Raw genomic sequence first — 140,463 nt, forward strand, 5'->3', positions numbered from 1 at the left:
CCCAATAGCACAGTGATTGTCACATGGGTGGAGTTTGTGTTTCTGATATCACTTGTGGCTCAGTGCCTGCTAGGCCAGTGCTGGTCCTGTGGGTGCAGTTTGTGGTTGTGAGGTCACTTGTGGCTCAGGGCCTGATAGGCCAGTGCTAGTGACATGGCTGCTCTTTGTGGTTGTGATGTCACTTGTGGGTCAGTGGCTGATAGGGCAGTACTGGTCCTGTGGCTGCAGTTTGTGGTTGTGATGTCACTTGTGGCTGAGTGCCTGATAGGCCAGTGCTGGTCCTGTGGGTGCAGTTTGTGGTTGTTATGTCACTTGTGGCTCAGTGCCTGATAGGCCAGTGCTGGTCCTGTGGGTGCAGTTTGTGGTTGTGATGTCACTTGTGGCTCAGTTCGTGATAGGCCAGTGCTGGTCCTGTGGGTGCAGTTTGTGGTTGTGATGTCCCTTGTGGCTGAGTGCCTGATAGGCCAGTGCTGGTCCTGTGGGTGCAGTTTGTGGTTGTGATGTCACTTGTGGCTCAGTGCCTGATAGGCCAGTGCTGGTCCTGTGGGTGCAGTTTGTGGTTGTGATGTCACTTGTGGCTCAGTGCCTGATAGCACAGAGCTGGTCCTGTGCGTGCAGGTTGTGTTCGTGAGGTCACTTGTGGCTCAGTGCCCAATAGCACAGTGATTGTCACATGGGTGGAGTTTGTGTTTCTGATATCACTTGTGGCTCAGTGCCTGCTAGGCCAGTGCTGGTCCTGTGGGTGCAGTTTGTGGTTGTGAGGTCACTTGTGGCTCAGGGCCTGATAGGCCAGTGCTAGTGACATGGCTGCTCTTTGTGGTTGTGATGTCACTTGTGTGTCAGTGGCTGATAGGGCAGTACTGGTCCTGAGGGTGCAGTTTGTGGTTGTGATGTCACTTGTGGCTGAGTGCCTGATAGGCCAGTGCTGGTCCTGTGGGTGCAGTTTGTGGTTGTGAGGTCACTTGTGGCTCAGTGCCTGATAGGCCAGTGCTGGTCCTCTGGGTGCAGTTTGTGTTTGTGATGTCACTTGTGGCTGACTGCCTGATAGGCCAATGCTGGTCCTGTGGGTGCAGTTTGTGGTTGTGATGTCCCTTGTGGCTGAGTGCCTGATAGGCCAGTGCTGGTCCTGTGGGTGCAGTTTGTGGTTGTTATGTCCCTTGTGGCTCAGTGCCTGATAGGCCAGTGCTGGTCCTGTGGGTGCAGTTTGTGTTTGTGATGTCTCTTGTGGCTGAGTGCCTGCTAGGCCAGTGCTGGTCCTGTGGGTGCAGTTTGTGGTTGTGATGTCCCTTGTGGCTGAGAGACTTCTAGGCCAGTGCTGGTCACATGGCTGCTGTTTGTGTTTGTGATGTCACTTGTGGCTCACTGCCTGATAGGCCAGTGCTGGGCACATGGCTGCAGTTTGTGGTTGTGATGTCACTTGTGGCTCAGTGCCTGCTATGCCAGTGCTTGTCACGTGGCTGCAGTTTGTGGTTGTAATGTCACTTGTGGCTCAGTGCCTGATAGGCCAGTGCTGGTTCTGTGGCTGCAGGTTGTGGTTCTGACGTCACTTGTGGCTGAGTGGCTGATAGGCCAATGCTAATTACGTGCCTGCAGTTTGTGGTTGTGATGTCCCTTGTGGCTCAGTGCCTGATAGGCCAGTGCTGGTCCTGTGGGTGCAGTTTGTGGTTGTGATGTCCCTTGTGGCTCAGTGCCTGCTCGGCCAGTGCTGGTCCTGTGCGTGCAGGTTGTGGTCGTGATGTCACTTGTGACTCAGTGCCTGCTAGGCCAGTGCTGGTCCTGTGGCTGCAGTTTGTGGTTGTGATGTCCCTTGTGGCTGAGTGCCTGATAGGCCAGTGCTGGTCCTGTGGCTGCAGTTTGTGGTTGTGATGTCAGTTGTGGCTCACTGCCTGATAGGCCAGTGCTGGTCCTGTGGGTGCAGTTTGTGGTTGTGAGGTCACTTGCGGCTCAGTGCCTGATAGGCCAATGCTGGTCCTGTGGGTGCAGTTTGTGGTTGTGATGTCCCTTGTGGCTGAGTGCCTGATAGGCCAGTGCTGGTCCTGTGGGTGCAGTTTGTGGTTGTGATGTCACTTGTGGCTCAGTTCCTGATAGGCCAGTGCTGGTCCTGTGGGTGCAGTTTGTGGTTGTGATGTCCCTTGTGGCTGAGTGCCTGCTAGGCCAGTGCTGGTCCTGTGGGTGGAGTTTGTGGTTGTGATGTCACTTGTGGCTCAGTGCCTGCTAGGCCAGTGCTGGTCCTGTGCGTGCAGGTTGTGTTCGTGAGGTCACTTGTGGCTGAGTGCCTGATAGGCCAGTGCTGGTCCTGTGGGTGCAGTTTGTGGTCGTGATGTCACTTGTGACTCAGTGCCTGATAGCACAGTGCTGGTCCTGTGGGTGCAGTTTGTGGTTGTTATGTCCCTTGTGGCTCAGTGCCTGATAGGCCAGTGCTGGTCACATGGCTGCAGTTTGTGTTTGTGATGTCTCTTGTGGCTGAGTGCCTGCTAGGCCAGTGCTGGTCCTGTGGGTGCAGTTTGTGGTTGTGATGTCACTTATGGCTGAGTGCCTGATAGGCCAGTGCTGGTCCTGTGGGTGCAGTTTGTGGTTGTGATGTCACTTGTGGCTGAGTGCCTGATAGGCCAGTGCTGGTCCTGTGGGTGCAGTTTGTGGTTGTGATGTCCCTTGTGGCTGAGTGCCTGATAGGCCAGTGCTGGTCCTGTGGGTGCAGTTTGTGGTTGTGATGTCCCTTGTGGCTGAGTGCCTGCTAGGCCAGTGCTGGTCCTGTGGGTGCAGTTTGTGGTTGTGATGTCCCTTGTGGCTGAGTGCCTGATAGGCCAGTGCTGGTCCTGTGGGTGCAGTTTGTGGTTGTGATGTCAGTTGTGGCTCAGTGCCTGGTAGGCCAGTGCTGGTCCTGTGGGTGCAGTTTGTGGTTGTGATGTCAGTTGTGGCTCACTGCCTGATAGGCCAGTGCTGGTCCTGTGGGTGCAGTTTGTGGTTGTGATGTCACTTGTGGCTCAGTGCCTGCTAGGCCAGTGCTGGTCCTGTGGGTGCAGTTTGTGGTTGTGATGTCACTTGTGGCTCAGTGCCTGATAGGCCAGTGCTGGTCCTGTGGGTGCAGTTTGTGGTTGTGAGGTCACTTGTGGCTGAGTGCCTGATAGGCCAGTGCTGGTCCTGTGGGTGCAGTTTGTGTTTGTGATGTCCCTTGTGGCTGAGTGCCTGATAGGCCAGTGCTGGTCCTGTGGGTGCAGTTTGTGGTTGTGATGTCACTTGTGGCTCAGTGCCTGCTAGGCCAGTGCTGGTCCTGTGGGTGCAGTTTGTGGTTGTGATGTCACTTGTGGCTCAGTGCCTGCTAGGCCAGTGCTGGTCCTGTGGGTGCAGTTTGTGGTTGTGATGTCACTTGTGGCTGAGTGCCTGATAGGCCAGTGCTGGTCCTGTGGGTGCAGTTTGTGTTTGTGATGTCACTTGTGGCTGAGTGCCTGATAGGCCAGTGCTGGTCCTGTGGGTGCAGTTTGTGTTTGTGATGTCCCTTGTGGCTGAGTGCCTGATAGGCCAGTGCTGGTCCTGTGGGTGCAGTTTGTGGTTGTGATGTCCCTTGTGGCTGAGTGCCTGCTAGGCCAGTGCTGGTCCTGTGGGTGCAGTTTGTGGTTGTGATGTCACTTGTGGCTCAGTGCCTGCTAGGCCAGTGCTGGTCCTGTGGGTGCAGTTTGTGGTTGTGATGTCACTTGTGGCTCAGTGCCTGATAGCACAGTGCTGGTCCTGTGCGTGCAGGTTGTGTTCGTGAGGTCACTTGTGGCTCAGTGCCCAATAGCACAGTGATTGTCACATGGGTGGAGTTTGTGTTTCTGATATCACTTGTGGCTCAGTGCCTGCTAGGCCAGTGCTGGTCCTGTGGGTGCAGTTTGTGGTTGTGAGGTCACTTGTGGCTCAGGGCCTGATAGGCCAGTGCTAGTGACATGGCTGCTCTTTGTGGTTGTGATGTCACTTGTGGGTCAGTCGCTGATAGGGCAGTACTGGTCCTGTGGCTGCAGTTTGTGGTTGTGATGTCCCTTGTGGCTGAGTGCCTGATAGGCCAGTGCTGGTCCTGTGGGTGCAGTTTGTGGTTGTGATGTCACTTCTTTCTCAGTGCCTGATAGCACAGTGCTGGTCCTGTGGGTGCAGTTTGTGGTTGTGATGTCACTTGTGGCTCAGTGCCTCATAGGCCAGTGCTAGTGACATGGCTGCAGTTTGTGTTTGTGATGTCACTTGTGGCTCAGTGCCTGATAGGCCAGTGCTAGTGACATGGCTGCTGTTTGTGGTTGTGATGTCTCTTGTGGCTGAGTGCCTGCTAGGCCAGTGCTGGTCCTGCGGGTGCAGTTTGTGGTTGTGATGTCCCTTGTGGCTGAGTGCCTGCTAGGCCAGTGCTGGTCCTGTGGGTGCAGTTTGTGGTTGTGATGTCCCTTGTGGCTGAGTGCCTGCTAGGCCAGTGCTGGTCCTGTGGGTGCAGTTTGTGATTGTGAGGTCACTTGTGGCTGAGTGCCTGCTAGGCCAGTGCTGGGCACATGGCTGCAGTTTGTGGTTGTGATGTCACTTGTGGCTGAGTGCCTGATAGGCCAGTGCTGGTCCTCTGGGTGCAGGTGGTGTTTCTGATGTCACTTGTGGCTGAGTGCCTGCTAGGCCAGTGCTGGTCCTGTGGGTGCAGTTTGTGGCTGTGAGGTCACTTGTGGCTCAGTGCCTGATAAGCCAGTGCTGGTCCTGTGGGTGCAGTTTGTGGTTGTTATGTCACTTGTGGCTCAGTGCCTGCTACGCCAGTGCTGGTTCTGTGTTGCAGTTTGTGGTTGTGATGTCCCTTGTGGCTGAGTGCCTGATAGGCCAGTGCTGGTCCTGTGGGGGCAGTTGGTGGTTGTGATGTCACTTGTGGCTCAGTTCGTGATAGGCCAGTGCTGGTCCTGTGTGTGCAGTTTGTGGTTGTGATGTCCCTTGTGCCTGAGTTCCTGATAGGCCAGTGCTGGTCCTGTGTGTGCAGTTTGTGGTTGTGATGTCAGTTGTGGCTCAGTGCCTGATAGGCCAGTGCTGGTCCTGTGGGTGCAGTTTGTGGTTGTGATGTCACTTGTGGCTCAGTTCGTGATAGGCCAGTGCTGGTCCTGTGGGTGCAGTTTGTGGTTGTGATGTCAGTTGTGGCTGAGTGCCTGATAGGCCAGTGCTGGTCCTGTGGGTGCAGTTTGTGGTTGTTATGTCCCTTGTGGCTCAGTGCCTGATAGCACAGTGCTGGTCCTGTGCGTGCAGGTTGTGTTCGTGAGGTCACTTGTGGCTCAGTGCCCAATAGCACAGTGATTGTCACATGGGTGGAGTTTGTGTTTCTGATATCACTTGTGGCTCAGTGCCTGCTAGGCCAGTGCTGGTCCTGTGGGTGCAGTTTGTGGTTGTGAGGTCACTTGTGGCTCAGGGCCTGATAGGCCAGTGCTAGTGACATGGCTGCTCTTTGTGGTTGTGATGTCACTTGTGGCTGAGTGCCTGATAGGCCAGTGCTGGTCCTGTGGGTGCAGTTTGTGTTTGTGATGTCCCTTGTGGCTGAGTGCCTGATAGGACAGTGCTGGTCCTGTGGGTGCAGTTTGTGGTTGTTATGTCACTTGTGGCTGAGTGCCTGCTAGGCCAGTGCTGGTCCTGTGGGTGCAGTTTGTGGTTGTGATGTCACTTGTGGCTCAGTTCGTGATAGGCCAGTGCTGGTCCTGTGGGTGCAGTTTGTGGTTGTGATGTGCCTTGTGGCTGAGAGACTTCTAGGCCAGTGCTGGTCCTGTGGGTGCAGTTTGTGGTTGTGATGTCCCTTGTGGCTGAGTGCCTGATAGGCCAGTGCTGGTCCTGTGGGTGCAGTTTGTGGTTGTGATGTCCCTTGTGGCTGAGTGCCTGATAGGCCAGTGCTGGTCCTGTGGGTGCAGTTTGTGGTTGTGATGTCACTTCTTTCTCAGTGCCTGATAGCACAGTGCTGGTCCTGTGGGTGCAGTTTGTGGTTGTGATGTCACTTGTGGCTCAGTGCCTGATAGGCCAGTGCTAGTGACATGGCTGCTGTTTGTGGTTGTGAGGTCACTTGTGGCTCAGTGCCTGCTAGGCCAGTGCTGGTCCTGTGGGTGCAGTTTGTGGTTGTGATGTCCCTTGTGGCTCAGTGCCTGATAGGCCAGTGCTGGTCCTGTGGGTGCAGTTTGTGGTTGTGATGTCCCTTGTGGCTGAGTGCCTGATAGGCCAGTGCTGGTCCTGTGGGTGCAGTTTGTGGTTGTGATGTCCCTTGTGGCTGAGTGCCTGCTAGGCCAGTGCTGGTCCTGTGGGTGGAGTTTGTGTTTGTGATGTCACTTGTGGCTGACTGCCTGATAGGCCAATGCTGGTCCTGTGGGTGCAGGTGGTGTTTGTGATGTCACTTGTGGCTGAGTGCCTGATAGGCCAGTGCTGGTCCTGTGGGTGCAGTTTGTGGTTGTGATGTCCCTTGTGGCTCAGTGCCTGATAGGCCAGTGCTGGTCCTGTGGGTGCAGTTTGTGGTTGTGATGTCCCTTGTGACTGAGTGCCTGATAGGCCAGTGCTGGTCCTCTGGGTGCAGGTGGTGTTTCTGATGTCACTTGTGGCTGAGTGCCTGCTAGGCCAGTGCTGGTCCTGTGGGTGCAGTTTGTGGCTGTGAGGTCACTTGTGGCTCAGTGCCTGATAGGCCAGTGCTGGTCCTGTGGCTGCAGTTTGTGGTTGTTATGTCACTCGCGGCTCAGTGCCTGATAGGCCAGTGCTGGTTCTGTGGGTGCAGTTTGTGGTTGTGATGTCCCTTGTGGCTGAGTGCCTGATAGGCCAGTGCTGGTCCTGTGGGGGCAGTTGGTGGTTGTGATGTCACTTGTGGCTCAGTTCCTGATAGGCCAGTGCTGGTCCTGTGGGTGCAGTTTGTGGTTGTGATGTCCCTTGTGCCTGAGTTCCTGCTAGGCCAGTGCTGGTCCTGTGTGTGCAGTTTGTGTTTGTGATGTCCCTTGTGGCTGAGTGCCTGATAGGCCAGTGCTGGTCCTGTGGCTGCAGTTTGTGGTTGTGATGTCAGTTGTGGCTCAGTGCCTGATAGGCCAGTGCTGGTCCTGTGGGTGCAGTTTGTGGTTGTGATGTCACTTGTGGCTCAGTGCCTGCTAGGCCAGTGCTGGTCCTGCGGGTGCAGTTTGTGGTTGTGATGTCAGTTGTGGCTGAGTGCCTGATAGGCCAGTGCTGGTCCTGTGCGTGCAGGTTGTGTTCGTGAGGTCACTTGTGGCTCAGTGCCTGATAGGCCAGTGCTGGTCCTGTGGGTGCAGTTTGTGGTCGTGATGTCACTTGTGGCTCAGTGCCTGATAGCACAGTGCTGGTCCTGTGGGTGCAGTTTGTGGTTGTTATGTCCCTTGTGGCTCAGTGCCTGCTAGGCCAGTGCTGGTCACATGGCTGCAGTTTGTGTTTGTGATGTCTCTTGTGGCTGAGTGCCTGCTAGGCCAGTGCTGGTCCTGTGGGTGCAGTTTGTGGTTGTGATGTCCCTTGTGGCTGAGTGCCTGATAGGCCAGTGCTGGTCCTGTGTGTGCAGTTTGTGGTTGTGATGTCCCTTGTGGCTGAGTGCCTGATAGGCCAGTGCTGGTCCTGTGGGTGCAGTTTGTGGTTGTGATGTCACTTGTGGCTCAGTGCCTGGTAGGCCAGTGCTGGTCCTGTGGGTGCAGTTTGTGGTTGTGATGTCACTTGTGGCTCAGTGCCTGATAGGCCAGTGCTGGTTCTGTGGGTGCAGTTTGTGGTTGTGATGTCACTTGTGGCTCAGTTCGTGATAGGCCAGTGCTGGTCCTGTGGGTGCAGTTTGTGGTTGTGATGTCACTTATGGCTGAGTGCCTGATAGGCCAGTGCTGGTCCTGTGGGTGCAGTTTGTGGTTGTGATGTCACTTGTGGCTCAGTGCCTGATAGGCCAGTGCTGGGCACATGGCTGCAGTTTGTGGTTGTGATGTCCCTTGTGGCTGAGTGCCTGATAGGCCAGTGCTGGTTCTGTGGGTGCAGTTTGTGGTTGTGATGTCCCTTGTGGCTCAGTGCCTGCTAGGCCAGTGCTGGTCCTGTGAGTGCGGTTGGTGGTTGTGATGTCACTTGTGGCTCAGTTCGTGATAGGCCAGTGCTGGTCCTGTGGGTGCAGTTTGTGGTTGTGATGTCCCTTGTGGCTGAGTGCCTGATAGGCCAGTGCTGGTCCTGTGGGTGCAGTTTGTGGTTGTGATGTCCCTTGTGGCTGAGTGCCTGATAGGCCAGTGCTGGTCCTGTGGGTGCAGTTTGTGGTTGTGATGTCACTTGTGGCTCAGTGCCTGATAGCACAGTGCTGGTCCTGTGCGTGCAGGTTGTGTCCGTGAGGTCACTTGTGGCTCAGTGCCCGATAGCACAGTGATCGTCACATGGGTGGAGTTTGTGTTTCTGATGTCACTTGTGGCTGAGTGCCTGATAGGCCAGTGCTGGTCCTGTGGGTGCAGTTTGTGGTTGTGAGGTCACTTGTGGCTGAGTGCCTGCTAGGCCAGTTCTGGTCCTGTGGCTGCAGTTTGTGGTTGTGATGTCACTTGTGGCTGAGTGCCTGCTAGGCCAGTGCTGGTCCTGTGGGTGCAGTTTGTGGTTGTGATGTCACTTGTGGCTGAGTGCCTGCTAGGCCAGTGCTGGTCCTGTGGGTGCACTTTGTGTTTTTGATGTCACTTGTGGCTCAGTGCCTGGTAGGCCAGTGCTGGTCCTGTGGGTGCAGTTTGTGGTTGTGATGTCACTTGTGGCTGAGTGCCTGGTAGGCCAGTGCTGGTCCTGTGGGTGCAGTTTGTGGTTGTGATGTCACTTGTGGCTGAGTGCCTGATAGGCCAGTGCTGGTCCTGTGGGTGCAGGTGGTGTTTGTGATGTCCCTTGTGGCTGAGTGCCTGCTAGGCCAGTGCTGGTCCTGTGGGTGCAGTTTGTGGTTGTGATGTCCCTTGTGGCTGAGAGACTTCTAGGCCAGTGCTGGTCCTGTGGGTGGAGTTTGTGTTTGTGATGACACTTGTGGCTGACTGCCTGATAGGCCAGTGCTGGTCCTGTGGGTGCAGGTGGTGTTTGTGATGTCACTTGTGGCTCAGTGCCTGATAGCACAGTGCTGGTCTTGTGCGTGCAGGTTGTGTTCGTGAGGTCACTTGTGGCTCAGTGCCCGATAGCACAGTGATCGTCACATGGGTGGAGTTTGTGTTTGTGATGTCCCTTGTGGCTGAGAGACTTCTAGGCCAGTGCTGGTCCTGTGGGTGCAGTTTGTGGTTGTGATGTCACTTGTGGCTGAGTGCCTGATATGCCAGTGCTGGTCCTCTGGGTGCAGGTGGTGTTTGTGATGTCCCTTGTGGCTGAGTGCCTGCTAGGCCAGTGCTGGTCCTGTGTGTGCAGTTTGTGGTTGTGATGTCCCTTGTGGCTGAGTGCCTGCTAGGACAGTGCTGGTCCTGTGGGTGCAGTTTGTGGTTGTGATGTCACTTGTGGCTGAGTGCCTGCTAGGCCAGTGCTGGTCCTGTGGGTGCACTTTGTGTTTTTGATGTCACTTGTGGCTCAGTGCCTGGTAGGCCAGTGCTGGTCCTGTGGGTGCAGTTTGTGGTTGTGATGTCACTTGTGGCTGAGTGCCTGGTAGGCCAGTGCTGGTCCTCTGGGTGCAGGTGGTGTTTGTGATGTCACTTGTGGCTGAGTGCCTGATAGGCCAGTGCTGGTCCTGTGGCTGCAGTTTGTGGTTGTGATGTCACTTGTGGCTGAGTGCCTGATAGGCCAGTGCTGGTCCTGTGGGTGCAGTTTGTGGTTGTGATGTCACTTGTGGCTCAGTGCCTGATAGCACAGTGCTTGTCTTGTGCGTGCAGGTTGTGTTCGTGAGGTCACTTGTGGCTCAGTGCCCGATAGCACAGTGATCGTCATATGGGTGGAGTTTGTGTTTGTGATGTCCCTTGTGGCTGAGAGACTTCTAGGCCAGTGCTGGTCCTGTGGGTGCAGTTTGTGGTTGTGATGTCACTTGTGGCTGAGTGCCTGATATGCCAGTGCTGGTCCTCTGGGTGCAGGTGGTGTTTGTGATGTCCCTTGTGGCTGAGTGCCTGCTAGGACAGTGCTGGTCCTGTGGGTGCAGTTTGTGGTTGTGATGTCACTTCTTTCTCAGTGCCTGCTAGGCCAGTGCTGGTCCTGTGGGTGCAGTTTGTGGTTGTGATGTCCCTTGTGGCTGAGTGCCTGCTAGGACAGTGCTGGTCCTGTGGCTGCAGTTTGTGGTTGTTATGTCACTTGTGGCTGAGTGCCTGCTAGGCCAGTGCTGGTCCTGTGGGTGCAGTTTGTGTTTGTGATGTCACTTATGGCTGAGTGCCTGCTAGGCCAGTGCTGGTCCTGTGGGTGCAGTTTGTGGTTGTGATGTCCCTTGTGGCTGAGTGCCTGATAGGCCAGTGCTGGTCCTGTGGGTGCAGTTTGTGGTTGTGATGTCACTTGTGGCTGAGTGCCTGATAGGCCAGTGCTGGTCCTGTGGGTGCAGTTTGTGGTTGTGATGTCCCTTGTGGCTCAGTTCCTGATAGGCCAGTGCTGGTCCTGTGGGTGCAGTTTGTGGTTGTGATGTCCCTTGTGGCTGAGTGCCTGATAGGCCAGTGCTGGTCCTGTGGGTGCAGTTTGTGGTTGTGATGTCAGTTGTGGCTCAGTGCCTGATAGGCCAGTGCTGGTCCTGTGGGTGCAGTTTGTGGTTGTGATGTCACTTGTGGCTCAGTGCCTGCTAGGCCAGTGCTGGTCCTGCGGGTGCAGTTTGTGGTTGTGATGTCAGTTGTGGCTGAGTGCCTGATAGGCCAGTGCTGGTCCTGTGCGTGCAGGTTGTGTTCGTGAGGTCACTTGTGGCTCAGTGCCTGATAGGCCAGTGCTGGTCCTGTGGGTGCAGTTTGTGGTCGTGATGTCACTTGTGGCTCAGTGCCTGATAGCACAGTGCTGGTCCTGTGGGTGCAGTTTGTGGTTGTTATGTCCCTTGTGGCTCAGTGCCTGCTAGGCCAGTGCTGGTCACATGGCTGCAGTTTGTGTTTGTGATGTCTCTTGTGGCTGAGTGCCTGCTAGGCCAGTGCTGGTCCTGTGTGTGCAGTTTGTGGTTGTGATGTCCCTTGTGGCTGAGTGCCTGATAGGCCAGTGCTGGTCCTGTGGGTGCACTTTGTGTTTTTGATGTCACTTGTGGCTCAGTGCCTGGTAGGCCAGTGCTGGTCCTGTGGGTGCAGTTTGTGGTTGTGATGTCACTTGTGGCTGAGTGCCTGGTAGGCCAGTGCTGGTCCTGTGGGTGCAGTTTGTGGTTGTGATGTCACTTGTGGCTGAGTGCCTGATAGGCCAGTGCTGGTCCTGTGGGTGCAGGTGGTGTTTGTGATGTCCCTTGTGGCTGAGTGCCTGCTAGGCCAGTGCTGGTCCTGTGGGTGCAGTTTGTGGTTGTGATGTCCCTTGTGGCTGAGAGACTTCTAGGCCAGTGGTGGTCCTGTGGGTGGAGTTTGTGTTTGTGATGACACTTGTGGCTGACTGCCTGATAGGCCAGTGCTGGTCCTGTGGGTGCAGGTGGTGTTTGTGATGTCACTTGTGGCTCAGTGCCTGATAGCACAGTGCTGGTCTTGTGCGTGCAGGTTGTGTTCGTGAGGTCACTTGTGGCTCAGTGCCCGATAGCACAGTGATCGTCACATGGGTGGAGTTTGTGTTTGTGATGTCCCTTGTGGCTGAGAGACTTCTAGGCCAGTGCTGGTCCTGTGGGTGCAGTTTGTGGTTGTGATGTCACTTGTGGCTGAGTGCCTGATATGCCAGTGCTGGTCCTCTGGGTGCAGGTGGTGTTTGTGATGTCCCTTGTGGCTGAGTGCCTGCTAGGCCAGTGCTGGTCCTGTGTGTGCAGTTTGTGGTTGTGATGTCCCTTGTGGCTGAGTGCCTGCTAGGACAGTGCTGGTCCTGTGGGTGCAGTTTGTGGTTGTGATGTCACTTGTGGCTGAGTGCCTGCTAGGCCAGTGCTGGTCCTGTGGGTGCACTTTGTGTTTTTGATGTCACTTGTGGCTCAGTGCCTGGTAGGCCAGTGCTGGTCCTGTGGGTGCAGTTTGTGGTTGTGATGTCACTTGTGGCTGAGTGCCTGGTAGGCCAGTGCTGGTCCTCTGGGTGCAGGTGGTGTTTGTGATGTCACTTGTGGCTGAGTGCCTGATAGGCCAGTGCTGGTCCTGTGGCTGCAGTTTGTGGTTGTGATGTCACTTGTGGCTGAGTGCCTGATAGGCCAGTGCTGGTCCTGTGGGTGCAGTTTGTGGTTGTGATGTCACTTGTGGCTCAGTGCCTGATAGCACAGTGCTTGTCTTGTGCGTGCAGGTTGTGTTCGTGAGGTCACTTGTGGCTCAGTGCCCGATAGCACAGTGATCGTCACATGGGTGGAGTTTGTGTTTGTGATGTCCCTTGTGGCTGAGAGACTTCTAGGCCAGTGCTGGTCCTGTGGGTGCAGTTTGTGGTTGTGATGTCACTTGTGGCTGAGTGCCTGATATGCCAGTGCTGGTCCTCTGGGTGCAGGTGGTGTTTGTGATGTCCCTTGTGGCTGAGTGCCTGCTAGGACAGTGCTGGTCCTGTGGGTGCAGTTTGTGGTTGTGATGTCACTTCTTTCTCAGTGCCTGCTAGGCCAGTGCTGGTCCTGTGGGTGCAGTTTGTGGTTGTGATGTCCCTTGTGGCTGAGTGCCTGCTAGGACAGTGCTGGTCCTGTGGCTGCAGTTTGTGGTTGTTATGTCACTTGTGGCTGAGTGCCTGCTAGGCCAGTGCTGGTCCTGTGGGTGCAGTTTGTGTTTGTGATGTCACTTATGGCTGAGTGCCTGCTAGGCCAGTGCTGGTCCTGTGGGTGCAGTTTGTGGTTGTGATGTCCCTTGTGGCTGAGTGCCTGATAGGCCAGTGCTGGTCCTGTGGGTGCAGTTTGTGGTTGTGATGTCACTTGTGGCTGAGTGCCTGATAGGCCAGTGCTGGTCCTGTGGGTGCAGTTTGTGGTTGTGATGTCCCTTGTGGCTCAGTTCCTGATAGGCCAGTGCTGGTCCTGTGGGTGCAGTTTGTGGTTGTGATGTCCCTTGTGGCTGAGTGCCTGATAGGCCAGTGCTGGTCCTGTGGGTGCAGTTTGTGGTTGTGATGTCAGTTGTGGCTCAGTGCCTGATAGGCCAGTGCTGGTCCTGTGGGTGCAGTTTGTGGTTGTGATGTCACTTGTGGCTCAGTGCCTGCTAGGCCAGTGCTGGTCCTGCGGGTGCAGTTTGTGGTTGTGATGTCAGTTGTGGCTGAGTGCCTGATAGGCCAGTGCTGGTCCTGTGCGTGCAGGTTGTGTTCGTGAGGTCACTTGTGGCTCAGTGCCTGATAGGCCAGTGCTGGTCCTGTGGGTGCAGTTTGTGGTCGTGATGTCACTTGTGGCTCAGTGCCTGATAGCACAGTGCTGGTCCTGTGGGTGCAGTTTGTGGTTGTTATGTCCCTTGTGGCTCAGTGCCTGCTAGGCCAGTGCTGGTCACATGGCTGCAGTTTGTGTTTGTGATGTCTCTTGTGGCTGAGTGCCTGCTAGGCCAGTGCTGGTCCTGTGTGTGCAGTTTGTGGTTGTGATGTCCCTTGTGGCTGAGTGCCTGATAGGCCAGTGCTGGTCCTGTGGGTGCAGTTTGTGGTTGTGATGTCACTTGTGGCTCAGTGCCTGGTAGGCCAGTGCTGGTCCTGTGGGTGCAGTTTGTGGTTGTGATGTCACTTGTGGCTCAGTTCGTGATAGGCCAGTGCTGGTCCTGTGGGTGCAGTTTGTGGTTGTGATGTCACTTATGGCTGAGTGCCTGATAGGCCAGTGCTGGTCCTGTGGGTGCAGTTTGTGGTTGTTATGTCCCTTGTGGCTCAGTGCCTGATAGGCCAGTGCTAGTGACATGGCTGCTGTTTGTGGTTGTGAGGTCACTTGTGGCTGAGTGCCTGCTAGGCCAGTGCTGGTCCTGTGGGTGCAGTTTGTGGTTGTGATGTCACTTGTGGCTCAGTGCCTGCTAGGCCAGTGCTGGTCCTGCGGGTGCAGTTTGTGGTTGTGATGTCAGTTGTGGCTGAGTGCCTGATAGGCCAGTGCTGGTCCTGTGCGTGCAGGTTGTGTTCGTGAGGTCACTTGTGGCTCAGTGCCTGATAGGCCAGTGCTGGTCCTGTGGGTGCAGTTTGTGGTCGTGATGTCACTTGTGGCTCAGTGCCTGATAGCACAGTGCTGGTCCTGTGGGTGCAGTTTGTGGTTGTTATGTCCCTTGTGGCTCAGTGCCTGCTAGGCCAGTGCTGGTCACATGGCTGCAGTTTGTGTTTGTGATGTCTCTTGTGGCTGAGTGCCTGCTAGGCCAGTGCTGGTCCTGTGTGTGCAGTTTGTGGTTGTGATGTCCCTTGTGGCTGAGTGCCTGATAGGCCAGTGCTGGTCCTGTGTGTGCAGTTTGTGGTTGTGATGTCCCTTGTGGCTGAGTGCCTGATAGGCCAGTGCTGGTCCTGTGGGTGCAGTTTGTGGTTGTGATGTCACTTGTGGCTCAGTGCCTGGTAGGCCAGTGCTGGTCCTGTGGGTGCAGTTTGTGGTTGTGATGTCACTTGTGGCTCAGTTCGTGATAGGCCAGTGCTGGTCCTGTGGGTGCAGTTTGTGGTTGTGATGTCACTTATGGCTGAGTGCCTGATAGGCCAGTGCTGGTTCTGTGGGTGCAGTTTGTGGTTGTGATGTCACTTGTGGCTCAGTTCGTGATAGGCCAGTGCTGGTCCTGTGGGTGCAGTTTGTGGTTGTGATGTCACTTATGGCTGAGTGCCTGATAGGCCAGTGCTGGTCCTGTGGGTGCAGTTTGTGGTTGTGATGTCACTTGTGGCTCAGTGCCTGATAGGCCAGTGCTGGGCACATGGCTGCAGTTTGTGGTTGTGATGTCACTTGTGGCTGAGTGCCTGATAGGCCAGTGCTGGTTCTGTGGGTGCAGTTTGTGGTTGTGATGTCCCTTGTGGCTGAGTGCCTGATAGGCCAGTGCTGGTCCTGTGGGTGCAGTTTGTGGTTGTGATGTCACTTGTGGCTGAGTGCCTGATAGGCCAGTGCTGGTCCTGTGGGTGCAGTTTGTGGTTGTGATGTCCCTTGTGGCTCAGTTCCTGATAGGCCAGTGCTGGTCCTGTGGGTGCAGTTTGTGGTTGTGATGTCCCTTGTGGCTGAGTGCCTGATAGGCCAGTGCTGGTCCTGTGGCTGCAGTTTGTGGTTGTGATGTCAGTTGTGGCTCAGTGCCTGATAGGCCAGTGCTGGTCCTGTGGGTGCAGTTTGTGGTTGTGATGTCACTTGTGGCTCAGTGCCTGCTAGGCCAGTGCTGGTCCTGCGGGTGCAGTTTGTGGTTGTGATGTCAGTTGTGGCTGAGTGCCTGATAGGCCAGTGCTGGTCCTGTGCGTGCAGGTTGTGTTCGTGAGGTCACTTGTGGCTCAGTGCCTGATAGGCCAGTGCTGGTCCTGTGGGTGCAGTTTGTGGTCGTGATGTCACTTGTGGCTCAGTGCCTGATAGCACAGTGCTGGTCCTGTGGGTGCAGTTTGTGGTTGTTATGTCCCTTGTGGCTCAGTGCCTGCTAGGCCAGTGCTGGTCCTGTGGGTGCAGTTTGTGGTTGTGATGTCAGTTGTGGCTCAGTGCCTGATAGGCCAGTGCTGGTCCTGTGGGTGCAGTTTGTGGTTGTGATGTCACTTGTGGCTCAGTGCCTGCTAGGCCAGTGCTGGTCCTGCGGGTGCAGTTTGTGGTTGTGATGTCAGTTGTGGCTGAGTGCCTGATAGGCCAGTGCTGGTCCTGTGCGTGCAGGTTGTGTTCGTGAGGTCACTTGTGGCTCAGTGCCTGATAGGCCAGTGCTGGTCCTGTGGGTGCAGTTTGTGGTCGTGATGTCACTTGTGGCTCAGTGCCTGATAGCACAGTGCTGGTCCTGTGGGTGCAGTTTGTGGTTGTTATGTCCCTTGTGGCTCAGTGCCTGCTAGGCCAGTGCTGGTCACATGGCTGCAGTTTGTGTTTGTGATGTCTCTTGTGGCTGAGTGCCTGCTAGGCCAGTGCTGGTCCTGTGGGTGCAGTTTGTGGTTGTGATGTCCCTTGTGGCTGAGTGCCTGCTAGGCCAGTGCTGGTCCTGTGTGTGCAGTTTGTGGTTGTGATGTCCCTTGTGGCTGAGTGCCTGATAGGCCAGTGCTGGTCCTGTGGGTGCAGTTTGTGGTTGTGATGTCACTTGTGGCTCAGTGCCTGGTAGGCCAGTGCTGGTCCTGTGGGTGCAGTTTGTGGTTGTGATGTCACTTGTGGCTCAGTTCGTGATAGGCCAGTGCTGGTCCTGTGGGTGCAGTTTGTGGTTGTGATGTCACTTATGGCTGAGTGCCTGATAGGCCAGTGCTGGTCCTGTGGGTGCAGTTTGTGGTTGTTATGTCCCTTGTGGCTCAGTGCCTGATAGGCCAGTGCTAGTGACATGGCTGCTGTTTGTGGTTGTGAGGTCACTTGTGGCTGAGTGCCTGCTAGGCCAGTGCTGGTCCTGTGGGTGCAGTTTGTGGTTGTGATGTCACTTGTGGCTCAGTGCCTGCTAGGCCAGTGCTGGTCCTGCGGGTGCAGTTTGTGGTTGTGATGTCAGTTGTGGCTGAGTGCCTGATAGGCCAGTGCTGGTCCTGTGCGTGCAGGTTGTGTTCGTGAGGTCACTTGTGGCTCAGTGCCTGATAGGCCAGTGCTGGTCCTGTGGGTGCAGTTTGTGGTCGTGATGTCACTTGTGGCTCAGTGCCTGATAGCACAGTGCTGGTCCTGTGGGTGCAGTTTGTGGTTGTTATGTCCCTTGTGGCTCAGTGCCTGCTAGGCCAGTGCTGGTCACATGGCTGCAGTTTGTGTTTGTGATGTCTCTTGTGGCTGAGTGCCTGCTAGGCCAGTGCTGGTCCTGTGGGTGCAGTTTGTGGTTGTGATGTCCCTTGTGGCTGAGTGCCTGATAGGCCAGTGCTGGTCCTGTGTGTGCAGTTTGTGGTTGTGATGTCCCTTGTGGCTGAGTGCCTGATAGGCCAGTGCTGGTCCTGTGGGTGCAGTTTGTGGTTGTGATGTCACTTGTGGCTCAGTGCCTGGTAGGCCAGTGCTGGTCCTGTGGGTGCAGTTTGTGGTTGTGATGTCACTTGTGGCTCAGTTCGTGATAGGCCAGTGCTGGTCCTGTGGGTGCAGTTTGTGGTTGTGATGTCACTTATGGCTGAGTGCCTGATAGGCCAGTGCTGGTTCTGTGGGTGCAGTTTGTGGTTGTGATGTCACTTGTGGCTCAGTTCGTGATAGGCCAGTGCTGGTCCTGTGGGTGCAGTTTGTGGTTGTGATGTCACTTATGGCTGAGTGCCTGATAGGCCAGTGCTGGTCCTGTGGGTGCAGTTTGTGGTTGTGATGTCACTTGTGGCTCAGTGCCTGATAGGCCAGTGCTGGGCACATGGCTGCAGTTTGTGGTTGTGATGTCACTTGTGGCTGAGTGCCTGATAGGCCAGTGCTGGTTCTGTGGGTGCAGTTTGTGGTTGTGATGTCCCTTGTGGCTGAGTGCCTGATAGGCCAGTGCTGGTCCTGTGGGTGCAGTTTGTGGTTGTGATGTCACTTGTGGCTGAGTGCCTGATAGGCCAGTGCTGGTCCTGTGGGTGCAGTTTGTGGTTGTGATGTCCCTTGTGGCTCAGTTCCTGATAGGCCAGTGCTGGTCCTGTGGGTGCAGTTTGTGGTTGTGATGTCCCTTGTGGCTGAGTGCCTGATAGGCCAGTGCTGGTCCTGTGGCTGCAGTTTGTGGTTGTGATGTCAGTTGTGGCTCAGTGCCTGATAGGCCAGTGCTGGTCCTGTGGGTGCAGTTTGTGGTTGTGATGTCACTTGTGGCTCAGTGCCTGCTAGGCCAGTGCTGGTCCTGCGGGTGCAGTTTGTGGTTGTGATGTCAGTTGTGGCTGAGTGCCTGATAGGCCAGTGCTGGTCCTGTGCGTGCAGGTTGTGTTCGTGAGGTCACTTGTGGCTCAGTGCCTGATAGGCCAGTGCTGGTCCTGTGGGTGCAGTTTGTGGTCGTGATGTCACTTGTGGCTCAGTGCCTGATAGCACAGTGCTGGTCCTGTGGGTGCAGTTTGTGGTTGTTATGTCCCTTGTGGCTCAGTGCCTGCTAGGCCAGTGCTGGTCCTGTGGGTGCAGTTTGTGGTTGTGATGTCAGTTGTGGCTCAGTGCCTGATAGGCCAGTGCTGGTCCTGTGGGTGCAGTTTGTGGTTGTGATGTCACTTGTGGCTCAGTGCCTGCTAGGCCAGTGCTGGTCCTGCGGGTGCAGTTTGTGGTTGTGATGTCAGTTGTGGCTGAGTGCCTGATAGGCCAGTGCTGGTCCTGTGCGTGCAGGTTGTGTTCGTGAGGTCACTTGTGGCTCAGTGCCTGATAGGCCAGTGCTGGTCCTGTGGGTGCAGTTTGTGGTCGTGATGTCACTTGTGGCTCAGTGCCTGATAGCACAGTGCTGGTCCTGTGGGTGCAGTTTGTGGTTGTTATGTCCCTTGTGGCTCAGTGCCTGCTAGGCCAGTGCTGGTCACATGGCTGCAGTTTGTGTTTGTGATGTCTCTTGTGGCTGAGTGCCTGCTAGGCCAGTGCTGGTCCTGTGGGTGCAGTTTGTGGTTGTGATGTCCCTTGTGGCTGAGTGCCTGCTAGGCCAGTGCTGGTCCTGTGTGTGCAGTTTGTGGTTGTGATGTCCCTTGTGGCTGAGTGCCTGATAGGCCAGTGCTGGTCCTGTGGGTGCAGTTTGTGGTTGTGATGTCACTTGTGGCTCAGTGCCTGGTAGGCCAGTGCTGGTCCTGTGGGTGCAGTTTGTGGTTGTGATGTCACTTGTGGCTCAGTTCGTGATAGGCCAGTGCTGGTCCTGTGGGTGCAGTTTGTGGTTGTGATGTCACTTATGGCTGAGTGCCTGATAGGCCAGTGCTGGTCCTGTGGGTGCAGTTTGTGGTTGTTATGTCCCTTGTGGCTCAGTGCCTGATAGGCCAGTGCTAGTGACATGGCTGCTGTTTGTGGTTGTGAGGTCACTTGTGGCTGAGTGCCTGCTAGGCCAGTGCTGGTCCTGTGGGTGCAGTTTGTGGTTGTGATGTCACTTGTGGCTCAGTGCCTGCTAGGCCAGTGCTGGTCCTGCGGGTGCAGTTTGTGGTTGTGATGTCAGTTGTGGCTGAGTGCCTGATAGGCCAGTGCTGGTCCTGTGCGTGCAGGTTGTGTTCGTGAGGTCACTTGTGGCTCAGTGCCTGATAGGCCAGTGCTGGTCCTGTGGGTGCAGTTTGTGGTCGTGATGTCACTTGTGGCTCAGTGCCTGATAGCACAGTGCTGGTCCTGTGGGTGCAGTTTGTGGTTGTTATGTCCCTTGTGGCTCAGTGCCTGCTAGGCCAGTGCTGGTCACATGGCTGCAGTTTGTGTTTGTGATGTCTCTTGTGGCTGAGTGCCTGCTAGGCCAGTGCTGGTCCTGTGGGTGCAGTTTGTGGTTGTGATGTCCCTTGTGGCTGAGTGCCTGATAGGCCAGTGCTGGTCCTGTGTGTGCAGTTTGTGGTTGTGATGTCCCTTGTGGCTGAGTGCCTGATAGGCCAGTGCTGGTCCTGTGGGTGCAGTTTGTGGTTGTGATGTCACTTGTGGCTCAGTGCCTGGTAGGCCAGTGCTGGTCCTGTGGGTGCAGTTTGTGGTTGTGATGTCACTTGTGGCTCAGTTCGTGATAGGCCAGTGCTGGTCCTGTGGGTGCAGTTTGTGGTTGTGATGTCACTTATGGCTGAGTGCCTGATAGGCCAGTGCTGGTTCTGTGGGTGCAGTTTGTGGTTGTGATGTCACTTGTGGCTCAGTTCGTGATAGGCCAGTGCTGGTCCTGTGGGTGCAGTTTGTGGTTGTGATGTCACTTATGGCTGAGTGCCTGATAGGCCAGTGCTGGTCCTGTGGGTGCAGTTTGTGGTTGTGATGTCACTTGTGGCTCAGTGCCTGATAGGCCAGTGCTGGGCACATGGCTGCAGTTTGTGGTTGTGATGTCACTTGTGGCTGAGTGCCTGATAGGCCAGTGCTGGTTCTGTGGGTGCAGTTTGTGGTTGTGATGTCCCTTGTGGCTGAGTGCCTGATAGGCCAGTGCTGGTCCTGTGGGTGCAGTTTGTGGTTGTGATGTCACTTGTGGCTGAGTGCCTGATAGGCCAGTGCTGGTCCTGTGGGTGCAGTTTGTGGTTGTGATGTCCCTTGTGGCTCAGTTCCTGATAGGCCAGTGCTGGTCCTGTGGGTGCAGTTTGTGGTTGTGATGTCCCTTGTGGCTGAGTGCCTGATAGGCCAGTGCTGGTCCTGTGGCTGCAGTTTGTGGTTGTGATGTCAGTTGTGGCTCAGTGCCTGATAGGCCAGTGCTGGTCCTGTGGGTGCAGTTTGTGGTTGTGATGTCACTTGTGGCTCAGTGCCTGCTAGGCCAGTGCTGGTCCTGCGGGTGCAGTTTGTGGTTGTGATGTCAGTTGTGGCTGAGTGCCTGATAGGCCAGTGCTGGTCCTGTGCGTGCAGGTTGTGTTCGTGAGGTCACTTGTGGCTCAGTGCCTGATAGGCCAGTGCTGGTCCTGTGGGTGCAGTTTGTGGTCGTGATGTCACTTGTGGCTCAGTGCCTGATAGCACAGTGCTGGTCCTGTGGGTGCAGTTTGTGGTTGTTATGTCCCTTGTGGCTCAGTGCCTGCTAGGCCAGTGCTGGTCACATGGCTGCAGTTTGTGTTTGTGATGTCTCTTGTGGCTGAGTGCCTGCTAGGCCAGTGCTGGTCCTGTGGGTGCAGTTTGTGGTTGTGATGTCCCTTGTGGCTGAGTGCCTGCTAGGCCAGTGCTGGTCCTGTGTGTGCAGTTTGTGGTTGTGATGTCCCTTGTGGCTGAGTGCCTGATAGGCCAGTGCTGGTCCTGTGGGTGCAGTTTGTGGTTGTGATGTCACTTGTGGCTCAGTGCCTGGTAGGCCAGTGCTGGTCCTGTGGGTGCAGTTTGTGGTTGTGATGTCACTTGTGGCTCAGTTCGTGATAGGCCAGTGCTGGTCCTGTGGGTGCAGTTTGTGGTTGTGATGTCACTTATGGCTGAGTGCCTGATAGGCCAGTGCTGGTCCTGTGGGTGCAGTTTGTGGTTGTTATGTCCCTTGTGGCTCAGTGCCTGATAGGCCAGTGCTAGTGACATGGCTGCTGTTTGTGGTTGTGAGGTCACTTGTGGCTGAGTGCCTGCTAGGCCAGTGCTGGTCCTGTGGGTGCAGTTTGTGGTTGTGATGTCACTTGTGGCTCAGTGCCTGCTAGGCCAGTGCTGGTCCTGCGGGTGCAGTTTGTGGTTGTGATGTCAGTTGTGGCTGAGTGCCTGATAGGCCAGTGCTGGTCCTGTGCGTGCAGGTTGTGTTCGTGAGGTCACTTGTGGCTCAGTGCCTGATAGGCCAGTGCTGGTCCTGTGGGTGCAGTTTGTGGTCGTGATGTCACTTGTGGCTCAGTGCCTGATAGCACAGTGCTGGTCCTGTGGGTGCAGTTTGTGGTTGTTATGTCCCTTGTGGCTCAGTGCCTGCTAGGCCAGTGCTGGTCACATGGCTGCAGTTTGTGTTTGTGATGTCTCTTGTGGCTGAGTGCCTGCTAGGCCAGTGCTGGTCCTGTGGGTGCAGTTTGTGGTTGTGATGTCCCTTGTGGCTGAGTGCCTGCTAGGCCAGTGCTGGTCCTGTGTGTGCAGTTTGTGGTTGTGATGTCCCTTGTGGCTGAGTGCCTGATAGGCCAGTGCTGGTCCTGTGGGTGCAGTTTGTGGTTGTGATGTCACTTGTGGCTCAGTGCCTGGTAGGCCAGTGCTGGTCCTGTGGGTGCAGTTTGTGGTTGTGATGTCACTTGTGGCTCAGTTCGTGATAGGCCAGTGCTGGTCCTGTGGGTGCAGTTTGTGGTTGTGATGTCACTTATGGCTGAGTGCCTGATAGGCCAGTGCTGGTTCTGTGGGTGCAGTTTGTGGTTGTGATGTCACTTGTGGCTCAGTTCGTGATAGGCCAGTGCTGGTCCTGTGGGTGCAGTTTGTGGTTGTGATGTCACTTATGGCTGAGTGCCTGATAGGCCAGTGCTGGTCCTGTGGGTGCAGTTTGTGGTTGTGATGTCACTTGTGGCTCAGTGCCTGATAGGCCAGTGCTGGGCACATGGCTGCAGTTTGTGGTTGTGATGTCACTTGTGGCTGAGTGCCTGATAGGCCAGTGCTGGTTCTGTGGGTGCAGTTTGTGGTTGTGATGTCCCTTGTGGCTCAGGGCCTGCTAGGCCAGTGCTGGTCCTGTGAGTGCGGTTGGTGGTTGTGATGTCACTTGTGGCTCAGTTCGTGATAGGCCAGTGCTGGTCCTGTGGGTGCAGTTTGTGGTTGTGATGTCCCTTGTGGCTGAGTGCCTGATAGGCCAGTGCTGGTCCTGTGGGTGCAGTTTGTGGTTGTGATGTCCCTTGTGGCTGAGTGCCTGATAGGCCAGTGCTGGTCCTGTGGGTGCAGTTTGTGGTTGTGATGTCACTTGTGGCTCAGTGCCTGATAGCACAGTGCTGGTCCTGTGCGTGCAGGTTGTGTCCGTGAGGTCACTTGTGGCTCAGTGCCCGATAGCACAGTGATCGTCACATGGGTGGAGTTTGTGTTTCTGATGTCACTTGTGGCTGAGTGCCTGATAGGCCAGTGCTGGTCCTGTGGGTGCAGTTTGTGGTTGTGAGGTCACTTGTGGCTGAGTGCCTGCTAGGCCAGTTCTGGTCCTGTGGCTGCAGTTTGTGGTTGTGATGTCACTTGTGGCTGAGTGCCTGCTAGGCCAGTGCTGGTCCTGTGGGTGCAGTTTGTGGTTGTGATGTCACTTGTGGCTGAGTGCCTGCTAGGCCAGTGCTGGTCCTGTGGGTGCACTTTGTGTTTTTGATGTCACTTGTGGCTCAGTGCCTGGTAGGCCAGTGCTGGTCCTGTGGGTGCAGTTTGTGGTTGTGATGTCACTTGTGGCTGAGTGCCTGGTAGGCCAGTGCTGGTCCTCTGGGTGCAGGTGGTGTTTGTGATGTCACTTGTGGCTGAGTGCCTGATAGGCCAGTGCTGGTCCTCTGGGTGCAGGTGGTGTTTGTGATGTCACTTGTGGCTGAGTGCCTGCTAGGCCAGTGCTGGTCCTGTGGGTGCAGTTTGTGTTTGTGATGTCCCTTGTGGCTGAGTGCCTGCTAGGCCAGTGCTGGTCCTGTGGGTGCAGTTTGTGGTTGTGATGTCCCTTGTGGCTGAGAGACTTCTAGGCCAGTGCTGGTCCTGTGGGTGGAGTTTGTGTTTGTGATGACACTTGTGGCTGACTGCCTGATAGGCCAGTGCTGGTCCTGTGGGTGCAGGTGGTGTTTGTGATGTCACTTGTGGCTCAGTGCCTGATAGCACAGTGCTGGTCTTGTGCGTGCAGGTTGTGTTCGTGAGGTCACTTGTGGCTCAGTGCCCGATAGCACAGTGATCGTCACATGGGTGGAGTTTGTGTTTGTGATGTCCCTTGTGGCTGAGAGACTTCTAGGCCAGTGCTGGTCCTGTGGGTGCAGTTTGTGGTTGTGATGTCACTTGTGGCTGAGTGCCTGATATGCCAGTGCTGGTCCTCTGGGTGCAGGTGGTGTTTGTGATGTCCCTTGTGGCTGAGTGCCTGCTAGGACAGTGCTGGTCCTGTGGCTGCAGTTTGTGGTTGTTATGTCACTTGTGGCTGAGTGCCTGCTAGGCCAGTGCTGGTCCTGTGGGTGCAGTTTGTGTTTGTGATGTCACTTATGGCTGAGTGCCTGCTAGGCCAGTGCTGGTCCTGTGGGTGCAGTTTGTGGTTGTGATGTCCCTTGTGGCTGAGTGCCTGATAGGCCAGTGCTGGTCCTGTGGGTGCAGTTTGTGGTTGTGATGTCACTTGTGGCTGAGTGCCTGATAGGCCAGTGCTGGTCCTGTGGGTGCAGTTTGTGGTTGTGATGTCACTTGTGGCTCAGTTCCTGATAGGCCAGTGCTGGTCCTGTGGGTGCAGTTTGTGGTTGTGATGTCCCTTGTGGCTGAGTGCCTGATAGGCCAGTGCTGGTCCTGTGGCTGCAGTTTGTGGTTGTGATGTCAGTTGTGGCTCAGTGCCTGATAGGCCAGTGCTGGTCCTGTGGGTGCAGTTTGTGGTTGTGATGTCACTTGTGGCTCAGTGCCTGCTAGGCCAGTGCTGGTCCTGCGGGTGCAGTTTGTGGTTGTGATGTCAGTTGTGGCTGAGTGCCTGATAGGCCAGTGCTGGTCCTGTGCGTGCAGGTTGTGTTCGTGAGGTCACTTGTGGCTCAGTGCCTGATAGGCCAGTGCTGGTCCTGTGGGTGCAGTTTGTGGTTGTGATGTCACTTATGGCTGAGTGCCTGATAGGCCAGTGCTGGTTCTGTGGGTGCAGTTTGTGGTTGTGATGTCACTTGTGGCTCAGTTCGTGATAGGCCAGTGCTGGTCCTGTGGGTGCAGTTTGTGGTTGTGATGTCACTTATGGCTGAGTGCCTGATAGGCCAGTGCTGGTCCTGTGGGTGCAGTTTGTGGTTGTGATGTCACTTGTGGCTCAGTGCCTGATAGGCCAGTGCTGGGCACATGGCTGTAGTTTGTGGTTGTGATGTCACTTGTGGCTGAGTGCCTGATAGGCCAGTGCTGGTTCTGTGGGTGCAGTTTGTGGTTGTGATGTCCCTTGTGGCTCAGTGCCTGCTAGGCCAGTGCTGGTCCTGTGAGTGCGGTTGGTGGTTGTGATGTCACTTGTGGCTCAGTTCGTGATAGGCCAGTGCTGGTCCTGTGGGTGCAGTTTGTGGTTGTGAGGTCACTTGTGGCTGAGTGCCTGATAGGCCAGTGCTGGTCCTGTGGGTGCAGTTTGTGGTTGTGATGTCACTTGTGGCTGAGTGCCTGATAGGCCAGTGCTGGTCCTGTGGGTGCAGTTTGTGGTTGTGATGTCACTTGTGGCTCAGTGCCTGATAGCACAGTGCTGGTCCTGTGCGTGCAGGTTGTGTCCGTGAGGTCACTTGTGGCTCAGTGCCCGATAGCACAGTGATCGTCACATGGGTGGAGTTTGTGTTTCTGATGTCACTTGTGGCTGAGTGCCTGATAGGCCAGTGCTGGTCCTGTGGGTGCAGTTTGTGGTTGTGAGGTCACTTGTGGCTGAGTGCCTGCTAGGCCAGTGCTGGTCCTGTGGGTGCAGTTTGTGGTTGTGATGTCACTTGTGGCTCAGTGCCTGCTAGGCCAGTGCTGGTCCTGTGGGTGCAGTTTGTGGTTGTGATGTCACTTGTGGCTGAGTGCCTGCTAGGCCAGTGCTGGTCCTGTGGGTGCACTTTGTGTTTTTGATGTCACTTGTGGCTCAGTGCCTGGTAGGCCAGTGCTGGTCCTGTGGGTGCAGTTTGTGGTTGTGATGTCACTTGTGGCTGACTGCCTGATAGGCCAGTGCTGGTCCTGTGGGTGCAGGTGGTGTTTGTGATGTCACTTGTGGCTGAGTGCCTGATAGGCCAGTGCTGGTCCTGTGGGTGCAGTTTGTGGTTGTGATGTCCCTTGTGGCTGAGTGCCTGCTAGGCCAGTGCTGGTCCTGTGGGTGCAGTTTGTGGTTGTGATGTCCCTTGTGGCTGAGAGACTTCTAGGCCAGTGCTGGTCCTGTGGGTGGAGTTTGTGTTTGTGATGACACTTGTGGCTGACTGCCTGATAGGCCAGTGCTGGTCCTGTGGGTGCAGGTGGTGTTTGTGATGTCACTTGTGGCTCAGTGCCTGATAGCACAGTGCTGGTCTTGTGCGTGCAGGTTGTGTTCGTGAGGTCACTTGTGGCTCAGTGCCCGATAGCACAGTGATCGTCACATGGGTGGAGTTTGTGTTTGTGATGTCCCTTGTGGCTGAGAGACTTCTAGGCCAGTGCTGGTCCTGTGGGTGCAGTTTGTGGTTGTGATGTCACTTGTGGCTGAGTGCCTGATATGCCAGTGCTGGTCCTCTGGGTGCAGGTGGTGTTTGTGATGTCCCTTGTGGCTGAGTGCCTGCTAGGACAGTGCTGGTCCTGTGGCTGCAGTTTGTGGTTGTTATGTCACTTGTGGCTGAGTGCCTGCTAGGCCAGTGCTGGTCCTGTGGGTGCAGTTTGTGTTTGTGATGTCACTTATGGCTGAGTGCCTGCTAGGCCAGTGCTGGTCCTGTGGGTGCAGTTTGTGGTTGTGATGTCCCTTGTGGCTGAGTGCCTGATAGGCCAGTGCTGGTCCTGTGGGTGCAGTTTGTGGTTGTGATGTCACTTGTGGCTCAGTGCCTGATAGGCCAGTGCTGGTCCTGTGGGTGCAGTTTGTGGTTGTGATGTCCCTTGTGGCTCAGTTCCTGATAGGCCAGTGCTGGTCCTGTGGGTGCAGTTTGTGGTTGTGATGTCCCTTGTGGCTGAGTGCCTGATAGGCCAGTGCTGGTCCTGTGGCTGCAGTTTGTGGTTGTGATGTCAGTTGTGGCTCAGTGCCTGATAGGCCAGTGCTGGTCCTGTGGGTGCAGTTTGTGGTTGTGATGTCACTTGTGGCTCAGTGCCTGCTAGGCCAGTGCTGGTCCTGCGGGTGCAGTTTGTGGTTGTGATGTCAGTTGTGGCTGAGTGCCTGATAGGCCAGTGCTGGTCCTTGCGTGCAGGTTGTGTTCGTGAGGTCACTTGTGGCTCAGTGCCTGATAGGCCAGTGCTGGTCCTGTGGGTGCAGTTTGTGGTCGTGATGTCACTTGTGGCTCAGTGCCTGATAGCACAGTGCTGGTCCTGTGGGTGCAGTTTGTGGTTGTTATGTCCCTTGTGGCTCAGTGCCTGCTAGGCCAGTGCTGGTCACATGGCTGCAGTTTGTGTTTGTGATGTCTCTTGTGGCTGAGTGCCTGCTAGGCCAGTGCTGGTCCTGTGGGTGCAGTTTGTGGTTGTGATGTCCCTTGTGGCTGAGTGCCTGCTAGGCCAGTGCTGGTCCTGTGTGTGCAGTTTGTGGTTGTGATGTCCCTTGTGGCTGAGTGCCTGATAGGCCAGTGCTGGTCCTGTGGGTGCAGTTTGTGGTTGTGATGTCACTTGTGGCTCAGTGCCTGGTAGGCCAGTGCTGGTCCTGTGGGTGCAGTTTGTGGTTGTGATGTCACTTGTGGCTGAGTGCCTGCTAGGCCAGTGCTGGTCCTGTGGGTGCAGTTTGTGTTTGTGATGTCACTTATGGCTGAGTGCCTGATAGGCCAGTGCTGGTTCTGTGGGTGCAGTTTGTGGTTGTGATGTCACTTGTGGCTCAGGTCGTGATAGGCCAGTGCTGGTCCTGTGGGTGCAGTTTGTGGTTGTGATGTCACTTGTGGCTCAGTGCCTGATAGGCCAGTGCTGGGCACATGGCTGCAGTTTGTGGTTGTGATGTCACTTGTGGCTGAGTGCCTGATAGGCCAGTGCTGGTTCTGTGGGTGCAGTTTGTGGTTGTGATGTCCCTTGTGGCTCAGTGCCTGCTAGGCCAGTGCTGGTCCTGTGAGTGCGGTTGGTGGTTGTGATGTCACTTGTGGCTGAGTGCCTGCTAGGCCAGTGCTGGTCCTGTGGGTGCAGTTTGTGGTTGTGATGTCCCTTGTGGCTGAGTGCCTGATAGGCCAGTGCTGGTCCTGTGGGTGCAGTTTGTGGTTGTGATGTCCCTTGTGGCTGAGTGCCTGATAGGCCAGTGCTGGTCCTGTGGCTGCAGTTTGTGGTTGTGATGTCACTTGTGGCTGAGTGCCTGATAGGCCAGTGCTGGTCCTGTGGGTGCAGTTTGTGGTTGTGATGTCCCTTGTGGCTCAGTTCCTGATAGGCCAGTGCTGGTCCTGTGGGTGGAGTTTGTGTTTCTGATGTCCCTTGTGGCTGAGTGCCTGCTAGGCCAGTGCTGGTCCTGTGGCTGCAGTTTGTGGTTGTGATGTCAGTTGTGGCTCAGTGCCTGATAGGCCAGTGCTGGTCCTGTGGGTGCAGTTTGTGGTTGTGATGTCACTTGTGGCTCAGTGCCTGCTAGGCCAGTGCTGGTCCTGTGGGTGCAGTTTGTGGTTGTGATGTCACTTGTGGCTGAGTGCCTGATAGGCCAGTGCTGGTCCTGTGGGTGCAGTTTGTGGTTGTGATGTCCCTTGTGGCTGAGTGCCTGCTAGGCCAGTGCTGGTCCTGTGGGTGCAATTTGTGGTTGTGAGGTCACTTGTGGCTGAGTGCCTGCTAGGCCAGTGCTGGTCCTGTGGGTGCAGTTTGTGGTTGTGATGTCACTTGTGGCTCAGTGCCTGCTAGGCCAGTGCTGGTCCTGCGGGTGCAGTTTGTGGTTGTGATGTCAGTTGTGGCTGAGTGCCTGATAGGCCAGTGCTGGTCCTGTGCGTGCAGGTTGTGTTCGTGAGGTCACTTGTGGCTCAGTGCCTGATAGGCCAGTGCTGGTCCTGTGGGTGCAGTTTGTGGTCGTGATGTCACTTGTGGCTCAGTGCCTGATAGCACAGTGCTGGTCCTGTGGGTGCAGTTTGTGGTTGTTATGTCCCTTGTGGCTCAGTGCCTGCTAGGCCAGTGCTGGTCACATGGCTGCAGTTTGTGTTTGTGATGTCTCTTGTGGCTGAGTGCCTGCTAGGCCAGTGCTGGTCCTGTGGGTGCAGTTTGTGGTTGTGATGTCCCTTGTGGCTGAGTGCCTGATAGGCCAGTGCTGGTCCTGTGTGTGCAGTTTGTGGTTGTGATGTCCCTTGTGGCTGAGTGCCTGATAGGCCAGTGCTGGTCCTGTGGGTGCAGTTTGTGGTTGTGATGTCACTTGTGGCTCAGTGCCTGGTAGGCCAGTGCTGGTCCTGTGGGTGCAGTTTGTGGTTGTGATGTCACTTGTGGCTCAGTTCGTGATAGGCCAGTGCTGGTCCTGTGGGTGCAGTTTGTGGTTGTGATGTCACTTATGGCTGAGTGCCTGATAGGCCAGTGCTGGTTCTGTGGGTGCAGTTTGTGGTTGTGATGTCACTTGTGGCTCAGTTCGTGATAGGCCAGTGCTGGTCCTGTGGGTGCAGTTTGTGGTTGTGATGTCACTTATGGCTGAGTGCCTGATAGGCCAGTGCTGGTCCTGTGGGTGCAGTTTGTGGTTGTGATGTCACTTGTGGCTCAGTGCCTGATAGGCCAGTGCTGGGCACATGGCTGCAGTTTGTGGTTGTGATGTCACTTGTGGCTGAGTGCCTGATAGGCCAGTGCTGGTTCTGTGGGTGCAGTTTGTGGTTGTGATGTCCCTTGTGGCTCAGTGCCTGCTAGGCCAGTGCTGGTCCTGTGAGTGCGGTTGGTGGTTGTGATGTCACTTGTGGCTCAGTTCGTGATAGGCCAGTGCTGGTCCTGTGGGTGCAGTTTGTGGTTGTGATGTCCCTTGTGGCTGAGTGCCTGATAGGCCAGTGCTGGTCCTGTGGGTGCAGTTTGTGGTTGTGATGTCCCTTGTGGCTGAGTGCCTGATAGGCCAGTGCTGGTCCTGTGGGTGCAGTTTGTGGTTGTGATGTCACTTGTGGCTCAGTGCCTGATAGCACAGTGCTGGTCCTGTGCGTGCAGGTTGTGTCCGTGAGGTCACTTGTGGCTCAGTGCCCGATAGCACAGTGATCGTCACATGGGTGGAGTTTGTGTTTCTGATGTCACTTGTGGCTGAGTGCCTGATAGGCCAGTGCTGGTCCTGTGGGTGCAGTTTGTGGTTGTGAGGTCACTTGTGGCTGAGTGCCTGCTAGGCCAGTTCTGGTCCTGTGGCTGCAGTTTGTGGTTGTGATGTCACTTGTGGCTGAGTGCCTGCTAGGCCAGTGCTGGTCCTGTGGGTGCACTTTGTGTTTTTGATGTCACTTGTGGCTCAGTGCCTGGTAGGCCAGTGCTGGTCCTGTGGGTGCAGTTTGTGGTTGTGATGTCACTTGTGGCTGAGTGCCTGCTAGGCCAGTGCTGGTCCTGTGTGTGCAGTTTGTGTTTGTGATGTCCCTTGTGGCTGAGTGCCTGCTAGGCCAGTGCTGGTCCTCTGGGTGCAGGTGGTGTTTGTGATGTCACTTGTGGCTGAGTGCCTGATAGGCCAGTGCTGGTCCTGTGGGTGCAGTTTGTGGTTGTGATGTCCCTTGTGGCTGAGTGCCTGCTAGGCCAGTGCTGGTCCTGTGGGTGCAGTTTGTGGTTGTGATGTCCCTTGTGGCTGAGAGACTTCTAGGCCAGTGCTGGTCCTGTGGGTGGAGTTTGTGTTTGTGATGACACTTGTGGCTGACTGCCTGATAGGCCAGTGCTGGTCCTGTGGGTGCAGGTGGTGTTTGTGATGTCACTTGTGGCTCAGTGCCTGATAGCACAGTGCTGGTCTTGTGCGTGCAGGTTGTGTTCGTGAGGTCACTTGTGGCTCAGTGCCCGATAGCACAGTGATCGTCACATGGGTGGAGTTTGTGTTTGTGATGTCCCTTGTGGCTGAGAGACTTCTAGGCCAGTGCTGGTCCTGTGGGTGCAGTTTGTGGTTGTGATGTCACTTGTGGCTGAGTGCCTGATATGCCAGTGCTGGTCCTCTGGGTGCAGGTGGTGTTTGTGATGTCCCTTGTGGCTGAGTGCCTGCTAGGACAGTGCTGGTCCTGTGGCTGCAGTTTGTGGTTGTTATGTCACTTGTGGCTGAGTGCCTGCTAGGCCAGTGCTGGTCCTGTGGGTGCAGTTTGTGTTTGTGATGTCACTTATGGCTGAGTGCCTGCTAGGCCAGTGCTGGTCCTGTGGGTGCAGTTTGTGGTTGTGATGTCCCTTGTGGCTGAGTGCCTGATAGGCCAGTGCTGGTCCTGTGGGTGCAGTTTGTGGTTGTGATGTCACTTGTGGCTGAGTGCCTGATAGGCCAGTGCTGGTCCTGTGGGTGCAGTTTGTGGTTGTGATGTCACTTGTGGCTCAGTTCCTGATAGGCCAGTGCTGGTCCTGTGGGTGCAGTTTGTGGTTGTGATGTCCCTTGTGGCTGAGTGCCTGATAGGCCAGTGCTGGTCCTGTGGCTGCAGTTTGTGGTTGTGATGTCAGTTGTGGCTCAGTGCCTGATAGGCCAGTGCTGGTCCTGTGGGTGCAGTTTGTGGTTGTGATGTCACTTGTGGCTCAGTGCCTGCTAGGCCAGTGCTGGTCCTGCGGGTGCAGTTTGTGGTTGTGATGTCAGTTGTGGCTGAGTGCCTGATAGGCCAGTGCTGGTCCTGTGGGTGCAGTTTGTGTTTGTGATGACACTTGTGGCTGACTGCCTGATAGGCCAGTGCTGGTCCTGTGGGTGCAGGTGGTGTTTGTGATGTCACTTGTGGCTCAGTGCCTGATAGCACAGTGCTGGTCTTGTGCGTGCAGGTTGTGTTCGTGAGGTCACTTGTGGCTCAGTGCCCGATAGCACAGTGATCGTCACATGGGTGGAGTTTGTGTTTGTGATGTCCCTTGTGGCTGAGAGACTTCTAGGCCAGTGCTGGTCCTGTGGGTGCAGTTTGTGGTTGTGATGTCACTTGTGGCTGAGTGCCTGATATGCCAGTGCTGGTCCTCTGGGTGCAGGTGGTGTTTGTGATGTCCCTTGTGGCTGAGTGCCTGCTAGGACAGTGCTGGTCCTGTGGCTGCAGTTTGTGGTTGTTATGTCACTTGTGGCTGAGTGCCTGCTAGGCCAGTGCTGGTCCTGTGGGTGCAGTTTGTGTTTGTGATGTCACTTATGGCTGAGTGCCTGCTAGGCCAGTGCTGGTCCTGTGGGTGCAGTTTGTGGTTGTGATGTCCCTTGTGGCTGAGTGCCTGATAGGCCAGTGCTGGTCCTGTGGGTGCAGTTTGTGGTTGTGATGTCACTTGTGGCTCAGTGCCTGATAGGCCAGTGCTGGTCCTGTGGGTGCAGTTTGTGGTTGTGATGTCCCTTGTGGCTCAGTTCCTGATAGGCCAGTGCTGGTCCTGTGGGTGCAGTTTGTGGTTGTGATGTCCCTTGTGGCTGAGTGCCTGATAGGCCAGTGCTGGTCCTGTGGCTGCAGTTTGTGGTTGTGATGTCAGTTGTGGCTCAGTGCCTGATAGGCCAGTGCTGGTCCTGTGGGTGCAGTTTGTGGTTGTGATGTCACTTGTGGCTCAGTGCCTGCTAGGCCAGTGCTGGTCCTGCGGGTGCAGTTTGTGGTTGTGATGTCAGTTGTGGCTGAGTGCCTGATAGGCCAGTGCTGGTCCTTGCGTGCAGGTTGTGTTCGTGAGGTCACTTGTGGCTCAGTGCCTGATAGGCCAGTGCTGGTCCTGTGGGTGCAGTTTGTGGTCGTGATGTCACTTGTGGCTCAGTGCCTGATAGCACAGTGCTGGTCCTGTGGGTGCAGTTTGTGGTTGTTATGTCCCTTGTGGCTCAGTGCCTGCTAGGCCAGTGCTGGTCACATGGCTGCAGTTTGTGTTTGTGATGTCTCTTGTGGCTGAGTGCCTGCTAGGCCAGTGCTGGTCCTGTGGGTGCAGTTTGTGGTTGTGATGTCCCTTGTGGCTGAGTGCCTGCTAGGCCAGTGCTGGTCCTGTGTGTGCAGTTTGTGGTTGTGATGTCCCTTGTGGCTGAGTGCCTGATAGGCCAGTGCTGGTCCTGTGGGTGCAGTTTGTGGTTGTGATGTCACTTGTGGCTCAGTGCCTGGTAGGCCAGTGCTGGTCCTGTGGGTGCAGTTTGTGGTTGTGATGTCACTTGTGGCTGAGTGCCTGCTAGGCCAGTGCTGGTCCTGTGGGTGCAGTTTGTGTTTGTGATGTCACTTATGGCTGAGTGCCTGATAGGCCAGTGCTGGTTCTGTGGGTGCAGTTTGTGGTTGTGATGTCACTTGTGGCTCAGTTCGTGATAGGCCAGTGCTGGTCCTGTGGGTGCAGTTTGTGGTTGTGATGTCACTTATGGCTGAGTGCCTGATAGGCCAGTGCTGGTCCTGTGGGTGCAGTTTGTGGTTGTGATGTCACTTGTGGCTCAGTGCCTGATAGGCCAGTGCTGGGCACATGGCTGCAGTTTGTGGTTGTGATGTCACTTGTGGCTGAGTGCCTGATAGGCCAGTGCTGGTTCTGTGGGTGCAGTTTGTGGTTGTGATGTCCCTTGTGGCTCAGTGCCTGCTAGGCCAGTGCTGGTCCTGTGAGTGCGGTTGGTGGTTGTGATGTCACTTGTGGCTGAGTGCCTGATAGGCCAGTGCTGGTCCTGTGGGTGCAGTTTGTGGTTGTGATGTCCCTTGTGGCTGAGTGCCTGCTAGGCCAGTGCTGGTCCTGTGGGTGCAGTTTGTGGTTGTGATGTCCCTTGTGGCTGAGTGCCTGATAGGCCAGTGCTGGTCCTGTGGCTGCAGTTTGTGGTTGTGATGTCACTTGTGGCTGAGTGCCTGATAGGCCAGTGCTGGTCCTGTGGGTGCAGTTTGTGGTTGTGATGTCCCTTGTGGCTCAGTTCCTGATAGGCCAGTGCTGGTCCTGTGGGTGGAGTTTGTGTTTCTGATGTCCCTTGTGGCTGAGTGCCTGATAGGCCAGTGCTGGTCCTGTGGCTGCAGTTTGTGGTTGTGATGTCAGTTGTGGCTCAGTGCCTGATAGGCCAGTGCTGGTCCTGTGGGTGCAGTTTGTGGTTGTGATGTCACTTGTGGCTCAGTGCCTGCTAGGCCAGTGCTGGTCCTGCGGGTGCAGTTTGTGGTTGTGATGTCAGTTGTGGCTGAGTGCCTGATAGGCCAGTGCTGGTCCTGTGCGTGCAGGTTGTGTTCGTGAGGTCACTTGTGGCTCAGTGCCTGATAGGCCAGTGCTGGTCCTGTGGGTGCAGTTTGTGGTCGTGATGTCACTTGTGGCTCAGTGCCTGATAGCACAGTGCTGGTCCTGTGGGTGCAGTTTGTGGTTGTTATGTCCCTTGTGGCTCAGTGCCTGCTAGGCCAGTGCTGGTCACATGGCTGCAGTTTGTGTTTGTGATGTCTCTTGTGGCTGAGTGCCTTCTAGGCCAGTGCTGGTCCTGTGGGTGCAGTTTGTGGTTGTGATGTCCCTTGTGGCTGAGTGCCTGCTAGGCCAGTGCTGGTCCTGTGTGTGCAGTTTGTGGTTGTGATGTCACTTGTGGCTGAGTGCCTGATAGGCCAGTGCTGGTCCTGTGGGTGCAGTTTGTGGTTGTGATGTCACTTGTGGCTCAGTGCCTGGTAGGCCAGTGCTGGTCCTGTGGGTGCAGTTTGTGGTTGTGATGTCACTTGTGGCTCAGTTCGTGATAGGCCAGTGCTGGTCCTGTGGGTGCAGTTTGTGGTTGTGATGTCACTTATGGCTGAGTGCCTGATAGGCCAGTGCTGGTTCTGTGGGTGCAGTTTGTGGTTGTGATGTCACTTGTGGCTCAGTTCGTGATAGGCCAGTGCTGGTCCTGTGGGTGCAGTTTGTGGTTGTGATGTCACTTATGGCTGAGTGCCTGATAGGCCAGTGCTGGTCCTGTGGGTGCAGTTTGTGGTTGTGATGTCACTTGTGGCTCAGTGCCTGATAGGCCAGTGCTGGGCACATGGCTGCAGTTTGTGGTTGTGATGTCACTTGTGGCTGAGTGCCTGATAGGCCAGTGCTGGTTCTGTGGGTGCAGTTTGTGGTTGTGATGTCCCTTGTGGCTCAGTGCCTGCTAGGCCAGTGCTGGTCCTGTGAGTGCGGTTGGTGGTTGTGATGTCACTTGTGGCTCAGTTCGTGATAGGCCAGTGCTGGTCCTGTGGGTGCAGTTTGTGGTTGTGATGTCCCTTGTGGCTGAGTGCCTGATAGGCCAGTGCTGGTCCTGTGGGTGCAGTTTGTGGTTGTGATGTCCCTTGTGGCTGAGTGCCTGATAGGCCAGTGCTGGTCCTGTGGGTGCAGTTTGTGGTTGTGATGTCACTTGTGGCTCAGTGCCTGATAGCACAGTGCTGGTCCTGTGCGTGCAGGTTGTGTCCGTGAGGTCACTTGTGGCTCAGTGCCCGATAGCACAGTGATCGTCACATGGGTGCAGTTTGTGTTTCTGATGTCACTTGTGGCTGAGTGCCTGATAGGCCAGTGCTGGTCCTGTGGGTGCAGTTTGTGATTGTGAGGTCACTTGTGGCTGAGTGCCTGCTAGGCCAGTGCTGGTCCTGTGGCTGCAGTTTGTGGTTGTGATGTCACTTGTGGCTGAGTGCCTGCTAGGCCAGTGCTGGTCCTGTGTGTGCAGTTTGTGGTTGTGATGTCACTTGTGGCTGAGTGCCTGCTAGGCCAGTGCTGGTCCTGTGGGTGCACTTTGTGTTTTTGATGTCACTTGTGGCTCAGTGCCTGGTAGGCCAGTGCTGGTCCTGTGGGTGCAGTTTGTGGTTGTGATGTCACTTGTGGCTGAGTGCCTGGTAGGCCAGTGCTGGTCCTCTGGGTGCAGGTGGTGGTTGTGATGTCACTTGTGGCTCAGTTCGTGATAGGCCAGTGCTGGTCCTGTGGGTGCAGTTTGTGGTTGTGATGTCACTTGTGGCTGAGTGCCTGATAGGCCAGTGCTGGTCCTGTGGGTGCAGTTTGTGGTTGTGATGTCCCTTGTGGCTGAGTGCCTGCTAGACCAGTGCTGGTCCTGTGGGTGCAGTTTGTGGTTGTGATGTCCCTTGTGGCTGAGAGACTTCTAGGCCAGTGCTGGTCCTGTGGGTGGAGTTTGTGTTTGTGATGACACTTGTGGCTGACTGCCTGATAGGCCAGTGCTGGTCCTGTGGGTGCAGGTGGTGTTTGTGATGTCACTTGTGGCTCAGTGCCTGATAGCACAGTGCTGGTCTTGTGCGTGCAGGTTGTGTTCATGAGGTCACTTGTGGCTCAGTGCCCGATAGCACAGTGATCGTCACATGGGTGGAGTTTGTGTTTGTGATGTCCCTTGTGGCTGAGAGACTTCTAGGCCAGTGCTGGTCCTGTGGGTGCAGTTTGTGTTTGTGATGTCACTTGTGGCTGAGTGCCTGATATGCCAGTGCTGGTCCTCTGGGTGCAGGTGGTGTTTGTGATGTCCCTTGTGGCTGAGTGCCTGCTAGGACAGTGCTGGTCCTGTGGCTGCAGTTTGTGGTTGTTATGTCACTTGTGGCTGAGTGCCTGCTAGGCCAGTGCTGGTCCTGTGGGTGCAGTTTGTGTTTGTGATGTCACTTATGGCTGAGTGCCTGGTAGGCCAGTGCTGGTCCTGTGGGTGCAGTTTGTGGTTGTGATGTCCCTTGTGGCTTAGTGCCTGATAGGCCAGTGCTGGTCCTGCGGGTGCAGTTTGTGGTTGTGATGTCTCTTGTGGCTGAGTGCCTGATAGGCCAGTGCTGGTCCTGTGGGTGCAGTTTGTGGTTGTTATGTCCCTTGTGGCTCAGTGCCTGCTAGGCCAGTGCTGGTCACATGGCTGCAGTTTGTGTTTGTGATGTCTCTTGTGGCTGAGAGACTTCTAGGCCAGTGCTGGTCCTGTGGGTGGAGTTTGTGTTTGTGATGTCACTTGTGGCTGAGTGCCTGATAGGCCAGTGCTGGTCCTGCGGGTGCAGTTTGTGGTTGTGATGTCACTTGTGGCTGAGTGCCTGCTAGGCCAGTGCTGGTCCTGTGGGTGCAGTTTGTGATTGTGAGGTCACTTGTGGCTGAGTGCCTGCTAGGCCAGTGCTGGTCCTGTGGGTGCAGTTTGTGGTTGTGATGTCCCTTGTGACTGAGTGCCTGATAGGCCAGTGCTGGTCCTCTGGGTGCAGGTGGTGTTTCTGATGTCACTTGTGGCTGAGTGCCTGCTAGGCCAGTGCTGGTCCTGTGGGTGCAGTTTGTGGCTGTGAGGTCACTTGTGGCTCAGTGCCTGATAGGCCAGTGCTGGTCCTGTGGGTGCAGTTTGTGGTTGTGATGTCCCTTGTGGCTGAGTGCCTGATAGGCCAGTGCTGGTCCTGTGGGGGCAGTTGGTGGTTGTGATGTCACTTGTGGCTCAGTTCGTGATAGGCCAGTGCTGGTCCTGTGGGTGCAGTTTGTGGTTGTGATGTCCCTTGTGGCTGAGTGCCTGATAGGCCAGTGCTGGTCCTGTGGCTGCAGTTTGTGGTTGTGATGTCAGTTGTGGCTCAGTGCCTGATAGGCCAGTGCTGGTCCTGTGGGTGCAGTTTGTGGTTGTGATGTCACTTGTGGCTCAGTGCCTGCTAGGCCAGTGCTGGTCCTGCGGGTGCAGTTTGTGGTTGTGATGTCCCTTGTGGCTGAGTGCCTGCTAGGCCAGTGCTGGTCCTGTGGGTGCAGTTTGTGGTTGTGATGTCACTTGTGGCTGAGTGCCTGATAGGCCAGTGCTGGTCCTGTGGGTGCAGTTTGTGGTTGTGATGTCACTTGTGGCTCAGTGCCTGCTAGGCCAGTGCTGGTCCTGTGCGTGCAGGTTGTGGTTGTTATGTCCCTTGTGGCTCAGTGCCTGCTAGGCCAGTGCTGGTCACATGGCTGCAGTTTGTGTTTGTGATGTCTCTTGTGGCTGAGTGCCTGATAGGCCAGTGCTGGTCCTGTGGGTGCAGTTTGTGGTTGTGATGTCCCTTGTGGCTGAGTGCCTGCTAGGCCAGTGCTGGTCCTGTGGGTGCAGTTTGTGGTTGTGATGTCCCTTGTGGCTGAGTGCCTGATAGGCCAGTGCTGGTCCTGTGGGTGCAGTTTGTGGTTGTGATGTCACTTGTGGCTGAGTGCCTGCTAGGCCAGTGCTGGTCCTGTGGGTGCAGTTTGTGGTTGTGATGTCACTTGTGGCTCAGTTCGTGATAGGCCAGTGCTGGTCCTCTGGGTGCAGGTGGTGGTTGTGATGTCACTTGTGGCTGAGTGCCTGATAGCACAGTGCTGGTCCTGTGGGTGCAGTTTGTGGTTGTTATGTCCCTTGTGGCTCAGTGCCTGCTAGGCCAGTGCTGGTCACATGGCTGCAGTTTGTGTTTGTGATGTCTCTTGTGGCTGAGTGCCTGCTAGGCCAGTGCTGGTCCTGTGGGTGCAGTTTGTGGTTGTGATGTCCCTTGTGGCTGAGTGCCTGATAGGCCAGTGCTGGTCCTGCGGGTGCAGTTTGTGGTTGTGATGTCACTTGTGGCTCAGTTCGTGATAGGCCAGTGCTGGTCCTGTGGCTGCAGTTTGTGGTTGTGATGTCACTTGTGGCTCAGTGCCTGGTAGGCCAGTGCTGGTCCTGTGGGTGCAGTTTGTGGTTGTGATGTCAGTTGTGGCTCAGTGCCTGCTAGGCCAGTGCTGGTCCTGTGGGTGCAGTTTGTGGTTGTGATGTCCCTTGTGGCTGAGTGCCTGATAGGCCAGTGCTGGTCCTGTGGGTGCAGTTTGTGGTTGTGATGTCCCTTGTGGCTGAGTGCCTGCTAGGCCAGTGCTGGTCCTGTGGGTGCAGTTTGTGGTTGTGATGTCCCTTGTGGCTGAGTGCCTGGTATGCCAGTGCTGGTCCTGTGGGTGCAGTTTGTGGTTGTGATGTCACTTGTGGCTCAGTGCCTGCTAGGCCAGTGCTGGTCACATGGCTGCAGTTTGTGGTTGTGATGTCAGTTGTGGCTCAGTGCCTGCTAGGCCAGTGCTGGTCCTGTGGGTGCAGTTTGTGGTTGTGATGTCCCTTGTGGCTGAGTGCCTGATAGGCCAGTGCTGGTCCTGTGGCTGCAGTTTGTGGTTGTGATGTCCCTTGTGGCTGAGTGCCTGATAGGCCAGTGCTGGTCCTGTGGGTGCAGTTTGTGGTTGTGATGTCACTTGTGGCTCAGTGCCTGATAGCACAGTGCTGGTCCTGTGCGTGCAGGTTGTGTCCGTGAGGTCACTTGTGGCTCAGTGCCCGATAGCACAGTGATCGTCACATGGGTGGAGTTTGTGTTTCTGATGTCACTTGTGGCTGAGTGCCTGCTAGGCCAGTGCTGGTCCTGTGGGTGCAGTTTGTGATTGTGAGGTCACTTGTGGCTGAGTGCCTGCTAGGCCAGTTCTGGTCCTGTGGCTGCAGTTTGTGGTTGTGATGTCCCTTGTGGCTGAGTGCCTGCTAGGCCAGTGCTGGTCCTGTGGGTGCAGTTTGTGGTTGTGATGTCACTTGTGGCTGAGTGCCTGCTAGGCCAGTGCTGGTCCTGTAGGTGCACTTTGTGTTTTTGATGTCACTTGTGGCTCAGTGCCTGGTAGGCCAGTGCTGGTCCTGTGGGTGCAGTTTGTGGTTGTGATGTCACTTGTGGCTGAGTGCCTGGTAGGCCAGTGCTGGTCCTCTGGGTGCAGGTGGTGTTTGTGATGTCCCTTGTGGCTGAGTGCCTGCTAGGCCAGTGCTGGTCCTGTGGGTGCAGTTTGTGGTTGTGATGTCCCTTGTGGCTGAGTGCCTGCTAGGCCAGTGCTGGTCCTGTGGGTGCAGTTTGTGGTTGTGATGTCCCTTGTGGCTGAGTGCCTGCTACGCCAGTGCTGGTCCTGTGGGTGCAGTTTGTGGTTGTGATGTCCCTTGTGGCTGAGAGACTTCTAGGCCAGTGCTGGTCCTGTGGGTGGAGTTTGTGTTTGTGATGACACTTGTGGCTGACTGCCTGATAGGCCAGTGCTGGTCCTGTGGGTGCAGGTGGTGTTTGTGATGTCACTTGTGGCTCAGTGCCTGATAGCACAGTGCTGGTCTTGTGCGTGCAGGTTGTGTTCGTGAGGTCACTTGTGGCTCAGTGCCCGATAGCACAGTGATCGTCACATGGGTGGAGTTTGTGTTTGTGATGTCCCTTGTGGCTGAGAGACTTCTAGGCCAGTGCTGGTCCTGTGGGTGCAGTTTGTGGTTGTGATGTCACTTGTGGCTCAGTTCGTGATAGGCCAGTGCTGGTCCTCTGGGTGCAGGTGGTGTTTGTGATGTCCCTTGTGGCTGAGTGCCTGCTAGGCCAGTGCTGGTCCTGTTGGTGCAGTTTGTGGTTGTGATGTCACTTGTGGCTCAGTGCCTGATAGGCCAGTGCTAGTGACATGGCTGCTGTTTGTGGTTGTGATGTCCCTTGTGGCTCAGTGCCTGATAGGCCAGTGCTGGTCCTGCGGGTGCAGTTTGTGTTTGTGATGTCACTTGTGGCTCAGTGCCTGATAGGCCAGTGCTGGTCCTGCGGGTGCAGTTTGTGGTTGTGATGTCACTTGTGGCTCAGTGCCTGCTAGGCCAGTGCTGGTCCTGCGGGTGCAGTTTGTGGTTGTGATGTCAGTTGTGGCTGAGTGCCTGATAGGCCAGTGCTGGTCCTGTGGGTGCAGTTTGTGGTTGTGATGTCCCTTGTGGCTGAGTGCCTGCTAGGCCAGTGCTGGTCCTGTGGGTGCAGTTGGTGGTTGTGATGTCACTTGTGGCTCATTGCCTCATAGGCCAGTGCTGGTCCTGTGGGTGCAGTTTGTGGTTGTGATGTCCCTTGTGGCTCAGTGCCTGCTAGGCCAGTGCTGGTCCTGTGGGTGCAGTTTGTGGTTGTGATGTCTCTTGTGGCTGAGTGCCTGATAGGCCAGTGCTGGTCCTGTGGGTGCAGTTTGTGGTTGTGATGTCCCTTGTGGCTGAGTGCCTGATAGCACAGTGCTGGTCCTGTGGGTGCAGTTTGTGGTTGTGATGTCCCTTGTGGCTGAGTGCCTGATAGGCCAGTGCTGGTCCTGTGGGTGCAGTTTGTGGTTGTGATGTCACTTGTGGCTGAGTGCCTGATAGGCCAGTGCTGGTCCTGTGGGTGCAGTTTGTGGTTGTGATGTCACTTGTGGCTGAGTGCCTGCTAGGCCAGTGCTGGTCCTGTGGGTGCAGTTTGTGGTTGTGATGTCACTTCTTTCTCAGTGCCTGCTAGGCCAGTGCTGGTCCTGTGGGTGCAGTTTGTGGTTGTGATGTCCCTTGTGGCTGAGTGCCTGCTAGGCCAGTGCTGGTCCTGTGGGTGCAGTTTGTGGTTGTGATGTCCCTTGTGGCTGAGTGCCTGATAGGCCAGTGCTGGTCCTGTGGGTGCAGTTTGTGGTTGTGATGTCACTTGTGGCTCAGTGCCTGGTAGGCCAGTGCTGGTCCTGTGGGTGCAGTTGGTGGTTGTGATGTCACTTGTGGCTCAGTGCCTCATAGGCCAGTGCTGGTCCTGTGGGTGCAGTTTGTGGTTGTGATGTCACTTGTGGCTGAGTGCCTGCTAGGCCAGTGCTGGTCCTGTGGGTGCAGTTTGTGGTTGTGATGTCACTTGTGGCTCAGTGCCTCATAGGCCAGTGCTGGTCCTGTGGGTGCAGTTTGTGGTTGTGATGTCCCTTGTGGCTCAGTGCCTGCTAGGCCAGTGCTGGTCACATGGCTGCAGTTTGTGTTTGTGATGTCTCTTGTGGCTGAGTGCCTGATAGGCCAGTGCTGGTCCTGTGGGTGCAGTTTGTGGTTGTGATGTCCCTTGTGGCTGAGTGCCTGATAGGCCAGTGCTAGTGACATGGCTGCTGTTTGTGGTTGTGATGTCCCTTGTGGCTGAGAGACTTCTAGGCCAGTGCTGGTCCTGTGGGTGCAGTTTGTGGTTGTGATGTCACTTATGGCTCAGTGCCTGATAGGCCAGTGCTGGTCCTGTGGGTGCAGTTTGTGGTTGTGATGTCACTTATGGCTGAGTGCCTGATAGGCCAGTGCTGGTCCTCTGGGTGCAGGTTGTGTTCGTGAGGTCACTTGTGGCTCAGTGCCCGATAGCACTGTGATTGTCACATGGGTGGAGTTTGTGTTCGTGAGGTCACTTGTGGCTCACTGCCTGATAGGCCAGTGCTAGTGACATGGCTGCTGTTTGTGGTTGTGATGTCACTTGCGGCTGAGTGCCTGCTAGGCCAGTGCTGGTCCTGCGGGTGCAGTTTGTGGTTGTGATGTCACTTGTGGCTGAGTGCCTGATAGGCCAGTGCTGGTCCTGTGGGTGCAGTTTGTGGTCGTGATGTCCCTTGTGGCTGAGTGCCTGCTAGGCCAGTGCTGGTCCTGTGGCTGCAGTTTGTGGTTGTGATGTCAGTTGTGGCTGAGTGCCTGATTGTCCAGTGCTGGTCACATGGCTCCTCTTTTTACCTGTCAGCCTACTTCTACCTGAGCACCACCTAGTGGCACAGTAGGCGCATGGCTCCTCTTTGTTGTTATGAGGTCATTGTGCCCCTGTACCTTATAGGGCAGCAGGAAGCACATGGTTTTGATGGAGATGTGATTTCAGTTCTGCCTTCGCGTCTGTTAGGCCAGTAGCAGGTACAAGGCTTTACAGCTTATCTGGAAACCTCTTGTTCTCACTACCTGGCTGAGAGCATAAGAAGGAACTTATTGTCAGCAATAATTCTTAAAAACGTAGAAATATAACTCCTGCTCCTCATTACCAGTATCCGAGAGCAAACAAAATGGAACAGATTATCTTATTTTTTTGGCCCCCCCAGATAGAACACAGAGAGGTTGCCATCTGGTGAGCACTGGCACTGGTCTTGCATGCCTACGTTTATTGGCCGTGGGCTCCCAGAGATCTACTTCAGTGGGCACAGCAAATGCCCTGGGTGTGGGAGGACCCGGAAAGGGCAGCCCCACTGTTTTGTACAAGAGTAGAGGGACATCCCATTTGTTAGGGGGATTTTCAAGTATTGTTTCAACAGATATTTCGGCCAGGGGATAGAGAATGGATATTGAAAAAAGGATAGGGAATTGACAGACTGAGATGATAACCGGCAGCCTTGCCCACGAGGAGATCTGAATTGGGATTATAATAATACAAATGATTGGGCAGCATGTGAAATGGCTTGCCAAAATCTGGTTTTAGCTATAAGAACTGCAGGGCAAATGGGTGTTATCTCAGAAAAGGTACTAGCGTTAGCAGAAGTCTGAGGAACATTTGATTTTTGGACTAGTTTGCTTGCGGCAAATTATGCTCTTATGCTATGGAGGAATGTCTGTGGAAAATGTTAATGAAAGGCTGGCAGTGAGCCTACTGGTCCAGCAAGCGGCACCAGCTATCCATGAGTATTTCAGAAACCATGCTCCAGGGTGGCAGGGAGAGAATTTACAGAAGATTCACTGTATTACAGCAGCTGGACCTTTACTAGAAACATTTGAGAGTTGTGACAGTATGGGCACACATGTTACATGGTTGAGGGCTCATCTGTCACACAAGAGGAAGATCTCCATTTGGGTTATGTCTCTCTGGTCATCTACCGATAATGTCTAGTCAGTGCCCCCATGTACCAACAGCATGTGCTAATGTGCTTGAGGCACCACGTAGAGGCAATGGCTTGTGATGTTCCCGAGCAAGAAACCTGGTCTGAAGGAGCCTCTGGAAATGAGGCAGCAGGCTGTGAGCTGGGGAGCTCTTCAGACAGGTTGAAGGCCGGTCACCTCTTCCAAAATGACCTTTGAAATTATGATTCATGACCAGGCGAACAGGACAGTGCCTGCCCTCACCTTTCCTGCCTTGTGCTGCAGTCTGACTTGGGCACAAGTCCATCCTGAGCTGAAAACTCAGCAGTCCCGGGGGTGCAGCAGTGCACCCAGGCTCATCCACCTTGCTGAAGGGCTCAGCTTCTTTTCTCAAGCACGCCCCACACAAACCAAGCTGTGAGGCTCCTTAGGAGTGACTTCTTACATCTCAGTAGCTCTGAAGTCAGGCAGAGGTTAAGGTCTATTTCTGTCTGTGTAGCTAGGTCTGTAATTTAAGCAGAGCAGAAATTATACCCTATTATTAAGTCATCGGTTTGTCTTGGTAGGTGTGTTCTGACACTTTGTCTCGATGTACTATCTATCTGGTTGATACAGTTTTCATCCGTTTACATTTTACATCCTGTTTACATCCTGTTTACATGTGTTAGTTTGCATAGATACAGAGTTATTAGTTACATAGCAGCCTATTCTACATGGCTCAATATTCTCATACAAACTTCCTTTTCACCAGCACACAGGCAGGCCAGAGGACAACACCAACTCTCATTTATGTTCCACATGTCCACGTAAGGTGGGAGGCTTTTGGAGTCTCCTGGGAAGCTTCATTTACAACATTACTACAGAACAGTCCAGCATATGCACTAGGTTTTTTGCTTGCAACTTCAGATGGATGGATATGTACATTTTCAAGTTTCATTTAATTTTCCTTTTCCAGTTTCATCTTCATTTATGTGTCCTTGAAGCACCTGAATGCTGTGCTTTCCCAAGCAACTGGATACTGTTATCATGAGGGCACCCTACCTGAAGTTCTTGTAATTAGCTTAGGCAGAAAACAAGACTGGAAACATCTGTCTAAACTGTTTTCTGAGGCAAGAGATTCACTTGGACCCAGTCTTCCCCTGCTTCCCACACACACAGGCTTATTAGACAGGTCTGTAAGTGTAAGTTTGCCTAGGAGAATCATTGCGGTGACTTTGAGATGGCTGTTTATATCCTGAGTCCAGTGTATGCAGTGAGTGCAATGTAAAAGGCAATCAAGATGTGTTCACTAAAAGCATACCTTCCCACAGTCTGCCACTGCAAAGTAGAGTTGTTACATTGTTCAGCAGAGAAATCAGTTGAGCACTTCAACACCTTAACTACAGTGTCAGCTCTTGCTTCATAAAGGCCAAAGCTTGAAAAATTATGAAGCTCAATCCCATCTTGTGTTTCAGCGACTTTAGGAAGACAACAACTACCTCGATTTCCATCAGCAGACTTCAGGAGGAGTACAGCCTTCACTTTCCAGGCTTCTGAGAGTTGGCCTTGAAGGAAGGTGTTTAAAAGATGAAACAGGTTACTCTCCAGCTGATGATGTCTTCCCGAATATGGAAACACAAACCCTAACTGGATGTGTTTACCATCAAAGGCTTTGCAAGTGCTTAACTTGGATACTGTTGGTAAATTCCTTCTAAAATTGAATACTGAAATTCCAGCACGTCAAGAGTTTCTGGCATCAAAGCGAGTCCCTTTTCTCACCGAAGGCTCCAGTAGTTGAGGGCTAACCCCCAGGTCAGGGGTCAGTGCTGGCCCTGGAACAGTCCTCCATTTCCTCAGGCTGGGGGAAGCCATGTCGCTCTCTGATGTCCAGGAGCCAAGGTGCAAAGGTTCCACCTTATCTTTCCAAAGACGATGAGAAGAAAATGGATTCAGGATATAACAATTAACGTAGGCCTCCTCAAAGAGTTCAAAGCCTTTCAGCCCAAGTAGCACTACCTCAAACACTGACATCTTTGAGGCTCTACCTGAAGCCTTTCTTGCAGTTCCTTCAAATGACATCATCAAATATCATGACTCATGCTGTCCTGCTATCTAAAGCCTTGCAGCTTCTCCACAAACTTTTGCTGCTTCCCCACAGTCCCTCTGCCTCCTCCCATTTCCACTTCATATCTTTAACAGTTCACTAAACTCAGTCTACTAGTCCATGGATCTGATCTATCTCCAGATAGACAAGCAGGACTTGATAGCAAAGCCTTTCATTCCTTCTTAAAAAGTTGCAAGATATTGGATTTTGTCTCCCAGAATTGGTCAGCTATAGCTGAGGAGAAAGGGTAAAGATGGGAGGAAGAAAAAGGTATTCTGCATTTCCAGATAATACTTAAATAGCAACTAGCAAAGCTAAGCTACTGCTGTTTAGAAGAGAATGTCAATGAATAAAGCAGCAAAACATTTGAAGGTTTGGGTTTCCTTATTTGCAGTACTTTTAACCTTATTGAAAGAGAAGAATTTAAAGTTCTATTTCATCATGCTGTGAATTGAGTTTTGCTGATGATAGAGAATATATACAGCTAACTCTTAAATCTTCAGCTAACTCTTAAATCTTCAGATATTGTGCCCACAAAGGGAAACGCCTGGTCTTTCAAGCAAAAGATTACAATTGACTTCTAACAGATAACCCTCTCCTGCTTATACACTAATCAAGGTCACATGTACATGAAACACTCAAAGACAACAAAACCCCCAAAGCACCTTTTTAAACCAGGACACTTTTGGAGTATACTTTCCTTTGATCACACAAGTCACTAAGCCTTTAACTATGGCAAGGGATTCCCTCTACCTTGAATCTCCATATAGTCTGCATTTTAAAAATTCTTAAGAACTGGCTTTTTACTACTACTATAAAAGCTCAGTGTTGGCAGAAGTTTTTCAAGCACACAAATGTATTGATGCCTCAGTTTACCTAAAGATAAATTCAACACAACCCATGTCCTAGGTTAAAGGAAGGCAAAGAAACCCCATCCTTGCCTCTCTTTATACATTTTCTGTTAGGGGGGATTTCTTTCTGAATAGCCTACTGTAAAGCGCAGGGGCAGTAGAATTTTACATTAAACTATTTAGAGTTTATGCCTAACCTCTCCAAAGAAATCCAATTGCTCTTAAGAATCAATTTTAAAAGTCCAACGGTAGAGAGCCCAGTTAAGAGCCACCAGTGCCAACAACTTACATATTATGCCAACGCATTAAGTATTGCCACCATTTAGACTCTCTACAAGAGCAGGGAGGAGAATGCTTCAGAGTCAGGCACTTGCTCCTCCTCTGCAGTAGATTCCTGGGCAAAATGTTGCTCAGCAGCAGCAGCAGAGGATGGGTAATTGCTGCTGTAGACTGCGTGTTTCCATCTGCAAGCATTTCAAAGGCAATAACAAAAACAAGATTAGGTCACACTAAGTCAAAAATCAAGTGCAGTCTACCCTGGAAGGTACTGTGAGATCTAGGAAGTTTCCAGCCCATTATATGTATTTGTCGTGCATCTGATTTCAAACTGCATTACATGTTCTTCCTTGGGAGAGAAAAATTCCATCTTTGTTGGGAAGTTAAAAAAAAAAAAAAGCGCACATGGTACTTATATGCAGCTTGACTTTGGCATATGATAGGCCAGAGCCTTGCAAAGTAACTGTAAAGCCTTGCAAAGTAGCTGTATTTGTGAATCTATTGCCCCTGATTTCCCCTGAACTTCGTATTCACAGCTGTTACCAAAAACAGCAGGACAAGTCAAGAAGGGAGCTCCTGAGAGAGCTTCAATTAATTACGATGCATACAGGATGATAATTATGATGCATGCAAGTTTTGGCTTGAACCTTTTTATAGGTTTTTATTCCCCTTGTTCAAGTCTTGCACAGGCTGCGGAACATGGGCGAGGTACTGCCTTCACGAGGTATTGCATAATTACCCCTCTTCCTCAAGGCATGATCAGCTCAACTACTGCAACATCCTCTTCTGTCCTGAAGTACAGCCTTGCCCCACTCAGATCCATTCAGAAAGCTGCTCTAAAGGTCATCTTCTGAACTTATTCCCTTCATCACAAAGCGCATTCTCCTGAAACCCTTCAAGTGTCTTCTCTCTCAGCAAACAGAGTTGCTAAGGCCTTTCATGAATTACCCTCCTTCCTACATTAGTTCCCACTGAGTGCCCAGAAAACAGCTCTGAATTCTGAGCTGGCCCTGACAGCACCTCTCACTGACTAAGCCCTCAATACAAAAATGCAGAAGCATGTTCTCTTCTCACCTGCCACCTTCACGCTTGGGAGAAGGTTTTCATATGCACCTGGCAGTCCTCCTTACCTCCTGAAAATTCTTGCTGGGCTGCTCAAAACCCATGAAAACTGTCAGGCTACTGCTGCAGTGAGAGCAGCACTCATCATTCAGAGTAGGACTGTGCATTTCCTTGTATTCCCACCTCTTGACAGCCATCTCTTGCCTTTTCTCATGTGCTTGGTTATAAGCATTTGGGAAAAGGACTGGTTTTGTTTGCTGACTCTCTGTCCGGAGCTTACCGGCAGGGCCCTGGAGTCCCTGACTATGGCTTGTAAGCACTAAGGCTATACAGAAATGTGAATAGATAAAAAAACATCCAGTAGTTCAACTCATTTCAGCTGTTTCAGAGGAGGCTTTTGGCCAAAACACAGTAAAGAAAATTGAAAGCCAGAACTAACCTGCACTGCCAACTTGAGTGTCAGTGATTTCCTCATCAGTTCTCCTCGGGAGTACGTATCCAAGTTTTCCTAATGACAAGAAACAAGAAGGGTCAGTCACAAACATGCAGAAAATCTGACATATGCACACTTGGTGCCTACACAGTAACTGTATCAAGGCTCTGCATGGACACAAAAGATGAGCATGCAGTTCTACGATGCAGAAAGCAAGGAAGCATTGCTGGAATCCAACCATCTAGTTTTACCTATTTTCACAGGAGGCACATTCTCTTTTAGGCCTATATCTGTCAGTCTAAGAGAGATGAGAAAATGGATGCATATTTTAAGACAAGAAGAAAACCTGTACTTTTAAATTTAGTTCATGGCCTACTTTGTCTCTCTGTTAACATGTTGATTCATGGCCCAGGACAAGTTGGTTTTTTATTAAAAAAAAAAAACCATCCACAGAGATTCCTGAAGTATATGAATTTATCTTTGCTTTTTATCCTAGAGTTCACAGAATCACAGAATGGTTGAGGTTGGAAGGGACCTCTGGAGATCTTCTAGTCCGACCCTCCTGCTCAGGAAGAGTCACTTAGCACATGTTGCCCAGGACTGTGTCCAGATGGCTTGAACATCTCCAAGGAAGGAGCCAACCACAGCAGGCATTGCCCACACCAAGGCACCTAGGACAGGAGCCTGGAAGGTCTTGAAGGTGCTGAGCTTCAAAGGGAGCTGAGCTGACAACACAAGGGCAAACAGATGACAACACGAATCAGGCAATCGGAACACCATGGTGTGCGTTCGACTGGCTGCAATATGGCTGTTGGCATCCAAGTGTGCTTAAGGAAGGCAAAGTGTTGTTAAGAGAAAAAGCACGAGTCAACTTTCAAGGACAATTAAATGTTTATGGGGGACAGTGCAGACAGCTTCCTAACACTGACTGCTGAGCAGGAAGCCCGAACTCTGACAAACAGGCCTTTCGAATATCCTGTGAAAGTTCACGAGCATGGAAGCAAGGCAGCTGCTAGGGGTTTAATGTCGAGACTCCACACTGGACCAAATTAGGCCCCTAATTCCAGCACCTACTCAAAAATAATTACAAAACCCCTATATCTGCATAATAACATCAGACACGTAAAAAGAAGTACTTGTGAACTATTATTTAAATAACAAACAGGATTAAAAAAAAAAAACTCTTTGGGGCAATAGTAAATGTGTACACATGACATTCTTACAAACTGCAGGCTACAGAAGAAAACTGTTTGTCAGCAAACCAATTTAACCTGACCTCTCTGCAGGGCACAGTTCAGGACACCCTCACAAGTTACATACCTCCAATTTCCTAGAGAAGGTCCAGAAAAGAAACTACCTTGATAAAAACAATGGAACGGGGCTTGTCCAGAAAAGATGTGATTTGCTTACTTGGTTTGGAAGCTCTGCCATCATAAAAGAAACAAACAAGAAAACAAACAAAAAAACCATACACACACACCAAAGAGTTACAAAGGGATTATTTAAGAGCCTTGTCTAAACTCTACCATAATTTAAGTAAAGGGCTCCTAAGGCTGCACAAGGAATTTATCTTCCACTGTTACTGCAAACGGCAGGACACTACAAAGGTCACCCCTAGGAGAAGGGAGTTCAGACTACGCCTAAAAGAGCCACTGGCACACTGAAGGCTCTCATTCACTTTCAACATGCATTTTCCCTTTCACAAAAAAACCTTACAAAGCCACTTCAGCCAGTAACTAGCCAGGAGGGTTGTTTCCCCCCCAACCCTCTTTTTTTTCTTTCTTTCCAGAAAGAGCTTGTTGTATTCTACAGCTTCCAACAGAAAATATATTAGCACAAATGCTCCAGCTGATTTAGACTTCCTCGAGCAAAAGATCTTAGACTTTTGGGTGGAATGCTCTCGCTGCTGCCCATGGGGAGAGGCACAGAGCCAGAAAACAATACCTGAAGTCCAGGGCACTTTGCTAACGTGGGCATCTCTCCTGCTGGCACTAGAAATAGAGCATCCCGTCACATTCACTCCGCACAGATTATATGTGACCTCACAACCGCAAACTGCACCTGCAGGACCAGCACTGGCCTATCACGAACTGAGCCACAAGTGACATCACAACCACAAACTGCACCCACAGGACCAGCACTGGCCTAGCAGGCACTGAGCCACAAGTGACATCACAACCACAAACTGCACCCACAGGACCAGCACTGGCCTATCAGGCACTGAGCCACAAGTGACATCACAACCACAAACTGCAGCCACAGGACCAGCACTGGCCTATCACGAACTGAGCCACAAGTGACATCACAACCACAAACTGCACCCACAGGACCAGCACTGGCCTGTCAGGCACTGAGCCACAAGTGACCTCACAATCACTAAGGGCAGCCACATCATCACCACTGGCCTAGCAGGCACTCAGCCACAAGTGACATCACAACCACAAACTGCACCCACAGGACCAGCACTGCGCTATCAGGCACTGAGCCACAAGTGACCTCACAACCACAAACTGCACCCACAGGATGAGCACTGGCCTATCAGGCACTCAGCCACAAGTGACATCACAACCACAAAGTGCACCCACAAGACTAGCACTGGCCTATCAGGCACTGAGCCACAAGTGACATCACAACCACAAACTGCACCCACAGGACCAGCATTGGCCTATCAGGGAATGAGGCACAAGTGACCTCTGTGGTGGATCTTGGGAAACTGCATAGACAAGATATTTGCATGAGAAGCGGTAGAGTAGGCGTAGCGGAAGATCACGCGGTGTGATGCGCAGCCTAGGGGTGGAAACGAAGTGCACCTGTATGTAAGCTTGCACGCAGCTCACAATAAACGCCATTTTAGCATCTCTCACATTGAGGTCTGTGCTTTGTGACCCTGCAGTAGAGGAGGCTGCAGTGCTCCCCTGGTGGCACCATGGGTCCGGGCGAGAGCACAGCAACAAGTGGTGACCCCGACGTGATTTGGCAGGACCGACACATCTCGCCGTGAGACCCAGGGGGTGCGGGCCATCTCCAGAGGGAGAACGGCGGCTGCGACGGCGAGCAGCGGGCGATAGCCGAGAGTCCGGATGATATGGAGGCGTTAATAAAGGTAGTTGTGTTCCTAGCTAAGACATGGGGAGCTTCTGTGAAGCCAAAAGATATTACACTATGTGTAGAGCGGCTCCAGAAAGAAGGAGTCATAAATAAGCCGGGGGACTGCTTGCAGCTGGAATTCTGGCCGCGATGCACTACGGTGCTGGCGGAGCGAGCTATGTCCACAAACAAGGCTAAAGATCTCAAGACGTGGGGAGTTATACTCCGTCTTTTGAAGCGGTCGCGGGAGGAATTACAGACTTGGAAGGTCGCCCGCGATGCGTTGCTTCATCAGGAGAAGGCTGAGACAGAAACGGAGGAGAAGTCTAGCGATGGGGGCGGGGAGGCCCCGGCGAAAGAACAGGAGAGTGGGGGCGGGGAGGTTCCAGTGATCCTACCGGTGGAATCCCAGGAGCCGCCTCCGGTGTATCCCTGGCAAGATCTCGCACAAGACAGAGAGGGATGGGGTGTTGACGGGACCGAACCCGAGGATTGCGCGCCTGGCGCAGTTTTGAGGAAGATGCTTAGTGAGGAAGATAGGACCCTGCTGCCGTGGGCCCCGGCAGAGGAGGGTGCTGTAGGCGGGGAGAGTCAGGCACTGCAGCGAAGGAGGAAGGGTAACGGCCAATCGGAGCGGAGAGACCAGAGTACAACCTTGAAAGGAGGAAGGAAAGTCCGAGTGAGATCGCCCATTAAGGAGGAGAGCAGAGAAGATAGTGACGAAGAAGGCGGGGGCTTGCGGGAAGTTACGCGCAGGCTGCGGGGGTGTGTATTAGGAGAAACGCCTCTGAAAGGGAGGCCAAAGGGCGGAGAAGAAGTAACAACATCCCCGGTCGATACCCTATTGCATGCATTAGAGGAAATAAGGTGGGAGGTCAAGAAACAGAGGGACCTGCTCAGCAGAGCTAAAAGGGAAGCGGCCCCTGCCAAGTCCATACCGCTCACTGACTGGCGGCTAATAGCCGATTCATGTGCCCTTCAGGGCCTACGGTTCGAGCAAGTGCTGCAAGTCTGCCCCGTAAGAGCAGTACTGGGGGAAGGGGTCCAGTGGGTGGCGCTCGAGCCCAAGATAGTACAGGGACTGATGACCTCAGTGAAGGAGAATGGGCTGAAACATCAGCAAACTCAGATGTTGTTGGATAGTGTGCATGCCCAGGCATGCACGCCTTATGACCTACGGCAGCTGGCGAGGGCGATACTGTCACCCACACATTGGATACTGTGGAAGGAAGCGTGGCAAAGCCGTTGCGCCGCCCTCGCTGCAGCTGCCGCCAGGGACCCGAACCACCCCCTAGCAGGTACCACGCTGGATTGCTTGGTGGGGCAGGGTGCAAGCCTTGCATCCCCAAACCAGCAAGCGGCAACTCTAAGGGCCCGGGAGGTCATGGCCACAACAGAGGCTTCGCAGGCTGCGTATGAGGAACTCAGGAAGCTAGTAAAAGTAGAGCCCCCCTGGACAAAGATAAAACAGACACATGCAGAGAGCTTCACTGAATTCTGTGACAGCCTCCAACGGGCCATTGCAGAGTCAGACTTGCCCCCTGAGGCCCAGGGCCCGGTCATGATGGAGTGCCTCTGGCAGCAGAGTAATGCCATGCCGGAGTTCAAGCCTCGGCCTTGGCTGGCGGTAACAGTAGACACCTGTAGCACCGTGATCATCGCAACACAGCATCAGAAGCAGACGGCCCGGGCGGCACAGAGCCACTGGAACCTAGCCATTGCGTGGCTAGGGGTGCCTGCAAAGATAAAGATGGACAACGGGCCCTGCTTTGTCTCCCAGAGCACAGCCAAATGGGCACAGCTATGGGGAATCGCTCTACTCAGAGGCCTGCCCTATAACTCCACAGGCCAGGCAACAGTAGAACGGGCCAACCAAACACTGAAAAGGAAAATAAAATCCCTAGCTGAGGCGGAAGGCTGTGGGGGAGGCATCCCTCCTGAGAAACAGGCGATGCTACTGCATCGGGCGCTCTACGTGCTGAACCACCACAGCAGAGGGGATTGCCCCACGGAGCCAGTGAGGAGACATTGGGGGCACCTACCGCCCTCGACGGGTCCAGGTGTGAAGGTCCACTTCCCAGGGGAAGGGGAGTGGGAGACAGGATGGGAACTGATATCACAGGGAAGAGGGTATGCCGCGGTAAAACGGGAGGAGCAGATAAGATGGGTTCCAATGAAATGCATAAGACCTGACTTAAATGCGCGTATGGAAGGGTCTGGGGCGTAACTAATCATTCTCGGTGAGATTCCATCCTGAACAGGGCGACGCCAGACGGGGATGCTGCTGCCTGATTGGATTGATGTTTATCGCCGGCTTCATGATTCCGGGTACCGCAGAGTCATACTGGAGGACAGGAGCACAGGCACACAGAGCAGTGCACTACTGCATCCCGCTCAACCCCGAGGCGGGGCGGCAGAGACCCTTCCTGACGGGGAACAAGTCAACACAGGGGCGTGGATCTTGTCATGGTTTGATTGGAAATGGCTTATAACGCTGGGCTTGGTAGCACTCACAGTAGTGATAGCGATATGCTGCGGCTTGCTAATTCTGAATTATTGCTTACGGCATGTACGGCTTAACTGCTTGATAGACATGAGCGCAGAGTATATCAATTAATAGTACAGGAAAAAGAGGTTCTAGAAAGGGGGAGGGAGATGTGGAGGATCTTGGGAAACTGCGTAGACAAAGATATTTGCATGAGAAGCGGTAGAGTAGGCGTAGCGGAAGATCACGTGGTGTGACGCGCAGCCTAGGGGTGGAAACGAAATGCAACTGTACGTAAGCTTGATCGCAGCTCACAATAAACGCCATTTTAGCATCTCTCACATTGAGGTCTGTGCTTTGTGACCCTGCAGTAGAGGAGGCTGCAGTGCACCCCCCGGTGGCGCCATGGGACCGAGCGAGAGCGTGGCAACACAAGGGCACATTGCTGCCTCATGCTTAACTTGGTGTCCACCAGCACTCCCAGGTCCTTCTCAGCAGAGCTGCTTTCCAGCAGGTCAATCCCCAGCCTGTACTGGTGCATGGGGTTGTTGCTCCCCAGGCGCAGGACCCTGCACTTCCCTTTGTTGAACTTCATGAGGTTCCTCTCCGCCCACTTCTCCAGCCTGTCCAGGTCTCTCTGAATGGCAGCACAGCCCTCTGGTGTGTTGGCCACTCCTCCCAGGTTTGTATCGTCAGCAAACTTGCTGAGGGTGCACTCTGTGCCTTCATGCAGGTCACTGATGAAGAAGTTGAACAAGACTGGACCCAGTACTGACCCCTGGGGGACACCGCTAGCTCCAGGCCTCCAACTAGACTCTGCGCTGCTGCTCACAACCCTCGGAGCTCTGCCATTCAGCCAGTTCTCAATCCACCTCACTGTCCACTCATCCAGCCCACACTTCCTGAGCTTCCCTATGAGGATGTTATGGGAGACAGTGTCGATAGCCTTGCTGAAGTCAAGGAAGACAACATCCACTGCTCTCCCCTCATCCACCCAGCCAGTCATTCCATCCCAGAAGGCTATCAGATTGGTTGAGCATGATTTCCCCTTGGTGAAGCCATGCTGACTACTCGTGATCACCTTCTTGTCCTCCACCTGCTTGGAGATGGCCTCCAGGATGAGCTGCTCCATCATCTTTCCAGGGATGCAGGTGAGGCTGACTGGCCTGTAGTTCCCTGGGTCCTCCTTCTTGCCCTTTTTGAAGACTGGGGAGACACTGGCTTTCTTCCAGTCCTCAGGCACCTCTCCTGTCCTCCATGACCTTTCAAAGAGGATGCAGACTGGCCTAGCAATAATGTCCGCCAGCTCCCTCAGCACTCGTGGGTGCATCCCATCAGGGCCCATGGATTTGTGGGTGTCAAGTTTGCTTAAATGATCTCTAACCCAATCCTCCTCCACTAAGGGAAAGTCTTCCTTTCTCCAGACTTTCTCTCTTGCCTCCAGGGTCTGGGGTCCCTGAGGGCCGGCGTGAGCAGTAAAGACTGAAGCAAAGGCAGCATTCAGTAACTCTGCCTTCTCTGTATCCTTCGTCACCAGGGCACCCACCCCATTCAGCAGCAGGCCCACATTTCCCCTAGTCTTCCTTTTGCTACTGATGTCTTTGAAGAAGCCCTTCTTTGCTGTCCTTGACATCTCTAGCCAGATTTAATTCCAAACGGGCCTTAGCCTTCCTCGTCGCATCCCTGCATACTCTTACGACGTTCCTATATTTCTCCCAAGTGGCCTGTCCCCCTTTCCACTTTCTGTATACTTCCTTCTTCTGGTTGACTTTTGCCAGGAGCTCCTTGCTCATCCATGTAGGTCTCTTGCCCCCTTTGCGTGACTTCCTACTCATAGGGATGCACCGATCTTGAGCTTGGAGGAAGTGATGTTTGAATATTAACCAGCTCTCTTGAACCCCTCTTCCTTTTAGGGCCCTAACTCATGGGATTCCTCCAAGTAGGTCCCTGAAGAGGCCAAAGTTTGCTCTCCTAATCTCCAGGGTTGCGATCCTACTTAGTGCCCTGCTGCCTCCTCACAGGATCCTGAACTCCACCATCTGCTGGTCACTGCAGCCAAGGCTGCCCCTGACCTTCACATCTTCCACCAGTCCTTCTTTGTTTGTTAGTACGAGGTCCAGCAGCACACCTCTCCTCGTTGGCTCCTCCACCACCTGTGTCAAGAAGTTGTCACCAATGCTCTGCAGGAACCTCCAGGACTGTTTGTGCCTAGCTGTGTTGTCTTTCCATCAGATATCAGGGTGGTTGAAGTCCCCCATGAGAAGCAGGGCCTGAGATTGTGAGGCTACTTCCAGCTGTCTGTAGAATGCCTGATTGACTTCCTCTTCCTGATCAGGTGGCCTGTAGTAAACACCCACAACAGTGTCACTCATGCTAGCCTGCCCTTTCATCCTTACCCGTAATCTCTCAACTCACTCTTCATCCACCCCTAGGATCAATACAAAGCCAGGGGCTCACCACAGACTCTCTTTGGGTGTCCTGTCGAACCACAGCACAAGTCACATTTAGTTTTCCAGAAGTTCAGTCTGAACCAATCAAGCTGCATTTTTTTTGGCTCTTTCCCCTTCTCATGCTATTTCCTACTCCCCAGAAAAGCTCCACCACCTTTGAAATCACCCTTCAAGCAGTCACAGGCTGCTGCTGTACTGCCCGTAGCCTCCACTTCACCAGGCTAAAGAAGGCCAGGTCCCTCAGCCTCTCTGTAAAGGCCTTGTGCTTCAGGACACTAACCCCATCTTGGCAGACCTCCTCCGGACACTCTCGCGGTCCTTCCTATTCCTCCAGCACTGGGCAACCCACACTGGGACACACTATTCCACATGTGGCCACCCCAGTGCTGAGTCAACAGGGATAATAACTGTCCTTGCCTGGGTGGCCAGGCTCTTCCTAATGCAGCCCTGCATGAAGCTGGCCTGATTTTTGGTGAGCACGCACCACAGGCTCATATGGCATCCCTTGTAATGTCCAGGCCCTTCTCCTCAGGGTCACTCCTCTGATGGTCTGGAAAAGCCAAATGAAGGTAAAAAGTAAGCAGAACTGGAGCCAGTGGGACAGGGTAAGCAGAGGTGGGCTATTTGTATGGGAGGGCATGTGTATGATAAAAGCAAAGGACTTGGAAGGGGGAAAGAGGAAAACAGAAAAGAGAAGGTGAAATGAAGACTATGAAGAGAGCTGTTTGTGGGTACCCGCCAAGCAGTCCTACATCTGAGCAACGGTGACTGGAAAAGAACAAGACAGCAGTGTGTGCTTTGACCATATTGTTTCTGACTTACTTCCATGGTCACGGGCAACCTGATGGCTTTCCCTACCATCAAGAAGGGAAGATGCGAGGTGGAAGGAAATGCAAAATCATCCAGGCAGGAAGGAGCACGGGGAAGTGTCTAGGCCAACCTCCTGCTCACAGCAGGGTCAGCTATCAGGTCCGACCAGGTGGCTCATGGCTTTATTGAGTTAGGGATGAAAACCTGCAAGGGAGGAGATGGCACAGCATCTCTGGGCAACCTGCCTGTGACTGCAAGGCGGGAAAGGGAGGGTCAGATACCGGTATAGAGAGACACTCAAGGTTCGTGAGGGGTTAAACAAAGTAGGTTTAATGAAGGACTTACACTCTAAACTGTGTGGGGAGGCCAGGACACTGCTCGGAGGGGTCACTGATGGGCGGATGCTGGACACAGGGCTGGGACACCCAGGTGGGACTTACTCTGTGTATCCAAAGGGCCCCTTAGAGCTAGTTCCTTATCTCCACTATGCAAAGCTCGAGTCATTACTGGCTGTGAAGCAGCTGGACATTGTTGACAAAAGGGAATAGGCATGTCCAGCCCTGAGCGGTTTTGGTCAGTGTGTACAGAGCACACTCCAGGGCTGTGAGAGCGTACTCTGCTGCTCCCCTGACTCCTCAACAGATCTCCTGCAGCGGTTCTCACTTCACTGCCCCAGGATTTGCCTGTCTGGAGGGAAAAAAATTTCCTTATACCCAGCCTGAACCTCTCTTGTTTCAACCAGTGCTCATTGGCCCTCATCCTTCCATCGATCACAACAGTGAGGAGCATCACATTGTAAGGCACAGGTATTGTAGGCTGTGAGGAGGGCCCATTCTGGAGAGGTAGCCATTCATAATTAAGCTTTGAACTGAAAACCTTTCAGACCCAAGAGGCAACCTCCCACCACTGGGAGGGGCTGGCTCTGGGGATGCCATGTGTGGTGCTAACCCACATGTGGAAAAGGAATTCAGGAGTGCAAGAATCGCAGTAGCTATCGCCAGAAAGGACAGAATCACCAAACCATTCCAGTTGGAAGGGACCTTGGGAGGTCTCTAGTCCCGCCTCCTGCTCTACTCAAGATCAACACTGAACTCACACTAAGTTCCTCCGGGCTTTGTCCAACAGCATGCTGAAAGCCTCCAAGAACAGAGAGTCCAAAAGCCCTCTGGACCCCACTTCAAATACTTTGTTATCCTCATTGATGTTTCTCCCTTTAATCCAATTCTAGCTGCGCTTGTGTCAGCTTCTAACCGTTGCTCTCATTCTCCTGCCCTAAATCTCTGTAAAGAGCCTGGTTCTTTCTTGGTGGTAACCTTGAGTTGGGAAGCTGCTATGAGTCCCCCAAGAGCCTTTCCTTCTGCAGCCTGAACAAGGCCTGTTCCCTCAGCCTCTCCTCACAGGGCAAGTTCTCCAGCCCTGATCCCCTTGGTGGCCTGCCACTGAACTCACTCTGAGTGTTCAACATCATTCTTCTGCAGGGTGCCTCAAAATGGGGGCCATCTCTAGATGTGCTCGGACGAGTGCTGAGCAGAAGGGGATAATCACTTTCCTTGATCACCTGACTCTGCTACTGTTCATGCAACCCAGGATGCTGTGGCCTCCTTTGCTGCTAGGACACGCTGCTGCCTCACATTCAGCTTGCTGTGCAGAGACTCCCAGGTCCTTTTATGCAGAGCTGCTGTCCAGGCAGGCAATCTCCAGCCCTACTCTAATGACGTAGTTGTGCACAAGAATATTGTGGGAGACACTGTCAGATGGCTTCCTTAAAATCATGGTAAGGGACCTCCACTACTCTCCACTCCTCCACAAGTACAGTTCTTTTATCATGAAGGCAATTAGGTTGGTCAGCAATGATTTACGTTCAGTAAATCCATGCTGAGGTGTTCCCAGGCACCTTCTTCTCCTTCATGTGCCCAGAAAGGTGATCCGAGACGACTAACTCCATGACACACTCCTCACTCAAGTGAGGCTGAATGGCCTGCAGATCGCCAGGATGTCCTTGAGGTCTTTTTGGAAGATGGGCACAACATATTCCTTTTTCTGGTCATTGGCACCTCCCTGATCTCCACAACCTTTGACGATTGTGAGTTGCTTTGCTGTGGCAGCAGGCAGCTCTCCCAATGTCTGAGCATGCCACACATCCAATCCCATAGACTGTATTGGTTGAGTTCTTGCAAGTCATCCCTCTCTCAACCCTCAGGCACTGCAGGCTGGTTTTCTCATCTGCAGTCCTGACTAGGCACAACAGCCCAGGAGACCTTGTTGGTGAAGCCTGAAGCCAAGAAGGCACTGAGCTCCTCAGACCTATCTACATCTGCTCTTGCTACATTCCCTGCCCCATGCAGCACTGAGCCCCCACTTTCCTTCTTTACTCTTTTACTGTTACTGAAGCAGTAGCAGCTCTTCTTTGTGCTCGTGATGTCCCCTGCAAGTGTGTATGCTAGGGGAGCTTTGACTTCCCTACTTCGCTGGACAACAGTGTATTTCTGAATTCCTCCTTTTCAGCCTCTCCTTTCTTCCCCTTCCCTTATGCTGCGTTACTGCACCGGAGCTCAGGCATGAGTTCCCTGTTTAGCCAAGACAGGGTCTGGAGATGCCTACAAATTTGACAAGCTGTCAGTCTGGAGCACTGCTGTGCTTTGTGGGTGCTCTTCTTAAGGACCTGCTGGCTTTCCTTAGCTCCTCTGCCCTTCAGGGCTGCCTCCCGTTGTCTGTCCCATGGAAGAGCTCCATGCATCTGAGTGTTGTCTTCACACAAAAGGCATCCCCCCTCCTCATCTTCCCTTCCAGTGTCTCCTAGTGAACTTGTACCCTACCATCACAGCACTCAAGTCATGGGACTGATCCCATCACATCTCAGTTATGGCAATCCTGTCTGTGCCCCAGGCTGCTTTTGTTTGCATCTCTTTTGGCTTCATCACCTCAGCTGTCACACCAGCTGAAGATCTGTCACAGCAAAGCCTGTTACCAAGGACCTGGTGCATGCAGAGGATTTGATTCTGAGTAGTGACAGGCTGACATAGAGAGCAGGTGGCAACGTAATGGTGAAACGAGGTTCCCACTAAAAGAGCAAACCCTGCAGTGGCCAAGGCCAGGGAGAAAGAGAGCTGGGCCTTGCAGGAACAGAAGGAGAGGGGGTTTGCTGCCTGAGCTGACCCTGCAGCACCTTGGGGCCTGTGACAGAGGTGAACTGATCTCCAGAAGGGACAAGGTGCCACTGAGAAAGTCCTTGGGCCTGGAGAGTCTGCAATGCAGCCACCCTCTGGACATCATTAACACAGTCCCTGTTCATTTGGGGTGAGAAGAGGTTCAGAGGGATAAGAGCTAGAAGGGTTTAAGAGTGCAGGGACATGAGTAGAGACCTTGGTGTGATGTGCTTCCCATTTATGAAGCACACTTGGATCTAGATGGGATGGATTTTGCCTGAAGGCAGTGGTGGGATCCTGTTGTTTGGGCAGGGGCAGGAAGCCTGAAATGCCCTGGAGCACTTGCCCAGCAACCACTCCAAGAGGGCATGGTTTTCCTGTAGGTCCCATGCGGTATCTGCTAGAAACGTGCGATTGTGCTAGAAACCCCAGGAATCTGACATAGCCCTGCCAGCCTATTTCTGTCATTAAATCAAGTGTCTGCACTGAATTACATCAACCGTTTACAGTGTAGGGATCTGCTTGTGCCTCAGCTTCATGAGTGGAGCTCTAGCAGTATTAGGCATCTCGTGTCATTTGAGATAACCAAGGAAATTCCCTACATGGCCACCAGCTGAGGCTCTAGGAGGACATGGGTCTCACACGTGCTCCATCACAGCAAGCAAACACATGCTTTGCACCACCTCTGTCTACTCAAATGTCACCAGGTTTTTGTGTGCCAACAACTGACTCCCACCCTCCATCTCTATTGGTTACAGTGGGAGCTTAGACAAGGAGCTGGCACGCGGATGTCTAAGTTGTGCTCACTACAGGTTGAGAAAGGGGAATCCCACCTCCTGTGTGTTTGTGGAGTTCATGGGAGAGAGCTGAATCCCACTCCATCCCAGGGACTTCTACACAGACATGAGATGCCCAGATGGACTCATCTGAGTCAATACCTGAACTATGGGACAATGAACTCTCTTCTTGTCCCTGTCTAGGTGTGCTGTGTAGTTAAGAGATGGGAAAAGGGTCTTCCAGAGTGGGACGTTTCCATGTGTCCTAGATGACCATCCTCTGATGCAACAAATAGTCATGCTGAAATCAGTGTCTCTGCATGGTTTAGAGAGGGACTCTAGCTCATTATTGTCATCTACTTTAGTGAACGTGTCCCAGGAGGAGGGAGCACAAGAGACAGAGAAATTCACTCCTTCTGCTGGCCTCTGCTCTCGAGCGGAGCCAGGCTCCTGGGACAGAGGGAGCTCATGGCAACCTGGCAGCATTGCTGAGAGACAGCTGTACGCAGGAGCAGCTCCGCACAAGGAGGAGCATCAGGGCTCCAGGCACTGCCTGCTGTTGCTGACATGTGATGAGACAGGAGAGAGAGAAGTGAAAGGCAGTGTGGAGTGGGAGGACAGCTGAGTGCTCCTTGTGGGAGAAATCTTCACAGCCCTTGACACGGTAAGTCTCTGGCTGCAGGGCAACACTGCTTCCTGGAGGGGTCTTCTAAACCCATCCCATCCTATGACTGATAGATTCAGTGACCTCTGGCAGGACAGGTTCATTCTCCCATCAAGATGGTGCTGTGTGTGTCAGGGGTACTCACAGCTCTAGCTCACACACAGGACATATGTGAAGGGTCTTTTAGGAGGAAGGTGAAAAAAAGGCTAAGAGAAAGGGAAGGAGCTCTCCGACCAGAAAAAGCTACTTAGTACTGATAAAACTAGAAAGACTAGGTCCTAATTTTGGCAGGGAGATAAAAGGAAAGAGGTTTTTTTGTTGTTGTTTGGCAAGGATTTTGGACTACCAAACCTTCCCTCTCAGAGATCACACGGTCTGTGAGAAAGCTCAGCAAACCCCTTCAACCCCACCTCAGCCTACAGACAGCACCAGCATCACCTTCATGGCCTTGTCAGGGGTTTTCTGACCTGCTCCTCAGAACCTTTGAGCACAGCAATGCCTCTGCCCAGCGCCCTGTCCCGGTAGGTTTCTGTTGGGCAGAACTGAGCGTGCAGAGGGTGGGATGGGGTCTGTGAGCACCGTCAGGGAAAAGACATTGGAATAGAGAAGGAGCTGCCAGCAGGGAGAGCTCCAGGCAGCGAGATGGGCAGGGAATGAGAGGGAACTGCAAACGGAATCAGCATGGGAGGAAGGATTTGAGCAAGTCATGGTCAGTCCCTCCGATGCAGACACCTTCCTCTGAGCCAGTCCCCTGTGTCTCTGCTCCCACCCAGCAGATCCTCTGCCCTGACAGCCATGGAGTGCAGGCCATGAGCCACCTCCTCTGCAGCCAGACCTGCGGCAGAGGAGAGAGGCATCTCTCCTGCCACGGGCCCATTTCGTGCTGCCCAGCAAAGGCGCTGAGAGCGACTGCCCTGCAATATTGCTGTCTATGAGGTGGCATGTCCAGCTGGGGAAGATGAAAGCTTTCCTGCATGCTCATCTGTCTCTCTCTCCTTGCCTCCCTTGGAAACAGCATCACTGGTTTGCTCCTTCTTTGCCCTCCTGGCCTTGCTGCTCCAGGTCTTCTTTTGGGCTGCCTGGGATTGCGGAATTTCAGCTGCAGTTCAGACAGCTGCCCTGTGAGTTGCGCAACAGAGGGGTGTGTGTAGGAGTAAGCTGTCCCCAGCCCCCCAAACCCTGTGAGGCTCCAGGAAATGCAATGCAAGGAGCTGGCGAATTAGTTGACCTTGTCATGCTCTTCATCCCTCTCTCCCTACCTGGCCTGAGAGAGAAGAATGTGGAGATCTTCCCTTAAAACCTGAACTCCTCTGCTCTCAGCTCAGTCCCCTTTCTTTCTGAGAGAAACTTGTGACTGTGAGTGTCCTTTAGGTGAGTGAGGTGCAAGCGCAAGGCCATGAGGGGCAAGACTCATGGACAGACCACATCCCGTGACTCTGTACAAAGTCACGGTGAGCCCTTTTTTCCTCTTGGGATGCACAAATGCTCATCCTGAGAGCAGCTGAAATGCCAAAGATTTCTGCCCTGTCAAAGAATTCTCCCACAGTGAGATGGAGGTATCTAAAAGCTAAATCAATATCTAATGAGACACCTCTGCTGAAGATTATATTCTGAAGAAAATAGGTGCCAAAATATTGAACAGTCTTTCCACATAAGGGGTAGATACAATCTGCTGCAGGAGGCGTACATCAGAGCTAGTCACTCCCCACTCGCACTACAGAGGAAGAGCAGATGGTAAATTGGTATGAGGAGAGGGTCTATTGCATTGGAACGGAGATATCCAGAAAGGGTCGGGCACATGCTGCCTTCACGTGACAGTTTCCCTGCCTTCCTAGAATGGGAGCTGGTGTGGCTGCTTCAGATACAAACACCTGTGTTCAGGAGGGCAAGGCTGGGGGGGATGAATCCCTCACAAGGATCTTCCCTTTCCAAGACAGCTGGCAGGAGAGCTTGTCAGAATCCGAACCTCTCTGACCAGGTTCTTTTAGCTATTCCACACATGGACGGTGTAATGCTGAATATCAAAATTAACTTCTTTGAAGATATTGGACGTTACACAGGACTTTTGATTTAGCAGAGTGACACAGCAATATCCTGAAATCACAATACAAGTGTGAGTTACACTTAGCAAAATAGAGCAATTGCAGTATCAGTTCAATCACAATACCAGTGTGATCCCCACTACTGGTCTCTATCCTGTGCTCACCGTAACAACACTGGGCATCAGTATATTGACATTCCCACTGTGTCACCGGCCTGAGACTCCTTAGGTCAGCTCATGGAGCCCAACCCCCTCCTATCCCCACCAAAGGACTGGAAATGTTTATCACCTTCCTCCATTTACAACCCCCAGCAGAGCAGCACTGACTCCTCTGGAAATCGTTAGCAGAGGCCCCTGCTCTGCATGGCACACTCAGGCAGCACAAACCGGAGTTCGAGCCGGGGAGCTGAACGAAGGTAAAGGAGAGAGGAAAAGTGGGAGGTTCTGTGAGGAAGGCAAAGGGTTTGTCTCCCAGAAGACTGCTCTAATTTGTCCCTGTCTTTTCCTCCTTGCACAGGCACCCATGCCCAGCGTCAGCAAATGTCCAACAGCAGCTCCTTCAATGAGTTCCTCCTCCAGGCATTTGCAGACACACGGCAGCTGCAGCTCTTGCACTTCTGGCTCTTCCTGGGCATCTACCTGGCTGCCCTCCTGGGCAATGGCCTCATCATCACAGCTGTAGCCTGTGACCACCGCCTCCACACCCCCATGTACTTCTTCCTCCTCAACCTCTCCCTCCTCGACGTTGGTTCCATCTCTGTCACTGTCCCCAAATCTATGGCCAATGCCCTCTGGAACACCAGGACCATTTCCTACTGGGAATGTGCTGCACAGGTCTTTCTGCTTTTCTTCTTGTTCTCAGCAGAATATTCTCTTCTCACTGTCATGGCCTATGATCGCTTTTTTGCCATCTGCAAACCCCTGCACTACGGGACCATCATGAGCAGCAGAGCTTATGTCAAGATAGCAGGAGCTGCCTGGGCCAGTGGTTTTCTCGATGCTCTCCTGCACACTGCTAACACATTTTCATTACCACTCTGCCAAGGCAATGTTGTGGAGCAGTTCTTCTGTGAAATTACCCAGATCCTCAAGCTCTCCTGCTCAGACACCTACCTCAGGGAACTTGGGCTTATTGTGATTAGTGCTTCTTTAGTCATTGGGTGTTTCATTTTCATTGTGCTGTCCTACGTGCGGATCTTCACAGTTGTGCTGAGGATCCCCTCTGAGCAGGGCCGGCACAAAGCCTTCTCCATGTGCCTCCCCCACCTGGCCGTGGTCTCCCTGTTTATCAGCACTATCATGTTTGCCTACCTGAAGCCTCCCTCCATTTCCTCCCCACTTCTGGATCTGGTGGTGGCTGTTCTGTACTCGGTGGTGCCTCCAGCAATGAACCCTCTCATCTACAGCATGAGGAACAAGGAGCTCAAGGACGCCCTGAAGAAACTGGTTCAACTGCTACTACTTCAGCAGCAATAAGCTGCCCATCTCTCCTCACAAGCGACTTCCAATTTACCTTGGGCAACACTTGTGCTTTGGGCATTCTGTCTGTGATAACTATGTAGATGCTTGAATTCATCCCACTTCTCCAGCAGCACAAACCCCATCTGACTGGCCAAAAGCCTTCCATAAATCTGTGCAGCACTGTGTCCGGGCAGGCCTCCCAGACACCATCTGTATAATAAAAGGGGATTTCCTGAGGACAGTGCCTGAAGGTTGGGCTCTTCTTCCCAAGCTGGAGCCAAGCATGCGCTCAGGGAGTTGCACCCGAAAAGGCCCTGTGCTGTGCTTGGGTTTTCCTTGGGCTAAGGGGCATGAGCTCATAGGGTGATGTGTTTGGGCAGGAGGGCTGGAGTCAGCTGTAACTTGTGGGTGCCCAGTGTCCCTGGAGCAGGTGAGTGGTCAAGTGGTGTCTCCCGGGGACTGTCTGCCATATTACAGGGCTGGTGAGAGATGTCCATGCTTCTGGAAGGGAATATGGGGCCACCGCGAGAGCACAGGGGATCTCCTGGGAGAGCATGTTCCTGGGATGGGCAGTGAGTGGAGACTCCCAAAACCAAGTGGAGTCGCCCAAAGGTAAAGGGCTAAACCAAAGAATGCACTGAATGAGAGCTCAGAAATCTCAGGCGAAGCAGTAGGGACCCAGCAGGCACAGGGAAGGGAGCCTCAAGAGTGGTTCATGTCATCTAAAAGGAAAAAAAGCCCACGTTCATTCTGCCAAATGACACATGTGAACACCTCCTGAGCCATTTGAAATGCCCTGTGTTTGCTTCCAGCATCATCCACAGCCACAGGGCCCGGGAGGGGGTGGTCAGGCGCAATGGTGCTGGTCCAGCTGGGTCTGCCCTGACCAGCACAGCCAGTGCAGAGTCACCCTGTGGCCCCACAGCCCGCTCGCTCTGCAGAGCAGCACCGCCAGTCTGTTGCCCTGCAGGGAGCACAGGGGAGGGGTGCAGGAAGGACCGGCCAGGCCAGCACGAACATACTTAGCTGGGGAAAGGCTCTGTGGGGATCAGGGACATCGAGGGGGGAGTAGGGGTGCATGTGTGTGCAGGGGAGGAACACAAAGAGAAACCCTTTCCTGTGTGCACCAGCTCAGGGCAGGTGTCTCTGTCGCTGGGGCAGCAGGATCTGCCTGAGCAGCCCCGGGACCAGGACTCTGGTGCTGTCCTGGACAGGGAATGGGGCTGTGGTGCAAGTGTCCGGAGCCCTGCAGCTGCCTGCGGTGGGCACTGCTGCGGGGCCACCCTCAGCCTGGGCTGCTCTGCTGGGTGGTCTGGGGAGAGGGCAGGGGAGGTGGGGAGAGCTGGGGAGGGGCTGCGATGGGCTGGAAAGGGCCTGGGAGAGGCAAAACGCCAGCAGGCAGCTCCTGTGTGTGAACAGCAGTGTGGGAGCACCCACCAGTGTGCTTGCAGGCAAATGGAGGTCTCCTGGGAAAGGCACCAGGACATGGAGGGTGCAGAAGAGAAGAGCCCAGAGCGTTCCCTGTGTTGCATGGACACACTGGGGAAGCTGCCCCATGGCCATCATCCTGGACCAGCCCCTCACATGGCCCCTTCCCACTGCTGGCTGCTCACCTCAGCTGTGGGGTGGTGCATGGCCAGCTCCGTCCTCCTGCAGCTCTCCATATCCCGATGGAGGGGAAAAGGCCAGTCTTGCATGGTCACTCTTCTGCACCAGACCCCAGCAGATCTGGGAGCATGGCTGTCTGCTAACAGCCGTGGGGGCCCCAGCCCGGACTGGTCAGGGGTCAGGTGCTTGGATCCGCTAGACTCTGGGGAATCATTTCATAGTCATTGAATAATACTCCAGCTCTTTCCATGCATGAGGTCTCTGGTTCCATCTCCAGCTGAGTTCTGGCTTTCGTCACTCCATCCCTGTGTGCACGGACAAGGTCTCAATGCTCCCCCTGGGCAGCCTGTCCCCCTTCCACACTCTGTGCTCTTTCCCCTGGCACCCTGAATGCTGGTGCTGCTGCCAGGGCAGAGGTGAAAGATCACCTGTAGTGGCTCCTCAGGGAGCTCCTCAGGAAAATACGGTGCCCAGCTCAGCCTCATGCCCATCCCCAATGAGGCAGAGGGGAGCTGCCCTCTCCCAAGCCACCCTGGCGGTGCACTGGACAGGTGATGCCTTTGTGGCCAGCCAGGCTCCAGATTCAGGCTGGATGCCAGCTCGAGGGCAGGAGTGCCAGGAATTTCATGGGCTTCCAGTGGTGAAGGCAAGTGGGCACATGCAAGTGCAAAGGCTGGGGGTGGAAAAGGCAGTGTGGGGCTGGTGAAGGCCCTCCCTCTGCTCCCCATGGGGAGGACAGTCCCCAGGCAATGCTCAGCCCCACTTTGTCCAGCGGGAGGGGAGCACAGGGCAGGGTGGAAGAGGCAGACGGAGCCTCTCGGAATGCCAGAGGGAGTTTTCCAAAGCCCAGCTCTGAGCCAGGACCTTTGCATCTTATCCCTGGTGCTGCCCCAGCCAGGCTTGCTCTGCCCTGCCTGAGCAGCTCTCATCCCTGTACGAGCCATGCCAGAGCAGAGGCTGAGGAGCTGGAGGTGCCTCAGGCCAAGCTGTGCCAGCCCCGGGGAGCTGGCCCCGAGCACAGGACAGGCCAAGACCCTCCTTGCGTGTCCCATCCTGCTGGGAGGGCAGCACGGGGATGGGGGAACAGCCTGTTCCTGTCCAGGGGCCGTGCGGGAACTTTTGGGAGGGAGGCAAAGGCAACAGCCACTGCGCTGCAGCAGCACCTGCTGTGCCCCCTCCATGAGGCCCCTGCTGCTTCCCTGCCCACCCCTGCCCGGCCTGCTGCCCCCTTGCTCCCAGCCCATGGCCCCTCTCCTGGCACCGTGGGAACTAGCTCTGCAAGCAGGAGCTCCCTGGCCATCCCCACCTCTCACCACATCGGGGATCCAGCCCCAGCCAGGCAGCAGGACACCCGCTCAGAGGCAGAGAAGGACGAAGGAGAGTGGGGCTGGAAAAGGGCACTTGCTGCTCCCAACAACATCCTCTTTGTAGCAGGAACCCAGACACAAATGGTGCTTAAACACTTGAGCCGGGATACAGAAACACTTGCTCTCGTAACTGTGCATCATCAAATCAGACCCCAAGTGGCTGCCCTCACTTTTTCATTCAGCTGGTCGTCTGTGTGCAGTGTTACGTGGGTAGGGGCTGAACTCTGAAGCCCTCCTTACACCTTTGAATTGGCTTTCAGGCAAGAGTTGCTGTGGGGATAGACGGTCACCTTTTGTGCCTGAAACTTTCTCTGGGATCTGCTCAGATCCCAGCTTCCCTTGCCAAGGCTTTCTTGCCTGTAGTGAGGGGGCAGGTCTGAGGCAGAGATGGGGAGTCATGTCAGCAGGATGGGGACAGGGTCAGGTCAGCACCTGAGAGGTGCAGGGCCAGGCACAGGCATGTCCACAGCGTAACTCAGGCCAGGCCCCAGGACAAGGGGAGCAGCTCTCCAGCAAAGGGGAGGAGGCCTCGCAATGAGGCCAGTCACTATCTGTCTGCCCTGCTCTTGCATCCAGCAGATCCCCCTCCCTCTCTGCCTGCAGACACTCCATGCCCACCCTGCTGCCCAGCACAGCATGATAGCCCTGGCTCTGCAGCCCCTCTGGCAGCTCCTGCTGCCCCAGGGACAAAACCGCCTGCCCCGAGCTTGTGCACAGAGAAACCTGTTTTCATTTTCTCTCTGTGAATGCTGCTCTCCTCTTTTCCTGGGATGGCCCTGCTCCCCAGAGAGCCTTTCCCCAGAGGAATGTGTCCATGATGGCCTGGCCGACTGTTCCTGCTTCCTCCCCTGTGCTCCCTGCAGGGCCCTGGGCTGGCACTGCTGCTCTGCAGAGTGAGTTGGCTGTGGGGCCCTGAGGCCACAGGGTGACCCCCGACTCTGCGCTGGCCGTACTGGTCAGGGTGGGAAGCAAAACCAGCTGGACAGGGCTCACCACCACTGATACTGCTGCCACCCATCCGAGCTCATGGCCTGTGCTCAGAGTGAGCCCAGGGCGTTTGCAATGGCAGGAGATGTGTTTGGGCGTGCACTAGCTCCAGCCTGTGGTGTTTCACTGAGGGTGCAGGAATCACTCGCCAGTGCCCCTTCCCTTGGTGTCCTGGGTCCCCACTGCCTCTCCGGGATTGCAGAGCCCTCCTTTCGCTATCCATCCCTGGGTTTAGTGCTTCACCTTCTGGTTATTCCACTATGGACTGTCCCTCATTTTGTGAGGCTCCACTCATTGCCCACCCCAAGGCACATGATGTCCCTGGAGATCCCCTGAGCTCTCCTGGTACCTAAGATTCCCCTCCAGAAGCATGGGCATCTCTCATCGCACTGTCACCTGTGGCACAGCCCTGAGCAGGCAATTCAGAGACCATTCCCCATCTCCACTGGCACTGCTCACCGAGAGATGAGCCCTGGATCCAGCCCTTCCTCCCTAACAGATCTCTCTGGCACTCTGAGCTCGTCCTAGGGAGGCCACAGAGTTCACAAGCAGAGCAGAGGCCCTTTTGTGGTGCAGTTCCTTGGGTGTATTTTTGGCTCCATCTTTGAAGAAAGGCCTGACTTCAGGCACGTCACAGGGCAGAGCTCCTTTTATTATGGAAATGTTATTCTGGAGGCCAGGGCTGGCAGAAAGGTGCCCAATGCCTGGTTCTCTTGGTGCTCACAGGAATGCACCACCACCACCACATTATGACAGCTCTCAGGCCATATACACACCTCAGAGCACAGCAGGCCAGTGTGGAAGTGAGGAAAAGAAGCCCTGAAGAAAGAAAGTCCTGCTACCATTGGCAGACGTGTCTCCAGGAGGGCTGCAGCCCCCATGCAAAGGCTGCAGTGAGGAAATGTGGGCTGTGGTAGTGGGGGGATGGTCCTGAGGAGCAGAGGGTCTGTCCCCACAGGCTGCATCCAGACTGCCCTGCTGCATCCAGACCCTCCATTCCCACTCCACTGTGAACGATGGAGCACGGTATGGGGAAGGGACCAGCCCACAGTGACACCTGGCTGCCACCCTCGCAGAAGAGGGGTGTGAGATCACATGCTGGCTGTGGCCAGGGAAGCTGAATTCTCCTAATGGACATGGGACCCATCATCTCACGTCGTCTGTACTCACCTGAGCTCCCTTGGTGTCAGTGCCAAGAAAGACACTGCAAAGGGAAACTCTGCTCATTGCACTGGGGGAAAAAAGAAGAGAAGCAGAAAGAAGTGGGCAGCACATCCCCAGTAGGAAATGGCCCTGGTGTCCCACAGGGAATGGACCTGGATTTGGGGACAGTGATAGAGATGGGGCCAAGGTCGAGGAGGGAGAGGCTGAGGAGGAAGAATTACATGGGGGTGTGGAGGCAGTGGTCGCAGGCTACAGCTGTGATGATGAGGCCATTGCCCAGGAGGGCAGCCAGGTAAATGCCCAGGAAGAGCCAGAAGTGCAAGAGCTGCAGCTCCCGTGTGTCCGCAAATGGCAGGAGGAGGAATTTGTTGAGGGAGCTGCTGTTGGACATTTGCTCCCTCCCAGCTAAGGGAACTGTCTGAGGAAGAAGAGTCATTGACAAGTTAGGACAGACTTCTCTGTGGAAAATTTCCACATAACCTCCCCCAAACGCACACATTACCTCTCACCATCTGAGCATGACTGTCATTGAGCTCCATGGCTGGAGCTCTGGTCTGTGCTGGCTGAGGTTGCTGTGAGGAGCAGGGGCCTCTGCCCGTGGGCTACAGAGGAGTCAGCCCTGACCTACAGCACTGCATACATGGGAGCAGGGGTGTCTCAAATTCTATATTCACCTTTTGAATCAGATTTAATCCACTCCTCATGCAGAAGGGCTTTCAGCATCCTCACTCCCAGTCCCAAAAAATGTGAGTTCACTAAGAGTTTTAAGGATTTTTTTTGTTTTGTTTTGTTTTCTTTTCTGTTAGGTGCCCTTGTCACACCTGAGGAGGATTCTTGGAGACAGAAATCCTCAGCATTGTTACTGCACTCAGAGTGACCAGCTGTGGTTCCTGAAAGGCAAAAGGATTCACTGTAGCTTTAGTGCAGAGTGAGGAGAGCTGGTCTGCCCATGTGTCTTGTTCCCAGATGCCCTGTGCTCGCACCGCAGAGGTGGAGGACAATTGCACTCATGTTACCCTAAAAAGAAGCGACACCAGTGAGGGCAGAGGAAGCCAGTCTCAATGTGCAGATCAACAAACTCAGCACCCTTTCCTTGAGCATCTGAGGGACATCTCAGCACTCCCCTTCTAACCAGGAGCACCTTGGACTCATTACAGTTGCCCACATGCAGCCTGCCAGCAGCATTTCCGTGGCCTCAGTATCTAGGTGGCTTCTCCATGGGGCACCTAGATAACACCAAGATGCAATGGGGGATCTGTGCCCTTCTGGAGGGCAGAATGCAGCCCAGCTGGACACCCCAAGGAAACAGTAGAATGTCCTAAGATGGGGTGTCCTGAAGAGAGAGTTGGCTCATTCCCAGCCCCCAACACTGCACTGCCAGGACCCCCACACGTTAGAGGGGGGCTTGGGGACCTCAGTGTCAAGGACACGTCTGCATGGCAGGACCCACAGGGTGAGTGTCTGAACTGCATCGGAAACCCCCCTGCCCAGAGAGTCCAAGGGGATGGACAAGGGCAGCATGGACAGGTGGGTACCGGAGAGCAATCCCATGATATTTCTGCTGAGGGAGGGAAGCAGAGGGAGCTGTGCCATAGCTGCGGCCCTGCAGCCCAAATATCTGCAAATGTCTTCAGCCTGGGGCACAGGCAGGAGCAGGTGGAGATGCACAAGCTTTCACAATGCTGCCCCATGGCTGGAATAACAGAAATGTGGTGGAATCGCTCACACAACTGGAGGGCTGTGATGGCAGGCTACAAGCTCTTCAGGAGAGACTGGCATGGAAGAGGAGGCAGGAGGATGCCCTTAGTGTGAAGGGGCAGCTCAGATGTATGGAGGTCTTGCCTGGGATGGAGCAGGGGCTGGGTGAGTGCTTGTGGGTGAGCATGACTTTCAGACCACTCAGACTGAGGAGGTGGAGGCATCTGCTTGAATCAATGTGAGGAAGCCTGTGGATCACAGGGCCTGCTTCTTATGCAGGGAATCTCATGCCCCTGTCACAGCAGAGTGCAAGCAGCCCAGGAGGTTTCTGGAGGGTGTCAGGACATTGAGAGGGCTGACCACTATGACAACAAGGCTCTTCTTTGAAAGGTTGTGGAGTTGGGGGAGGTGCCAATGACGAGAAAAAGGAAGATGTTGTGCCCATCTTCCAAAAAGGCCACAAGGACAACCCGGGGAGCTGCAGGCCATTCTGCCTCACTTGAGTGTGGAGTGTGTCACAGAGCGATTCATCTTGGATCACCTTTCTGGGCACATGAAGGAGAAGAAGGTGACTCGGAATAGTCCACATAGATTAAGTGAAGGGAAATCATTCCTGACCAACCTGATTGCCTTCTGTGATAAAAGAGCTGTCTTGTGGAGGAGCGGAGAGTAGTGGAGGTCCCTTATCATGATTTTAAGAGAGCTGTTTGACACTGTCTCCCACAATATTCTTGTATACAGGATAGGCGTTGTGATAGGCTGGGTAGACAACCAGATGGCTAACAAGCTGGTTGGATGATCGAGCTCAGAGGGTTTTTAGGAATGGGTCATTCCCTGGAAGTTGCTGACAAGTGGAGTATGCAGGGGTCTACACTGCCACCTGACCTGTCTACCAGGTTCACTAGTGACCTGGAGGAGGCAACTCTCATCACATTTGAGATGACACCTCATCAGGCAGAGCAGTCACATGCTTGAGGGCTGCCATTGGGAGGGACCTCGGCAGGGAGGAGGAATGGGCTATCAGGATCCTCGTGAAATTCAAGCAGGACAAATGCCAGGTCCTGCACATCCGATAGACCAACACCCTGAAGCGATACAGGCTGGGGAGTCCCTGGCTGGGCAGCAGCTCGGTGGAAAAGCGCCTGGGAGACTTTGTGGGCAGGAAGCTGAATGTGAGTCAGCAGCGTTCCTTGGCAGCCATGGAGGCGACAGCCTCCTGGCCTGCACGAACCAGAACAAAGGCAGGAGATGGAGGGAAGTGATTATCCCCTTCTACTCTGCCTCATTAGAGCACATCTAGATGCTGCATCCATTTGGGGGCCCTGTGGAAGAGCACTGCTGATCACTCTGAGTGATTTCAGGTGCAGGCCCCCAAGGTGATTGGGGGCTGGAGCACTTGTCCTGTGAGGAGAGGCTGAGGGAATGAGTTTGTTCAGACTGGAGCAGGAAAGGCTTTTGGAGCGACTTCGAGCAGCTTCCCAATTCAAGCTTACCACTCAGAGTGAACCAGGATTTTACAGGGATTCATGGCAGGAGAATGAGCAGAAATGGTTAAAAGCTAAAATTGGATATCAGGGAGAAATATCAATGAGGATAATGAAGCATTTGAAGAGGTTATGCACTCTCTGTTCTTGGAGGCTTTCAGGACGCTCTTGGACAAAACCTGGAGGAACTTGGTGTGGCTTCAGCATTGATCCTGATGGGAGCAGGAGATCAGACCTCCAAACGTCCCTTCTAACTGAAATGGATCGGTGATTCTGGCATCTCTGGTGACAGCTACTGCCATTCTTGCACTCCGGAATTCCTTTTCTGCATGTGGGTTAGCACCACACATGGCATCCCCAGAGCCAGCCCCTCCTAGCAGTGTGAGGTTGTCTTTTGGGCCTGAAAGGTTTTCAGTTCAAGGTTTAATGATGAAGGACTGCTTGTCCAGAATGGGCCCTCCTCACCGTCTACAACACATGTTCTCTACAACACGACTCCCAATGAGTGTGATGCTTGCAGAAAGTCATGGCATGAGGGTGATTGCACTCTAACAGGCCTAAGGTCCTTTGCAGATCCAGGAAAATCCAGAAGGACTGGGAGGGCCTTCAACATCCCAGGCACACAATTGTAAGGTCAGCTTTGTCACTGTGGGAGGCTGACGGAGCTGGACTGGTTCAGCGTGGAGAAGAGGAGACTTTGGGCAGACTGAATAACAGCCTGCCCATGCCTACCAGGAGGACATCAAGAAGATGGAGCCAGGCTCTTCATCGTTGTGCACCATGGGAGGATGAGGCCCAGTGGGCATGAGCTGAAAGAAGAGAGGTTCAGGCTGGGGATAAGGGCCAACGTTTTACCCATCCAAAGAGTGTAGCACTGGGGCAGGTTGCCCAGAGGGTTTGTGCCATCTCCATCCTCAGAGGTTTTCAAGACCTAAATGACTGAAGGCCTCAGCAAGCTGGTTGGAGCTGATAGCTGAAACTGCTGTGAGAAGGTGGTAGGGCTAGAGACAACCTGAGGTCCCTTCCAGCCTGAAGCATTTGCATTTCCTTCCACCCCGGGTCTTCTCTTGTTGACCTTAGGCAAAACAGTCAGCTTCCCCAGGGCAACGGAAGTATGTGAGACAAAAGTATGAGCAGATCAACTGCATGTGTCTTGTGCTGCTCTGGTCAGCGTAGCTCAGATTCAGGGCTGCTTGGCAGGTACCCCCACATAGCCCTGGGTTTTCACTTGCTTCACCTTTCATTGCATTTTCCCCTCTTTTCCACCTTAACAAGCTCTTCTCCTTTTCCACCCTGATCTCCTCCCATGCAATCAGACCACCTCTCTTTACCCTGTCCCCATTGACCCTGCTTTTGCTGCCTTTGTACCTTCCTTTGCCTTCTCCGACATGGCTGCCATGCTCATTATCCACCATTGCCAGCACTTCCTTTACAATACTACCCCCTTTATTATCTGTAGTGTCCTGCAGGTCATCATGCTGTTATCCTGTGAGAGGCCTGGCAAGATGGGAAGAGGCATCTGCACGCACACTTTCAGAGCTGACAGAAAGGAGCTTGAGTGGAGAGGGAGCTGGAGAAGCTTGGAGATGAGGCCAACAGAAGCCTGCTGGAGTTGTGCAAGGGGAAGTGGCAGGTGCTGCCTTGGGGGAGTGACCCTGACGAGAAGGGCCTGGACATTACGAGGGATGCCATTTGAGCCTGTGGTGCGTGCTCACCACAGATGAGGCCAGCTGCATACGGGGCTGCATTAGGAAGCGTCTGGCCACCCAGACAAGGACAGTTACTATCCCCCCTCGACTCAGCACTGGAGTGGCCACATCTGGAATAGTGTGTCCCAGTGTGGGATGCCCAGTGCTGGAGGAACGGGGAGGACGTGGAGAGGGTCCAGAGGAGGTCTGCCAAGATGGGGCTTGTTGCCTGCAGCACATGACCTGTAGAGGGAGGCTGAGGGACCTGGGCTACATTATGCTGGTGAAGTGGAGGCTAAGGGCAGTAGAGGCCTTATTTCCTCATCCTGCCTCCCAGGGCAAGCCTGGGAGGTGCCATCTTGTTGTCCCTAACTCAGTGTTGCACACCCCCACCCTCACACTGCCCCCACAAAGAGGCCTGAGCAAAGTGTGAGGCAAGGGATCACCCTACCCAGGGGTTCGGTGTCACTGCTTGGCCATGTTGTATGATAAAACACATCAAGGGTGACTTGGCATCAGAGGCACCTGCACATTTCCTTTGCCTACCTGCAATCAGGGCCTCCAACTTTCTGCTCTCATCAGCCCCTAGGGAGGCTCTGTGAGTAATGGCCCTCAGGGGGACCCATTAATGCTCCTAGAAGCTTTGGGATTGGCTTCTGAATTCAACTTCTTGAGAGGTTTGTTCAGTCTCCTCGCAGAATCTGACGTTCATGGGCTCAGCACCAAATACACCCGAGGGGTCATTAAAATGCAAAAAGCCCTAACAAGCCCTGTTTATCCCCATAATTTCCTTCAGTCCTTCAGTTCTCCTGTGGCTAATTGGAGAGGTTTCAGGAGTGTATTTTAAAGACGAATTTTTCAAAGAGCATCTAAAACAAAAGAGAAAGATTTTCTGCTTGTAACGTTTTCTTTACTTTTCAGCTTACAGAAGAAGTGATAGCCACATTCTCCAACTCATAGTGACTCAGAGGGTCTCCTAAGGAATCGTGATGTGTGAGAAAAGCAGTATTTCTGACAGGAGACATGTACAAACAGCCTTGCTCCTCACCTCCCGATCCTTGCCATTTCTCTCATCAGCCACTGGGGACCTACCTCACTCTGGTTAAAATCGAAGCTTTCTTCCACTCAAGTCTGTAGCTGAATGTTACAGCCTCTATGCACCAATTCCCACCTGCTTTCCTTCGAGAACTAGCTGCAAATAGACACAGAAGGCTTTTTATTATTGGGATCCAGCAAAAGTTAAACATGATGGAGTTGAATGAAAACCAAAATAAACTCCTAAACTGTGTTTCAAGTCCAGGCTGCCTCCAGGGAAGTGCACTTTCCACAAGGGATAGCCTTAGTAGAAATGTTTTAGAGAGATTGATAGGAAAGGATAGAGGAAAAACCCAGTTAAGGCATTGTCTAAAGAGACAACTAGCCTCCTGAAAGACGAGGCAAGCTTTACACTCCCTGAAGCTCAGAGCAGCACCTAGAGAGTGAGCAGAGGTGTCTGAATGAATGAAGAGAAAGGAGAGAAGGAAAAGTGGAAAGCAAGGGAAAGTGCCTATGTCCAGACAGTCTGCTGCAAAGATGACTTTAGAAATGGTCAATTTAATCAGGACGTGGAGAAATATGTGAAAGCTTACAGAGATTAAGTCCATAGCATAACAGACAAAGCGGTGGTACACCAGCTTGAGGGGTAGATGAAAATTTCTTCTCCTGAGATTCACAACCTACCTGACAATTTCCATTATTTCATCATGGGAAAACATGGACATTTTTATTACAATGAGTCAGTCTCCAAATCGAATCCCCTTTGACTAATCAATTGGGCAGACAGGGTTTGTGCCTCTTGGGAAAAGGGATGAATTCAAATATTTGTGTACAAATGACGATCACAGGCAGAATGCCCAAAGCACAAGAGTTGCCCGAGGTAAACTGGAAATCCCTTGTGAGGAGAGATGGGCAGCTTATTGCTGCTGAAGTAGTAGCAGTTGAACCAGTTTCTTCAGGGCGTCCTGGAGCTCCTTGTTCCTCATGCTGTAGATGAGAGGGTTCACTGTTGGAGGCACCACTGCATAGAGAACAGCCATCACTAGATCCAGAATTGGGGAGGAAAAGGAGGGGGGCTTCAGGTAGGCAAACATGACAGTGATGACAAAGAGGGAGACCATGGCCAGGTGAGGGAGGCACATGGAGAAGGCTTTGTGCCGGCCCTGCTCAGAGGGGATCCTCAGCACAGTGGTGAAGATCTGCACATAGGACAGCACAATGAAAACAAAACAACCAAAGATTATACAGGCACTAACCACCACAAGCCCAAGTTCCCTGAGGTAGGTGTCTGCGCAGGAGAGCTTGAGGATCTGGGGAATTTCACAGAAGAACTGCTCCAGGACATTGCCTTGGCAGAGTGGTATGGAAAATGTGTTAGCAGTGTGCAGGAGACCATCGAGAAAACCAGTGCTCCATGCAGCTGCTGCCATCTTGACACAAGCTCTGCTGCTCATGATGGTCCCATAGTGCAGGGGTTTGCAGATGGCCACGTAGCGGTCATAGGCCATGACAGTGAGAACAGAATACTCAGTTGAGATGAGAAAGTAAAAATGATAAACCTGTGCAGCACATCCCCAGTAGGAAATGGCCCTGGTGTTGCTCAGGGAATTGGCCATGGATTTGGGGACAGTGGCAGAGATGGTGCCAAGGTCGAGGAGGGAGAGGTTGAGGAGGAAAAAGTACATGGGGGTATGGAGGCGATGGTCGCAGGCTACGGCTGTGATGATGAGGCCGTTGCCCAGGAGGGCAGCCAGGTAGATGCCCAGGAAGAGCCAGAAGTGCAAGAGCTGCAGCTGCCGCGTATCTGCAAATGCCTGGAGGAGGAACTCATTGAAGGAGCTGCTGTTGGACATTTGCTGACGCTGGGCATGGGTGCCTGTGCAAGGAGGAAAAGACAGGGACAAATTAGAGCAGTCTTCTGCGAGACAAACCCTTTGCCTTCCTCACAGAACCTCCCACTTTTCCTCTCTCCTTTACCTTCTTTCAGCTCCCTGGCTCGAGCTCCGGTTTGTGCTGCCTGAGTGTGCCATGCAGAGCAGGGGCCTCTGCTAACGATTTCCAGAGGAGTCAGTGCTGCTCTGCTGGGGGTTGTAAATGGAGGAAGGTGACAAACATTTGCAGTTCTTTGGTGGGGATAGGAGGGGGTTTGGGCTCCATGAGATGACCTAAGGACACTCAGTCCCGTGACCCAGTGGGAATTTTCTCTGTTTACCAGAAGGAGAGAGGAATATAGCACTTGGACCGACCAATAAACCCCTACAATGGAAGAAGGCTCGGGGGAGATGGGCAAGGGGCATGTGCCCATGAAGCTCAGGGGATAAGGTAGGGTGTGACTGACCGCAGCTGTTGCACAGAAAGCTGACTTTATCTCACCGCAAAGGGGACCATGACTGGAGGGTAACTGTGGTTTTAGATAAACAGCTGTCAGTTGAGTGGCTCAAGTGACTACACCCCAACTGAGTGGATCAGGTGGTGTCAATATTTTCCCCTGAGTCCATCAAAAGAGTGTGAATGTCTCCCTGAGTTAGCCAGACCAGCATGATGGGTGAGTGTATTCATGGCTCAGCCCAACACAGAGTATAAAAACTGAACAACTAGCAAAAGAATCTGCAAGAGAGCAATGGGTTTGAGCTGCTTTCATCCCATGTCTTCCTTTCCGGTGACTGGGGGTGCCCAGCATTGTGATGGTGAGCACAGGATAGAGACCAGTAATGGGAATCACACCGGTATTGTGATCGAACTGATACTGCAATTGCTCTATTTTGCTAAGTGTAACTCACATTTGTATTGTGATTTCGGGATATTGCTGTGTCACTCCACTAAATCAAAAGTCCGGTGTAACGTAAAATATCTTCAAGGAAGTAAATGTTGATATTAAACATTACACTGCACTTGTGTGGAATACCTAAAAGAACCTGGCTAGGAAGGACTGGACTCGGACAAGCTCTCCTGCCAGCTGCCTTGGAAAGGGAAGATTCTTGTGAGGCATTCATCTCCCCCAGCCTTGCCCTCCTGAACACAGGTGTTTGTATCGGAAGCAGCCACACCAGCTCCCATTCCAGCAAGGCAGGGAGACTGTCACATGAAGGCAGCGGGTGCCTGACCCTTTCTGGATGTCTCCATTCCAATGTGATAGATCCTCTCCTCACACCAATTTACCATCTGCTCATCAGCAGAGACACAGGGGACTGGCTCAGAGGAAGGTGTCTGCGTCAGAGGAACTGACCATGACTTGCCCAAATCCTTCCTCCCATGGAGATTCCATTTGCAGTTCCCTCTCATTCCCTGCCCATCTCACTGCCTGGAGCTCTCCCTGCTGGCAGCTCCTTCTCTATCCCAATGTCTTTTCCCTGATGGTGCTCACAGACCCCATCCCACCCTCTGCACGCTCAGTTCTGCCTGACAGAAACCTACCGGGACAGGGCGCTGGGCAGAGGCATTGCTGTGCTCAAAGGTCCTGAGGAGCAGGTCAGAAAATCCCTGACAAGGCCATAAAGGTGATGCTGGTGCTGTATGTAGGATATCAGTTCCTTGCCAAAGCAGAAAACACTTTCCTGTTTTTTCCCCCTCCCCAAATTAGCGAACTGAAAGCACACAGCGTAGAAGGAAAGCTCCTTCCCTTTCAAGTAGCCCCTGCTTTGACTTTCCTTTTGAAAAGTGCCCTCCAGAAATGTCCTCAGGGTGAGCTGGAGCTGTGAGCAGCCCTGACCCACGCACCACCCTCTCCACAGTACACTCAACCTGCCCTGCCAGGCTCTCTCCTCCCACCCAGAGCTTCTCCCCACAGCGCTGTGGGGAGTTTGCTGGGCAGGCTGAGTGCTGACCCTCGCAGGCAGCAGACTCACTGCCCGGGGCACACAGCACCCTGGGGGGCAGGAACACTGCTCTGAATGACAGCCCTGGCTAGACCTGTGGCATGCCCCGGCTTCACACCCATGCAGCTCTCCCTGGCAGAAGGCAGCAGGACACCCTGTCCCTGGCATGCTGTGGCAGGGAATCCCCTCCTCCACTCTGGAGAAGCCAGGAGAGCGAGCCTTAAGAAAACTCTCCATTGTGGGCTGGGTTTAGAAGACCCCTCCAGCAACAGCAGTAGCATTGCCCTGCAGCCAGAGGCTTACCGTGCAAAGGGCTGTGAAGATTCCTCCCACAAGGAGCTCTCCTCTGGCCTCCCACTCCACACTCCCTTTCACTTCTCTCTGCCTTCTCTCATGGATGTCAGCAAGAGCAGGCAGTGCCCAGAGCCCTGCTGCTCTTGACAGGGGAGCTGCTCCTGCAAAGAGTTGTCTCCCAGCAGTGCTACCACGTTGCCAGGAGCTCTCTCCGTCCCAGGAGCCTGCCTCTGCTCAGCAACAGTGGTCCAGCTGAAGGCGTGAATTTCTCTGTCCCTTGTGCTTCCTCCTCCTGGGACACGGTCACTGAAGTAGACTGAAAGAATCACCTATGGGCCTTTTCTAAAGAGTAGAGAGAGACCCATTGCAGCATTGCAATTTGTCTCATCAGAGGATGATCATTTAGGACACATGGAAATGTCCCACTCTGGAAGACCCTATTCCCATCTCTTAACTAGGCAGGACACCTAGAAAAGGGGCAAGAAGGGATTTCAGTTATCCGTGGCTCAGGTATTGATTCAGATGCGTCAGTCTGTGCTTCTCATGCTGGTTTAGAAGCCCCTGGGATGGAGTGGGATTCAGAGCCCTTCTGTGCACTCCACAAACACACAGGAGGTGGGATTCCTCTTTCACAACCTGGAGTGTGCACAACAAAGATGCCGGCATGCGAGCTCCCTCTCTAAGCTCCCATAATAATCACTGGAGAGGGAGGGGAGTAGCCAGCTGCCCACACACAAACACGTGGTGACATCTGAAGCGAGAGAGGTGGTGCAAGGCATATGCCAGTGTCTGCTGGCTCTGATGGAGCAACCGTGAGACCCACATCCTTCTAGAGCATTAGGTGGTAGCCAGGTGGAGAATCTCCTTGGCCATCGGAAATGACACGAGATGCCTAATACTGCCAGAGCTCCACACATTAGGAGGCTGAGGCACAAGCAGATCCCTACACTGCAAGCAGTTCATGTCATTCAGTGCAGGCACTAGATTCCGTGATGCCTGGGGTGTCAAACAGAACCATATGTCTCCAGCAGACACTGCATGGGACCTGCATGTGTCCAAACAACTCAATCCCACTTCTGTCTTCAAGTGAAGTCCATGCCCTCCACATCCAAGTGTGCAGCAGAGATCTGCATATCACATCAAGGGCTCTACTCATGTCCCTGCACGCTTAACACCTTCTAGCTCTCCTCTCCCGGAATCTCTTCCCACTCCCGCATGATACGAACAGGGACTGTGCTAATGATGTCCACAGCATGGCTGCATGGCAGGCTGTGCAGGCCCAAGAACTTTCTCTGGGGCACCTTCTCCTTCCTGGACATCGATTCACCTCCATCAAAGGCGCCAAGGTGCTGCAGAGGCAGCTCAGGCAGCAAACACCTCTCCTGCCATTCCTGCACAGCCCAGCTCTGTTTCTCCCTGGCCTTGCGCACTGCAGGCCTTGCTCTCTTAGCGGGAACCTCCTTTCACCACTACATATGTTTCACCAGACTGCAGTGCTCTGATGGCATGCTACAAGTCACTCTTCAGGAGTGACTCTTAGGGCAGATGATGGGGGTGATGCCCTCTGTGTAAAGGGGCACCTGGGATTTGTGGAGCTCTTCCAAGGGAAGGACAAGGTGCTGGATGGGAAAAGGTGAGTGAGCACTGGAGTAAGGGTGACCTTGCGATGGGAGTTACAGTTCACCCGATCAGGGCGAGGAAGTGGACGCAGGCTCCTTTAAGCAAGCTGAGGAAGTCTGTGGCACACAGGGCCTGCTGCTTACGGAGGGACTTTAATCCCCCTGGCATGCAGTGGAAGGGCAAAGCGCAGGGTGAAAGCAGTCCAGGAGGTTTCTGCAGGGTGTCAGGGACACCTTCTTAGCACAGCTGCCAGATGGGCTAAGAAGGGCGACGCTCTCCTGCATCTGGTACTCGCAAACAAGGAAGAACTGATCGGGGAGGTGACCATCAGTGGAAACGCTGGCTGCAGGGACCATGAAAGAGTGGAGTGCCACATCCTGAAGGCAGGGAGGAAGGAGAGCAGCAGAGTACAGACTCGGGACTTCAGAGGAGCAGACTTTGGCCTCTTTGAGGACTGCTGGGGGATCCCATGGGAGTGAGCTCTGAAGGACACAGGAGCTCAGGAAAGACAGCTGGTCATTAAGAACCATATCCTGGGGTGCATCAGGAAGAGTGTTGCCAGCAGGTCGAGGGAGGGGATCCTCCCCCTCTCCTCAGCCCTGCTGAGGCCACATCTGCAGTACGTGTCCAGTTCTGGGCTCCCCAGTAGAAGAGGGATGTGGCACTGCTGGAGCAAGTCCAGTGAAGGGCTACAAAGATGATGAGGGGACTGGAGCATCTCCCCTATGAGGAAAGACTGAGAGAGCTTGGCCTGTTTAGCTTGGAGAAGAGAAGGCTGAGAGGAGATCTTATCAACGTGTACAAGTATCTGAAGGGAGGGTGTCGAGAGGATGGGACCAGACTCTTTTCAGTGGTGCCCAGTGACAGGATGCGAGGCAACGGGCACAAACTGAAACACAGACGGTTCCATCTGAACATGAGGAAAAACTTCTTCCCTGTGAGGGTGACCGAGCACTGGAACAGGTTGCCCGGAGAGGCTGTGGAGTCTCCTTCTCTGGAGATATTCAAAACACGCCTGGACTCAATGCTGTGCAACGTGCTCTAGGTGACCCTGCTTGAGCAGGAGGGTTGGACTAGATGATCTCCAGAGGTTCCTTCCAACCTCAACCATTCTGTAATTCTGTGATTCTGTGAACAGCACCCACCAAGCGCAAAGATGGTCCATACCATTACTCAGTATAACCAGTAGACATCTCAGCACAACAGCTTGACTAAACAGTGTATTGTTGTCAGGCAAAGTAGGGTTGCTGTTCAGGAAGCCAAAGCTCCCCTAGGATAGACAGTTGCAAAGGGACGTCAAGGTGTTGCAAAGGAGTGATGCACTTCACTCATAAGAGGGAAGCAGCGCTATGGTTACTGCGGTAAGTAGCGACTGAACAAAGTTCAATAGTAAATAAGAATGATTTAATGAGGTTCGATTGGCAAGGTTCACTCAGTTATTTACTGCATGAAGGACAGGGTCAGATGCATGTGTAACGGAGACGCTCCTATTGAGTTACGAGGTTCAGAAAGGACCCCCTTTCTTTCTAAACTCCTCCTCAGAGGAGCCTGAGGGCAGGTGGATCCAAACCTAGTCTCAGACTTGGTCAACGGTTGAAGTCTAAGGGATTATGTGCACAATTAATCAGAGATATAACTCAGCAAAATTTCGTGAAGTTTGCAAAAGTTCAGCATGCTATAAATCACTTACCAAGGATCTGTCATGGGTCAGGAATCTCTCAACCTCGAGGAGGAACCTTGAGAGGCTTCCCTGCTCAAGAGGAGGTTCTGCAGTGCAGCCCGATGCCGTGAAGGAGAGCTCAGTGGACTCTGGGCTGCCCCCTAGTTATGGGGGTGGGGGGGAGATGATTGACTCATAGTCATATTTGCATGCTAGACGGGCCTTTAGTTGGCGCATGCTCAATTAGCCCCTGCATACATGTTGTTTACAAGAAGGTCAGGTTGAGGGGGAGAGAGCACATCAGTGAGGGGGGAAAGGAGCCCACCGTCACAGCACGTTTGCACTTCTATGGCACATCATGTCCATCTTAAGCACCGCACACCGAGAAAACTTCCTGAGGACTTTTACAAGCAAAGAGCCTGCTTTGGTGCCCAAAGGAGGAAGGCTCTCTCCTCTCCCATGTTCTCCTACATCCTGCTTCTACAAAAAGAGGGACCCACAGGAGAAACCAGCCTTGAGGCTCACCAAAGCATCTCAACGTGTGGCCACGCTTTGTGCTGTTTCAACCCACTTGACTTTGAGCCTGGTTTTGAAAAATGCCAAGCCCCAAACCAACCCCCAAACCCCGATTCCTGCAGAGATCTGCCTAGTGCAGCGACCTGCCAGTGCAGGGGCACAGAAGTGACTTCTTTATTTCCCCATTTTAGGTATTTCACTGCCTTTGGCAACATCTGGAGGTGTTCCTCAAGGAGTTATCAGAAAATTCTGGAAAATACCTGGGGTGGAGGGAGGTGACTGCTTTCCAGGATGTGAGGGGAAATCTCTCTGCTCTCTCCCTGCCTCTGCCATCTCCATGGCAGTGACCTACCGAGTCCCCAGATGACACGAGCTGAGGTCACAGTGGGATGTGCTGCATCACAGGGAGGTCTTCTTGGTGCCATGGCTGGTGGCCCTCACTTCCTTGTGAGGCCCAGGCGCTGCTGGGCACTGCTCATGCAATAACCACACCTGCCCTTCGTAGTGGGTCCATGGCAAGGAGAGGGGACAGGAGGCAGTGGGGCCGCATTGAGGGCCCCTCACCAAAGGGCAGAAGAGCAGGAGCACATTGGAAAGGAGTTTGGGGTGATGAAACGGGAAGAGCATCCTTCCTCCATGGCTGGAGAGGCAAGCTGAGGGCAAGGGGACAAGCGAGATGGAGGACTGCTGGATGGACACCATTACCCAGACCACAGTTCCTTCTTCCCAATGCTCCTGCAGCTCTCCACTGAGGGTAAGGTCTTCAGGAGCAACTTCCCAAGGTTTCGCACAGAGACCGTTAACTGCAAAAACTGCTGGGGATCCTGGGCTGTGGCGGTGGCTGCACAGGGCTGGAGGCTGCCACAAAAGTCCTGCCTGAGGGTCCCCTCTGGCTCTATGGACAATGTGGCAGGCAGGACTCCTGGGTCCTGGCACTGGGGCTGCCATGAGCTCCAAGGCTTCTGTGGGGCCAGCTCCATGCCCTTGTGGGTGGAGGGATGGGGTGGGCAATCCATGGCCATGTTTCCCTGGGAGTGGGTCCCCCTTTGGGGTCTGGCTCTGAGAGGAAAGGGGTCCTGTGTCCCGGAGGCTGGTGCCACCAGCACAGGCCCCAGCACTGCCCCCCCATGCCCCCACGGCCCCCAGGGCGCAGGGCAGCCAGCAGACCTGCAGGGCCCCTGCTGCAGAACCCAGCACCGCCGGGGCAGCAGCCGCGCCATGGGGCCCTGCATTGCTCAGCCACACAGTGCCACGCTGCTCCCAGGCCTCGCCGTGCCCTGGCCCCGCGCTGCTGCCCACAACATGGTGCCCGACTGTGGGGGAGGGGGCAGAGTGGGCCACCAGGGCAAGAGGGCCCAACGTTGCCATGGCACCGCCCCACTGCAGCCCTCCTATTGGCTGGAAGGAGCACAGGGCGGGCATCGATTTCACTGATGGCTCTGTCAGCCAATTACCATCCAACATGGGAAGGGGAAAAAGACACCAAGGAGGGAAGTGAAGGAGGAGCGGGAGCAAAGCAGGCGAGAAGCGGGCAGGAGAGAGAGCGGGTGCAAGTGGGTTTGGTGGGGGCTGCAGGCGTGTTCAACTGCTGGCGGGTGCCCTCCTGCCGGGGCAGGGGAAGCGGTGCTGGTGACGGGGCTGCTTTCCTGCAGGAGCTGCAGCAGGGGCTGGTGGGGCCGTGAGCAGGGGACAGAGCGACCGGGGCCAGAGCGGGCAGCTGCCCTGCAGCCAGATGTGGCGGCCTGCCCCGAGCAGCTGGGCTGGGGCGGCTCGGTGGGGTTTGGGGGCAGGAACCTTTGGCCCTGTGGTGGGTCTGGATCCATGTTAAAGCATTTCCCTGAGCTGCTGCTGCCAGCGCAGCCCCAGGTGCTGCTGGGAGCTGCGTTTGGGAGCTGCTGGGCAGAGTGTGAGCAGGCTGCTGGTATCGTCGAGAGGTGCCCTTCCCAGTGGTCTCTTCTGTTCTGAAAACTGCCTTTCCGAGTGTCTCTGAGAGAGGCTGTCCCCGCATGTCATGCCGTGCCTTAGCCGCTGTTTTTGCTCCAGGCTTCTTGCTTCTCCCCGAGACCTGTGAGCCTGGCAGCAGCGTGAAGGGTGTTTCCAGAGCAGCTCTGTAAGTGTGAGCTGTTTTGCTTGTCAAGGGCCTTGAACGCTGATGAACGGCCAGTCCTTGTACTTGCTGTTGTTATTTCCATCCTCCTAGGTCAGGATGAAGAGTTGCTGAATTGTGGCTCTGCTGGTTTCACTAGCCGAGATGCCCTGGCCTGAGTCCTTCCACGTGTCTCCAATTGTCAGGGCCTAAAATAGGAGAATGCTTGTTGTCCTGGATGTGTAGAGGATTTTCTGGTTTTGTTCAGCATTGGGGAAGGAACCAGAGTTCTGAGTTGCTGGAAGGCTTCTCCCTCTGCCTGGGACTTGAGGCCCTGCTGTCTTCAGGTTCATGATCGCTGCTCCCAGGCAACCCTCCTGTTAGAAAATGTTGCCAAAAATTACTTGCAGGCCTTTTCGCAATTCCTAAGTATTATTGGCTATGTGTGGAGACTACCAAGGCAAAAGCTGCTCTTGTTTTGGGGTCATAACTGGTACCTGAGGGGTGTTTTGCTGCACTATGAGCATTGTGAAGCCACAAGGTGAATCAGGGAGGCCATTCAGGAGCTGGCTCAGCCTCGGGGAGGGCAGGGGGAGCTGCAGGTGGCAACTGCCCCATGGTCATGGTGTAAGGTCACCACTGTTTGTGAGAGCTATGCCAGAAAATCACCAGTGTCAAATCAGTTCTTTGCAAGGAGCTGATAGGCCAGCAGGAGGCACATGGCTCAGCTGTTGATGATGAGGTGACTTCTGCCTGAGTACCTGATAGTGCAGGTGGAGGAACAAGGCTTGTCTGTTGCTTGTGAGGTCTCTTCTGACTGCTGACCTGATTGGGTAGCAGGAGCCATGTGGCTGGAGAGGTGATTGTGAGGACATTTCTACCTGAGTGGTTGATAGGGCAGCAGCAGGTCCATGGCTGGGATCTGTGGACTTGAGATCATTTCTGCCTGAGCAGCTGATAAGCCAGGATTTGTCTCATGGCTGGGGAACTTGTAGTGAGGTAATTTCTGTCTTAGAGGCTTCTAGGCCAGTGACAGAGCCATGGCTGTGAAGGTGACTGTGAGGTCACGTCTTTCTGAGTGCCTGCTAGGCCAGCAGCAGGCAGTTAGGCCTGTGGTGGGGGTATGAACCTGTGAGGTCACCTCTATGTGAGCAGCTGATAGGTGAGGAGAAGATGCGTGGCTTGGATGCTGGTGGTGAGGTCACTTCTGGGTTTGTTGCGTGTCCTCAGAGGAGGGATTGACCCCTGCAGAGCTCTACAGCAATACAGAAGTGCAACTCATTAATCAAGCAGAAGTGGATGTTCCACATTATCTGACACAAATTTTATTCCACTCCGTCATCCTGAGTTAATACTGCTACATTTCAAATGCAGATGATGTTCTGTGGTGAACATGGACATGGAGTTGGACTCTCCACTTCTTGCTAAGCAGAAGCTTGCGGCCTCCTCCCAGTCAGCTAGGGAGTCCAAGTCGACTTCTGAGGCTGCTAAATGAATCTAGTGCTGGTGTGAGCAGTGGTGTTAGTAATCTCTTCTTGCCAGGCTGTGTGTGCTTTAGAAATTGCCCCTGCTAAAACAGCAGGGAGCTTGTGAGATTTTCCTGGAAGGTCTGAATGCTGTGTCTGTCTTTGAGGTGTCCACCTGCTTTGATGACATGTTTGGAAGTGTACCACGTTAGAGGTCTCGGATTTTCTGTCCACATATGCAGTCACTGGAGAATGGGTGCAAAGGCTGTTGGAGGAGGCAGAAGAAATGTCACCCCCCAAAAAGGTATGGACCACATTTTCAGAGAGATTTCTTTTTCAGAGAAGTTGAGGCACAAGCGAGAGGCAAGAGGTGACCTGATGAGCCCCTGTGAGAGCACTTGCTCTCTGCTTCCTGGAGGTGGGAAGTGAGTAAGCCCCAGGCTGTGAGTGGATGTTCAGAGGAAATGCATGTTGCAAGGCCTTGGAGGACTGGAAGGGAATGGAAGGGCTGGAGAGTTGGGCTTTCTGTGTGTTGGGGTGCTTGGGGGTGCACTGCCTGCAGCCATGTGTGGTGCTGTGCACTGTGTGTCACTGATGCAGAGGCGCATCTTGTCTGCCAACCCTCTGTGAGGTGCGGTGGGACCGGCGTGTTACTGGGCAAGATGCCCTGTGGTGGGGTCGGGTGGTGGTCCCAGTGTTTTGCTGCTCAGCATGGGAAGAGGTGTCTGGAGAGAGCAGTGCTCTGCTCCCAGAGCCCAGCCCACCATCACGGTGTCCTTCTGGGAGACGTGGGTGAGGACTGTTGGTGACCATGTTCCCTCCTTGGAGCATTGTGGTGCGAGCCAGGGCTGCTCACAGTTTGGTGGTTTCTGTCAGCTGAGGTCCAGGCTTGCAGTTTCTGAAGGTCTTGATGCTTCCCTGAGTCTTTGGGCTTTTCCTGACTCCCCTGGAGAAAGTCCCAGTATCTTCTCCCTCCTTAAAGGCTTTCTGTTGCATCTGGACCCTCATTGCATCTTCCCATCCCAGACCCTAATCCATTCTGATCCCTCAGAGAGATGGGGAGTTAATGAAAGCAGTCAGAGCCATTTCTCCGCTTTGTGCCTATGCAGAGCCTTGCCGAGAGGGGAGATGCCACCTCACAAGAAGTCAGGCCTCTGAGGGTGATGGGTTGCTCTGAGACACCTGTCCTTGGTCAGTGGTGGAGACAACGTCTCCAAAGCCACAGGTGCCTTTGGAAAGAGCCTCAGAAGAGCAGATTCCTTGAGCGTGCAGTGGAGAAGACATCTGGAGGTGGGGGTTCAACACCCTGCTCAAGGCAGGTCCCAGGAGATGAGGTATCTTGGGGCCTTTTCCAGTGAAGTTTTGATTGTCTCCAAGGATGGGAGCTGAGAACCTCTCTGGAGCCCTGGGCCACAGTCCAGCCACCTTCACAGACAAAAAGGTTTGCTCTTAACATCTAAGAAGAATTTCCCATTGTCCAATTTGTCCCTGTTGCCTCTCATGCTATTAGTGTGCACCTCCAAGAAAATCCGGCTCCATCTTCCCTGTGCCCTCCATAAGGGAACTGTGCACAGCATGAAGATGCCCTTTGGCCTTCTGCTGTGTAGGCTGAACAAACCCAGCTCTCCCAGCCTCTCCTTATGTGTCCGATGCTCCAGCCCCTGACCATCTTGGTGTCCCTGTGCTGGACTCCCTCCTGTGTGCTAGTGCCTTTGCAGAACTGGAGAGTCCAAACGGGACCCAGTGTACAGACATGGTCTCCCCTGTGCCAAAAAGAGGGGTAGAACATCTTGGTGGCCCTGCTGGCTGTGCTCGCACCAATACAGCTCAGCACAGAGGGGAGACATTTGCCCCCGACTGTGTAAGGCCAGCAGAACTGACATTAACACTCTGATTCTTTCTTTCTTTCTTTCTAGCTTGCTCCACTCATGGAGGTTCCCAGTGCAGTTCTAGAGCCCCTGAGGACAGTGGCAGGATGCCAGGGTGTGTCCCTGTAGCTGTCAACGTCTTTGCCAACATTGTGAGCCCTCTGTGAAAGCAGCTGCAAGTGGATGAGATGAGGCTGTGTATGGATGCGAAGGTTTCCATAAATGCGCCTGGCTTCCCTGGGTGACTTGGGGTGTGGGTTCACCTCCTGGTACCTCTGCTGTGCTGCAAATTCCTCCTCCCACAACTGCTGTTACTGCCAGCCCCTCAGCAAATGCTACGGTGCCCGCTCCTTTTCCTAGAAGGTTGTGGTGCCATACAGGATGAGTTCAAGACCCTTATAATAAATGCCAGCATCTCTTGGGTGCCTTTGTGTGAGTGCCCCAAAGCCTCCGTAGCTTGACCTGAGGAAGTCTCAGAGCTCTTGGGCTCCTGGCTGTGCGAGGGGTGAAGATATGCCCAGGGCCAGGTTGCCTGTGGCACCCAGCCCTCAGTGCTCTGTGGACCCAGCTGTGGAGCCCAGACTGCTGCTGCAAAGCCTGCGCAGCCAGGACAGCTGGCATTTGAGGAGACCTGCAGTCTGGGTCTGTCTCATTGCTTGGGCCTCATTCCAAAGCCTCTGCACCCTTTGTCCCTTCACCTGGGGCTCCTTGTCCAAATAACTAAAGGGAAGGAAGGAGGTTCCTTTGGGCTCAGGAGGCCTTCAGGACTCTCAACTGTTTCTCCATTGTATCTGTAACTTTTGTATCACTAAAAAAAAAAACCCATTCCCCCTTTACCCCCAAGCCTAGCTGGAGGTTCCTGCGGAGATGGGGGTGGAAAGCAGCAGCCTGCTGTGCCCAAAGAAAGCAGGATCCTTCCCTCTGAAAACAAAAGCATCGCCCAAGGAGCCAGCTCTGTGCCTGCCTGATCTTGTGCTGATCATTTGCACAGGCCTTGTGAGCCTAGAGTGCCTTGGCCACCTTGTGCTGTTTCCACAAGAGTGTCTGGGTTGAGGAGCCAAGGGAAGGCAGCGAGCAGAGCAGTGGCTGGGGAGTGTGCAAGTGGCGAGTGTCCTGCATCCATCTCTTCTTGCTGGCACCTGGTTGTATGGAGCAGACCGGACACCTCTGAGGAGCAGAAGCAGTGTGTTTGTAGACTAGGTAGCAGAGCAGAGGTCTGGCGTCAGGTTGATGCCTGCTGCAGTGCTGAGTTGATCTGACAGTGTCAGAAACGCTTTCCAGTGCAGCTGCTCCCTCAGCTGATCTCTGTACCTGGACACTAGGAGTGGAAGTGGCATCCTGCTGTCATTGTGTAGGTGCTGCAGTGCAAAGGCTCCCAGCTGGGACTTGATGGTCCTAAAGGAAAAGCAAGACCAGTTGTTCCCTTTTGTGATTTGTGCCCAGGGTGACAGAGTGGAGCTGTTGCATGACCTGGAGCGAGTCTTGCCAGGAGATGAAAGCTGTTTGCAGAAGACTGTTCTGTACAGAGTGATCACATCGTAATCAAGGGCCATGCGAGTGGCCCAGGTGAGCTTCTCCTCTGTGAAGGTTTTCACTTTTCAAATCCCTTGTGACTCGGTACCAGCTAGGGCAGCAGCAGGCATGTCGATGCCATTTGTGCTTGTGAGGTGAGTTGTGCCTCTGAAGCTGGTAGGCCAACAGCATGCCCATAGCTTTGGTGATGCTGGTGAGGTGCCTTGTGTCTCAGTGCCCCAGAAACGGGGAGCAGGCCCATTGCTGCTGTTTGTGCTTGTTTAGGTCAATTGTGCCTCAGTCGCTAACAGGCCAGGAGCAGATATATGGCTTCATGGCTTCCTGTGAGGTCACTTCAGCCTCAGCACCTGACAGTCCAGCTCGATGCATTTTGCTGATATTTGTGATTGTGGAGTTCCTTCGGCCTAAGGATCTGCTCGTCGACCAGCAGCCCCATTGCTCCTTTTTGTACTTGTGAGGTGACTTTTGCTTCAGTGCCTGCTTGGACAGCATCAAGCACATTGGTGCTTTTGTGCTTGTGAGGTCACTTGTGCCTCGGTGCCTGACAGGCCAGCAGCCAGCCCATGGCTTCAGTGGAGATTCTGAGGTCATAGTTGCTGAAGAATCTGATAGGCCAGCGGCAGAGCCCTTGCTGCTGGTTCTGGTTCTGAGCTCACTTCCCATGAGCACCTGGTAGAGCAGCGGTGTGGAGGTTAGCGCTGTTTGTGCTTCTGAGGTTCGTGTGCCTCAGCGCATGCCAGGCCAGCAGCAGGCACTTGGCTTCAATGCAGAGTGTGAGGGCACTTTTGTTTGAGTATTTGAGAGGCCAGTGGTAGGCACATGGCTGCTGTTTTTGCTTGTGAGGTCACTGTTGCCTTACTATGTGATAGGCCAGCAGATGGCACGTGGCTTTGATGAAGACTGTGAAGTCACTGCTTCCTCAGAATTGGACAGGCAAGCAGCAAGCAACTTCCTTTGATCCACAGTGTTAGGCCACTTGTGCATCTGTAAATGACAGGCAACAAGGAGACACATTATTGCTGTTAGTAGTTGTGTGGTCACTTGTGCCTCAGTGCGTGATAGGCCAGTGCTGCTAACATGGCTGCAGTTTGTGGTTGTGAGGTCAGTTGTGTCTCAGTGCCTCATAGGCCAGTCCTGATCATTTGGGTGCTGTTAGGGTTTTTGAGGTCACTTGTGTCTCAGTGCCTGATAGGCAAGTGAGAAGCACATGGCTGCTGTTTGTGCTTGTGAGGTCACTTGTGCCTCAGGGCCTGATTGTTGCATATAACAGCATTTGCTTAGCACTTGGAGCTAAATCTACTGAAGCCTAAGGCCGCACATTGCTGAACTTTTCCCTCAATTGTTTGAGCCAGTTTAAACAAGGAGGGAACAAGGACATAAGTAACAAAAGAGCTTCAGCAATGATTAGTGAGTACCGTGACTCCGCATGGAGACAACAGGAAACCATCCAGGAGCGAAGAAGCTACTACTTGTGGAGCAATCAATCAGTGGTGCAAGAAATCGGAGAATGGACAAAGAACTTCAGCCGTAGGGGTATAAATACCCAGGGAATTTTCCATTCGGGGTCCCTCGGAGGACGTACCCAGCTCGAGCTGTAATACTAAGAAAATCATCTCGTAAAGAATTCTTTTGTATCTTTTGGATAAAGCAGAAACCTAGAGTCAAACCCTGTTAGGGACACTGGATTGAGCAATTTCCCTAACAATTCAGCACCCCAGATGGGACTCTAGGCAACCATCATCGGATCCTCTGTGGAGGAAAAAGGATGAGCAGGGAGGCACTGCGGGGCGGAACATGGGAAGGTCGTAACGGGCGGAGCACTGCTGCCGGAGAAGAAGGCGGGGCTTTACAGCATTATAAAAGAGCAGGACGCGCCTCATTAAACGCCATTTTGCCACTCCTCATATTGGTGTCTGTGTGGTGATGGTCCGGGGTCTGGGGAGAAGGCCCCGTGCCTCCTCGGTAAGAACGAGAACGGTAACAAGTGGTGACCCCGATGTGATTCCGAGGAGGCGGCTCGGCCGGCGTAGGCACCGGGAGCGTGAGGAAGGGATCCGGATCCGGAACTATGGAGGCCATATGTAAGGTAGTAATGGCCTGCGCCAAGGAATGGCGGGCGCCGCTGAAGGCGGGCGCGATACGAGCGTGTGTAGAGAGGCTCGTAAAGGAGGGAGCGATTACTTCTCCTATGGAGATTCTGCGGGAGGAACTGTGGCTGCAATGCACAGCAGCGCTGGCGGAGTTCCCGATGAACGGGGGATCCGCGAGGGAGTTAAAGGTGTGGGGGCTGATAAGAATGCTCCTGCGGAGCGCGAGGGAGGCCCCGGCAAAAGAACGGGAGAGTGGGGGCGGGGAGGCCCCGGCGAAAGAACGGGAGAGCGGAGGCGGGGAGGTTCCAGTGATCCTACCAGTGGAATCCCAGGAGCCGCCTCCGGTGTATCCCTGGCAAGATCTCGCACAAGACAGAGAGGTATGGGGGGTCGACGGGACCGAACCCGAGGATTGCGTGCCTGGCGCAGTTTTGAGGAAGACGCTTAGTGAGGAAGATAGGACCCTGCTGCCGTGGGCCCCGGCAGAGGAGGGTGCTGTAGGTGGGGAGAGTCAGGCAGTGCAGCGAGGGAGGAAGGGTAACGGCCCATCAGAGCAGAGAGACCAGAGTTCGACCTTGAAAGGAGGGAGGAAGGTTCGGGTGAGATTGCCGGTTAAGGAGGAGAGCGGAGAAGATAGCAGCGACGAGGAAGGCGGGGGCTTGCGAGAAGTTACGCGCAGGTTGCGGGGGTGTGCAATAGGAGAGACACAGCCGAAAGGGAAACCGAAGGGCGGAGAAGAAGTAACAACATCCCCGGTCGACACCCTATTGCGTGCATTAGAGGAAATAAGGCGGGAGGTCATGGCCACAGCAGAGGCTTCGCGGGCCGTGTATGAAGAACTTGGGAAGCTAGTAAAGGTAGAGCCACCCTGGACAAAGATAAAACAGACACACGCAGAGAGCTTCACTGAATTCTGTGACAGGCTCCAGTGGGCCATTGCAGAGTCAGACTTGCCCCCTGAGGCCCAGGGTCCGGTCATGATGGAGTGCCTCTGGCAGCAGAGTGACGCCATGACGCAGGACATCCTGAAAACGATCCCTAAAGGAACACCACTTTCGGTTGTCATCCGCACGGTACTGCAAAAACAGAATCAGGGAACAGCAGCAGCGCAGGCTCTTGTCACGGCGGTGGACCAGATGAGAAAGGGACCACAGCGTTGCTTCTCTTGTGGATATCACAGGGAAGAGGGTATGCTGCGGTAAAACGGGAGGAGCAGATAAGATGGGTTCCAATGAAATGCATAAAACCTGACTTAAATGCACGTACGGGAGGGTCTGGGGTGTAACTAATCATTCTTGGTGAGATTCCATCCTGAACAGGGCGATGCCAGATGGGATGCTGCTGCATGGCTGCATTGATGTTTATCGCCGGCTTCATGATTCCGGGGACTGCAGAGTCATACTGGAGGAGATGAGCACAGGCGCACAGAGCAGCTCACTACTGCATCCCGTTCAACCCCGAGGCGGGGCCGACAGAGACTTTCCTGACGGGGAACAAGTCAACACAGGGGCGTGGATCTTGTCATGGTTTGATTAGAAATGGCTTATAACACTAGGCTTGATAGCACTCACAGTAGTGATAGCGATATGCTGCGGCTTGCTAATTCTGAATTATTGCTTACGGCATGTACGGCTTAACTGCTTGATAGACATGAGCATAGAGTATATCAATTAATAGTACAGGAAAAAGAGGTTCTAGAAAGGGGGGGAGATGTGGTGGATCTTGGGAAACTGCATAGACAAGATATTTGCATGAGAAGCGGTAGACTAGGCGTAGCGGAAGATCACGCGGTGTGACGCGCAGCCTAGGGATGGAAACGAAGTGCACCTGTATGTAAGCTTGCACGCAGCCCACAATAAACGCCATTAGACGAATGGCTAACTAACCTGTTTGGCAATCTACCACAGTGGCTAACAGGACTGCTCGCTGAAGGCTTGCGCATTTTGCTAATCCTCATAATTATAGGCTTATGCTTGTGTGTAGTACTGAGCTGCGTTAAGAAAGCCTTGCTGAAAGTAGCGGGCCGAGTCTGGATTGCTCGAAAACAAGAAGGAGAACTTCTGGAGGAATGGCTGGGCTTTGGGGGGGGGAATATAGTCTGTTGGAAATGAGCAATCCCGCCTATGCCTTTAAGGTTTTCCCTGAACCGACGAAGACAAGGACACCGCCTGCGTTAAGAAGCGGAAGAAGGGGAGGCAGCACACAGCTCCGCTCACGAAGCTACTAATGCAAGGAACCACCCGATGGCGGTCCCGTCGAGACACGCCGCACTTCCGCGTGTTTTGTTGCGTCCCGCTTGATATAACGAAACAACGTTGATGGGAGAGGGGGAGATGTGGAGGAAAAAGGATGAGCAGGGAGGCACTGCGGGGCGGAACATGGGAAGGTTGTAACGGGCGGAGCACTGCTGCCGGAGAAGAAGGCGGGGCTTTACAGCATTATAAAAGAGCAGGACGCGCCTCATTAAACGCCATTTTGCCACTCCTCATATTGGTGTCTGTGTGGTGATGGTCCGGGGCCTGGGGAGAAGGCCCCGTGCCTCCTCGGTAAGAACGAGAACGGTAACATTGGTGTACCTTCACTTTAGCAAGGCCTTTGACACAGTCGCCCAGAGTTTACCTATAGTGAAACTGGTGAGACCAGCACTGGGTAAATGGACCATATGGCAGCTTGAAGATTGGCTGTATCATCAGGCCAAAATGCAGTCATCAGTGGTACAAGGCCAAATAGGCGGCCGGTTACTGGTGGCATCCCTCAGTGGTCAACCCCTGGGGCAACACTGTTGAACTTCTTCATTAACAGACCAGAGCATGGGATGGAGGACAGTCTCAGCGCATTTGTGGAAAACGTGTAACTGGGGGAAGCCCCTGAGCAACCTCATCTTTCCCTCTGCATTGAGCAGGGTAGCGGGACTAGATGGAGTCGAGAGGTCTCGTCCACCCTAAGTGCTGTGATGTCGCGGTCCGCGGGAGTGACGGGAAAGAATCATACGCATTCACAGAATGCAGGTTCAATTCCATCTTTATTCAGCAATTTGCCCATTTTATAAGTACAGGTATTCGGCGCTCTGGCCCTTGATTTGTGGTTCATACAGATTATGTCACAGGTAGCCAATCATTGCACCAATCACGCACGCAGCGGTCATGCCTTGTACCTTGCTGCTTGTTTAGCAAAGCTGTCTAGCCCTTAACCTTGGTTCCCACTGGCTTCTGCTAGCTTATCTGTACTTTCTCAGGATGTATCATTCCCAGCTGCACCAGTGTCCTTGGTAAAACTACTTCAAAGCACGTAGCAGCGGCTACAGCCTGAGGCCTAAGGCTTCAGCAAATTTAGCTACTAATGCTAAGCAAGTTGTGCTAAGCAACTAATCCTAAACAGTGTAGTTCCATACTCTATATTTCATATAGATTGTTGTTCTGAAGTACCGCAAGGGCCCCAACACTTCCCCCTCTTCTTTCAAATAATAGATCAACCATTTTCTGTACCTGAGCTAGGATGCATTGTAGTATACAAGGCCCACAAATCAATAGGAACATACCCACGACACCTACGGTAATCAGCTGTTTTAGTCCAGCCACCAACCAGGGCCCGATTTTGTAAGGTGGCATATCTAATTGAATCTACGTCTGTTAATAAGGCGCTTAAAGCAGTACTAGTAGCATTTGCTTCTTTTGCAAGCCAGCATCCTAATCTGCTAAGTTGTGATAAAGCATGAGCAGTCCCCATTCCTGCAAAAATACTATTCAAGACACGTTCTGCTGGATTCCAAAATTCTACATTACTATCGCAACCTGACGTAAAGCCGTGGGTGGACTGCTTTGTTCGAGTGTGGACAGTTCCATTAACTAAGAATTTTTTGGGATGAAACATCGTCAAAAGTCCAAAGATACATGGTCCCCCCACAGCTTTACCTGGTACGCCTTTCCAGGCTCTCTGACCACAAATTAAGAATATCTTAGCAGCCAACCCTATGGGTTGTGGTCCAGGTGTTATTTGACCTGAGGTGGTGTGATTACACCATACAGGTGTATTGGCATAAATGCCTGAGGGAGATTCATCAACGTCACTCTCTTTGGTAGGTGCCCTTGCAGTATAATTTAGATAAAAGCAGACTGCAGCCTGTGTAGTTCCCAATAAGTCAAGTTCTTGCGGCTGCAGTGGCAAGGCAGGAAAATTGTGTACATTGTGCATATTGTCATACCATGTGGAAATATTCCATTCCTGTGTCTCCATTCTGCATCGCACCACCACCATTTGGGCTGAAGTGTACCTGGCGCACTACAATTTGCTAACACCGTATCATTGTAAAGAGACCCCATGCGATGTATATCAAGAGGAAGTCCGGTCAAGCAAGTGTGGAAAGGGTCTGATGGCATCGTCATTGATAAACAAGGTGTCCGTGTTGGTTACATTCGCAAGAGTCACCCAGATGTTGCCACGTTTCCAGGTGCCTGGTCCGACGGGCGTGCTTGTTGCTCCGAGGATGAGGCAACATAAGGTCATACACGTCGCGACGGCACCCATCGTAACCGAGTTCCTGTAGAAACACAAGCATTTCCCCTCCCCCAAGTTATCAGTTCCATTGGTCCCACCCATTGGCCGGAAACCAAGTCTTTGACCAAAACTGGGGGCTTTTGTATTGATCTCATGTCTGTGGCTTGCTGACGTTCGAAATTATTATGACCTGTTTCATCACAATTCAAAAAATTAAGGACATATAACGCTTTGTGTAGTCATTCTTGTGGGGTGAGCAGTGTCTCCCCCTTTTTTTTGTTTTTGTAGCATGTCTTTCAGGCTGCGGTGTGACCGCTCAACAGTGGCTTGGCCGGTTGGGGAGTGGGGTATGCCTGTTACATGAGAGACGCCCCATGTATTGAGGAATTGACATACACAGCCTGAGCAATAGGCTGGGCTGTTGTCCGTTTTGATAGTTGTTGGCACCCCCAAGACCGCAAAGCAGGCAAGCCAATGGCGAGTCACATCCCTAGCCTTTTCACCAGTGTGGGCGGTGGCCCACAGAAATCGAGAATGGGTGTCGACTGTGACATGTACATGTTTAAGATGACCAAATTCTAAAACATACGTAACGTCTGTTTGCCATAATTCATTAGCCTTTAAAACTCTAGGGTTCACCCCTTCCTTTGAAGGCATTGGGGCGAACTACTGTCAGTCTGAACAAGACAAAAATAATGTCTCTGGCCTGCTGGATGGGTAGCTGAAACTGCCTCTTCAGCGAGCAGGCGTTTTGATGAAAGAAGGAGTGAGACAGTCTGGCTTGTTCCAGAAGGTTGGGTACCACCGCTGGCATGGCTGCAACATCAGCGCATCGATTTCCCTCAGCGATGGGTCCGGCCAGGTCCGTGTGTGAGCGTACAAGTAAAACCTAAAAGTCATGCTTTCTGTGATTAATAAGAGTCCAAAGAGCATAAAGTTCTGCAAAGAGCAATGGATTGGAGACCTCACAGAGAAAGGAGGCCTCTAACCTTTGCACAAGGCCTGCGGCATAACAGGAATCAGTAACAACATTTACAGGTTCATTGGCACAAAGTTCAAAAGCCATACGGACGGCCACCATCTCCAGTACCTGTACCGACCCTCGTTCCTGTGTACGTACTGTTGTTCTTCATTGTTGCGTGACAGGGTCCTGCCACATGATAGCAGCCCCTTTAGATCTGCCCGAAGCATCGGTGAAGACAGTTAAACCAGGAACCGGGACAGGGCGACAGCGACTAGGGGTAGGCTGCCGGCCTCTGCCCATAACCTGTGCCGAGGATAATGGATGGAAAGCTGTCCAGTGAAATCAGCAAGGGCTACTTGAAAACCCCAATCTTCTGAAATTAACCAGTTCAAGTTGTCTGTAGTGGCTGGGATATAAATAACTTCAGGGTCACAGCCATTCATGGTTTGCAGTCTCTCCCTGCCCTTAATGATAAGCTTAGAATACATTTCTGTAAGAGTCCATAAGGTTTTCGGTGGAGTATGTTACAGAAAAATCCATTCCAAAGTGTGCAAGGGATCTGTGCTTTTTGTATCCCATCAAAATAATACTGCAAAAGGCTGGAAGCTGTTGGCAATCAGAGCTAAATAAAAAGGCAATGAGAAATCATGTTGCCAACTCTGGCATTCCTCCAGAGCACGGGCACATAACTGGAGTGCCTTTCTCGCTTCAGGTGTCAAAGTTCGAGCGGAGGTTAGGGAGGTGTCCCCTTTGAGCTTTTCAAAAAGGGGGTGTAGCAGTTCCGTGGAAAGTCCTAGCACTGGTCAGAGCCAATTAATGGCTCCTAATATTTTTAGTAGGTCATTAAGCATGACAATATCGTTTAATTGCAGTTGGACTGGCTGCAATTACAACAAGAGGTGAAGGAAGAGAATTAGAGCCATTATCTCTGAGGATCATAGTCAAAAGGTTGTAGCATTACTTTGGATTTGAGGTCGGTGGGTGGATCGAGCACCAGGATCTGCTCATGCTTAGCTCGAGCCCTGGCGGCTGGCATCTCGCTCGCTCGCTACCGAGGGGGGGGGAGGAGCGGGAGGGGGAGGCAGGGAGGCCGGGCAGCGGCTCGGTGCTGGTGCTGGCGCTGAGGGGCGGCCGCCGCGTTGCGCCCCCCCCCCCCCCCCAGCGCAGTGCTGCCCCACAACGGGAACATCCTCTTTTTTTTCTCTTCTTTTTTGTTCCCCCTTGCTCCTACATCTGAGCCGCCAGTGCAGCAGCAAGGGATTCGGTGCTGTGGTGTTTAGAGCCTACGTTTTGACAAGCCCGCACCATCTCTGCAATAGTGCAAGTTGCTCGGTTCTTAATCGCCTGCAAGGCTCTCGCACAGTCAGCATTCGCATTCTCAAAAGCAAGCTGCCTCAGCAACAACGCCCGAGCCTCCTCATTCTCAATCTGTCGCTCAGTTGCTGCATATAACCGATCAACAAATGCAGGGTACGGTTCTGTAGGTCCCTGTAATACTTTTGCAAAGGACAAACTTGAGTCGGCGTTTGTACCTGTCAGTCCGCACAAGGCTTGTAAAACGAACTTTGCAATCCTCTCATATGTTTCTCTATTATATTCCATCTGGGTTGCCGGATCCGCATGCAGCCCCTCTCCAGCCAATTGGTTATAGCCTACTCCTCGTCCGTTATTCAGGTTATCAACCGCCTGTACGGGACATTTGTCTCAAAAGTCCGAAAGCCACACAGCATACTGAGTGTTAGTCAAATCCATTTTCATTAACGCTTTCCAGTCACAGGGAGTCATCATATACGTAGTAGAAAGCGCTTCTAGGAATGTGATAGTATGAGTAGATTGAACTCCGCTTTCTTTTACCAATTTCTGCAGTTCCTGCCACTTATTCAAAAACACCAGCAAAGAGGTGGGCCCCAAAATCAGTTCGGCAAGGGCGCGGATGTCGCTCGGCACCAGGTTTTGATATTTCACCAGGGCTCTCAGCTGCGCTTGCACTTGCTGGTTGTTTATCCCTTACTGCATTACCAGCTGTTGCAGCTTTGTTACCACTTGCCAATCCAGAGGCTCCCACCTCGTCTGTCCCTGACCCGTGGTCACCACTGGGGCTACTATAGGGAAAAACTGCATGTCCCCAACCAGTTCAGCATTCTGAATGATCCCGCGCCACCTTTTTGCCATGTCAAAGTCAGGGTCCCTAGGTGGCGGGGCTTTCTCCGGTGCTCTCGGTAAACGGTCCAAAATCATTCGATACTCCTTTTGTGTTAAAGGGTTTTTTTTCCAGGCTTGCAGATGCTGCTCCGCCTGCTCAAGGGACCACGTCCCTTTGAGTACGTTGGTAATCACCCAGTCTCTGGGGGCGATCTCTTGGTTCTCCTGGGATCCGCCGGCAGGATCCCCGGAGAACCATTCCTCAACCGCTTTCAGGCCGTCCACAATGGCCTGATGTGCCTTCTTATACACCTCCCTCACATGCGCCTTTTTCGACCCCCTATCCAACCTCCTCATTTCCTCCAACAGTTCCTCCATTTTTTTTGAATATTCAGTCAGATCAACGCTTTCCTCCCCAGGTAATGGCACAGCAGCCGGATCCACTTCCATGGGGGGAGCGGACGGCTCAGGGGGGGCGGCAAAGGCATCAGCAACGTCCCCTTTCTTGTACGGTGGCAAGTCCTCATATCCTGTGCCAGTCCCCCAAGCCTCCCGCTCTAGCTTAGAGAGAGGTGCCGCACACGGCAGGGAGGGCTCATCTATCACCGAGGGCCCCCCCGAGGATGGTGTATCAAAGACGGGCACCGCGTACTCCGCTCCCTCGTCCTCATTCCCCAGCGAAAGTGCTGCCGCAGAGGGCTCCGCCTGCAGCGCCCTCCGTATGGCGGCAGTCGCCTGTGCCTCCCCGTGCAGCTGTTCGATCATGAGCCGCACGTCTCGATATGTTTTGGCCAGATGCCTGGCCTCTTTTTCTCCGTTCTGGATGGATTCCCACAGTTCCTTCCCAACCTTCTTCCAGGCTTCCGCGCTAAAGACCTGGCTGGACTCCCGTAACAAACCACGCCGCCTTCCCCACCACAGCAAGTCCACCAGCGCCTGGCGCTCCACCTGTCGCTCTGTTTTGTGCTGCCACTTGTAACAGTTTCTCCAACGTGGCCTTTTCTACCGCTGATACAGCGTTTCCCATACCGCCCGCCGCCTCACAAGGGCGCCTGACTCACCGGTCAGAAGAGTTGCGTAGCTACGACTTTTCTTTTTCCCGTCTTTCTTCGGACAGCCAGGCTCGTTTTCCCCGGGCACGAGCCTCCCGGGCGGTATCCACTCCCGTTACTCGAACTCTTAGCAAAGCCGGCTTCTCCTTCGCGGTATCACGTCGGGGTCACCAGATGTCGCGGTCCGCGGGAGTGACGGGAAAGAATCATACGCACTCACAGAATGCAGATTCAATTCCAACTTTATTCAGCAATTTGCCCATCTTATAGGTACAGGCACGCGGCGCCTTGACCCTTGATTTGTGGTTTATACAGATTATGTCACAGGTAGCCAATCATGGCACCGATCACGCACGCAGTGATCATGCCTTGTACCTTGCTACTTATTTAGCAAAGCTGTCTTGCCCTTAACCTTGGTTCCCACTGGCTTCTGCTAGTTTATCTGTACTTTCTCAGGATGTATCATTCCCAGCTGCACCAGTGTGTCCTTGGATACGTTTGTCTGAGACTCCTGTTGCTTGCTACTTGCAACTTTCCACCAGTTTAACCCTGTCATGGCCCTCCACAGCCTACTCTACCACTTCTCATGCAGATATCTTGTCTACACAGTTTCCCAAGATCCACCACAGGGCAGAGACAGTGTGTTTGTAGACTAGGTGGCACAGCAGAGGTCTGGCGTCAGGTTGATGCCTGCTGCAGTGCTGAGTTGATCTGACAGTGTCAGAAGCGCTTTCCAGTGCAGCTGCTCCCTCAGCTGATCTCTGCACCTCGGCACTAGAAATGGAAGTGGCATCCTGCTCTCATTGTGTAGGGGCTGCAGTGCAAAGGCTCACAGCACCAACTTGATGGTCCTAAAGGAAAAGCAAGATCAATTGCTCCCTTTTGTGATTTGTGCGCAGGGTGACAGAGTGGAGCTGTCGCATGAGCTGGAGAGAGTCTTGCCAGGAGATGAAAGCTGTTTGCAGAAGACTGTTCTGTACGGAGTGATAACAGTGTAATCAAGGGCCATGCGAGTGGCCCAGGTGAGCTTGTCCTCTGTGAAGGTTTTCACTTTTCAGATCCCTTGTGACTCGGTCCCAGCTAGGGCAGCAGCAGGCACGTCAATGCCATTTGTTCTTGTGAGGTCAGTTGTGCCTCTGAAGCTGGTAGGCCAACAGCATGCCCATAGCTTTGGTGATGCTGGTGAGGTGCCTTGTGTCTCAGTGCCTCAGAAACGGGGAGCAGGCCCATTGCTGCTGTTTGTGCTTGTTTAGGTCAATTGTGCCTCAGTCGCTAACAGGTCAGGAGCAGATATGCGGCTTCATGGTGGCCTGTGAGGTCACTTCAGCCTCAGCACCTGGCAGTCCAGCTCGATGCATTTTGCTGATGTTTGTTTTTGTGGAGTCCTTCGGCCTCAGGATCTGCTCGTCAACCAGCACCACATTGCTCCTTTTTGTACTTGTGAGGTGACTTTTGCTTCAGTGCCTGCTTAGACAGCATCAAGCACATTGCAGCTTTGGGGCTTGTGAGGTCACTTGTGCCTCAGTGCCTGGCAGGCCAGTGCTGGTCCTGTGGTTCTTGTTTGTGAGGTCACTCGTGCCTCAATGGCTGATAGGCCAGTGCTGGTCCTGTGGCTGTTAATTGTTGTCGTGAGGTCACTTGTTCCTCTCTCCCTGATATGCCAGTGCTGGTCATGTACTTGCTGTTTGTGAGGTCACTTGCGCCTCAGTGCATGATAGGCCCGTGATTCTCACATGGCTGCTGTTTGTGGTTTTGAGGTCACTTGTGCCTCAGCGCTTTGTAGGCCAGTGCTGGTCATGTGCTTGCTGCTTGTGGTTGTGAGGTCACTGGTGCCTCAGTGCCTGATAGGTCTGTGCTACACCCATAGCTGCTGTTTGTGGTTGTGAGGTCACTTCTGTCTCAGTGGCTGATAGGCCAGTGCTGGTCATGTGCTTGCTGTTTCTGAGGTCACTCGTGCCTCAGTGCCTCGTAGGCCAGTGCTGGTTATCTGGCTGTTGTTTGTGGTTGTGAGGTCACTTGTGGCTCAGGGCTGTATAGGCCAGTGCTGATCATGTGGTTGCTCTTTGTGAGGTCTCTTCTGTCTCAGTGGCTGATAGGCCAGTGTTGGTCATGTGGTTCCTGTTTGTGGTTGTGAGGTCACTTGTGCCTCATTGCCTGATAGGCCAGTGCTAGGAGCCTGGCTATTGTTTGTGGTTGTGAGATCACTTCAGCCTGAGGCCCTGATAGTGAGAGCTAGGTCAATGGCTCTGTTTGTGGTGAGGTCACTACTTCCTCAGTGCTTGATAGACCATTGCTAGGCCCATGGCTCTGTTTGTTTGTGTTTGTGAGGTCACTTGCGCCTTAGGGCCTAATAGGCCACTGCTACACCCATGACCACTGTTTCTTGTTGTGAGGTTGCTTCTGTGTCAGTGCTGATAGGCCAGTGCTGGTCATGTGCTTGCTGTTTTTGGTTGTGAGGTCACTTTTGCCTCAGGGCCTGATTGTTGCATATAACAGCATTTGCTTAGCACTTGGAGCTAAATCTACTGAAGCCTAAGGCCGCACATCACTGAAATTTTCCCTCAATTGTTTGAGCCAGTTGGAACAAGGAGGGAACAAGGAGATAAGGAAATAACAAAAGAGCTTCAGCAATGCTTACTGAGTACCATGACTCCGCCTGGAGACAAGGGGGAAACCAACCAGGAGCGAAGGAGCTACTACTTGTCGAGCAATCAATCATTGGTGCAAGAAATCAGAGAAATGGACAAAGAACTTAAGCCGTAGGGGTATAAATACGCAGGGAATTTTCCCTTTGGGGTCCCTCGGAGGAGGCACCCAGCTTGAGCTGTAATACTAAGAAAATCATCTTGTAAAGAATTCTTTTGTATCTTTTGGATAAAGTGGAAACCTAGAGTCCAACCCTGTTAGGGACACTGGATTGAAAAGTTTCCCTAACAGTTTGGCACCCAGATGGGACACTAGGCAACCACCATCGGATCCTCTTATCTCCAAACTTCCAAAGGCCGGCATCGGGTGAGTTCACCTAGGAGCTTTGGTGAGGGGAGGTACCGACTGGTGTGTTTTCAAATTCTGCATCTAAATTTTGGGGAGAGTGGGTTCGAGTCCCACCTCCAGGATTTGAGAGAGTTCCAGTCCCATCTCAATCTGGCCAGAAGGGGGAGTGCGCAGCCTGATCAGCGTAAGGCGCACCACAAGACTCCGATACACATGGGAAACGTACCCGGCGTAGAGAAGGGGACGCCCTTAGCCAAAGTACTGGACAACTGGAGAAAGATTGACAGTACCGTAGGATTAGGAAAAAAGAAACTAGTGACCTTGTGCCCCTCCTTCCCCAGGAGGGCAGCCCAGCTGAACAGTGGCCACTGCAGGGGACTTTGGACCAACAAGAACTGACCTTTTTACAACATCGCCTAGAAGACAGATTCCTGAGACGAATGCATTATTGGTATGTATGGGATAACTGGGCGTTCACTAGAAAAAAGGAGACGTCTAAAAACAAGAGGAAAGTTTCTTCCCAGAATACTGGAAGTAGTGCAGCTGCTAAAACGCTTGTGGAAACTGCTCCACCCTATGCTTTACCCTCTGCTTCAACTTCTCTATACTGCCCCTTGCCTTCCACCTCCACCTTTCAAGACCCTTTGCAAGTCATTCCCGTGCCAGAAGCGGCCCTGCCACATCAGGACAGGGTACCTCAAGTAGCTACAACGCGAGTTTACGAACCCTGGGTGCCCCAAGGCTTGATTGAATGGAGTCAACAAACTGCCAGGCTTAGGGGGGATCTGGAAAATGTTTTGCAAGTAGTAAGGGAAATATTTCTCACATATGACCCCACTTGGGGGGATGTGCAGATGCTTCCTGAAGCCCTTTTCACTCCCGACAAGAAACACGCGATTCTAGAAGCAAATTCTCATTGGGCTGAACAGGGAGGAGTGGCGGCCACCCGAACAGCGTGGCCAGCTGCGGATCCCAGATGGGGACAAACTGGGGAAGCTGCCCCACAGCCATCGTCCCAGACCAGCCCCTCACATGGCCCCTTTCTGCTGCTGTCTGCTCACCCCAGCTGTGGAGTGGTGCATGGCCAGCTCCGTCCTCCTGAAGGCCTTCATATCCTGATGGAGGGGAAAATGCCGGCCTTGCATGGTTACTCTTCTGCACCAGACCCCAGCAGATCTGGGAGCATGGCTGTCTGTTAACAGCTGTGGGGGGCCCAGCCTGGACTGGGCAGGGTCCGGGTGCTTGGATCCCCCAGACTCTGGGGGATCATTTCATAATCACTGAATAATACTCCAGCCCTTTGCAATTGCGAGGTCCCTGGTTCCATCTCCAGCTGAGTTCTGGCTTTCCTCACTCCATCCCTGTGTGCACGGACAAGGTCTCAATGGTCCTCCTGGGCAGCCTGTCCCCCTTCCACCCTCTGTGCACTTCCATCCTGGCACCCTGAGCATGGGTGCTGCTGCCAGGGCAGAAGTAGAAGATCACCCGTAGTGGCTCCTCAGGGAGCTCCCTGGGCAAAAGCTGAGCCCAGCCCTGGCCTCATACCCAGCCCCAGTGAGGCAGAGGGGAGCTGCCCTCTCCCAAGCCACCCTGGCGGTGCACTGGACAGGTGATGCCTTTGTGGGCAGCCAGGCTCCAGGTTCAGGCTGGATGCCAGTTCAAGGGCAGGAGCGCTGGGATTTTCATGGGCTTCCAGTGGTGAAGGCAAGTGGGCAAAAGTGCTAGTGCAAAGGCTAGGGGGTCGAGAAGGCAGCTTGACCCACAATGGGAGGGCCCCTATATGGTATTATTAACCTCTTACTTTGCTGTAAAGGTTGCAGGGAAGGATCACTGGATCCATCATTGCCATGTCAAGAATTTACCAACTTCCCAGGGAAGCAGGACCTCTACCCTGGAAGATAAAGCCATTCCAATTCCCAAAAACTGAAGGAATTCCCAGTACATGCTGCTCTTGTTTCCTTTCTAGGGCCACGTGGGTCACCAGATGCTTGGCCAAGCCAACCATCTCAGAGCGTAAACAAAGGACATTGCCCTCACCGGTGTCGTCATCACCCTTACAGGAGTGCCCTCCTCCCGAATGCTGCTCCAAGGGGGGAAGGACCGAGATTTCAAAAACACGGGTGGTTCTGGGTGACATGTAATAATTGGCGTCCTTGTGACCCTCACTGGTGTGCCCAGTGTTACTCAGGCCAGTGGATCAATAACCCTCAAGGTTGGAGTTGGGGAAGTGTAACTAGGCCAGGGGCAGCAGGACATATTAACTGGTGTTTGTTCCTGCCCATTACAGAATCACAGAATCACAGAATCACTGAGGTTGGAAGGGACCTCTGGAGATCATCTAGTCCAACCCCCCTGCTCCACCAGGGTCACCTAGAGCACATTGCACAGGATTGCATCCAGGCGGCTTTTGAATATCTCCAGAGAAGGAGACTCCACCACCTCTCGGGGCAACCTGTTCCAGTGCTCTGTCACCCTCACAGTGAAAAAGTTTTTCCTCATGTTAAGATGGAAGTGTCTGTGTTTCAGTTTGTGCCCATTGCCTCGCGTCCTGTCGCTCGGCACCACTGAAAAGAGTCTGGCCCCATCCTCTCGACACCCTCCCTTCAGATACTTATACACATTGATAAGATCTCCTCTCAGCCTTCTCTTCTCCAAGCTAAACAGGCCAAGCTCTCTCAGCCTTTCCTCATAAGAGAGATGCTCCAGTCCCCTAATCATCTTTGTGGCCCTTCGCTGCACTTGCTCCAGTAGTGCCACATCCCTCTTGTACTGGGGAGCCCAGAACTGGACGCAGTACTCCAGATGTGGCCTCACCAGGGCTGAGTAGAGGGGGAGAATCACTTCCCTCGACCTGCTGGCAACACTCTTTCTGATGCAGCCCAGGATACCATTGGCCTTCTTGGCCACAAGTGCACATTGCTGCCTCATACTTAACTTGGTGTCCACCAGCACTCCCAGGTCCTTCTCAGCAGAGCTGCTTTCCAGCAGGTCAACCCCCAACCTGTACTGCTGCATGGGGTTATTCCTCCCCAGGTGCAGGACCCTGCACTTCCCTTTGTTGAATTTCATGAGGTTCCTCTCTGCCCACCTCTCCAGCCTGTCCAAGTCTCTTTGAATGGCAGCACAGCCCTCTGGCGTATCGGCCACTCCTCCCAGTTTTGTATCGTCAGCAAACTTGCTGAGGGTGCACTCTGTGCCTTCATCCAGGTCATTGATGAAGAAGTTGAACAAGACTGGACCCACTACTGACCCCTGGGGGACACTGCTAGCTACAGGCCTCCAACTAGACTCTGTACCACTGATCACAACTCTCTGAGCTCTGCCATTCAGCCAGGTCTCAATCCACCTCACTGTCCACTCATCTAACCCACACTTCCTGAGCTTGTCTATGAGGATGTTATGGGAGACAGTGTCAAAAGCCTTGCTGAAGTCTAGGTAGACAACATCCACTGCTCTCCCCTCATCTACCCAGCCAGTCATTCCATCATAGAAGGCTATCAGATTGGTTAGGCATGATTTCCCCTTGGTGAAGCCATGCTGACTACTCCTGATCACCTTCTTTTCCTCCACATGCGTGGAGATGGCTTCCAGGATGAGCTGCTCCATCACCTTTCCAGGGATGGAGGTGAGGCTGACTGGCCTGTAGTTCCCTGGGTCCTCCTTCTTGCCCTTTTTGAAGACTGGGGTGACATTGGCTTTCTTCCAGTCCTCGGGCACCTCTCCTGTTCTCCATGACCTTTCAAAGATGATGGAGAGTGGCTTAGCAATAACATCCGCCAGCTCCCTCAGCACTCGTGGGTGCATCCCATCAGGGCCCATGGATTTGTGGGTGTCAAGTTTGCTTAAATGATCTCTAACCCACTCCTCCTCCACCAAGGGAAAGTCTTCCTCTCTCCAGACTTTCTCTCTTGCCTCCAGGGTCTGGGGCTCCTGAGGGCTGGCCTGACCAGTAAAGACTGAAGCAAAGAAGGCATTCAGTAACTCTGCCTTCTCTGCATCCTTCGTCACCAGGGCACCCACTCCATTCAGCAAAGGGCCCACATTTTCCCTAGTCTTCCTCTTGCTGCTGATGTATTTGAAGAAGCCCTTCTTGTTGTCCTTGACATCTCTAGCCAGATTTAATTCCAAACGGGCCTTAGCCTTCCTCGTCGCATCCCTGCATACTCTGACATACTCTGACAACATTCCTATATTCCTCCCAAGTGGCCTGTCCCCCTTTCCACTTTCTGTATACTTCCTTCTTCTGGTTGAGTTTTGCCAGGAGCTCCTTGCTCATCCATGCAGGTCTCCTGCCTCCTTTGCTTGACTTCTTACATCAACCCCAGCCTACAGAGGCTAGAATGTGTGCATTAACTTTATCGGCTAACTAATGACTCTATTCAAATTATCAAAATGAAGAGGCTGTTAATAAGCTTACTTACTATTTGGATGGCCAGTCCAAATTATCTGTAATGGAGCATGAGATTATGCTAGAATTAGAACTAAAAGCCACCCAAGCCCCAGAACATGGTCGCACCAAAAGAGGTGGCTCAAACCCTCATCTACCAAGGAACACAAGATCATACCCTAGAGGGTGAGTGGATAAGTAATCTGTTCACCAGCTGGGGACTCTCCTCAGGGCTGAGCAGCCTATAAGGTTCCCTAATTAAGATATTCTTACCACTAATAATCATACTGTTATTGGCATGTTGGGTTATTACAAAATATGTTAGTGCATTCTATGCAAGGATACCGGAGAACACTTGAACAGCAACAATTATAGGAGGACAGGGATGCCCACAAAAAAAGAAAAGAAGGGACTGTTGGCTGTAATAGCATTTCCTTGGTGCTAATAGCTAAATCTACTGAAGCCTAAGGCTGCACATTGCTGAACTTTTCCCTCAATTGTTTGAGCCTTTTGGAACAAGGAGGGAACAAGGAGAAAACAAAGTAACAAAAGAGCTTCAGCAATGATTAGTGAGTACCATGACTCTGCCTGGAGACAATGGGGAAACCAAGCAGTACCAAAGAAGCTACTACTTGTCGAGCAATCATTGGTGCAAGAAATTGGAGAACGGACAAAGCACTTAAACCAGAGGGGTATAAATACCCAGGGAATCTTCCATTCAGGGTCCACCCGGGGAGGCACCCAGCTTGATCTGTAATATTAATAAAATGAGGTTATAAAGAATTATTTTGTATCTTTTGGATAAAGCGGAAACCTAGACTTGAACGTCGTTAAGGACACTGGATTGAAAAATTTCCCTAACAGTGACCAGCACTGGCCTATTAGGCATGAGCCACAAGTGACTTTAAAACTAGAGACAGCAGCCACATGAGCGTCTCTGGCTTATCAGGCACTGAGGCACAAGCGACCTAGCAACCACAAACAGCAAATACATGACCAGCCCTGCTCTATCAGTTATTGAGACACTAGTGACCTCACAACTACAAAGAACAGCCAAATGATGAGCAATGTGCCTGGCACGGGCCTATCAGGCACTGAGACACCAGTGACCTCACAACCACAAACTGCACCCACATGACCAGCACTGGCCTATCAGGCACTCAGGCACAAGTGACCTCACAACCACAAACAGCAGCCACATGACCAGCACTGGCCTGCCAGGCACTGAGGCACAAGTGACCTCACAAGCCCCAAAGCACCAATGTGCTTGATGCTGTCTAAGCAGGTACTGAAGCAAAAGTCACCTCACAAGTACAAAAAGGAGCAATGTGGTGCTGGTTGACGAGCAGATCCTGAGGCCGAAGGACTCCACAAAAACAAACATCAGCAAAATGCATCGAGCTGGACTGCCAGGTGCTGAGGCTGAAGTGACCTCACAGGCCACCATGAAGCCGTATATCTGCTCTTGGCCTGTTAACGACTGAGGCACAATTGACCTAAACAAGCACAAACAGCAGCAATGGGCCTGCTCCCCGTTTCTGAGGCACTGAGACACAAGGCACCTCACCAGCATCACCAAAGCTATGGGCATGCTCTTGGCCTACCAGCTTCAGAGGCACAACTGACCTCACAAGAACAAATGGCATCGACGTGCCTGCTGCTGCCCTATCTGGGACCGAGTCACAAGGGATCTGAAAAGTGCAAACCTTCACAGAGGACAAGCTCACCTGGGCCACTCGCGTGGCCCTTGATTACGCTGTTATCACTCCATACAGAACTGTCTTCTGCAAACAGCTTTCATCTCCTGGCAAGACTCTCTCCAGGCCATGCGACGGCTCCACTCTGTCACCCTGGGCACAAATCACAAAAGGGATCAATTGGTCTTGCTTTTCCTTTAGGACCATCAAGTTGGTGCTGTGAGCCTTTGCACTGCAGCATCTACACAGTGAGAGCAGGATGCCACTTCCACTCCTAGTGCCCAGGTACAGAGATCAGCTGAGGGAGCAGCTGCACTGGAAAGTGTTTCTGACACTGTCAGATCAACTCAGCGATGCACCAAGCATCAACCTGACGCCAGACCTCTGCTCTGCCACCTAGTCTACAAACACACTGTCTCTGCCCCACACAGCTGGCTGGTCTGCTCCATACAACCAGGTGCCAGCAAGAAGAGATGGATGCAGGACAGTCGCCACTTGCACACTCCGCAGCCACTGCTCTGCTCGCTGCCTTCCCTTGGCTCCTCAGCCCAGACACACAGCGAAGCTCTTGTGGAAACACCAGAAGGTGGCCAAGGCACTCTGGGCTCACAAGGCCTGTGCAAATGAGCAGCACAAGATCAGGCAGGGACAGAGCTGGCTCCTTGGGTGATGCTTTTGTTTTCAGAGGGAAGGATCCTGCTTTCTCTGGGCAGAGCAGGCTGCTGCTTTCCACACCCATCCCTGCAGGAACCTCCAGCTACACATGGGGTGGGGGATGGGTTTTTTTTTAAGTAATACAAAAGTTACAGCTACAATGGAGAAAGAGTTGAGAGTCCTGAAGGCCTCCTGAGCCCAAAGGAACCTCCTTCCTTCCCTTTAGTTACTTGCACAAGGAGCCCCAGTGAAGGGACAAAGGGTGCAGAGGCTTTGAAATGAGGCCCAAGCAATGAGACAGCCCCAGCCTGCAGGTCTGCTCAAATGCCAGCTGTCCTGGCTGCGCAGGCTCTGCAGCAGCAGTCCGGGCTCCACAGCTGGGTCCACAGAGCACTGAGGGCTGGGTGCCACGGGCAACCTGGCCCTGGGCACATCTTCACCCCTCACAGAGCCAGCAGCCCAAGAGCTCTGAGACTTCCTCAGGTTAAGCTACGGACGCTTTGGGGCACTCACACAAAGGCACCCAAGACATGCTGGCATTTATTATAAGGGTCTTGCACTCATCCTATATGGCACCGCAAGCTTCTAGGAAAAGGAGGGGGCACAATAGCATTTGCTGAGGGGGCTGGCAGTAACAGGAGCTGGGGGACACGGGATTTGCAGCACAGCAGAGGTACCAGGAGGTGAACCCACACCCCAAGTCACCCACTGATGCCAGGCGCATTTATGGAAGCCTTCGCATCCATACGCAGCCTCATCTCATCCACTTGCAGCTGCTTTCACAGAGGGCTCACGATGTTGCCAAAGATCTTGACAGCTACAGGGACACACCCTGGCATCCTGCCTCCATCCTCAGGGGTTCTAGGCACAGGGGAGACCATGTCTGTACAATGGGTCCCGTTTGGGCTCTCCGGTTCTGCAAAGGCACTAACACATAGGAGGGAGTCCAGCACAGGAACACCAAGATGGTCAGGGGCTGGTGCATGGGGCACATAAAGAGAGGCTGGGAGAGCTCAGTTGGTTTTGCCTAGACAAGAGAAGGCCAAAGGGGATCTTCCTGCTGTGCACAGCTCCCTTACGGAGGGCACAGGGAAGACGGAGCCGGATTTTCTTGGAGGTGCACACTAATAGCATGAGAGGCAACAGGGACAAATTGGATAATGGGAAATTCTTTTTAGACGTTAAGAGCAAACCTTTTTGTCCGTGATGGTGGCCGGCCTGTGGCACAGGGATCCAGAGAGATTCTCAGATCACCATCCTTGGAGACAATCAGAACTTCACTGGAAAAGCCTCCAAGATACCTCATCTCCTGGGACCTGCCTTGAGCAGGGCGTTGCACCCCCACCTCCAGATGTCTCCCCCATTGCAGCCTCAAGGAATCTGCTATTCGGGATTGGAATGGATTAGGGTTGGGATGGGAAGATGCAATGAGGGTCCAGATGCAACAGAAAGCCTTTAAGGAGGCAGAAGACAAAAATCCCAAAGACTCAGGGAAGCATCAAGACCTTCAGAAACTGCAAGCCTGGACCTCAGCTGACAGAAACCACCAAACTGGGAGCAGCCCTGCCTCACAACAGGATGCTCCAAGGAGGCAACACGGTCACCAACAGTCCTCACCCAGCTCTCCCAGAAGGACACTGTGATGGCAGGCTGGGCTCTGGGAGCAGAGCACTGCTCTCTCCAGACACCTCCTCCCATGCTGAGCAGCAAAACACTGGGGCCACCACCCAGCTCCACAACAGGGCATCTCACACTAAAACATGCCTCTACCCCCGCACCTCACAGATGGTTGGCAGCCTACATGCGCCTCTGCATCAGTGACACACAGGGCACAGCACCACACAGGGCAGCAGGCAGGGCACACCCAAGTGCCCCAACACAAAGAAAGCCCAACTCTCCAGACCTTCCATTCCCTCCTAGGCCTCCAAGGCCTTGCAACAGGCACTGCCTCTGAACACCCACTCACAGCCTGGGGCCTGCTCACTTCCCACCTCCAGGAAGCAGAGAGCAAGAGCTCTCATAGGGGCTCATCAGGCCAGCTCTTGCCTCTCGCTTGTGCCTCAACTTCTCTGAACAAGAAATCTCTTTGAAAATGTGGCCCATACCTTTTTGGGGGGTGATATTCCTTCTGCCTCCTCCAACAGCCTTTGCACCCATTCTCCAGAGACTGCATATGTGGACAGAAAATCAGAGACTTCTAACGTGTTACAGTTCCAAATGTGTCATAAAAGCAGGTGGACACCTCAAAGACAGACACAGCATTCAGACCTGGCAGGAAAATCTCACAAGCTCCCTGATCTTTTGGCAGGGGCACTTCTTAAAGCACACACAGCCTGGGAATAAGAGATTACTAACACCACTGCTCACACCAGCACTAGATTCATTTAGCAGCCTCAGAAGTCTAGTTGGACTCCCTAGCTGACTGGGAGGAGGCTGCAAGCTTCTGCTTCGCAAGAAGTGGAAAGTCAAACTCCATGTCCATGTTCCCCACAGAACATCATCTGCATTTGAAATGTAGCAGTACTAACGCATGATGACGGAGTGGAATCAAATTTGTGCCATATGATGTGGAACATCTACTTCTGCTTGATTAATGAGTTGCATTTCTGTATTGCTGTAGAGCTCTGCAGGGGTCAATCCCTCCTCTGAGCACACACAACAAACCCAGAATTGACCTCACCACCAACATCCAAGTCATGTGTCTTCTCCGGACCTACCAGCTGCTCAGATAGAGGTGACCTCACAAGTACATACCCCCACCACATGCCTAACTGCCTGCTGCTGGCCTAGCAGGCACTCAGAAAGACATGACCTCACAGTCACCTTCACAGCCATGGCTCTGTCACTGGCCTAGAAGCCTCTAAGACAGAAATTACCTCACTACAAGGTCCCCAGCCATGAGACAAATCCTGGCTTATCAGCTGCACAGGCAGAAATGATCTCAAAAACACAGATCCCAGCCATGGACCTGCTGCTGCCCTATCAACCACTCAGGTAGAAATGTCCTCACAATCACCTCTCCAGCCACATGGCTGCTGCTATCCAATCAGGTCAGCAGTCAGAAGGGACCTCACAAGCAACAGCCAAGCCTTCTTCCTCCACCTGCACTATCAGGTACTCAGGCAGAAGTCACCTCATCAGCAACAGCTGAGCCATGTGCCTCCTGCTGGCCTATCAGCTCCTTGCAAAGAACTGATTGGACACTGGTGATTTTCTGGCATAGCTCTCACAGACAGTGGTGACCTCACTACCCACACCATGACCATGGCGCTGTTGCCACCTGCAGCTCCCCCTGCCTTCCCCAAGGCTGAGCCAGCTCCCTAATGGCCTCCCTGATTCGCCTCATGGCTTCACAATGCTCACAGTGAGCAAAACACCCATCAGGTACCAGTTACGACCAGAAAACAACATTACCTTTTGCCTAGGTAGTCTCTACACACAGCCCATAAAATTTAGGAATTGGGAAATGGCCTGCAAGTAATTCTTGGCAACATTTTGTAACAGGAGGTTTGCATGGGAGCAGCGATCATGAACCTGAAGACAGCAGGGCCTCAAGTCCCAGGCACAGGGAGAAGCCTTCCCACAACTCAGAAGTCGAGTTCCTTCCCCAAAGCTGAACAAACTCAGCAAATCCTCTACACATCCAGGACAACAAGCATTCTCCTGTTTTATGCCCTGACAATTGGAGACATGGGGAAGGACTCATGCCAGGGCATCTCAGTTGGTGAAACCAGCAGAGCCACAATTCAGCAACTCTTCACCCTGACCTAGGAGGATGGAAATAACAACGGCAAGTGCAAGGACTGGCCCTTCATCAACTTTCAAGGCCCTTGATAAGCAAAACAGCTCACACTTACACAGAGCTGCTCTGGAAACACCCTTCACGCTGCTGCCAGGGTCACAGGTCTTGAGGAGAAGTAAGAGGCCTGGAGCAAAAACACTGGACAAGGCACGGCATGACATGCGGGGACAGCGTCTCTCAGAGACACTCGGAAATGCTGTTATCAGAAGAGAAGAGACCATTGGGAAGGGCACCTCGCGAGGACACCAGCAGCCTGCGCACACTCTGCCCAGCAGCTCCCAAACGCATCTCTGAGCAGCACCTGGGGCTGCGCTGGCAGCAGCAGCTCAGGGAAACACTTTAACATGGATCCCAGACCCACCACGGGGCCAAAGGTTCCTGCACCCAAACCCCACCAAGCCGCCCCGGCCCAGCTGCTCGCGGCAGGCCACCACGTCTGGCTGCAGGGCAGCTCCCCGCTCTGTCCCAGGTCGCTCTGTCCCCTGCTCACGGCCCCACCAGCCCCTGCTGCAGCTCCTGCAGCAAAGCAGCCCCAGCGCCAGCACCGCTGCCCCCGCCCCGGCAGGAGGGCACCCGCCGGCAGTTGCAGGCGTCCACAGCCCCCACCAAACCCCCTCACACTGGCTCTCTCTCCTGCTCGCTTCTCGCCTGCTTTGCTCCCACTCCTCCTTCACTTCCCTCCTTGGTGTCTTTTTCCCTTCCCATGTTGTATTGCAATTGGCTGTCAGAGCCATCAGTGAAATCGATGCCTGCCCTCCTCCTCCTGCCAGCCAACAGGAGGGCTGCACTGGGGCAATGCCATGGCAATGTTGGGCCCTCCTGCCCTGGTGGCCACCTCTGCCCCCTCCCTTCGCTGTTGGGCGCTATGTTGTGGGCGGCAGCGCGGGGCTGGGTCACGGCGGGGCCTGGGGGCAGCGTGGCACTGTGTGCCTGGGCAATGCAGGGCACCATGGCGCGGCTGCTGCCCCGCCGGGGCTGGGCTCTGCTGCAGGGTCCCCGTGGGGCTGCTGGCTGCCCTGCGCCCTGGGGGCCATGGGGACTGCAGGGGGGCAGTGCTGTAGCCTGTGCTGGTGGCACCAGCCTCTGGGACACACGATGCCTTTCCTCTCAGAGCCAGACCCCAAAGGGGGACCCACTCCAGGGAAACATGGCCATGGATTGCCCACCCCATCCCTCCACCCACAAGGGCATGGAGCTGGCCCCACAGAAGCCTTGTGGCTCAGGGCAGTCCCAGCCCCAGGACCCAGGAGTCCTGGCTGCCACATTGTCCATTGGAGCCAGAGGGACCCTCAGGCAGGACTTTTGTGGCAGCCCCCAGAGCTGTGCAGCCACCGCCACAGCCCAGGATCCCCAGCAGTTTTTGCAGTTAACAGTCTCTGTGCAACACCTTGGGAAGGAGCTCCTGAAGACCTTACCCTCAGTGGAGAGCCGCAGGAGCATTGGGAAGAAGGAACTGTGGTGTGGGCTGATGGTGTCCATCCAGCAGTCCTCCATCTCGCTTGTCCCCTTGCCCTCGGCTTGCATCTTCAGCAATGGAGGAAGGATGCTCTTCCCGTTTCATCACCCCAAACTCCTTTCCAGTGTGCTCCTGCTCCTCTGCCTGCTGGCGAGGGGCCTCATCGCAGCCCCACTGCCTCCTGTCCCCTCTCCTGGCCCTAGAGCCACTATGAAGGGCAGCTGTGGGTATCGCATGAGCAGTGCCCAGTAGCGCCTGGGCCTCACAGGGAAGTGAGGGCCCCTACCCATGACAGTGAGAAGAGATGCCTGTGATGCGGCACATCCCACTGTGACCTCAGCTCGTGTCATGTGGGGGCTCGGTAGGTCACTGCCATGGAGATGGCAGAGCTGGGAGAGAGAAGAGAGATTCCCCTCATGTCCTGGAAAGCAGTCACCTCCCTCCACCCCAGGTATTTTCCAAAATTTCTGATAACTCCTTGAGGACCATCTGCAGATGTTGCCAAAGGCAATGAAATACCTAAAATGGGGAACTAGAGAAGTCACTTCTGCGCCCCTGCACTGGCAGGTCACTGCACTGGGCAGATCTATGCAGGAATCGGGGGGTTGTGGGTTGTTTTGGGGCTTGGCATTTTTCAAAACCAGGGTCAAAGTCCTGTGGGTTGAAACACCACAAGCGTGGCCACGTGTTGAGATGCTTTGGTGAGCCTCAAGAATGGTTTCTCCTGTGTGTCCCTCTTTTTGTAGGAGCAGGATGTAGGAGAACATGGGAGAGGAGAGAGCCTTCCTCCTTTGGGCACCAAAGCAGGCTCTTTGCTTGTAAAAGTCCTCAGCAAGGTTTCTCGGTGTGCGATGCTTAAGATAGAGATGATGTGCCATAAAAGACCAAACGTGCTGTGGTGGTGTGCTCCTTCTCCCCCCCGCCCCACTGATGTGCTCTCTCTGCCTCAGCCTGACCTCCCTGTAAACAGCATGTAGGCAGGGGCTAATTGAGCATGCACCAACTAAGGCCCATCTAGCATGCAAATATGACTATTAGTCAATCATCTCCCCCAACCCCCATAACTAGGGGGCAGCCCAGAGCCCATTGAGCTCTCCTGCATGGCAGCAGGCTGCACTGCAGAACCTCCTCTTGAGCAGGGACGCCTCTCAAGGTTCCTCCTCGAGGTTGAGAGATTCCTTACCCGTGACAGATCCTTGGTAAGTGATTAATAGCATGCTGAAACACTGCAAAACCTAAAAAAACTTTGCTGAGTTATATCTCTGATTAATTGTGCACACACTCCTTTAGACATGAACTGTTGACCAAGTCTGGGACTAAGACTGGATCCAGCCGCACATAGGCTCCTCTCAGGAGGAGTTTAGAAAGCAAGGGAGTCCTTTACGAAACTCGTGACGCAACGGAAGGGTCTCCATTGCATGTGCACCTGAACCCGTCCTTCATGTAGTAAATAACTGACTGAACCTTGCCAATCGAACCTCGTTAAATCATTTTTATTTACGACTGAACTTTGTTAAGTTGCTATATTACCGCAATAAACATAGTGCTGCTTCCCTCTTATGACTGAAATGCATCACTCCTTTGTGACACCTTGACGTCCCCTGCAAGTGTCTATCCTAGAGGAGCTTTGGCTTCCCAAACAGCAACCCTACTTTCTAGAGAGTAATACACTGTTTCGTCAAGCTGTTGTGCTGAGATGTCTACTGGTTTTACTGAGTATTGGCACGGACCATCTTTGTGCTTGGTGGGTGCTGTTCACAGAATCACAGAATCACAGAATCACAGAATCACAGAATGGTTGATGTTGGAAGGGACCTCTGGAGATCATCTAAGTCCAACCGCCCTGCTCAAGCAGGTTTGCCTAGATCACGTTGCACAGCATCGCATTTAGGTGGCTTTTGAATATCTCCAGGAAGGAGAAGGTGCCCCTGAGAAAGTTCTTGGGCCTGCACAGCCTGCCATGCAGCCATGCTGTGGGCATCATTAGCACAGTCCCTGTTCATATCATGTGGGAGTGGGAAGAGGCTCAGGGAGAGCAGAGCTAGAAGGTGTTAAGCATGCAGGGACATGAGTAGAGAGCCCTTGGTGTGATGTGCAGCTCTATGCTGCACACTTGGATGTAGAGGGGATGGACTTCACCTAAAGACAGAAGTGGGATTCAGTTGTTTGGACACAGGCAGGTCCCATGCGGTATGTGCTGGAGACATATGGTTGTGCTTGACACCCCAGGCATCACGGAATCTAGTGCCTGCACTGAATGACATGAACTGCTTGCAGTGTAGGGATCTGCTTGTGCCTCAGCCTCCGAATGTGTGGAGCTCTGGCAGTATTAGGCATCTCGTGTCATTTCCGATGGCCAAGGAGATTCTCCACCTGGCCACCACCTAATGCTCTAGAAGGATGTGGGTCTCACGGTTGCTCCATCAGAGCCAGCAGACACTGGCATATGCCTTGCACCACCTCTCTCGCTTCAGATGTCACCACGTGTTTGTGTGTGGGCAGCTGGCTACTCCCCTCCCTCTCCAGTGATTATCATGGGAGCTTAGAGAGGGAGCTCGCATGCCGCCATCTTTGTTGTGCACAGTCCAGGTTGTGAAAGGGGAATCGCACCTCCTGTGTGTTTGTGGAGTGCACAGAAGGGCTCTGATTCCCACTCCATCCCAGGGGCTTCTAAACCAGCATGAGAAGCACAGATTGACGTATCTGAATCAATACCTGAAACATGGATCATTGAAATCCCTTCTTGCCCCTTTCCTAGGTGTCCTGCCTAGTTAAGAGATGGGTATAGGGTCTTCCAGAGTGGGACGTTTCCATGTGTCCTAGATGACCATGCTCTGATGAGACAAATTGCAATGCTGGAATGGGTCTCTCTCCACTCTTTAGAAAAGGCCCATAGGTGATTCTTTCAGTCTACTTCAGTGACCGTGTCCCAGGAGGAGGAAGCACAAGGGAGAGAGAAATTCACGCCTTCAGCTGGACCACTGTTGCTGAGCAGAGGCAGGCTCCTGGGACAGAGAGAGCTCCTGGCAACGTGGCAGCACTGCTGGGAGACAACTCTTTGCAGGAGCAGCTCCCCTGTCAAGAGCAGCAGGGCTGTGGCCACTGCCTGCTGTTGCTGACATCCATGAGAGAAGGCAGAAGAAGTGAAAGGGAGTGTGGAGTGTGAGGCCAGAGGAGAGCTCCTTGTGGGAGGAATCTTCAGAGCCCTTTGCACAGTAAGCCTGTGGCTGCAGGGCAATGCTACTGCTGTTGCTGGAGGGGTCTTCTAAACCCAGCCCATAACGGAGAGTTTTCTTAAGGCTTGCTCTCCTGGCTTCTCCAGAGTGCAGGAGGGGATTCCCTGCCACAGCATGCCAGGGACAGGGTGTCCTGCTGCCTTCTGCCAGGGAGAGCTGCATGGGTGTGAAGCCAGGGTGTGCCCCAGGTCTAGGCAGGGCTGTCATTCAGAGCAGTGTCCCTGCACCCCAGGGTGCTGTGTGCCCCGGGCAGTGAGTCTGCTGCCTGCGAGGGTCAGCACTCAGCCTGCCCAGCAAACTCCCCAAAGCGCTGTGGGGAGAAGCTCTGGGTGGGAGGAGAGAGCCCGTCAGGGCAGACTGAGTTTGCTGTGGAGAGGGTGGTGCGTGGGTCAGGGTCAGCTCACCGTGAGGACATTTCTGGAGGGGCCTTTCAAAAGGAAGGTCAAGGCAGGCGATACTTGAAAGGGAAGGAGCTTTCCTTCTAGGCTGTGTGCTTTGAGTTCTCTAATTTGGGGAGGGGAAAAACAGGAAAGAGTTTTCTGCTTTGGCAAGGAACTGAGACTCTCAACCCTTCCCTCTCAGAGATCACTAGGTCTGTGAGAAAGCTCAGCAAACCCCTTCAACCCCACCTCAGCCTACAGACAGCACCAGCATCCCCTTTATGGCCTTGTCAGGGATTTTCTGACCTGCTCCTCAGGACCTTTGAGCACAGCAATGCCTCTGCCCAGCGCCCTGTCCCGGTAGGTTTCTGTCGGGCAGAACAGAGCATGCAGAGGGTGGGATGGGGTCTGTGAGCACCGTCAGGGAAAAGACATTGGGATAGAGAAGGAGCTGCCAGCAGGGAGAGCTCCAGGCAGCGAGATGGGCAGGGAATGAGAGGGAACTGCAAAGAGAATCAGCATGGGAGGAAGGATTTGGGCAAGTGATGGTCAGTCCCTCTGATGCAGACACCTTCCTCTGAGCCAGTCCCCTGAGTCTCTGCTCCCACCCAGCAGATCCTCTGCCCTGACAGCCATGGAGTGCAGGCCATGAGCCACCTCTTCTGCAACCAGACCTGCGGCAGAGGAGAGGGGCATCTCTCCTGCCACGGGCCCATTTCATGCTGCCCGACAAAGGGGCTGAGAGCAACTGCCTTGCAGTGTTGCTGTCTTTATGGTAGCAAGTCCAGCTGGGGAAGATGAAAGCTTTCCTGAGTGCCCATCTGTCTCTCTCTCCTTGCCTCCCTTTGCAGCAGCATCACTGTGTTGCTCCTTCTTTGCCCTCCTGTCCATGCTGCCCTTGTTCTTCTCTTGGGCTGCCTGGGGTTGGGGAGTTTCAGCTGCAGTTCAGACACCTGCCCTGCAAGTTGTGCAACAGAGGGGTGTGCGTAGGAGTAAGCTGTCCCCAGCCCCCCAAACCCTGTGCGGCTCCAGGAAATGCAATGCAAGGGGTTGGCGAACTAGTTGACCTTGTCATGCTCTTCATCCCTTTCTCCCTATCTGGCCTGAGAGAGAAGAATGTGGAGATCTTCCCCTAAAACCTGAAGTCCTCGGCTCTCAGCTCAGTCCCCTTTCTTTCTGAAAGTGGCAATAGCGGGTCCATTAGCTTTACTAGTACTTGTGTTGACCTTTGGGCCGTGTATAGTAAATAAAATAATTAACTTAGCAAAAAGCAGACTCGAAGCTGCCCACCTACTGTTGATAAAAAGTCAATATGAACAACTCAATGAAGATGAGAGTAAGCATAACCCTATGCTCTCCCTGGCACAGGAGGCTGTTGCTCGATTTGATGAACAAATTAGAAGGGACCAAAACAAAAAGGGGGGATTGTGATATGTGCTAATTTGTTGCATCAAAGTGAGAAACAGCCTTGGGAACATCTTGTATTGTGGTATGTACCAACTTGTTACATCAGCGAGAAACAGCCTTGGGAACATCTGTGGGAACATCCTACAGCCTGTGGGGGGGGGCATGTACTCCGCCTGAGAAAATTGAGTTGAGCTAGCGAAGCGGCAATGTTAGTTTAGATAGCCTAATATGGCACACAATGCAGAGGAAGACTCCAGCCTTCATCCCCACGACCACCAGAGGGCTGAAGAAGACCCCCTAGCAACAGCCGGCACAACCGCAGAAGTTAGAGGAGGTGCCCCGTATACCCGGAACTGGAATCTCATATAAGGAGACTGTGAGGGGGGGGTTGCGCATGCTGTTGGTGGAGCAGGAGACTCCCCGGCCGCCCAGCGCTGTTTTGCTTACTTGTGACTTGCTCAATTATTCTATTAAATTGGAATTTATGCAACCCGGCCCAAGTGGTTGTCAATTTGTCGCGTTTACCTATAACACCAGGAAAACCTGGATGTGTTTTATTAAGCAGAATGGCCAAACCCCCACAAGTGTCTGGGCAGGATGATGCTTTGCTCAGGGCTCTTTGTGGGCGCAGTGTGAGGGTGGGGGTGTGCAAGGCCGAGGGCAGGACAATGATACGACACCTCCTGGGTCTGCAGAGATGAGGAGGCAACTAGGCCCCAGTGCCCTAAGGAAATGGCATCTTCTTGTAGGCCTTGGTGGCAGAGGCACTAGCCATAGCCAAGAGGATAAAGGCCTCAGTTCTGGTGGAGGCTTTCAGCCTTGGCAGTGCCCTCAGCTGCCTCCACCACAGGCTGTCCTATGCTGTCCAGCTCCTGCATCTGTTCCCCTGAAGCCTGTAGACACCTGCTCTGCTTCCCCACCTTGATCTCACACTGGGATCTTCCCACTCTTTCCCCTCACTCGCTTTTCATTCAAACACAAAGCCAGGGACTCACCACAGACTCTCTTTGGGTGTCCTGTTGACTCACAGCACAAGTGACATTTAGTTTTCCAGAAGTTCAGTGTGAACCAATCAAGCTGCATTTTTTGGCTCTTTCCCCTTCTCATGCTATTTCCTACACCCCAGAAAAACTCCATCACTTCTGAAATCACCCTTCAAGCACTCACAGGCTGCTGCTGTACTGCCCTTAGCCTCCACTTCACCAGGCTGAAGAAGGCCAGGTCCCTCAGCCTCTCTGTAAAGGCCTTGTGCTTCAGGACACTAACCCCATTTTGGCAGACCTCCTCCGGACACTCTCGCGGTCCTTCCTATTCCTCCAGCACTGGGCAACCCACACTGGGACACACTATTCCACATGTGGCCACCCCAGTGCTGGGTCAAGGGGGATAATAGCTGTCCTTGCCTGGGTGGCCAGGCTCTTCCTAATGCAGCCCTGCATGAAGCTGGCCTGATTTTTGGTGAGCATGCACCACTGACTCATATGGCATCCATTGTAATGTCCAGGCCCTTGTCCTCAGGGTCACTCCTCTGACGGTCTGGAAAAGCCAAATGAAGGTAAAAAGTAAGCAGAACTGGAGCCAAGGGGACAGGGTAAACAGAGGTGGGCTATTTGTGTGGGAGGGCATGTGTATGATAAAAGCAAAGGACTTGGAAGGGGGAAAGAGGAAAACAGAAAAGAAAAGGTGAAATGAAGACTATGAAGAGAGCTGTTTGTGGGTACCTGCCACACAGTCCTACCTCTGAGCAACGCTGACTGGAAAAGAACAAGACAGCAGCGTGTGCTTTGACCATATTGTTTCTGACTTACTTCCATGGTCACGCAGAACCTGACGGCTTTCCCTACCATCAAGAAGGGAAGACCCAAGGTGGAAGGAAATACAGAATCATCCAGGCAGGAAGGGGCATGGGGAAGTGTCTAGGCCAACCTCCTGCTCACAGCAGGGTCAGCTATCAGGTCCGACCAGGTGGCTCATGGCTTTATTGAGTTAGGGATGAAAACCTGCAAGGGAGGAGATGGCACCGCATCTCTGGGCAACCTGCCTGTGACTGCAAGGCGGGAAAGGGAGGGTCAGATACCGGTATAGAGAGACACTCAAGGTTCGTGAGAGGTTAAACAAAGTAGGTTTAATGAAGGACTTGCACTCTAAACTGTGTGGGGAGGCCAGGACAGTGCTCGGAGGGGTCACTGATGGGCGGATGCTGGACACAGGGCTGGGACGCCCAGGTGGGGCTTACTTTGTGTATCCGAAGGGCCCCTTAGAGCTATTTCCTTATCTCCACTATGCAAAGCTCGAGTCATTACTGGCTGTGAAGCAGCTGGACATTGCTGACAAAAGGGAATAGGCATGTCCAGCCCTGAGCGGCTTTGGTCAGTGTGTACAGAGCACACTCCAGGGCTGTGATAGCGTACTCTGCTGCTCCCCTGACTCCTCAACAGATCTCCTGCAGTGGTTCTCAGTTCACTGCCCCAGGATTTGCCTGTCTGGAGGGAAAAAAAGTTTCCTTATACCCAGCCTGAACCTCTCTTGTTTCAACTAATGCTCATTGGTCCTCATCCTTCCATCGATCACAACAGTGAGGAGCATCACATTGTAAGGTACAGGTATTGCAGGCTGTGAGGAGGACCCATTCTGGAGAGGTAGCCATTCATAATCAAACTTTGAACTGAAAACCTTTCAGGCCCAAGAGGCAACCTCAAACCGCAGGGAGGGGCTGGCTCTGGGGATGCCATGTGTGGTGCTAACTCACATGCAGAAAAGGAATTCAGGAGTGCAAGAATCACAGTAGCTATCACCAGAGAGGACAGAATCACCAGACCATTCCAGTTGGAAGGGACCTTGGGTGGTCTCTAGTCCAGCCTCCTGCTCTACTCAGGATCAACACTGAATTCACACTAAGTTCCTCCGGGCTTTGTCCAACAGCATGCTGAAAGCCTCCAAGAACAGAGAGTCCAAAAGCTCTCTGGACCCCACTTCAAATACTTTGTTATCCTCATTGATGTTTCTCCCTTTAATCCAGTTCTAGTTGCGCTTGTGTCAGCTTCTAACCGTTGCCTCTCATTCTCCTGCCCTGAATCTCTGTAAAGAGCCTGGTTCTTTCTTGGTGGTAACCTTGAGTTGGGAAGCTGCTATGAGTCCCCCAAGAGCCTTTGCTTCTGCAGGCTGAACAAGGCCTGTTCCCTCAGTCTTTCCTCACAGGGCAAGTACTCCAGCCGTGATGTCCTTGCGGGCCTGCCACTGAACTCACTCTGAGTGTTCAACATCATTCTTCTGCAGGGTGCCTCAAAATGGGGGCCATCTCTGGATGTGCTCTGACGAGTGCTGAGCAGAAGGGGATAATCACTTCCCTTGATCTCCTGACTGTGCTACTGTTCATGCAAACCAGAATGCTGTGGCCTCCTTTGCTGCCAGGACACAGTGCTGGCTCTCATTCAGCAGCAACCCGGGTTGTTCTGGTGGCCTTCTTTGAAGATGGGCACAACATATTCCTTTTTCTGGTCTTTGGCACCTCCCCTGATCTCCACAACCTTTGATGATAGTGAGTTGCTTTGCTGTGGCAGCAGGCAGCTCTCTCAATGTCTGAGCATGCCACACATCCAATCCCATAGACTGTATTGGCTGAGTTCTTGCAAGTCATCCCTCTCTCAACCCTCAGGCACTGCAGGCTGGTTTTCTCATCTGCAGTCCTGACTCTAGGCACAACAGCCCAGGAGACCTTGTTGGTGAAGCCTGAAGCCAAGAAGGCACTGAGCTCCTCAGACCTGTCTACATCTGCTCTTGCTACATTCCCTGCCCCATGCAGCACTGAGCCCCCACTTTCCTTCTTTACTCTTTTACTGTTACTGAAGCAGTAGCAGCTCTTCTTTGTGCTCGTGATGTCCCCTGCGAGTGTGTATGCTAGGGGAGCTTTGACTTCCCTACTTTGCTGGACAACACTCTATTTCTGAATTCCTCCTTCTCAGCCTCTCCTTTCTTCCCCTTCCCTTATGCTGCGTTACTGCACCGGAGCTCAGGCATGAGTTCCCTGTTTAGCCAAGACAGGGTCTGGAGATGCCTACAAATTTGACAAGCTGTCAGTATGGAGCACTCATGTGCTTTGTGGGTGCTCTTCTTAAGGACCTGCTGGCTTTCCTTAGCTCCTCTGCCCTTCAGGGCTGCCTCCCGTTGTCTGTTCCATGGAAGAGCTCCGTGCATCTGAGTGTTGCCTTCACACAAAGGGCATCCCCCCTCCTCATCTTCCCTTCCAGTGTCTCCTGATGGACTTGTACCCTACCATCACAGCACTTGAGTCATGGGACTGATCCCACCACATCTCAGTTATGGCAATCCTGCCTGTGCCCCAGGCTGCTTTTGTTTGCATCTCTTTTGGCTTCATCACCTCAGCTGTCACACCAACTGAAGATCTGTCACAGGGAAACCTGTTACCAAGGACCTGGTGCATGCAGAGGATTTGATTCTGAGTAGTGACAGGCTGACATAGAGAGCAGGTGGCAACTTAATGGTGAAACGAGGTTCCCACTAAAAGAGCAAACCCTGCAGTGGCCAAGGCCAGGGAGAAAGAGAGCTGGGCCTTGCAGGAACAGAAGGAGAGGGGTTTGCTGCCCGAGCTGACCCTGCAGCACCTTGGGGCCTGTGACAGAGGTGAACTGATCTCCAGAAGGGACAAGGTGCCACTGAGAAAGTCCTTGGGCCTGGAGAGTCGGCAATCCAGCCACTTTGTGGACACCTTTAACACAGTCCCCGTTCATTTGGGGTGAGAAGAGATTCAGAGGAATAAGAACTAGAAGGGTTTAAGGGTGCAGGGACATGAGTAGAGACTTTGGTGTGATGTGCTTCCCATTTATGAAGCACACTTGGCTCTAGATGGGATGGATTTTGCCTGAAGGCAGTGGTGGGATCCTGTTGTTTGGGCAGAGGCAGGAAGCCCAAAATGCCCTGGAGCACTTGCCCAGCAACCACTCCAAGAGGGTATGGTTTTCCTGTAGGTCCCATGCGGTATCTGCTAGAAACATGCGATTGTGCTAGAAAACCCAGGAATCTGACATAGCCCTGCCAGCCTATTTCTGTCATGAAATCAAGTGTCTGCACTGAATTACATCAGCTGCTCACAGTGTAGGGATCTGCTTGTGCCTCAGCTTCATGAGTGGAGCTCTAGCAGTATTAGGCATCATTTTCATTTGAGATGACCAAGGAAATTCCCTACATGGCCCCCAGCTGAGGATCTAGAAGGACGTGGGTCTCACACTTGCTCCATCACAGCAAGCAAAAACATGCTTTGGACCACCTCTGTCTCTTCAAATGTCACCAGGTTTTTGTGTGCCAACAGCTGACTCCCACCCTCCATCTCTATTGGTTACAGTGGGAGTTTAGACAAGGAGCTTGCATGCGGATGTCTATGTTGTGCTCACTACAGGCTGAGAAAGGGGAATCCCACCTCCTCTGTGTTTGTGGAGTTCATGGGAGAGAGCTGAATCCCACTCCATCGCAGGGACTTCTACACAGGCATGAGATGCCCAGATGGACTCACCTAAATCAATATCTGAACCATGGGAAAATGACCTCCCTTCTTGGCCTCGTCTAGGTTCCTGCCTAGTCAAGAGATGGGCATAGGGTCTTCCAGAGTGGGATGTTTCCATGTGTCCTAGATGACCATCCTCTGATGCAACAAATAGTCATGCTGAACTCAGTGTCTCTGCATGGTTTAGAGAGGGACTCTAGCTCATTATTGTCATCTACTTTAGTGAACCTTTCCCAGGAGGAGGGAGCACAAGGGACAGAGAAATTCACTCCTTGTGCTGGGCCTCTGCTCCTAAGTGGGACCAGGCTCCTGGGACAGAGGGAGCTCATGGCAACCTGGCAGCACTGCTGAGAGACAGATGTGTGCAGGAGCAGCTCCTCTGCAAAGAACAGCAGGGCTCCGGGCACTGCCTGCTTTTGCTGACATGCGATGAGACAGGAGAGAGAAAAGTGAAAGGCAGTGTGGAGTGGGAGGACAGCTGAGTGCTCACGGTGGGAGAAATCTTCACAGCTCTTGACACGGTAAGTCTCTGGCTGCAGGGCAATGCTACTGCTGTTGCTGGAGGGGTCTTCTAAACCCAGCCCATAACGGAGAGTTTTCTTAAGGCTTGCTCTCCTGGCTTCTCCAGAGTGCAGGAGGGGATTCCCTGCCACAGCATGCCAGGGACAGGGTGTCCTGCTGCCTTCTGCCAGGGAGAGCTGCATGGGTGTGAAGCCAGGGTGTGCCCCAGGTCTAGGCAGGGCTGTCATTCAGAGCAGTGTCCCTGCACCCCAGGGTGCTGTGTGCCCCGGGCAGGGACTCTGCTGCCTGCGAGGGTCAGCACTCAGCCTGCCCAGCAGACTCCCCACAGCGCTGCGGGGAGAAGCTCTGGGTGGGAGGAGAGACCCGGACAGGGCAGGCTGAGTGTGCTGTGGAGAGGGTGGTGCGTGGGTCAGGGCTGCTCACAGCTCCAGCTCACCCTGAGGACATTTGTGGAGGGCACTTTTCAAAAGGAAGGTCAAGGCAGGTGATACTTGAAAGGGAAGGAGCTTTCCTTCTAGGCTGTGTGCTTTGAGTTCCCTAATGTGGGGAGGGGGAAAAGCAGGAAAGAGTTTTCTTCTTTGGCAGGGAACTGAGACTCTCAAACCTTCGCTCTCAGAGATCACTAGGTCTGTGAGAAAGCTCAGCAAACCCCTTCAACCCCTCCTCAGCCTACAGACACCACCAGCATCACCTTTATGGCCTTGTCAGGGATTTTCTGACCTGCTCCTCAGGACCTTTGAGCACAGCAATGCCTCTGCCCAGCGCCCTGTCCCGGTAGGTTTCTGTCGGGCAGAACTGAGCGTGCAGAGGGTGGGGTGGGGTCTGTGAGCACCGTCAGGGAAAAGACATTGGGATAGAAAAGGAGCTGCCAGCAGGGAGAGCTCCAGGCAGCGAGATGGGCAGGGAATGAGAGGGAACTGCCAATGGAATCAGCATGGGAGGAAGGATTTGGGCAAGTCATGGTCAGTGCCTCTGATGCAGACACCTTCCTCTGAGTCAGTCCCCTGTGTCTCTGCTCCCACCCAGCACAGCCTCTGCCCTGACAGCTGTGGAGTACAGGCCATGAGCCACCTCTTCTGCAGCCAGACCTGCAGCAGAGAAAAGGGGCATCTCTCCTGCCACTGGCCACATCCCTTGACTCTGTAGAAAGTCACGGTGAGCCCTTTTTTCCTCTTGGGGTGCACAAATGCTCATCCTCAGAGCAGCTGAAATGCCAAACATTTCTACAGCATTTTAAAGCTTTCTGTGCAACAGCTGTGGTCAGTCACACCCTACCTTATCCCCTGAGCTTCATGGCCACATCACTCTTGCCCACCTTGCCCGAGACTTCTTCCGTTGTAGGGGTTTATTGGTTGGTGCAAGTGCTATATTCCTCTCTCCTTCTGGTAAACAGGGAATATTCCCACTGGGTCACCGGACTGAGTGTCCTTAAGCTCAGCTCATGGAGCCCAAACCCCCTCCTATCCCCACCAAAGAACTGGAAATGTTTGTCACCTTCCTCCATTTACACCCCCCAGCAGAGCAGCACTGACTCCTCTGGAAATCGTTAGCAGAGGCCCCTGCTCTGCATGGCACACTCAGGCAGCACAAAGCGGAGCTCGAGCCGGGGAGCTGAACGAAGGTAAAGGAGAGAGGCAAAGTGGGAGGTTCTGTGAGGAAGGCAAAGGGTTTGTCTCCCAGAAGACTGCTCTAATTTGTCCCTGTCTTTTCCTCCTTGCACAGGCCCCCATGCCCAGCGTCAGCAAATGTCCAACAGCAGCTCCTTCAATGAGTTCCTCCTCCAGGCATTTGCAGATATGCCGCAGCTGCAGCTCTTGCACTTCTGGCTCTTCCTGGGCATCTACCTGGCTGCCCTCCTGGGCAATGGCCTCATCATCACAGCCATAGCCTGCGACCACCGCCTCCACGCCCCCATGTACTTCTTCCTCCTCAACCTCTCCCTCCTTGACCTTGGCACCATCTCCACCACTGTCCCCAAATCCATGGCCAATTCCCTGAGCAACACCAGGGCCATTTCCTACTGGGAATGTGCTGCACAGGTTTTTCATTTTTACTTTCTCATCGCAACTGAGTATTCGGTTCTCACTGTCATGGCCTATGACCGCTACGTGGCCATCTGCAAACCCCTGCACTATGGGACCGTCATGAGCAGCAGAGCTTGTGTCAAACTGGCAGCAGCTGCCTGGGTCAGTGGTTTTCTCTATGGTCTCCTGCACACTGCTAACACATTTTCCATACCACTCTGCCAAGGCAATGTCCTGGAGCAGTTCTTCTGTGAAATGGCCCACATCCTCAAGCTCTCCTGCTCAGACTCCTACCTCAGGGAATTTGGGCTTATTGTGATTAGTATTTGTTTAGTCTTTGGGTGTTTTGTTTTCATTGTGCTGTCCTACGTGCAGATCTTCACAGTTGTGCTGAGGATCCCCTCTGAGCAGGGCCAGCACAAAGCCTTCTCCATGTGCCTGCCTCACCTGGCCGTGGTTTCCTTGTTTATCAGCACTGCAATTTTTGCCTACCTGAAGCCCTCTTCCCTCTCCTCCCCACTGCTGGATCTGGTGGTGACTGTTCTGTACGCAGTGGTGCCTCCAACAGTGAACCCTCTCATCTACAGCATCAGGAACAAGGAGCTCAAGGACGCACTGAAGAAACTGGTTCAACTGCTACTACTTCAGCAGCAATAAGCTGCCCATCTCTCCTCACAAGCGATTTCCAATTTACCTGGGCAACTCTTGTGGTTTGGGCATTCTGCCTGTGATCGTCATTTGTACACAAATTCTTGAATTGATCCCACTTCTCCAGAGGCACAAACCCTGTCTGCCAAATTGATTAGTCAGTGGGGACTGGATTTGGAGACTGACTCATTGTAATAAAAATGTCCATGTTTTCCCATGATGAAATAATGGAAATTGTCAGGAAGGCTGTGAATCTCAGGAGAAGAAATTTTCATCTACCCCTCAAACTGGTGTAAAACCCCTTTGTCTGTTATGCTATGGACTTAATCTCAGTAAGCATTCACATATTTTCCCATGTCCTGATTAAATTGATCATTTCTGAAGTCATCTTTGCAGCAGACTGTCTGGACATAGGCACTTTGCCTTCTTTTCCACTTTTCCTTCTCTCCTTTTCTTTATTCCTTCAGACACCTCTGCTCTCTCTAGGTGCTGCTCTGAGCTTCGTGGAGTGTAAAGCTTGCCTCATCTTTCAGGAGGCTAATTGTCTCTTTAGACAATGCCTTAACTGGGTTTTTCCTCTCTCCTTTCCTATCAACCTGTCTAAAACATTTCTACTGAGGCTATGCCTTGTGGAACGTGCACCTCCCTGGAGGCAGCCTGGACTTGAAACATAGTTTAGGAGTTTATTTTGTTTTTCATTCAACTCCATCATGTTTTACTTTTGTTTGATCCCAATAAAGAAAAAGCCTTCTGTGTGTATTTGCAGCTAGTTCTCAAAGGAAAGCAGGTGGGAATTGGTGCATAGAGGCTGTAACATTCAGCTACAGACTTGAGTGGAAGAAAGCTTCGATTTTAACAAGAGTGAGGTAGGTCCCCAGTGGCTGATGAGAGAAATGGCAGGGCTGGGGAGGTGAGGAGCAAGGCTGTTCGTACATGTCTCCTGTCAAAAATGCTGCTTTTCTCACACATCACGATTCCTTAGGAGACCCTCTGAGTCCCTATGAGTTGGAGAATGTGGATATCACTTATTCTATAGGTTAAGAATAATAAAAAACTTTAAAATCCTTTCTTTTTCAGGTGCTCATTGAAATCTTCCTCTTGTAAAGACTCCTGAAACCTCTCCAATTAGCCACATGAGAACTGAAGGACTGAAGGAAATTATGGGGATAGACAGGGCTTGTTAGGGCTTTTTGAATTTTAATGACCCCTCAGGTGTATTTGGTGCTGAGTCCATGAATGTTGGATTCTGCGAGGAGACTGAACAAACCTCTCAAGAAGTTGAATTCAGAAGCCAGTCCCGAACCCTCGAGGAGCATTAATGGGTCCCCCTGAGGGCCATTACTCACAGAGCCTCCCTAGTGGCTGATTAGAGCAGAAAGTTGTAGGCCCTGATTGCAGGTAGGCAAAGAAAAAGTGCAGGTGACTCTGATGCCAAGTCAAGCTCTTGATGTGTTTTATCATACAACATGGCCAGGCAGTGACACCCAGCCCCTGGGTAGGGTGATCCTTTGCCTCACACTTTGCTCAGGCCTCTTTGTGGGGGGAGGGTGGGGGTGGGGGTGTGCCATGCTGAGTTAGGGACAATGAGATGGCATCTCCCAGGCGCTCCCTGGGAGGCAGGAGGAGGAAAGAAGGCCACTACAGCCCTTAGTCTCCACTTCACCAGGATAATGTAGCCCAGGTGCCTCAGCCTGCCTCTACAGGTTATGTGCTGCAGGCAACAAGCCCCATCGTGGCAGACCTCCTGTGGACCCTCTCCACGTCCTCCCCATTCCTCCACCACTGGGCATCCCACACTGGCACACATGATTCCAGATGTGGCCACACCAGTGCTGAGTCGACGGGGGATAGTAACTGTCCTTGTCTGGGTGGCCAGACGCTTCCTAATGCAGCCCCGTATGCAGCTGGCCTCATCTGTGGTGAGCACGCACCACAGGCTCATATGGCATCCCTCGTCATGTCCAGGCCCTTCTCCTCAGGGTCACTCCCCCAAGGCAGCACCTGCCACTTCCCCTTGCACAACTCCAGGAGGCTTCCGTTGGCCTCATCTCCAAGCTTCTGCAGCTCCCTCTCCACTCAAGCTCCTTTCTGTCAGCTCTGAATGTGTGCGTGCAGATGCCTCTTCCCATCTTGCCAGGCCTCTCACAGGATAACAGCATGACGAACTGCAGGACTCTACAGATAATAAGGGGGTAGTATTTTAAAGGAAGTGGTGGCAGTGGTGGAAATGAGCATGGCAACCATCTCGGAGAAGGCAAAGGAAGGTACAAAGGCAGCAAAAGCAGGGTCAGTGGGGACAGGGTAAAGAGAGGTGGTCTGACTGCATGGGAGGAGATCAGGGTGGTAAAGGAGAAGAGCTTGTAAGGTGGAAAAGAGGGAAAAATTCAATGAAAGGTGAAGCAAATGAAAACTCGGAGCTATGTGGGGGTACCTGCCAAGCAGCCCTGAATCTGAACTACTCTGACCAGAGCTGCACAAGAGAATAAGCGGAATGTTTTGCCTAAGGTCAACAGGAGAAGACCCAGGGTGGAAGGAAATGCCAAATGCTTCAGGCTGGAAGGGACCTCAGGTTGTCTCTAGCCCAACCTCCTTCTCACAGCAGGCTCAGCCCTCAGCTCCAACCAGCGTGATGAGGCCTTTAGTCATTCAGGTCTTGAAAAATCTCTGAGGATGGAGATGGCACAAACCCTCTGGGCAACCTGCCCCAGTGCTTCACTCTTTGGATGGGTAAAACGTTGGCCCTTATCCCCAGCCTGAACCTCTCTTCTTTCAGCTCGTGCCCACTGGGCCTCATCCTCCCATGGTGCACAACAGTGAAGAGCCTGGCTCCATCTTCTTGATGACCTCCTGGTAGGGATGGGCAGGCTGTTATTAGGTCTGCCCAAAGCCTCCTCTTCTCCACGCTGAAACAACCCAGCTCCCTCAGCCTCCCACAGTGACAAAGCTGACCTTTACAAATGTGTGCCTAGGATGTTGAAGGCCCTTCCAATCCTTCTGGATTTTCCTGGATCTGCAAAGGACCTTAGGCCTGTTAGGGTGTGCAATCACCCTCATGCCGTGACTTTCTGCATGCATCACACTCATTGGGCATCGTGTTGTAGTGAACTGGTGTTGTAGACGGTGAGGAGGGCCCATTCTGGACAAGCAGTCCTTCATCATTAAACCTTGAACTGAAAACCTTTCAGGCCCAGAAGGCAACCTCACACCACTAGGAGGGGCTGGCTCTGGGGATGCCATGTGTGGTGCTAACCCACACGCAGAAAAGGAATTCCGGAGTGCAAGAATCACAGTAGCTATCGCCAGAGAGGACAGAATCACTGATGTATTTCAGTTGGAAGGGACCTTGGGAGGTCTGACCTCCTGCTCACATCAGGTTCAACACTGAAGTCAAAACAAGTTCCTCCGGGCTTTGTCCAACAGCGTCCTGAAAGCCTCCAAGAACAGAGGACCCATAACCTCATCAAATGCTTCATTATCCTCATTGATTTTTCTCCCTGCTATCCAATTTTAGCTTTTAACCATTTCCACTCATTCTCCTGCCATGAATCCCTGTAAAATCCTGGTTTACTATGGGTGGCTGCCTTGAGTTGGGAAGCTGCTCCGAGTCACTCCAAAAGCCTTCCCTGCTCCATGCTGAACAAACTCGTTCCCTCAGCCTCTCCTCACAGGACAAGTGCTCCAGCCCCCAATCACCTTGGGGGCCTGCAACTGAAATCACTCAGAGTGATCTGTAGTGCTCTTCTACAGGGCCCCCAAGGGATGCAGTATGTGACGTGCCTGAACTCAGGCCTTTCTTCAAATGTGGAGCCAAATATACACCCAAGGAACTGCACCACAAAAGGGCCTCTGCTCTGCTTGTGAACTCCAGGGCTCATCTCTCAGTGACCAGTGCCAGTGGAGATGGGGAATGGTCTCTGAATTGCCTGCTCAGAGCTGTGCCACAGGTGACAGTGCTGATGAGAGATGCCCATGTTTCTGGAGGGGAATCTTAGGTACCAGGAGAGCTCAGGGGATCTCCAGGGACATCATGTGCCTTGGGGTGGGCAGTGAGTGGAGCCTCACAAAATGAGGGACAGTCCATAGTGGAATAACCAGAAGGTGAAGCACTAAACCCAGGTATGGATAGGGAAAGGAGGGCTCTGCAATCCCGGAGAAGCAGTGAAACACCACAGGCTGGAGCTAGTGCACACCCAAACACATCTCCTGCCATTGCAAATGCCCTGGGCTCACTCTGAGCACAGGCCATGAGCTCCGACGGGTGGTAGCAGTATCAGTGGTGGTGAGCCCTGTCCAGCTGGTTTTGCTTCCCACCCTGACCAGCACGGCCAGCACAGAGTCAGGGGTCACCCTGTGGCCTCAGGGCCCCACAGCCCACTCGCTCTGCAGAGCAGCAGTGCCAGCCCAGGGCCCTGCAGGGAGCACAGGGGAGGATGCAGGAATGGCCGGCCAGGCCAGCACAGAAACACTCCCCTGGGGAAAGGCTCTCTGGGGAGCAGGGACGTCCCAGGAAAACAGGAGAGCAGCATTCACAGAGAGAAAATGAGAACAAGAAACAGGTTTCTCTGTGCACGAGCTCAGGGCAGGCAGCTCTGTCCCCGGGGCAGCAGGAGCTGCCAGAGGGGATGCAGAGCCAGGGCTCTCATGCTGTCCTGGGCAGCAGGATGGGCATGGAGGGTCTGCAGGCAGAGAGGGAGGGGGATCTGCTGGACACAAGAGCAGGGCAGACAGATAGTGACTGGCATCATTGTGGGGCCTCCTGCCCTTTGCTGGAGAGCTGCTCCCCTTGTCCTGGGGCCTGGCCTGAGTTACGCTGTGGACATGCCTGTGCCTGGCCCTGCACCTCTCAGGTGCTGACCTGACCCTGTCCCCATCCTGCTGACATGACTCCCCATCTCTGCCTCAGACCTGCCCCCTCACTACAGGCAAGAAAGCCTTGGCAAGGGAAGCTGGGATCTGAGCAGATCCCAGAGAAAGTGGTAGGCACAAAAGGTGACCGCATATCCCCACAGCAACTCTTGCCTGAAAGCCAATTCAAAGGTGTAAGGAGGGCTTCAGATTTCAGCCCCTACACACGTAACACTGCACACAGACGAACAGCTGGATGAAAAAGTGAGGGCAGCCACTTGGAGCCTGATTTGATGATGCATAGTTACGAGAGCAAGTGTTTCTGTATCCCAGCTCAAGTGTTTAAGCACCATTTGCCTCTGGTTCCTGCTACAAAGAGGATGTTGTTGGGAGCAATAAGTGCCCTTGTCCAGCCCCACGCTCACTCATCTCCTCTGCATCTGAGCTGGCGTCCTGCTGCCTGGCTGGGGCTCGATCCCAGACATGAGGAGAGGGGAGGATGGCCAGGGAGCTCCTGCCTGCAGAACTGGTCCCCAAAGTGCCAGGAGAGGGGCCAGGGGCTGGGATTGAGGGGGCAGCAGGCCAGCCAGGGGCAGGGGTGGGCAGGAATGCAGCAGGGGCCTCATGGAGGGGGTGTAGCCAATGCTTCTTCAGCACAGCAGCTGTCACCTTTGCCTCCCTTGCAAAAGGTTCTGCAGGGCTGCCAGGCAGTAGGAAGCTGTCCCCCCCGTCCCTGTGCTGCCCTCCCATCAGCATGGGATGCGCGAGGAAGGGCTTGGCCTGCCCTGTCCTTGGGGCCAGCTCTCCAGGGATGGCACAGCTTGGCCTGAGGCACCTCCAGCTCCTTGGCCTCTGCTCCAGCATGGCTGGCACAGGGATGAGAGCTCCTCAGGCAGGGCAGAGTGAGCCTGGCTGGGGCAGCATCAGGGGTGAGATGCAAAGGTCCTGGCTCAGTGCTGGCCTTTGGAAAACTCCCTCATGCATCCCAAGAGGTTCTGTCTCTCTCTTCCACCCTGCCCTGTGCTCCCCTCCTGCTGGCCAAAGTGGAGGTCAGCATTGCCTGGGAACTCTCCTCCCCACGGGGAGCAGAGGGAGGGCCTTCACCAGCCCCACACTGCCTTTTCCACCCCCAGCCTTTGCACTGGCACATTTGCCCACTTGCCTTCACCACTGGAAGCCCATGAAAATCCCAGCACTCCTGCCTTCGAGCTGGCATCCAGCCTGAAACTGGAGCCTGGCTGCCCACAAAGGCATCACCTGTCCAGTGCACCACCAGGGTGGCTTGGGAGAGGGCAGCTCCCCTCTGCCTCATTGGGGCTGGGGAAAGGCCAGGGCTGGGCTCAGCTTTTCCCTGGGGATCTCCCTGAGGAGCTGCCGCAGGTGATCTTCCACCTCTGCCCTGGCAGCAGCACCCATGCTCAGGGTGTTAGGATGGAGGGCACAGAGGGTGGAAGGGGGACAGGCTGCCCAGGGGAAGCATTGAGACCTTGTCCGTGCACACAGGGATGGAGTGAGGAAAGCCAGAACTCAGCTGGAGATGGAACCAGAGACCTCACGCATGGAAAGGGCTGGAGTATTATTCAATGATTATGAAATGATCCCCCAGAGTCTGGGGGATCCAAGCACCCGGCCCCTGACCAGTCCGGGCTGGGCCCCCCACAGCTGTTAGCAGACAGCCGTGCTCCCAGATCTGCTGGGGTCTGGTGCAGAAGAGTGACCATGCAAGGCTGGCCTTTTCCCCTCCATCGGGATATGGAGACCTGCAGGAGGATGGAGCTGGCCATGCACCACCCAACAGGTGGGATGAGCAGCCAGCAGTGGGAAGGGGCCATGTGGGGGGCTGGTCCAGTACGATGACCATGGGGCAGCTTCCCCAGTGTGTCCATGCAACACAGGGAACACCCTGGGCTCGTCTCTTCTGCACCCTCCATGTCCTGGTGCCTTTCCCAGGAGACCTGCATTTGCCTGCAAGCACACTGGTGGGTGCTCCCACACTGCTGTTCACCCACAGGAGCTGCCTGCTGGCGTTTTGCCTCTCCCAGGCCCTTCCAGCCCATCGCAGCCCCTCCCCACCTCTCCCCACCTCCCCTGCCCTCTGCCCAGCAGAGCAGCCCAGGCTGAGGGTGGCCCCGCAGCAGTGCCCACCACAGGGGGCTGCAGGGCTCCGGACACTTGCACCACAGCCCCAGCCCCTGTCCAGGACAGCCCCAGAGTCCTGGTTCCAGGGCTGCTCAGGCAGATCCTGCTGCCCCAGCGACAGAGATGCCTGCCAGAGCTGGTGCACACAGGAAAGGGTTTCTCTTTGTGTTCCTCCCCTGCACACACATGCACCTCTACTCCCCCCTGGATGTCTCTGCTCCCAGAGAGCCTTTCCCCAGGGGAGTGTGTCCGTGCTGGGCTGGCCGGTTGTTCCTGCACCCCTCCCCTGTGGTCCCCACAGGGCCCCGGGCTGGTGGTGCTGCTCTGCAGAGTGAGCGGGCTGTGGGGCCACAGGGTGACTCTGCACTGGCTGTGCTGGTCAGGGCAGACGCAGCTGGACCAGCACCATTGCGGCTGACCACCCCCTCCCAGGCTCTGTGACTGTGGACGATGCTGGAAGCAAACACAGGGCATTTCAAATGGCTCAGGAGGTGTTCACCTGTGTCATTTGGCAGAATGAATGTGGGCTTTTTCTTCCTTTTAGATGACATGAACCACTCTTGAGGCTCCCTTCCCTGTGCCTGCTGGGTCCCCACTGCTTCTCCTGAGATTTCTGAGCTCTCATTCAGTGCATTCTTCCGTTTAGCCCTTTACCTTTGGGGGACTCCACTTGGTTTTGGGAGTCTCCACTCACTGCCCATCCCAGGCACATGCTGTCCCAGGAGATCCCCTGTGCTCTCGGGGTGGCTCCATATTCCCTTCCAGAAGCATGGACATCTCTCACCAGCCCTGTAGTATGGCAGACAGTCCCCAGCAGACACCATTTGACCACTCACCTGCTCCAGGGACACTGGGCACCCACAAGTTACAGCTGACTCCAGCCCTCCTGCCCAAACACATCACCCTAGGAGCTCACGCCCCTTAGCCCAAGGAAAACCCAAGCACAGCAAAGGGCCTTTTCGGGTGGAACTCCCTGAGCACATTCTTGGCTCCAGCTTGGGAGGAAGAGCCCAACCTTCAGGCACTATCCTCAGGAAATCCCCTTTTATTACAGACATGCTGACTGGGAAGCCTGCCCGGACACAGTGCTATGCAGATTTATGGTAGGCTTCCAGGCCAGACACACAGGGATTGTGCTGCTGGAGAAGTGGGATGAATTCAACCATTTACAAACAGAATTATCACAGATAGAATGCCCAAAGCACAAGAGTTGCCCAAGGTAAATTGGAAATCCCTTGTGAGGAGAGATGGGCAGCTTATTGCTGCTGAAGTAGTAGCAGTTGAACCAGTTTCTTCAGTGCGTCCTTGAGCTCCTTGTTACTCATGCTGTAGATGAGGGGGTTCACTGTTGGAGGCACCACCGAGTACAGAACAGCCACCACCAGATCCAAAGCTGGGGAGGAGAGGGAAGAGGGCTTCAGGTAGGCAAAAATTGCAGTGCTGATAAACAGGGAGACCACGGCCAGGTGAGGGAGGCACATGGAGAAGGCTTTGTGCCGGCCCTGCTCAGAGGGGATCCTCAGCACAACTGTGAAGATCTGCACATAGGACAGCACAATGAAAACAAAACACCCAAAGACTAAACAAATACTAATCACAACAAGCCCAAGTTCCCTGAGGTAGGTGTCTGCGCAGGAGAGCTTGAGGATCTGGGTAATTTCACAGAAGAACTGCTCCAGGACATTGCCTTGGCAGAGTGGTATGGAAAATGTGTTAGCAGTGTGCAGGAGAGCATAGAGAAAACCACTGGCCCAGGCAGCTGCTGCCATTTTGACACAAGCTCTGCTGCTCATGATGGTCCCGTAGTGCAGGGGTTTGCAGATGGCCACGTAGCGGTCATAGGCCATGACAGTGAGAACAAAATACTCAGTTGCGATGAGAAAGTAAAAATGAAAAACCTGTGCAGCACATTCCCAGTAGGAAATGGCCATGGTGTTGCTCAGGGAATTGGCCATGGATTTGGGGACAGTGGTGGAGATGGTGCCGAGGTCGAGGAGGGAGAGGTTGAGGAGGAAGAAGTACATGGGAGTGTGGAGGCGGTGGTCGCAGGCTACGGCTGTGATGATGAGGCCATTGCCCAGGAGGGCAGCCAGGTAGATGCCCAGGAAGAGCCAGAAGTGCAAGAGCTGCAGCTGCCGCGTATCTGCAAATGCCTGGAGGAGGAATTCATTGAAGGAGCTGCTGTTGGACATTTGCTGACGCTGGGCATGGGGGCCTGTCCAAGGAGGAAAAGACAGGGACAAATTAGAGCAGTCTTCTGGGAGACAAACCCTTTGCCTTCCTCACAGAACCTCCCACTTTGCCTCTCTCCTTTACCTTCGTTCAGCTCCCCGGCTCGAGCTCCGCTTTGTGCTGCCTGAGTGTGCCATGCAGAGCAGGGGCCTCTGCTAACGATTTCCAGAGGAGTCAGTGGTGCTCTGCTGGGGGGTGTAAATGGAGGAAGGTGACAACCATTTCCAGTTCTTTGGTGGGGATAGGAGGGGGTTGGGCTCCATGAGCTGAGCTAAGGACACCCAGGCCAGTGACCCAGTGGGAATAGCCTCTGTTTACCAGAAGGAGAGAAGAATATAGCACTTGGACCAACCAATAAACCCCTACAATGGAAGAAGGCTCAGGGGAGATGGCAAGGGGCATGTGCCCATGAAGCTCAAGGGATAAGGTAGAGTGTGACTGACCACAGCTGCTGCACAGGAAGCTGAACTTATCTCAATGCAAAGGGCACCATGACTGGAAGGTAACCTTGGTTTTAGATAAACAGCTATGTCAGTTGAGTGGCTCAAGTGACTGCAGCCCAACTGAGTGGATCAGCTGGTGTCAGTGTTTTCCCCTGAGTCCATCAAAAGAGTGTGAATGTCTCCCTGAGTTAGCCAGACCAGCATGGGGCGGGGGGGGAGTGTATTTGTGGCTCAGCCCAACACGGAGTATAAAAACTGAAAAACTAACAAAAGAACTTGGAAGAGAGCAATGTGACTGAGCTGGTTTCATCTCATGTCTTCCTTCCCGGCGACTGGGGATGCCCAGCGCTGTGATGGTGAGCACAGGATAGAGACCAGTAATGGGGATCACACTGGTATTGTGATTGAACTGATACTGCAATTGCTCTATTTTGCTACGTGTAACTCACACTTGTATTGTGATTTCAGCATATTGCTGTGTCACTCTGCTAAATCAAAAGTCCTGTGTAACATGCAATATCTTCAAAGAAGTAAGTTTTAATATTAAACATTACACCGTCCATGTGTGGAATAGCTAAAAGAACCTGGTGAGGGAGGATTGGACTCTGACAAGCTCTCCTGCCAGCTGTCTTGGAAAGGGAAGATCCTTGTGAGGCATTCATCTCCCCCAGCCTTGCCTTCCTGAACACAGGTGTTTGTATCTGAAGCAGCCACACCAGCTCCCATTCTAGCAAGGCAGGGAAACTGTCACGTGAAGGCAGCGGGTGCCCGACCCTTTCTGGATGTCTCCGTTCCAATGCGATAGACCCTCTCCTCACACCAATATACCATCTGCTCATCAGCAGAGACACAGGGGACTGGCTCAGAGGAAGGTGTCTGCATCAGAGGGACTGACCATCACTTGCCCAAATCCTTCCTCCCATGCTGATTCTCTTTGCAGTTCCCTCTCATTCCCTGCCCATCTCACTGCCTGGAGCTCTCCCTGCTGGCAGCTCCTTCTCTATCCCAATGTCTTTTCCCTGACAGTGCTCACAGACCCCATCCCACCCCCTGCATGCTCAGTTCTGCCCGACAGAAACCTACCGGGACAGGGCGCTGGGCAGAGGCATTGCTGTGCTCAAAGGTCCTGAGGAGCAGGTCAGAAAAACCCTGACAAGGCCATAAAGGTGATGCTGGTGCTGTCTGTATGCTGAGGAGGGGTTGAAGGGGTTTGCT

This window comes from Apteryx mantelli, chromosome 24 (assembly GCF_036417845.1).
Source record: "Apteryx mantelli isolate bAptMan1 chromosome 24, bAptMan1.hap1, whole genome shotgun sequence".
Lineage (NCBI taxonomy): Eukaryota > Metazoa > Chordata > Aves > Apterygiformes > Apterygidae > Apteryx > Apteryx mantelli.